Source organism: Anguilla anguilla, chromosome 10 (assembly GCF_013347855.1).
Source record: "Anguilla anguilla isolate fAngAng1 chromosome 10, fAngAng1.pri, whole genome shotgun sequence".
Classification (NCBI taxonomy): Eukaryota; Metazoa; Chordata; class Actinopteri; order Anguilliformes; family Anguillidae; genus Anguilla; species Anguilla anguilla.
Genome location: NC_049210.1, coordinates 38,828,101 through 38,972,279, shown reverse-complemented (window position 1 = coordinate 38,972,279; position 144,179 = coordinate 38,828,101). Strand labels below are relative to the sequence as shown.

At 43.7% G+C, this 144,179-nt stretch overlaps 3 protein-coding genes and 1 long non-coding RNA gene across 4 annotated transcripts; 2 read left to right on the top strand and 2 right to left on the bottom strand.

Moving 5' to 3' along the window:
* Positions 1–1,762: 1,762 nt before the first annotated feature.
* Positions 1,763–7,919, bottom strand: LOC118237465. The gene is made up of 2 exons (XR_004767178.1): positions 7,877–7,919; positions 1,763–2,180 (listed from the first exon to the last, which is right to left on the bottom strand). It is a non-coding gene; the product is annotated as an uncharacterized LOC118237465 (long non-coding RNA).
* Positions 7,920–51,314: 43,395 nt separating this feature from the next.
* LOC118237154 lies at positions 51,315–120,838 on the bottom strand. The gene is made up of 12 exons (XM_035435618.1): positions 120,423–120,838; positions 106,716–106,847; positions 105,864–105,913; positions 104,577–104,676; positions 102,977–103,065; positions 99,704–99,818; positions 85,661–85,783; positions 78,144–78,374; positions 59,011–59,169; positions 57,528–57,675; positions 55,608–55,742; positions 51,315–51,784 (listed from the first exon to the last, which is right to left on the bottom strand). The coding sequence occupies exons 1-12, from the start codon at positions 120,456–120,458 to the stop codon at positions 51,315–51,317; spliced, it is 1,788 nt and encodes a 595-aa protein (XP_035291509.1). The 5' UTR covers positions 120,459–120,838.
* Positions 120,839–121,245: 407 nt separating this feature from the next.
* On the top strand, positions 121,246–127,427 carry riok2 (RIO kinase 2 (yeast)). The gene is made up of 10 exons (XM_035380017.1): positions 121,246–121,434; positions 121,619–121,757; positions 121,979–122,095; positions 122,319–122,494; positions 122,824–122,912; positions 123,580–123,771; positions 123,868–123,960; positions 124,467–125,000; positions 125,326–125,422; positions 127,140–127,427. Exons 1-10 carry the CDS (start codon positions 121,369–121,371, stop codon positions 127,299–127,301), a joined length of 1,665 nt encoding a protein of 554 aa, XP_035235908.1. The 5' UTR covers positions 121,246–121,368; the 3' UTR covers positions 127,302–127,427.
* Positions 127,428–131,336: 3,909 nt separating this feature from the next.
* On the top strand, positions 131,337–143,808 carry lix1 (limb and CNS expressed 1). The gene is made up of 6 exons (XM_035436037.1): positions 131,337–131,687; positions 135,410–135,573; positions 138,373–138,513; positions 139,922–140,017; positions 141,505–141,582; positions 142,369–143,808. The coding sequence occupies exons 1-6, from the start codon at positions 131,606–131,608 to the stop codon at positions 142,915–142,917; spliced, it is 1,110 nt and encodes a 369-aa protein (XP_035291928.1). The 5' UTR covers positions 131,337–131,605; the 3' UTR covers positions 142,918–143,808.
* Positions 143,809–144,179: the final 371 nt, after the last annotated feature.

Here is a 144,179-nt window from a genome sequence, read left to right as displayed (position 1 = left end):
TTTGGTCAGTTGTGATTTGAATGTTATTAATCATATGGTTTAGATTGACAGAACATTCCAGAGGGCATCTGCTGTAGACGAGTGATGTCTTAGTCTTATCATAAAACTCTGCTCTTAGTGATCTGCATTCTTGATTAAGGAAAGGCACAGACGAGACTGGTGAAATTTCTGGAATTCAGACAGATCTTTCTGGCAACCCGACAACACCTCTGACACCCCTAGGTATTTTTACACTGAAATAACAAACTAAATAATTCAACACAATACATTTTTAATCAGCTTGTCATTCCGAATGAATGATGCCAGATAAAATGGCTGAACACGGTTCAAATCAGTCAATGACAATTACGATCTTTATGGAAAATTAGCTTTTGTAATTCCACATCTAAGGACTGAAGCTTAATTGCAGTGTCATTTACTCATGACATTGAGACTTCATAATAACTAGAATGACCTTTGAAAAAAAAAAAAAACGTATTAAAAACACACCAGTAATTTATATGTGATCTAATGTGAAACAGGTAGGGTTCAAAAACATGCTGGGAATTATCGTTGTAGTGTACATGTTTTGAGTCAGTGTTGCCTCATTAGCTCTTCCTCAGATTCTGTAACAGTGGGATAAGTATCATGTAGCATCATGTTGTTCACAGGGAGTCGGAGTCACTTGTTCATAGCTCGGCCTGATTTATTTGACATCGGTTCAAGCAGGACTGATGTCAAATAACTCACGAATCAACATGAGTAAACGCGTTCCCCGTTTTTCCTCAGAAGCCTCGAGCTCACAGATACGGGCGAAGTCGGTTTTTCCGTTAAATGGCGTCCACGAAAAGGAAAAATAAAACTCCGCACTTGATCATGCAAGACGCGTGGCAAGTTCAGCCAAGACCTAATCAAAATGGTCCATTTTCTGGATGGGGGGTTATTGATTCCACCCCTGAGGTATTAACAGCCAATCAATACCGACTTTGTCTTTTGCAATCATTGGGTGGGTCAAAGCTATAATTTGTTCCTCTCCTAGAAACTCCTTGCTTTGGGGTGGGGGGTCGGAGCAGATCAGAATTTCCTCTGCCTTACGACCCCATTGTTCTTATTCCCATTGTAAGCCTCTATGATACAAAGGCTGTGGTTTCAAACTACGGTTAATTTGATGTATGCAATATTGCTAAATGAGCGCAACAGAGCTTATAAAATCATTACATTATATTCCCTTCTTCACCTTCTCTGGTAATTTGACATCATGCTGATTAGTCTTTTATGCATGCCATTGCTGCACAGACAGACATGTGCAAAACCCCCTTAGAAAATGATTATACAGAGAAATGTCCACTGACTGATATACCGTCTGAGTTTTCTGAGGAACTAGATTCTTGCCAAAAGGCAGGAGGTTTCATTTCTTTAATGCCTACACTTTCATCAAAGCTTTGTAGTAATTATCTAATGTCTAACCTGTCAAGGGCCGGTCCCTCTTGGGAACATTACCACACATTGTCACATGTCCTACTTGTAAAGAAACACTTCATGGCTGTTTAAATGTTAATGACTCTATGAATGCAATGACACTAATTTGCAGTGTTCAACGGGGCTTTTGTTAAGCGTAGATAAGAAATCTAAAATAATTACAGAACCACTTAGTTAAGCTTCGTAAGTAGAGAACAAAACATTGGATTTTGAAGTTAAAGGGGGCTGATGAAATAAATGCCATTGGTTCTAATATAATCTCGATATTAAAATGTTCCAAGTTCATGTAGACAGATTCAGAAACGCAGAGGGGATACGGGTTTAGTGGCTATCATTCTTGAGAATGATATTTGACTTATCAACCAATTCAGAGTACATCAACCACAATCTATAAAACAAAAATTAAGACATCCTTCAATTTTTCAACAAAGTGTAATGCTCTTTGTTCTGAACATGTGCTAACCATCACCTGCTGTCAGTGACCTAAACTCCGGGCCGAAGTCGCTGTCGCCATTGGGCTGTTCTGTGTAACCACCAAGCTGAGACAGCCGCCACAGTCTGAAGCACTTCCCTTCACCTAGATGCAACAGCCTGTCTCTTGTCCCTTCTGCCGAAGGGGTCCTTTCCGAAAATAACGGGCCCCTGTCGCGGTGTGGCGTGGCATGTCTTCGGTTTCAGACAGAGACTGCGCGCTCCGCCATTGCTGGCCCCGCCCGAAAGGTCTGGAAGCGGAAAAAAAAAAAAAGTTGAGAAGTTAGCCTAATTAGAGGACGGACAGGTTGTGCCATTTTCATGCCACCCCCCAGCCCTGGATATTTTTCCGAGCACCTGTGGAAGAGTGACAGCCTGGCAAATGAGCTCAGCCAGGCCGGGGAGAGTGGCAGCGGGGGGAGCGAGGGTGAGAGATGTCACAGCCAGGCAAGGCCCCCGCAGGAAGACGCTCGCCACTCTCCTGACGACCAGATAATGACTCCATGCGCGACGGATCGAGAGGAGACGGGGGAGAGGCCGCGCTGATGAAATATAACTCTGACTCCATGGCTTTATTTGTGTCACAGCAGCTGTCTGGCCCTAAAGAAGTGATTTCTCTGGAATGACGCGGGAGTGCAGTCTGGCCTCGCGTTATAAAACGATGCACTGCCTCCTGGAGTGAACCTTTGCAATGGCTCATTCTCTTCTCACCTCAAGTAGTAATATTTTGCTGGCCAGCAGGATGTGTATGCTTTGAATATATATATATATATATTTTATTTTTTAAAGTCATATTAATAAGAGATGCATTGTGCCATTGTGTGAATTTCTCTTAAGCACTGTAGTAATTTGGTGTGATTCAGGAAAGTTTGATTAGCATTCTGTATTTCTGCATGTTTGTTGTTTAAAATCTTCTGAGGACACGTGCAGTTGGATGGATATGTGCCTGTTGCATGCTTGATATTTCTTTACCATCTTTACTAAAACATGAGATTGTCCAACACTATCTTCTTGTCATTTGCATCTCTTTAACTCCCACACTGTTAAGTACTGCAAGTACAGAGTCAATAAATTAATCATGGATTACAAAAGAAAAGGTGTCATCTGAGTGCATTAATGCTTCGAAAAAAGACCAAATCTGCCATTGGTTTTACTGCGAGCTAAGTGCTTTTATTATATAAAACAGCATGCTGAAAAAAATCATAGCTGTTCTTCAATAAGCCCATCTCTTCTTTGCAAACTGGCCACATGTAGGAAAGCACAAGACTCTTGAGTGTGTTTGTGAATCTATGAAAGAGTGTGTATGTCTATAAGTGTCTTCATAAGTGTGTTTATTTTTTTTTAATGTGTTATTGTGCAATTGGGTATGTGTGTATGAGTGTTTGTGTGTGTGTGTGTGTGTAGGAGTAGGATTATGTACAAGTGTGTGTGTGGCAGCATTTAAAATGTGTGTTTGTTTGTGTGTGCCAGTGAATAGGCCAGAATAGTCAGATTCAGTATCTCACGTAGACTGGCTCTTCAGCTGAAACTTGGCCTGATCCAGTAAGAGACAGAACGTGATTTAATTTTTTTTTTTTCTTGAGAGATGAGAACTGTGCAATGTGTAGAGGGCAGCAGCGCTGTGCTACGTGAGAGAACTGTGCTTTCAGCACAGCATCCAGAGACCCCAGCAGCACAACATACACTTCATTGTGTTTATGAACCTAATTAAGGCTTGCTCCGAGGAAATCCACAAGGGAAGAGCAACAAGCTTCACTGCTGTGAAATACACTTCTCTCAAGGAGGTGTGAGAAAACGGCATCATTACCCCTTAATAACGATCATATTTTTGCTTAATTTCCGATGCAAATCCCCCATAAATCACATTTCTGCTGTAAACTCAACATTTCGTATTCTATTACCTTGACTATGTTCTCTTAAACATTAAAACAAGCACAAAAGCCATAATATTATAACAGTGAAAAACTGGTGAACTAAAAAAGGGAATCTTAAAAAAAAAAAAAAAAAATTAATTAATAAATAATCCTTTCCCAGGAATATATTTGACACAGATGGCTAATTGTGAGCAGCCTAATCCAAAATTCCAAGTCCAAGAACAAGCGCCATATATAAATATATATTATTCTATTATAAGTTATGTTAAAAAATAACATTCTTTGCAACGACAGCAGTGCCATTTTCAACATTTTGGAGGCGTCAAAATGTTCAACATCAGCAGTGCCTCTGAAACACCTCAAATCAAATGAACTCATTCACATGCTTTCCATGATTTGAGGAGCCCTGCCTTACCCCACATTATGTCTAGAGAGGTGTGGCGTGAGCCAAATCTGTTTCAGGCCCGAGGCAATGTTTCTGTGACCCCAGCTCCCCCAAACAAAGGGGTTAGGGTTAGGGTTAGGGTGAAAAACAGCATCCTTTGTATCTCACAGAAGAATTTTGTTCATAGGCTTGCAGGTATCTGACAACTTCTAATAAGGAAACGTTTCTTTTTCTTTCTTTTGGACATGCAACACCACATTGGTTCAGTGGCTTTCCAATGTCACATTGTAAGACACACCAGTCAGTAATTACCTATAGTATACATCAAAGCAACACTGCCCACTCCCCCCCACCCAAACCTGAGACAAGAAAGACTCATTCATCAATTTCAGGTTATGCTGCCAGACGTCATAGGGACATAGGGGATAGCTGATGGACGTGTCATATTGACGTGCGGCATTTGATGTGATGTATGTTTTGGGGTAGCAATAAACTGTGAGCACCTCATCATACGGTTTCAAATCGGCTGACGCACAGCCGCTGTCATCTCAAGCATTAGCGCGTTCTTCCTTGTTATTGGCTCCTGACCGGCGCATCCCTGCCACACCCACCTCAGCAGCGTACAAGAATCCCCCCCCCCCCCCCCCCCCCCCCATGACACAACAGGCCCGCTCGCACCGACATCCATCTTTCCCGTGGAACATGGAGGTGGGTGGCACGCTTGACACATTAATAATGAAGTCCATTACAGTGAAGACCCATTGGGGGTGCTTAGAAATTGCAATTAGTGCCAGAAGAGGATGGCGATGGTGACGTTGCCAAACTAATGAGCCTGGAAGGTGGGGAGGCATCCTGTAGAAAACACACGGAGAATGCATTAGCGTGTGGTCCGCATATTTACAGCCCTGTCACTCTCTCTGCTGATGCAGGGTGGCATATGTATGCTGAAGGCTATCTGTGCCAGTGAACACACTGGATGTTTCGAAACACTTTGACGTGTGTCAGACCACACATAAACGGAGCTCTTTTGGCACGAGAGTTTGAAAGAAAAGTGGGGGAAAAGTTTTGTGCGGTCCAAATATTTCTACCCACTTAACTGGCTTCAGAGACTGTTTTGAATACTGATATTGTGTATGCGTGTTGCTCACCCGCTGCAGTCGCCTGATGTTTATTTGCTGGAGAAACCCCTTACAGTAAATATACTCCCTTCAATGTTAGCATGTGTTAGCATTTAAGCCAGGAGACTCGAACTCCTTTTAGTTTTTAAACTGATCGTTTTTAATCCATGGTGTCCTGTTTCAAGATAAACTCATCCAGCAGCAATGGTAGTTAAATCAAAATCAGTCTTGTCAAAGTACTGTATTACTTAGTTGTTAAAAAGCTGCATATTTATTTGCTGTTTTGAAAATGTTGTTATCCTGGTCTGGCACTATTGCTAATATTAATCTGGTGAACAGACTAGCAAATGTGCATGATTAAATAATGAATTTAAATTATTCAGGAAAAGCAATGAGATGTTTAATGATTGGTGCAAACATGGAAATGCAAGAAATTCAGAGACACAAAATTCAGCGAAGGCAGTGCTGACAGTAATTTTCTTCTTCCATTCAGTCGATCCCCTACATAAACAATATTAGAAGTTATTTCCATGGCTAGTCTCCAGTATATTACATGTAAAGGCTAAAAATTAAACTAACACGTGTGGGAGTTTTTGTATGACTCAGGATGGTTTCAGGATTTTCACTTTGTTTTTATTCTGTGCGTGGTTTAGATTCAGTCATGTGGGAATCTGTGAGGTGAGAATGATCGTGTCTGTCCAAGGGAAATAACTTTAAAAAGACAGGGACCTCCTGTTACTAATCTTCACCATGTGCTGTCGGCAAACACAGACAAATTTAATTATCATTCATTAGAAAATATATTCCCAGTTTGACTCAAAAAATGACACTATGGATTCGAGCAATTTTGCTAAATTAGAGAAATCTGCTTGGCAAGATGCTGTGCAAATCAAGATGTCATCCGCTCTGACTTCAAGTTTCTGTCGCAGACATTCAGGATACTTCAAACGCTCTACAATGTCAGAAAACGAGAATTGTAAGGTAACAAGCAAACTGTTTTTACATTCTGTGAAATCAAACATATGAGAGCTAAGTCATGTTGAGATCTTGTCGACTTCTTGTCAAGCACAAAACCATTCTCAAACAACATTTAATAAAACTGCTTGAAACAGACCAAATTCCTCTGTTGTCAAGTAGGCACATTTCATTTAGTCAAATAGGCATCTTTTATTCATCTTTTAATGACAATCTGACAGAACTGAAACCTGTGCTCTTTTCAAGAACATTTAAGAAGTGCTTTCGTACGAGGACCGTTACCGTACAATCACTTTCTCATACGCCCCTGGAATACAGGATACACCCATAATCCTCTTTGCCATTCCCTCGCACATGACAACTCATTAAACTGCTCATCTAATTGGATCCGCCGACAAGAGCAGCGAGCAATTTTCAAAACCGTCTGCATTTGTAAACAATGTCCAGAAGCAATCGAGTATCTTTAAAGGAATCAGTCCCCGCTAATGCAGCGCAGCCCTCTATGCCTTTGTACATCCCACGTCAATAAAAGAGATGAGCACACAGCAGCCCCGCCTGAACTGTATAAATTACTTTCATTATCAGCCGGCCCACCGCTAGCGCTCGGAGTAGCCGTGCAACACGTGAGCCAAGGTTCCTTCTCGCTCGTCAAGGGTAAGTGACCCTTCCCCCCCTTCCGGCTGCCCGGAATTGATAATATTCTCGTTTAGCCGTGATATGTGTGACAGCTCTAATTTAGATGCTCGTGGTAGGGCCGTCTGACAAAGTGCTTCCTGACCGAGCTGCCTCCATTTTCGCGGATCCGCAGGGAAAAGACAGCGACCAAGGCCTCAACTGCAGATTTTCGCAGCATGCTAGTTAATGGAGTAAGTCTGCATTCAGGAAGGTGCACCGATATTAGTCCAGTGCAATAAATAAGTAAGTAAATAAATAAATAAATAAATAGCCCCTAAAAACACTCAGGATACTTTTTTTTTCCTGTCCTTTTATGTGTTAATGTAATGGTTACGTGCTAGGACCTGCAGTCAAGAATCTGTTTGTTTTCGCCCATGAAACGTTTGACCTTTGAAAAGGGATCGCGGAAAGGTAATGTGACATGTTTATGTCCGAATGAAATGAGGACAGCATATTATCGTGACGTTTATTGTAAACCATAACTGGGGTCTGTTTAGCGGCCAGTTATCTGTCACGGAAGAATATGCCGTAGCAGGAAGGGCAGTTTTATGTACTGAGGGACATAAACTTGCGGCTCTGTACGTGCAGAAACAGCCTCTTTGTGAGACACGCGGCTGCTGCATCATATCACGTTCAGTGGTGTCTGTAAGTGGTGACCGAGCGTTAGCCTGCTCCTCCAGACTCCGGCTCGGCCTGTGTTCTGCTAATGGAGCTTTATTGTTGAGTCTACTCGTACTTCCTCTGTTTATGGGACTTGTTACGCATGATAAAAAGGGTTTGATATCTAACATCTTCTGGGTTTCAGATTCAGTTATTAAAGTTGCTTTATTAGCATCATTTGGAGCTACTAGTGTCATCTGAACTTGCCCTCCCGCCCCCCCCCCCCCCCCCCCAGCTCATTTTAACATTTAGTTTCTTACCTTAATATGTCTGCTACTTGAGGCACTAAAATCCTTCTCTTCATGAAGCACTTCCTGCCTGAACCATGCTGTGCACATCAACAGACCCTACTAAACGCTGCCAGAAGCAAGCCGGAGGATAAGTAGGGCTCCATCTTTCAGCTGATGCTGCAGTCTGTGAATTCAGGTTTTATTCTGTGTGTGATCATGCTGGTGTCTTCACCAGGCTCTAACACGCACATCTACTGAGGATTCAAGATAATTTTGTCACGTCCCTTTTGACAAATGCACATCATTGCAACGAATCCCTCTTCATAAGAGCTATGTAGCTCCTTCATAAACAGTGAATAGCACCTCCATAAGCACTACATAAAAAAATAGTAAATGTCAATAAATTCTATCCTGCTACACCTTTGCATGGATTGATTTGACACCATCTTACACTATTTTCACAATTAGTGTTTAACAATCAGCTGGCAAACAATGATCTGCGATTGAATATACACCCTGACAACCATGAGATTGGCAACAGAAACTTGATGGAAGCCGTGAGGTACTGTTCCTCAAGGAGGGATGTTTTCCAAAAAGGCGTCAACACGTATTGGAACACTCCGGATCTTTTCTTTTTTTTTTCTTTTCCAGGTCACATGATGTAGAGCAGAGCCAGCGGAGCCATAGAAGGACCTTCAGCAGCTCATAAATCAGCCCCTAAACGGCAGCGGCCAGCCAGAAGCCCTCTCCTCGAGCCTGGGCTAGACGCCGCTCCCCCAGCAGCGGGAGTGCAGCCCCTCCTCATGGGCCTGCCTTCCAGAACCCAACTCTTTCCCCACTCCCCTGCTCCTTCATCCCCGGGCCGGGAGCATTGCAAACGGGCAATGAAGCCACCGTTACCCCCCCCGCGTGCTGCGGGGGCCGTCGCTGCAGGCCGTCAGGTGCGCGTAATAGCTGGCGGCGCCGCGGCTGGCGGGATTCGTCATGTCAGCCTCAGACCCGCTCTCGGCCGGTTAATTGCGTCTTTTAGCCCGAGTTTATTTGTCAGGGATATACTTGTCAGAGAACAAATTGCCACTCTTTGGCTCCGGCTTCATGAAAAAGAAGGTCTTGGAAGTGTTACCGTTAGCCAAATATTTACTAAACCGTTCGTCTTATTGAGGCTCCCTATTATAGCCCCCACCTTTGTTTACATTTCAGTCCTTTTAATTCAGTCTATGTGTATAATCTAGAGGCATTTAAATGGAACCACAGAGGAATGTGAGTGCTCGGGATTACAATGGTGTTTTAAATTCGTCAATGCTTGAATTTTAAATGAAAACTGAATTTAGAAAAATCTTTTATTAATATTATATATGGAAAAAAAAGATTTAATTGTCTGATCTTAAATCAACAGAGAATAAATTGTGATTAATGTAATCGAATATGTTTTGGCCACAAAATGCCCAGCTGTATAAATCTTAAAAATGAACAATTTATTGTAATTTTCTTTTTCCCAAGTTTACTGCACTGTTTATAAAAGTAATGACAAAAAAGTATATTCTCTTAGGGTTAGGTTGGCAATACTTACTCAACAAGTATTGATGCTGTGGCAGTTGCATATAGGACTTCAGATTGAAAAATAGCATGTTGGGTAATTCTTTGAATCCACACACAGTAATTGCTTCCATGCAGAATTCTTGAGGGTAGGAAAAATGCCAGAAAGGCATTCAATACAAAATGATGGATATGTTTTTCTTGTTTTGTTATTAATTACCATATGTCTGAAGTCAAAAAGTTCTTGGATGTTATTGGGTTTAATTTTACAAAATATCCTAAGGCCTGCATGCAGTGACTGTCAAATAACAAGTTATATAATGCAACACCCACTATAGGAGTCGTGATACGATGGTACAATTCCAATGATGTACCCTCACAGCTATTGTACACAGTAGCCCTACTTTGAAACCATACACGCTCGAGTTTAAATGGTGCCTAGGTTGCTACGGGCTGAAATCAGATGTTTTGAAAGTAGAAAAGAAAAGTTTCAAAGCCAAGTGCAATCGCACGTTTCCTGAAACTCATCTTGTTGTTTGCAGGACCTGTCAGCGTTCTCTCCTGCCTGCCAGAGGGCGTTTTTTTTTGGCGTTTCGGACAGGGTGCTGACAGGCTTTTTCATCCTGCCTGTTTTTGAAACCCTATCTCGGATGACTGCGTCTGGTGTCAGCCTATCGGAGCCAGCGTCCTCGGGCGCTGCACCTGGGCGTTCGTGATGCAAGCGCCCGACGGGACCGACGCGATTTACGGTCACTTTAGGCGTCCGCGGATGCCTGAGAGATGGCTCTCGCATTCTGCCTGGCCCATTTACTGCCCCCGTCTTCTTTACATTGGCCCCGTTTCCCACCGTCCCCTCGCCTCATTGGACGGCAAATGGCCTGTGGGAGGAAATCACACACCGTAGGGTCGTGCTGTGCTTTGGAGTCAGGTGATTGAAATGAGAGGTCCTCCCGAAAAACAGCAGGCTGGTGGAGGGGGGTCCGGTACGACGAGCCACACGGCTACTTACCCCACCCCTCCATTCAGACTCGCGTGTCAATAGCACTGATTTCCCTGCCATCATGTCGTCTTTTGCGAGCCAAAAACCACTAGTCCTTTTTCGCTCGATGTACAGTAAGAAGAGCGGGTTTGGCTGGAGAGGTGGACACCAGAAAGCTAGTTCCAGGCACCAAAACTTAGAACTTGGAAAGCTTGCAGCAGAGCTAGCACGATAGCCTGCCTGGGCTTTCTCCGTTGACGTGGTAAAATGCCTCGTATACCTGAAGGCTTGATTTATGGAAACCATCAAATCTCACCGCTTGGTCTTTGTGTTCCCTCGTTATCACATTGTCTGCTGCACAGGTTGGACAGCGAGACTGGCCATTCTTATTTATCTTGATGCAGATCCGAACACAGCTGTCGTGTGATATATTGAGGGAAACATAAAAATGCCCACAAGTGCGAATGAAATGCAATAAATTACAACAAAGTTCACTATTTTCAACTTGTGTCAGCCTAGTCGAATCGTTTTGCAATTCTGATTCGTCACACACACCAATAACATTGAACGATGTCATTTGGGAGTAGAATTTATGAATAATTCAGGAAATGACTATGGTTATTATCGGAACACCAAGCAGGCATGAAGTTATAAGAACCATTACAGCCAGACAGACAAGAGAGATTCCAGTCCAGCCTTTCACCTGTACTCTGGTGGCTAGAAACAAAAGCTGAATTGTTTGCCAATGAACACTGGTTTGTTCTGCTCAATTAGACCCTTGGGTACCAGTCAGGCTAGCTCTAAAACTACCTCTTTTTTGTTTGTCCATGTGCAGAATTGCAAATAGACTAATTATGTTTCTAAGAAAAACCACGGATTGTAAAGGTAATAACAATGGCTCGTATCGAAGTCAAAGTAAACCAGAATTCCACATAACCATGAATTACTTCACAACAGGTCCAAGGTGATAGTCTGCCAGAATTTTCTGATTTGAAAGTAATTTTTTTTTTTTTTAAAGTTATGTGCTGGTATGCAAAACAAATCCTCAAGTGATTCTCTTATTCGTTTGGTATGTGACAAGCGCGCTGGCCTCTTCCGCCACGAATGGTCGTGGCTGTGTACGTTCGTCTTCCCTTCGTTCATGTGCGTTCGCTTCAATCCGTGCTTTCGGGGCAGTGTGTGAACCGCAAGCACGGACTGATCTGCACTGTGTTTTCAACCAGCGCTCTCACAACAGCCAGAGAAAGCAGCGCGGATTAAAGAATCGGGTGGTTGGAATCCCCGGAACATTCTAGACTGTTCCTAGAGCCAACAGACATAACAGCTTTGCGTGATTGTTTCCTCAGGGTTTTTGTTTTGCTTTGCGCTTGTGTGTCAGGTACATCCGAGCTTCTTTCCCAGGCAAAACACAGGGCTCAACTATTTTCCCTTTTGAAGTTTTACGTATTTGTTATACAATTCATTGATTTTACCGAACCCAGCGCAGCGCTGTGAGTCTATCTTGAAGTCTACACCAGCACTCTTGCACTTGAAACAATTTAGAAGTCTCTCTCAGGGTTAAAGTGCAAGAAGCTGAGGTCTCGGTACAGCCGGTTACGTGCTGGGCGTCGGTTCCTGTCACATTTCATTTCATTGCTCCCAGACACACACTTTTCTTGGGGGAAAGTAGTGGTTGTGGAGTAGATTAGGACATAATGGGAATATTACATTCTCATGAAATTGAGGGTAAAGAGCACAGCTGTCACGGTGGAAAGATAATATTTCTTTATGGCACAATGACCTTTCTGGTGCGTCGCCAGCCACCGTACCTGCGTGAGCGACTTAAATCATCTGCCGCAACAATCACTCCAATTTCCCCACTGACACCTGTCTTAATTAAAAAGATAGACAAGTCACTCACAGCAGCATTGTATTGTACTTCTGTATGCCAGCCTGTTGAAACTATAGAACATTTTGTACCGAGAGGTACAGATCTAAAAATGTTTCTGTGTGGCTTTGCCATTTTCTTGTCCATTTTTATGTGTTTTCTCAGTAAATGATGTGTGTGTTTTCTGCATCACCATTGTGAAATATGTTAAATTCTGTACATATAAAATAATTGATTTAAAAAAATAATAAATAAAATGCCTAATATTTTGTACATGTGTCAATAGGATCTGCCCCAAAAATATTGGTGGATTTATGACATGTCCAAACTGACAAAAAAAGATTTGCAAGGATCGAAACCTCACACAATGTGATCGTCTTTTTTGTCAAGTTGTACTGGATTTCATTCTAATGCATTTTGCACAAAGTACTATGCAATGCACAAGGGGGGTAGGAGAGACTTGGATCAGCCATAGTTCACAGCATGCATGCTAGCACAGCCAGAATCTATCCTGCAGACAGCGTATAGATTCCAAGAAGAAGCGTAAACAACCGTAATATTTTTGCTTTGCCTTCAACAGAATGGCCGGATAAATGGACATACAGTATGTCCCTCTAGGTAAATACAATATTAATCAATAATACAAACTGTATTTACTTACCCCAGGGCTGTGCGGACCCACCTGTCACACAACAATAAAGGGACTCCAGCCTGGAGCTCTGCCAGGTTAGTAGGGCATTGGGGGGAGATACTGAGAAATCATAATGTGCACACATTAAATTGGAACTGGCTCTCTCTCTCAGTAGCAATACTCATAACCGTTTGCCTGAACGTTTTTCTGAGTGACCATTCACACTGAACTGCAATATTTACGGCTTGTTAGTAAATTTAAGTCCTGAGTAATTTAAGTACCCCACATCAACTAAACTCTGTTGTGTAGATCCAAGTATTAAATATCTCCACTGGTTTATCAAAAGTAATGGATTGCAGGTCATTTTGGCATTAGTACACTGTAACCTGGAGAATGGTACCGGTGCTATTTATTTACAATCTGGGAATTTTCTAGTGATTTTAAGCCCACTGGATTCTGAGTATGAGCTTCTTCCCCTGTGGTAAATTCGGGGGCCAGGAAATCATATTATTGTCTGAAGTGAATCCAGCTAAGTTGGTACTGGCCTGAATGAATATGTTACACATTTGTTCTGGATAACTATTTTCTGGACATAAAGACAAAAAGCCGGACTAGAAATCAGTCTGTGAAAGCAATGTTGCAAAGTATGTGCTGGTGGCAGTGTAATGCCCTACTGGGGGAGTTGCTGCTGAGTGATGCCAGTTCAAATCCAAGGCGGGGCATGGCAATATAAATGACATCTACATGTACCATAAAGTATTTAAATTGTTTTAGATTAGGCTGTTTACTAGACCAGGCAATAATTTCTACCATGCATTTTATATCCAGACTTTGTAAATGAGCCAAAAAGCCTTCTTGACTACAAATTTAATAAGTACTGTGGTAAGCACATTGATTAATCCCTGCTTCAGTGTACATATTGAACCTTGTTTACATACAGTAGCTTTTTATTTAAAACTATTTCAATCTTCATCTTTCAAGGTTATGAAGCATACCCCTTTGGAAAAATAAATACAAATGATAAGATTTTGTATAAATAATTTAATTTAAGAAAAGACAACAAAACATTATCATTCCATGATGTCTAAAGATTTTTATTTTTTTTAAAGGTTTAATTTTAAAAGAGGCAATTATTTCAAAGCTAGATGTAATTTTTCCAGTGGTTAAATATGTTCATTTTGTAATCGATACTTAATCTAGTTTAGCCATATATGGAAACACTACGACACTTAATCAGGTTTAAAGCAGACACTGTCTGAAGATGTCTGAGCAGAAACATAGACAAGCTAGATGGAAGATTAATAGAGGTTTAATGTAATGAATTCACTTCTAAAACCTTGCAATTGTCCTCATTTGTCACTGTATCTTTTTTTCCCCTCTTGTATGTTTTTCTTCTTTGTCTTTCTCACTCATTGAGCACTAGAGGGGTTGGAGACTATAATTAATTTGTCAGATGCATCTCATACTCTAAAGCAGTTATAGTTTCGCCACAGGCTGAATACGGATAACATTTCTACAGGCTAAAGAATTGTATAGGCACAATATGCATATTCATGCTTACAAAAATTGGTTATTTCTTTGGTTTCACATTGAATCGACTATAATGTCTTTCCATTTGTATACACATTTTAAAATCATTTACATGGCTTCATAAAATGATTGTAGGCACTAAGGCTGTGGCTGGGCCATTCTACTGATTATGTACAGGTGCACTGCACCTTAAAACCACGCACTCTAAAGAAACCACTGCAATGCATTGCAGTAAAATAATTTTGTATTTTCGAGTGCAAGCTGATAAGCAATAAAATAATTAGGCTGAAGGACATCAAATCAGGAGAGACATTCCAATTCAATTTCCTCTGTACAAAACTGTATTGTATAATGCACAACAATAAATAAATCAATTTCTAAAAGATGTGTATTAAATGATAATATTCATGAGGCAATGAGCTCATTGTTTTTCCTCAATTCATCATCATATACTGCCATGACGACCCGAAAACTAATTACCTAGGGCTGTTTTATTCATTACGGAACATGTTTGCATATGAATGTTAATTCATATTCTCTTATTTAATTTCCTGGATTATCTCTGTAATGTGGCACCTGCAGAGCTGTACAAAGTAATTCATTTACAAATTAACACTGCCTAATTTATGTAACTGAATAGATAACTGTAATAACATTACACTTATACTTCTTTTAATAGTTTTTTGATTAAAAAGACAGATTTAGCTATATTCTGAAAATAAAAGTGGATTAAGAGGGAGAATGCATCAATCACATTTACCTCCTCAGTCTGTCTATTAAGAGTAATGCTTGTAGGATTTTGTTTGTGTTGGCCATAATCTGAAAGTAGAAAACAGTGATGTTGCTGGCTTGAGGGGGATACAGTGGTATTTCATTATAGCTCGCACAAACTGTTTTTGATTGCTTTGGAAAATAATATTTAACATATACCACATTAATGTGACACTAATGTGTTTTATGTGACGTGTCTGGGTATTCCGAATACAATAATAGGTTTTCCATTTGGAAAAGCATACACGCTTCTCTATTCAGCACCAAAAATGCATGTTGCCAACACAAGATGATGGATACATGAATCAGATATGTTGTCATTTATTGCTGAAAAACAATAGGCTGCTACTTTTTCTTGCCATATTATTATTTTTGTCTGAATCAACAACAGGTGTTCTTCCAAGTCGTCGTATCTAAGTTCCTCAGGCAGCTGTACAGAAGCACACCTCAGAAAACCCCGGAATAATTGTCCAGCCGAAGGTATTGATCTTCAGAGTGACCGTGTCACCACAGCATTGGCTTAAGGACTCAAAAGTCATTCATCAGGATGGACCTTTCGCCACAGAACAGGACGAGCTGTAAATACTAGCCGAATGGCTGGGAGGAGAGGCAGGTCATTAGCTGAGGTTGGACGGGTGAACACGGTCAGTCTCCATTTTGAATTTCCGGCCTGTTTGAATTTCACGGTAGCTCTGTGACAGCTCCATGGATCTTCTTGAAGTGAATCGTTTCAGCTGTGCATAGCTTGGTGCTCTTTTTGCTCGCAGGGCACAACTTGGAGCTCAGAGTTGGAGTGTATTAAACCTCATGCGTTAAACTGCAGATGTGGGGGGGGGGGGGGGGGGGGGGGGCGTTTGAACCATCAGCCCAACCACCAACTTTTTTCCCAAAAAACAAAAAGTCATAGTTACTTGCTAAGATATACTTACTTGAAATGCACATTCATTTTGTATTGCTCTCACAAAATAACCATTTGTCATGGATCTACAACATTGCCAGGAGCACAGAACTGGCTGGTCATAGGCTGTTTGTGTTATCACCATGTTTACTTCAAGATCCGGCTCACTGTGGAACTTGCCTGAGGCACAAACAGTTGATGTTCTCTGTTCCAAACATAAAAATGTGGCTTATTTTCCTCACTAATATTTTATCTGTCTGCATGATATTGAAAAATAAAACAGTTTTGCCATTGTTGAAGTTCACAGGACATTGTAAATATTCATGAAGAGAGGTGGTCAATGACAGGAAATTGCTAGTACAATCACAAGCTCATTACTGGACCATTTGTTTTATAAACCAGAAACTCCTAGACCTGAAAATACAGAAGGCTCAAAAAAAGGTATTTACAATGTTTGAACAGGCACATTATACTGAGTAATTATGGTGTGCCTTTTTTATATAGTCAATTTTAAAATAGAATTTTAAATTATATTATATTTTAAATTAGAATTAGAGTAAATAAGCCAAAACCCTAACTTAGCCATCTGTATGGTTATTAGAGAGAGGTCAGTAAAGATTCTCGAACAACAATTCGTCGACACGCCTGGGAATTATATGTGATATTTCGTATCTTTTTTGCAACATTTGGCTCAAAGATCAGACTGTTGTTTCACACAGTACTGAACTTCCTTGGTGGGCAGAGCAAGCAGGGCCAACGAGCACATTAAGCAGATTGAGGTGCATTCTTCAAAAAGTGAAAAATGAAAACAAAGTGCAGAAATCAAATAAAGTGGCCCTCCCCTTACAAAAGGCCGAGACGTAATGCATCTGCAAAATGGCTTCTCCCCCTGAGTAAATTAATCATCTGTGTCCCTCATTAGGCTGCCATGGCAACAGGAGGCAGATGACTCCACTTCAGGTTACTCTCTCGTTGATATTTTCCCTCTTGGGCCAATGCAATCAGAGAAATCTTAGCCGTCTGCTTATGAGGAAAAGTTTCTTAATGACAAGGCAATTCATTCATGTATTCACCGACTGACTGATACATTCATTCATGCATTCACAAACTGACTGATCGATACATAACTGCTGAAATATTTTTTTTCTATGATAAACTACACATGTTGAACACATTGGGCTTTATTCATGAAACGTGTACGATCACATTTGATCATAAACTGTGCGTAAGAACGTTTCCAAGAACATTTCGGTATTCATCATTTTTTTTCCTCTGTATGTGTTCATGGCTGTTTCCTTATGCTAATCACATGAACAGGATTACGCATAAAATTTCAAAACAGTCAGCATTCCTCATCTCATACACCTGGGGTACGTCTCATGACTCCCATATTGCTTATTTTTAGGAACATTTTTAAGAACAAAAGTAAGAAAATGGGCCTCATTCAAATTTTGTGAATGAGGCCCATTAACACTGCACTTCCAACTAAACTGCATTTGTTATGTGTTGAAAAACTATTCATATGCTCAAGTGCAATAGTTTTGCAATATTTCTTATCAGATTTTTTTTCCCTTTATCTGTTATTGTATGAAGGCTCATTTATCACATATTGATGCCACTATTGCGGTACAGTACATTGGGCCCCACCACCCCAGGCCACCCAATTCCTGCATAATTACTATAACCACACCATATTTTTTGAGGGCCCCTGTCAGTCAGGTCCCTTGGAATCATTCTAACTGAACCACACCCCTCACAGTACCTTTTCCACTAAACTGGGAAATAAATAAACGTAAAATATATTGTCAGAAGCAACCAGCATAAGCCCCTGGTGAACAAAGAAAACCTCAAGATTGATCTTCAATATCCTTGCCATGTACAGATAGTTGGAATATAATCCATATCAAATGAGCTTTTCTACAGACTGACAAAATTTCTTCTGAAGAAAATGCTTTGTTCATGGAAGATAATAATCCATCATGATGCTATAATAGCCAAGTTTATCCTCTCATTTTTGACGGGATATTTCTAACGTGAATCTGAATATTTTCTGGAAAAAAATCTATGAATCTCATCCAATCGAAGGCTGTAGGTTGCTATGTAAGGCAAACGTGGTAGAGTGATCAAGCTAGAATAGCTCTGAATGGCCGAGAGCATTTTTACAGATACAGATCTCATGTGTTTGATGTCTGCAGCTGCTCTAGACTGCAGGGACAGTAAACCTTCCAAGCTCATCCACTTTTGGAAAGAAAAAAAATCATTTTCTTTTTCTTTTTTTTTTTTTTCAAAATGAGTCCATGTCTTGTTGATTGAAGTTTATAGGATAAGGTCAAGGGTTGCAACTGCAAGCACGGGATTTCGCTGGGGCCCGATAAATCAAAGCCGGGCGGTAAATTTGGACGGGCGGTGTTTGGATGGACAAGGCAGGGATCGTCGGCACGGGCTCCTGCACAGGAGAGAGGCACGGGTTCAAGGTCAGAGCTTCAGAAGAAGCGGGCGGAAGATGTGCAGTGGGATGGAGGCACTGACATTTGTTTTTTTATCAATAGCTTCTTTTTTTTCTTCTTCTGGACAGATCTCATTCTCCACCAGCTTTGTAGAAATCCTGCCAGATTTTCCCTGTGCTCCAATAAATATAATTAATTGAACGGTGCATGAGATCTCACCTGAATGATAATCGTGAAAACGGCATCAACAGGGCTAATCAAGTATTGAAAATAGCTCTCTGTATTTTGGAGTGGTTTTGTATTATTTAAATTCTAAATTGTTGATATGTTTAAGGGTTTGCACAACAAATCATCTTTCTAAAATGTGGGCTTATACAGTATATGTTAAAGAAGTTATTCAAACTCATTTTGAGGGCATGATTTCATTGATTTTTCTATACCATTTCATCCACATACATAAAGTACATTCTATTCCTGTGACATAACACCTCTGGTAATGGTAACTTATATATATAATATATATATATATAATATAATTGCCTATATATTTGCCTTGAAAACCTATTAATTAGAAGCAAATGAACGCATTTAAGAAGGCTGATTTTTCAAAACAGTGCTATTTGATCCTGCATATTGCTCAAAATGACTGTCGGAATGTCTGTGATGCCTTGGGACAGGCATCAACACTTGTGTAGATTTATGGGGCAGCCAATAAGCTTGGTATACTGACACTAACTCCTGTCTGAGTTTTATGCCAAAACTGCTGACAGGAGACTTAATTTCTGTTTAATATTTCAGGGTTGTTATGTCTTTGACGTCATCATAGATTGAAGGCATCAATTTGTGACTCTGCGTGACTTTTCTTTCCTTATCTCCCTCAGCATGTTCTCTCATTTTTCACAGTTCGCTGTTAGCTAATGAGTTAAGATGTGGTGTAGCCCCAGTAAATGCACAGTCAGATAATGTCTCATATCAACATAAAGGGAGGAGAAAACAACCAGAAAAAAAAAAATTGGTGCGTTTCTAATTTATGCAATTTTTTTTGTCTAATTTCATTCAATTTCCTGTAAGACTGTAAAATTGCAATTGATGTGAAATTACTTGTACTGCTCTACCATTTTGAAAAAGCGATGTTGGCTTTCTATACCATTTCTAAAAATGGGGCTGTCTGAGTTTGGACATGCCTTAGATCAGGGGCTTCTCAGGTTATCCAGAAAGGGTGCAGGCTTTTGTTCCAACCAATTAGTAACATATGATACTACCATTCAACAACTAGAGCTTAAGCTAAGGACCTTAATTAGTAAAATCAGGTGTTACTGCTTGGTTTAAACCAAAGCACGCACTCACACTGGTCCTTTGTGGGTAAGATTGAGAACCCCTGCCTTAGATAATGGTCATATAGTGAACAGATACTATATCTAGGTCAAAATTTCACAAAAACATACCAGGTTGCATGAGACAGTCCTCATCGTCTTGGCTGTAAATCTGGCAGAGTCATCTCATTCACTAAAGCAGAACTGTGCTGAGTAGAATGGACGGCCTGTGATTACTGGTGAGAAAGTCATTTATAAGCCATTTGAGTGGCTGAGAGAGGCATGTTGCCTGGCTCCTGCCAGCCTCTCGGCTCTGTCCTCGAATTCACCCAGACAAAATGGGAGGGAATTGGATACATGTCACAAACATTGCATTTTTTAAAGGCGCGGTCGCTCGACATCCCGACTGTGAGCACTTCTTCATTATTCACCAACCAGTGAACTCTCCAGGACCCTCCACCATCTCTGCGTTCGGCAGTAACAGGATGAATTATTCACTGTTTACTGATGAGGAAGCATTTAGACCATCCCAAGAGTGGTGCTTAGCTCAGAGCGACCTAACCCCTGTATATCTACCTCTCTATCTCTCCGTTCCTCACTCGGTCTTCTGTCTCGTCCTCTATCGCTCTCTCTATCACTCCTCTCCCTGCGCATCTCCTTCTTTCTCTTGGTTATTTTATTGAAATTCTCTTATGCAAATATAATAAGTTGCCTATCTAATGTCTGAATCCTGTTCCAGTTGCTGAAGACAATTTTATACACCATTTAGAATAGTGAATCTCTGCAGCCCTATGGTAACTCACACGTGGTGTATGTTTGTATAAACTTGGTCAGTTCCTTATTTGCAGACACATCTTGGGTGAATTATACACAGCCCAATATATCAGAACTCTATAGGGAAAAAAGTGGTAAAAGTACTCCTATAAAAATGGATAAGTTTGAAATCATCAGCACTTATTTATGTATTTATGAGATGTATAATATATATAAATACAAGACTGGTTATTCTTAGTGATATTTTTTAAATGGCAAACACAAGTCACTTCTTTTTTTCATTGTTATTAAACTGATATTACCGAATGTATATACCTGCAAACTTACTGAATCAATGCCTCCATTTTGGAAATTTGTCACTGGCTTGTGAACAAGTGCATCAGATATGTGCACTTGAGCTGCAAAGCTCCTTGCATGGGAGAGCAACTGATGATTTCAAATTCGGGAGATAATAATACATAATACTAGTTTATAATTTGGAAAGATGCTTGCTCGGGTATTGATAAATATTATTAACAATTATTTTAACAGAAACAAGTACAATATTTGCCCATGTAACATTTTAATGGATGCTTTTCTGTTCATTCATTTTGTATGATATGGTACTACTGACTATTCTATTATACTGAATTTGTACAGGTCCTCGGTATAATTCCACATTCCATTATTCATGTTACAATAGTGCTCTGAATCATCATAACAACAGCAGAGCTTTGAATTTGTAGGAGCCAATTCAATGTACCGCTACCGCTAGCTATAGCGATGCCTTTAAGCTATTTTATGATTCTGTCAGCCAAAGAGTACATATCTGAGCTGCATAATCAAATGAAAAATCAGATAAAATGGTTCATTCGGTACGGCAATCAACCTCAGAGCAGACGAGCTTCCAGGAGTACCTATTTGCCTTTCTGATTTAGGAATCATTATAGCTGATAGCCCGGCAGCAGGCTGAATCACCCCCTTGGTGCATGTAGTCGGTCAGTGGATACGCTGGGCCCATTGTAGAACAGAGCTCGACAACCAACGCCCAATCCCAGCATAACTCAAATATGTATGCATAAGAGGGGGACGCAATACCGTTGGATTCCTCAATCTGCAAGGTACGCACTCACACATTCAAGCACTTTTATTAATAAAAATGTTAATTCATGCGCCGGGCATGAAAATCCACGTGAATAAGTCATGGAAATGAAATTAAACCGACGTCAGCAATACTTCATGGACCACCGGTTCTAAATAAGAGCCATGATTCACTTTTATTCAAATGCTTAGGGGAAGACAGAGTCTTACCATGTTGCAATTCATTCCTTTTTCCATATAAATGAAAATCGCACCACGGCGATTAGTATTTTCGTTTATTTATACTTTTTTTTTTTTGAGGACGAATCGACTTTGAATTCATAACCCCGCGTATTATTTACAAGGTCAGCAGAAGGGTTGGGAGTTGCGCCTCGGAAAACTTTAAATTAAGGCGCACGCATTAACCTCCTCATTCAGGGCATTAACATTTAATGCCCTGGGAGGCATTAGAACCGTCTGCTTTCAGTCTGCAGTTTCCCCAGCAGGCTGCAAACTCGAGTTTATGGAGTGTGACCTGGGGAGAACACCAGACTGGGTTTTCCGGATTCGGTTCAAGTCCGGCTGAACCAGAGGAGCCACGGCGTGCTTCGCCGGTGACCCCTCACGGTAAGGACCGGAAGGCCGGCTTTCCGCTTAATCGCCGCGGTTCATGTATTGGCGTAACGGTGCAGAGAGTTTAGGATTCATGGAAAAGTGTGTCCTCAATGGCTCCGTATCCACACGGCATTCTAGTTTTTAAAAATGTATTTATTTTTTTCTGTTGTGATAGATTAATGGGTTGCTGCAACCTGTTTCCTCCTACATCAGGTGTGAGGTTGGGGGGGAGGGGTGATGGTGGGGGGGGTGTTGAGGTGAGAGGGAGTGGGAATGGGCAGGCGGGCAGGAGCTTGGTGAGGGGAGGTGGGTGAGGGAAGGTGAGAGGGAGTGGGGACAGGCAGGGATGGGGGATGGGGGTAGGAATGGGCAAGGGAGTTGTGGATCCAGGCTCATCTTGGTCATCAGCATCTGAGTGGAAGCAGAGAAAACCATTTCCGTGTCACGTGGTTTCTGACAAGAGAATCAACACCGCAAAGCCATCATACGGCGAGCCTGCTGTTTGATTCCATTACCCGAACAGGCTTTCTTCATTGACCATTTCGAGGGGCATCATCTCAGCCCACCTTATGTATTTACAACGTCAAATTTGCACAATGGCGCTGAACAAAGATTAAGCTGCACATAAGGTGCGGATCATGATGAACACAAACTGCAGCCAAACGGCTGGAGAGGAAGGTGTTTTCCCTGAGCCCTCCCAGGGAACATCTATTCTCCACAGTGCGGATAATGGGAAAACCTGGGCAGCAAACTAAGGCCATATCAATCATTCCTTCTCCATTACGGACTCTCAATGCCTGTAAACTGATTGATTGTGGGCAATCAGACTTGTTAAATGCACTCAGCAAAGTAGTTTTGGACATGCAGTTTTTCACTTGCACTCAACGCTGTAGACTACCATTGTGCGAGGTAAAATTGTGGAAAAGTGGGTAGTAGTGTAATTGGTTTTGAAGCCTTGGTTGGTAAGGACTCCTTTACTATAATACTATTTCAAAAATGCATTTGGATTACAAAGGAAGAAAGACCATCTTTGTTCACTTACCCAGAGTATAGTAATTAAATGTTAAATTAAATGTTCCCCATTATACATCACAATAAAATAAAAGTGTATAACATAAATGTATATATATATATTTAAATTTGTCTCTGTTTTAGACATGACATGGATTTGGTGTGGAACTGTCACCAAGCCAAATGAAGAAATGACTAATCAAAAATCAGAACATAATAAGAATGCAGTCGCATTCTGATTTCAAAATTTAGGGCTTGCTGTCCTCGCTAATAAAATACACAATGTTTCAATAAATAAATAAATAATAGAAATTAATTTCATATAAACCGCTCAGTATTATCCACTAGTGCTGAGTGGTTTGCAGTGCATTTTAATGACTAATTTGGCCTGTAGGCCAGTGTTCAATCACATCCCAATTTTCATTGCTTGTAATTTAACAATATGAGAAACCAGTGCTGGAGAGCCCTCAAAACACAAAATCCACTAAACATAAGATTAAATACAAGCCTTTATTTGCCTCTAGAATCGTTAGAACCATGGTGAGAGTTTAATGTGTATAATTGTAAGAGATGGTAAAATATGAACATCAGCTCTTCATTAAAGTCCAACTTTTATGTTGGTTGTTAGTAAGATATATACAGCAATATTTCAAAGATGTTTATTTTTGACCCTTCATGTCATATAATTCGGTAGTTAACTGTTATCTGTTAAGTCCCTGCAAAGTAGTAAAGTAGTCAAGTTATGGGTCCAATAAGCTGTTCTTAGCTCATAAAGTTGAAGAAGTGGAACAAGGTTACAGCTTATTCAACTTTTTTTTTCTATTGTAATAGTGGACCTAGAGTCAACCCCAAAGAACAAGGTATGCATGAATCAGTGATTTTAGAGGGCAGATTTCTGTGCAGATTTCCGCTGGCTTTTGTTGGCTGACACACTTTCCTGGGGTAGACTTAGTCATAATCCCCATCATTACAAGGGTCACCATACACAAAACAACGTTCCATTTCCAAATGGGCTACCATGATTTTAACGTTGGTGTCTTGCAGGCTTGATGTACACAGTTGTCTGTTGATGGATGACAGTAATGTAATGGAGTCAATCTACAAGGACCTCTAGTCTTACTTGTTTAGAAGATTGATAGCATCAGGAATAATAATGTTCTCTCTTCTCATCATGAATAGCAATATTATTGCCTTATACAGTATGTGGTGGAGTGCCATGTCCTTATTTGACACAGGAATCAGGATATGGGACAATCAGTAGTTTCATAGTACAAAACTCATTATATCTCTCCTGGGGCATGAATTAATGGGAAAATTGTTTTCATTAAATTCTGGTTATGGGACACTGTATGGGATTACTGAGACCAATTTAATTTGCTGGCATTCAAGGAAAAAATCAAATGTGAAATGAATTTCTGTGGATAAATGCAAGCAGACACATATGCACACACCCATCTGCAAACAGCTGCAGGCATGCTAATGAACGCACACGCACACACAGGCATGCGAAAACACCAAAAGATCAGCTGTGTGTCGTTATTTGCCATACTTAAATGAATTCCAGTTGATTTGATACATTGTAATATTCTTGATATCTTCAAATAAGTGAGAGGTGTAGAACTGTAGAACTTAACCTGTTCTGGTCTTAATTTTTGTAGGTGTTTAAACTCACATATCGCATCTGTCCAGGAAAACACAAAACACTTCTAGATCCTCAATGCAAATTAATAACTTATAAGTCAAGTGCTGTGTAATTTCATAATGTGAGCATGACTTTAATACAAGGTTCTGCACAACTGACAATGGCACTCTACATCCACACATGTACTGTATTGGCTTAATGCAAACTTACATCCTCAAAACTGGCTCCTTTAATAATGAGGCCCATATCGTATTTCCAGACTAGACTTGAGTTAAGCAGTCCAAATAAACATTTTCTTACAAAAGGCGAAAAGACTTTAACATAAGAAACTATAAGAGCCCAGGCATCCAGCCAAAAACAAAAAAGGAAGGTAAGTTCTCAGGTTAACCATGCAATGGGTCATGGGACCCAGGGCTTGCCTTAAATGAACCAAAACGTAAAATAGAAAAACTAAACTAAGTAGCAATTACTGAGCTGCTGGTCCCCCTTCCCCAAAAGAAAAAAGAAAACTAAAAATAAACCTTAACAGAAGCTACAAACAGTGCTGTCTTCCTCTCCCAGGTACCAAGGAGGCTTAATTAAATATGTTAACCAATCAGGGATAACCGCTGGCACCTGCGAACGAGAGGCACAGAATACTGTCAACACAGTCAGGCTTATTTTAATAATGATAATTAAAAAAACTACTAAAATAACTTCTTGAAATAAGCATGCAGCAGAATTTCCCTCAGGAATAATAGAATGTAGAAAATCCATTTAACAAGATGGAAAGAAGCGCAAACACCATTATTCTGCAATATTGTTACATTTGTTAAATGCGTATATTTATCGCCAAAGCAAACATCAATTCAAGTGAAATAAAAAGCAACCGACTAGTTTTGTTTCTCCTTTTCACGAAAGGCAGTAAGTCATTTATTTTGGTATGAATTGTGCTTTTGATGTTTGAATGAAACAACATGATCTAATGAAATGATCTGTTTTCTAATAATGGAAAGATTTTTTCAAATAACACATTACAATTGATGGAATTTTTGGTGCCCCATTGTGTTACTGAATAAAGTTACAGCGCTCAACATTATTAAAAATGGCTATATAGACATCATAGACTTCCCTTGAACCAAGTTGAGCCAACTTCACAAAATGCTATTCACCTTCCCATAAGCTGCCCTAGCTGCCTATTACTATGTATTTTCTTTTTTTTATGAAATCAAGTAGACTATCAAGAATGTACATGAATAATAATGAATTTAAAAAAACACTGCGTACAGAACTGTAGACATTTGCCAATGTAGGCTTATCAAGCTTTTGGTGGACAAAAATCCCACGAACCAGAAATAATTACCAGGTGAATTAAGTGAATTTGCATGCTTTAATATGCACAGCTATGGAATGTTTAATTCATACCGCATTCTACTTTGATTTATGTGAATGGGAAAGCACTTATTTCAAAGTGATGAATGTCTTTGTCCGACATGCTCTCAGGCCTTGATTATATGCCTCCAACATATCAAGAGGAAATGTTTTAAGCAATAGTCAGTCATTTTTCCAATTGAAACAATCTCCATGGAGCATTGCCAGAGAAGACTCAAAGTTGAGTACTTCGGCACTGAGGACATCGGTTTTTTCAAAATTGCCCTTTAATCGATATAATGTCCTACTCTAGCGGCAGACCAACACCGGTGGCATAATGAGTGAAGTGCATTCTCTGCAGAGTGATCATTATTGTACCCTCTTTCGCTTTTTGCACTAACAGGGAAAATGGTTTGTCCAGCTAAGGCAATGTACGTGTGCCATTATTGTAAAAAGGCATTCATGATATTCACACAAACCCGCATGTTATTCCTATTCTAATGGCATTCTTCAGAGTACATGAATGAGTGGATCAATTTAGAGAAAACAGCTTCTTCTGGTGCCATCTCTATTTGTATAAAAGATGCGTTCCTTTAAGCTTTCATACTCAGAAGCATTGTGAATTTGTCTGCATTCATTTCCCATGATCCCTTGCTGGGATCACAAGTGGGGAGAATTCTGGTGGGGGGGGGGGGGGGGGGGGGGGGGGGGAGGTGGGGGGGGTGAGGAGTGGGACTAATCCCACATCATTTCATTTCAGCTTTGAAGTAAACTTCTCTCCCACTCGTTTGCACTGTATCAGTGAAGTCTCATTGATGGAAAACCTCCCCAAATTACCTTTTAAAAGCAGCCAGCACCTGAGAGCCTTCTCCTCCCCGCTAATTGGCCCACTGAGTATAGGATAAGCTCTCCCCTGTGAGCTGATTCGAACAATCAGAGGGCCCATCCTCGAGGCCATGCATTGACATGTAGACACCATTTTAACTCTCCTATTATACTCCATTGACACCAATTAGTTCAGCAAGGGATTCTATTACATTTACAATTTAGCCTTTTGGGGGGAAATAAGTGTGCTTTTACAAAAAGTGCACACAGTTTGAACTATTTCAACATCCAAGTAGCAAAATGAGAATACACATATATTTACAAAAACTGCAAATCAATTGGCGAAATTGATTTTAGGGGGAACGCATGACTGATTTACACTGTAGATCCATCAATCACCATCACAAATCTGATATCCTTGCAAAGCCCATAATCTCACCTCTATGAGAACAGTATTGATTCATTTCTTCAAAGAATAATGAAAAAGGACAGAGCAGGGGGTGCAAGATGTGCGTAAAAGTAATTTTTTTCCTGTCAAAAAACATCAAGGAACAGCACTTGCAGTACTGCTGCCTGCATTTGGCTTGAAGTTCTAACAGGAAATGTATACCAATAAACATATGGTACCTATGAACTTACCCCCTCTTTGTGCACACGTGCGCAGCATGTTCAACTCTAACAGTGTCAATCAAAATCAAAATGGAAAGGAAATGTACTGTATCAGAGGGGTAGAAATGTACTGTATCAGAGTAAACTGTATTCTATTGGAGTTTATTTAACACTAGCCATGTTGCTACACAGTAAAATGGTCACAGGGTACATATGGAGCCAGTTGGACTCATATGTGCCCTGTTAGAATTAAATTAACACTAGAAATGTTACTGTGTATTCACTAATGCCTTTGGGAGCACATGACCCAGTGATTCTGGCCATTTGAGGAAAAAAATTCATCTCCGTATTTTGGAATATAGAATAATGACTTTATAATGTCCTTGTGGAAGAGAGAATAAGGTTTATGTAATTCAGCAAATGAATAACCGGCATTTAATGACCAGTATTGTATTGCTACAAATGGATAAGCACTGCTCATGTAAATTGGTATAATAAGTAACCATTGTAGTGAGGCAATAAATGACACCAGCATTCTTGTAAAATGAAGTAATAGCAATAATTATAATAATACATTTAATTTGACTACAAGATTAAGTTGGGTACTGTGTAATCCAAAAAAATCAATTTTGTAAATTGGTTTTCTAGGCAACAGCTTTTACCTGATTTCAGTGTTTTGCAGACATTTTAGAGGTTGTCATATATTTTATCATTCTGTTTTGTAAAACAAAAAAAATGGACATTTCCATAAAATCCGAATTATTGGTCATCTGGTTGCATAAATTTGTAATGCATGTCACAACAAGGTGTACAAAGCATGAATAATGGCTTCAGGCATGGCCATACAAAATTATTTCTCGTACAGTGCCGCCATTTGTTTATTAGACAAAGCCCCCCGTAAATCTTCTAAATCCTTTCCCACACTCCGACCAAATGGCTCCAGAAGAATCACTCAGGCTAAATATTTGCCGAAGCTGCTCATCTAGAAAGTCAAATCAGCACATTCTGGACGGTTCCTGCAAAAACCATGGCTCTGTGAATAGGAGGGCTTTAGAGCTGGCCTTGGGCGGGCCCAGCTGGTGCTCCACACAAACCCGGTCCAAGATCGCCGCCGCGAAAACTGCATCGCAATTAAATCAGGGCAGATCCCCGTCATATTCCCATCCTTACGCTTGGAAACGATTCCAATGGAGTATCTAACAGGAATTACGGCGTACCAACAAACAGGATGGATGTTCCAAGAGAACTGGATGACTTGATCAAAAGCACGTGTACTGCAATGGCTCAGTTTATAACGCTAAGCTAATCAGTATGGTTTTTACTTCCCTTTGAATTACACACAGAAGTTTTGCACTTGCTGAAATCGGGTTCCTCAATAAAAAATAAAAAAACAGAAGCAGAACTATTGGGAGTAGCAGTCAAATAAAAAAAAGCCCTTATGAAATATTTATAAGTGCTGTATAAGGGATTTACCTGTCTATGCTGTTGTGGTTTCTTCATTCTTGTAAAGGTGCTTCATTTATATTGATGTAAAAAATTGAAACTGGTTCTGTTTTCAGATGTCAAATGTTATGGGAAAAAAAAAACCTTTTTCACAGCCCTCGCCCATTTTTCTTTACATAAATAATCCATAAACTCAAAACTTCAAAGTTAAGGTATGCACACGCATGGTTTTGACACAATATGAAACAGAATAGACTTGCGGGATTATGGAAAAAAAAAGTCATATTCAAAGCTCGATCTCATCAAACTTTAAAGACAATGTGTCTTATGTAGGAAGCGGTTCTGTAAATTTCTCTTCATAGTTTGCACTGGGGATATGCTGTCATAGACGAAAAGAGGTTTAAGAGTTTTTGGGTTCAAGTTAATAGAACTAAAAATAAAAGCTAGCCAAACAATGAATCTGTTGCTCTGTAAATCGCTGTTGATATGGTGATATGCTGTTGGATCTTGTCTTCAAATGCATTTTTTTCATCAGCAGTGCCTTTGATTAAAAGATCCCTTTGATTCGTTTGATGTTTGCTACCATCTGGAAGCAGCGTCCAGCTAAAGCCAGCCATTTCTTTATCTGGAGAGAACATTCTGATAAAGAAGTCAACTCCTCAAATAAATAAATAAATAAATAATACTTTCAGAGAGGCAAAGAGCTAAATAAAAACTTTATTACAACAGATGTTCTACTTATGTGTCATTCCTTAGATTCCAACTATAGGAGCGCAGTGCCAACACCCTAATAACCCACCGTCATTGTCGAAACAAAAACAGATTTTTTACAAAATGGCCCTGGCAGCGTTTAGAAGCCCTTTATGGGCCCGTTCCCAGTGAGGTAAGTGAGCTCAGTTTGGGCTCTCGTTGTCTTGGACTACCTCAACTTGTTCACACATGAGGCTGCTGATCAAGCCAGCTGCTCCCCAAAGCGCTTTCATTCTCCCCTGCTTATCTCATCAGGATTAATCAAACTCAAACAAACCTCACGCATCAACCCCAAAGCTCTAAATTTGCTTTCCTCTATTCTGTGTCACTTTTCCCACCGGAACCAAGGCGTGGAATGAGAGAGTATATCACAATGGCCATCGTGAAACCCAGACTGCGCAAACAATGCCATTATGAAGGAAATGGTGAATCTAGCTGTTCTAGTAGCACAATGGTTTGTTTAAACTGGGAGAGCAAGCTTTGGACACGAGATTGGAGTTGGTCAGGTGGGTTTCTTCCCACAAGAGCCAGAGATCCTGCTTTTGTCTTTTTCATTTGAATAGTTTTTTTCCCCGTTACAATAAACAAAACCGATATCAACCGTATACTTCGATCGTGGATCTGCGAAATCAGCTTTGCTTAAAATTAATTTGATTCTTTATTTCCAAAGAGAAGAGAAGAGCCAGGAACCATTTGGAGGCAAGTTTAATGATACATTGATACCTAAGGATAAACTGGTTTTACTTATTTGTATAGTGCTAAAAAGCAGCACAGAGTTACATTTCATTTTGAAGGGCCTATTTATCAAAAGGTAAATGATTTGCTACATGCTAATTAGGCATTTCATTAGGCACTTCAAAAAAGCTGATAAAAAAGACAGGAAGTGCATAATGTGAGCAAGCAAAAATCTACAAATCTTTTGATATATTAAGTCCAATGTGAATTCATGTTTTAAAATGCAGTAAAATACATATATGTTTTAGAATTTAAAAGAAGTAAATGTATCATGTATCCTTTTGAGAGAGAGAACACAAGCCTGAAGCCTATGCTAGCAGCCGCAACTTTTACCACAGTCCACCAATTGAGAGTACATAGCGCGCTGAAGGACTGCTTTTTATGTGCAGTTTATGTGATCGACCAGCAGGGGCACTATTGGATGCTGAGACGAGGACATAATCACTATTGCCAACTGCCCTGTGATGCTGCTAGTCTCAGTTAGCAATGGCAGCCCGGATCACATTCTGAACCAATCGCTGTGCGTCACTGCACTGAGAATGAATTTTTTAGCCATACATCCCACCTGGTGGCTCGTGTTCTTTTCATCCAGTCTTTGCTACTGGGAGACATGCTAGACCAGTGCATTCCCAACCCTGTTCCTGGACATCTAACCTCCTGTAGATTTTCATTTCAGCCCCCAATTTGACACACCTGATTCTACCAATTAGCAGCTCAACAAGCTGTTGAATGAAGTGTGCTTTTGTTTAGGGTTGGAGTGAAAACCTACGGGACAGTAGATCTCCAGGAACAGAGTTGGGGACCACTGTGCGGAAAAGGGAAACCAGTCTTCTGCTAGTCTACTGCCTCTTTTTTTCCTCATGTTAAATCAGGGTTTCCCTTTTCAAGTAAAAGGAGGAAGTACAAGTAGCTTCAAGTCAAGTTTAAGTTTTCCAACATTCTGTGAATGGATAAAGCCCCTGATCTCTCAACACACAATAATGCATTCTCTCCTGCACCAAAGATTAGGGACATTCATGTAGTATTAATCTCCTTTCCTTGTAAAAATAAAAGATATGTTCATGTATGGCAGAAGTAAGGATCCATGCGTCAAGAGCAAAATCTGAATACTCATTGAATTTAAATCGCCCCATAACGAAGATTCATGATTTTAAATTATTTTGTGGGTTCCTGTTATAGCCATATTAAATCAACTCTCCTCTAAAATAGGATCTCTGTCTACACACTCAAGGATTATGCAAATTAGAAAAATGTTGAAATAAATATCCTGAAATTAATATTAAGCAGTCTTTAATGCGAGCTATGTTTCATGTCAGAGGCAAAACCAATTACCGCATGTCCCTCCCTCCCCTTTCTTCATAAAGGAAACGAGTGATAATTTAACTGACAAACGCATAGAGAGCGCTATCAGAAATCATTCCCTATTCATTGAGTCGCCCATTGTGAGGCTAGAGCTGAACCTGAAGCTTGATTGACTTTTTGCTTTTGGGATAAGTTATCTGTCATGTTACTGTATTGTTGGAGCCTTTACGCTCACTCCTCCTCTGGCGGGGACTGTCACATACGGCACTAATTGCTAATGAACTTGTCTTGAACCTGCACATGTGTCTGCCTTTGTCTGACCCTCAGTGCATCCATTCTGAATTTAAATTACCCTCGAAACAAAAAAAAAAATCAGACAAGCTGTTGGCAGAGGCAGCGTTCTCTTTTTTGTGTGAATAAAAAATGTCAGACTCATATTGGTAAAGACAACAGCCTTTATTTCCACACTGAATAGTCCTGACAATTGCCAAAAAAAAAAAAATAAATACAAAAAAATAAAGCAGAAATACCACTCTTCCACCTCCTAAAAAAAGAGCTCACCTTGCTTTGTCTCGCTGCTTTTTTGAGCATCGCACGTGGAAAATTTGCATACCCCGGTGGCAGCACTTGTAATGAATTGACGCCTTTTTGAGTCTGATTAGGATGGCTGTTTGAGAGAGCTCCTTAGGTACCGCGCTCTGAGTTAGCATATCAAACAAATCATTTTTATCCACCTGCCGGGATCTCACATTATTCATGAAGATGATTCAAAATGGGGGGAAAAAAACACGAGCATTCCTTTCCCTCTCTGCTCGGCGGTGTATAGACGGGCGCCCGACAGGAGGCTGACTGGCTTGTTTACCGTCTTGCGTGGCAAAACCAGGAGCCCCTTAACGCCAGCCCGCCTGTCCACGAGCAAACATTTCTGGCTGATGAAGAGGTGGGCGAATGACACCCTACGTGCGTCCAGGTGAAGGTTTGCACAGCTATATCCGTTTTGGTTGTTATTTGCAGATTGGACAGCAAAGCCTTTCCGCAATTTTTCTCATATTTGTCTTTGCTAGCAAACACACGCATTGTATTGAACACAAACATCGAGGAAACTTAATACGTATGATAGGGGGACATGGACGTACCATAGTACACTAGCCCCATTAGTAGGGTGTATTACAACAGTACATGAGCGTGATAAGAATCCAGCTAATACAATCCCATGCCTGGTTTTCTCCGATAAAAAATACAGGTTAACTTGGTAACAAAGTAAAATCCATTATGCTGCTCTGTTGCAAAAGCGGTACTAGCAGAACGGCTCTCCATCGCTCAGCAACCAGACTGCGCAAGGGCATCTCATTTCATCAGCAAGGCCAGAACGAGAGCTCTCGCGCTCGTGCCTCGCGAACAAAGACAGGGGTCATCGCGTCATTAAATTCCAACTTGAGTGGGCAGGCTCGGCCACTCCACGGACCACCTCGAAACGTTAGAAATGTTAATGGGACGGGACCCCCGTTTGGGATTTGGGGCAGGCCGTAGTGAGGTAATTGCATGTAATTACTCAGCGCAGAGAGCACAGCAGAGACGCATCTGCGAGCTGAAGGGGGGCCCAAATTAACTGCAGGAAGAGACTCCTTCTGCCCGGCTGCTGGCGAGCATTTTCAAACATTTAGTGCCATTTGGCGATCTGCGGGGGACCTCTTCTCTCTGCGAGATGCCGCAAAAAAAAAAGAACACAGCTCTTTGTGCAAAGTCCCGGCTCTGCCACACAATCAGCGCTAGGTCTTGTTTTGCGGGCTTTTAGAAGTGCTTTGACATGTATATACCTGCTGTGCGTGTGTGTGTGTGTGTGTCTGTGTGGGTCTGTGTGTGTCGTGCGTGCGCTCGGGTTGCAAATTCTGACCAAGCAGTGAATAAAATATGATGCAATGCGATGAAATGTGTTAACTATATTCACTTGCCTTAGCTTTACCCCTGAGGTTGTTTTGGGGTTTTTTTTAAAAATCCAAAGCACTAGAAAAAGAGTTTTCTTATGCAAATAAGAAACATCTCGTAACCCTGGCGAGGTCTGTAAATGTCAAGGCAGCTCAAAGCCGTCCTTACCCATCATAACCGGATGTAACGACTGGCTCTGACAAGGGAGCTACCTCAGGTGTGCAGTTTTATCCTAGCGCTTCACTGCATGTTATTCCTGACACGAAAAACAAATGTCAAGCTAAGCACTACAAATGGGACATTGATAAATTGCACGTGTTTGTATTTTTGTTTCTTTTAAAATCAAATATATCCAGGCCCAGAAATGAATCCTTGATGGGATTTCATGTGAGAATGCTTTTACACATAATACTTCTGAGACCCAGCAGGAAAAAAAAAGTTTAAGTGTTTTACTTTTTGGCATAATACACGTGTCTTAGATGACAAAAACATGTGAAGTGTTGCAGTGAAAATATTTTCAAAAATATGATTTCTTTTTATTTAAGCTCTTGAGATTAAGACCAGAGACTCATGTCCCCTGCAGAGGACCAATATGGAGCATGTGCATCTGAGCTACAGAATTTAGAATTTTAGCAACTTAGAATTTTGGAAAAACATTCCAAAAAACTTACTCTTGCCAGAAGAAGGTTATCACATCTGCAAATATCGTGCCCTCACTAATACTGCTTTTCTCTCTTTTTTGTTTTTGTTTGGATCACATCAATTTCCTCATGTTTCCTCATACACAAAGCCCAAAGCAATGCTTTTACAACTAATTTCATTTTGAAGAAAGCACACACACAAGGTAATACACAAACTTGTGTGCACATGCACGCGTGCGTACATGCACCCATCTAACATGTGTACACTTGTATTAATGCACGGATGGGAAAAAAACATGCGTATTTGATAGAGGAGTCTGACAGAAAGAAACTTCTTTGACCTTCCACGGCCTTCAATGACTACATTAATCAGAGAGCAGCTTGGCTCTGGGGTTGACAGAATATTTCAGAATATGATGACAGTCCAATCCTGGGCTGCGCTTCAGATAAAAGCCCCCGCAGTCAACACCATGGCGATAATGGCGTGTGACATGACAACTTTTTCAGCCCCGTGGACTAACGAGGTCTCCCCGTCTCAGAGGAGGCCTGCCGGCTTATCAGCGATGACTTCCAGGAATGACCGTGGCGGCTCGCACGCGCATCAACCTCCCACGCGCTCTCTGAAGAAAGGCTCCTCTTTGTCTCTGTAGAAGAACTCAATCCTGTTCAAGGGTTGTTCATCAGGCAAAATGGTTCAATCTGGGACCTTTCAGAATGTTCACACCTACCACACAGGGTTCAATAAAGAACTAAAACGCAATCCTCTATGGAGACAAGCCAAAGAACCCTTTCAGAGAGAGAAAAAAAGCACACTTCTTCTGCCTTGAGTTTTACTACATACAAGCAAATTTGTCCAACTTGGACAAAATAAGATATTATTCTTATAGACCACGGAATCTATATTTTGCAAGGCTCAGGAGGTAACGTACTCTGTCGTTGATTATGGCAGAGCTTTTAATGAGGTGGGTGAATTGTACGTAGTAACGCATACAGTATACATATATTGTTTGGAGATAAACCATTGTAATGTGGCTATTTAAATTTAAAACGTGGTTCCACCATCAAATGCATTTTGTAAGCACCTAAAACACAAGAGCCATCCTTCATCTGTTCGGCATCAAATCAATCTTCGACATTTTACCCATGGCGCTACTTGAATCCATCTTTCGTGTCAGGACCTGATAAAGGTACTTTATAGTAGAGTGTAATGGCTTGGCTGCTAGACATGTCCTTGTGTAGTCATTGACCTTAGGGGCAGGAGGGTGACTGTTCGTCAAGAGTCTAAACCTGCAAGGTCTACGGTAGATAAGAGCGATGCTGTAGTTTTTTTTTTTCTTTCTTTCTGTCTTTCTTTTCCCCAAGGATGAGTTTTACGTGAACATCAGCGCTGGCCTGACTCACTTGTCACCTCAAAGTCGTTTCCCTCAGAACCAGAATCATCGGAGGAAATTCCTGAGTGACAGTGGCATTAAAATAATAATAATAAATCTGATCCAAAAAATAAGATCTTTCTTTCCGATGACAAACGAAGCAGCGCAAAACATTTCTTCTTCTTGCGACGGTGATAACGGTGCCGTCGTGGGGTCATCAGCAACATGAGATGGAATAACAAAAAGCCCCTGGAATAAGGCCATATTTGCACAGAGGGCAATTTCTCCGTGACAGTCATCTCTGCTTGTCATCAGGCTTCTTATCCGGTCAAAAGGAGACATTTGCCCCTCTGTCTGAGATGTTAGTTTTATGACAGGAGAGAATCACTGCGGGGGTCGACCTCATTATTTAAATAGGCTAAGAAGGGAGATTTCAGGATCTAACCAGGAAGCAGCCTGTACATGGCCAGTGACCTCTCCAATTAAAATGCTGTAGTCTTGAGAGGGTCTTACTTTTCTTTACTGGATTTGAATGGTGTGACATTAACCAGCTGGGGACCAAGGTGTCTCAATGACCTTAAGATCGTTTATACTTCATACATTCGTTCATCTGTACGTTCAAAAGAAGCAGCAGGCATCCAACTAAACGCTCGATGCGGGTATTCTGCCCCCTAACCGGAGAGCAATATTCTGGGAGACAGCCAGGAAGCAGAAAAGGTCTGAGAGAGATCTGAGAGGTAGGAGGATGTCAGAAGATTCCTCATTTTCAGCATCATCAATCACCAGAAGCTCACTGAGCCATATCTACTGACATAATGTACCTATAATGGCATCTCACCTGGGTCATTCTTTACTTCTGATGGGAACAGCATCGGCCTCCATCACCCTCACACCCCCAGCACGTGTCAGACTGTCTCAGAGCTGAACCGCTGCTATATAACACGGGCAGTGCAGTATAGTGGGTAGGGAACTGGGATTGCAACCTAAATTATACAGGTTCCATTCCCACTGCTGTTGTAGCCTTGAGTAAGATATTTAATCTGACATTCTTTTGTATAAATCTAGCTTTAAAAATGGATACTGTGCAAAGTATGCAAATGTAAAGGATCATGCGAGTTGCTCTGGATAAGGGTGTCTGCTAAATGCCAGTAAACATTACCATATTACTGTGTTAATGCTGAATTAACATAAGCTTTATGAAATATATTATATCATGAATATATCATTTTGCATACCGAAAAAACAGTGTAGCCTAATTCTAGATAAATTCTTCAGGACAATAAAAATCTTAAATATTATATTGAAATCTAAATCCTGATTTGAAAAGCCTAGTTGCAGTTGTGGTTGTTGTTGTTGTTATTATATTGCATGCATTGGCCAAGAGGAGAATATTAATTCAGTACTACTTAAAAGAGAAAGTACATCAGTCTCAAAATAATAATAATTATAATTTTATTCCACGCGTTTCATTAATCCAGGTCTGAAGAAATGCACTGCTTAATCTGCCCCCAGGTCCTGAGGGTCACGGTGCTGTGAGTGCTCTTGAGGTGTGGGTGCGGGGAAAGTTTGATTGACTCCGGCTTTAACTTGAAAGCTTCACAAACAATAGAACCGTCTTCCCAGCGCGACCTCTGACCGAAATGGAATAAATTGCCCGGGGGGGTTATCTAACCTCTCCCAGCTCCTCGCTTTCTTGTATCGCCCCGGCGACCATTTCATCATGTTCGCATTAGATCAATACAGTTCAACAGCCGTAAAAATGGTTCTGTTCCCGGAAAAGGGTCGCTCTTCAAATTCTCCCACGTAATACACCAAAATCCCGAAAAGAAGACTTTATCAATTCGCTGAACGAGTAAATCGAATGCAGAATTACAGACGGTCGAGCAGCAAAAACATCCTTAGTGGACTGAAAAGACGGTCCTGCTTTGGACAGTTGAAGAAATCTTCATCTCTTTCAATTTTAATTAAACAAGCTCTTTGGAACAAAGCATTTCCATATATGTTGCTCCACAAACAGCATATACTGCATCTCTACCCCACACACTTTATGTCACATTTACACACAATAAGCATATAATTATGAGGATTGAAATAGAATGTGCTGTGGCCCTTCACAGAGGAACTCTCATCCTTTGTTCTTTATATGTTAATCATCGGATACATCCCTATGCCCTGCACTGTTTACGTGGTTCGTTAATTAGACTCAAGTTTTTCTCAGCTTGTTTTCATCCTCCCTCAACGGGGACCTGATCCAGTTAGCATTCTTGTTCACAGTCATTTAGCTGTTTATAATGAACCTTTTTTAGGCATCAATTTCTGCTTCTCAACCAATTACCATTAGAAATTTTGTAAGTCAAAATTTTTTTAGCTATTGACCAGATAATCCTGAATTCCTGTAGGATGTGTGAGATCCATAATTGACTTTCTTTGTGGTTAATCACTGAAGAAGATAAGACATACTTAAACAAGATAAGAAAGTGATGCAACTTATGCATATCATATCATAAAATCATTATGTATCTTCCAGTGAGCAGAAATAAAGTTATTTATTTATTTATTTATTTTTACCAACATGGAATACTCACTCCTGCTATTGTGTTGCTATTGCATGTGAAGCACGATATATACCCAAATACCACTGAGACACACTCCATCCCCGTTTTTCTGGTTCTACTTTATGATCACACCATGAGCCCTCTATTTTTTCTGCCCACATCTAACTTTGAAAAGATGCAGAAGCAAGACCTAGTTCTCAGCTCCAAGAAATTTCACAGACATATTGATTGAGCATATGAAGGGCATATTGATATCTAGCACAAACAAACAAAGAAAAATGAATGTTTCTCCAGGCCAGTGTTGATTTAAGACAGAGTCTTGGGGCCCTTGCCCTATTCTAGTGAAAATACAACATAAACACCATAGAAAACATAAACAGCCTCCTCAGTACTTCTGCCAGTAAGACGTATCTACCTCAATAATAGTAGGAACTGAGTTATGCTTGAATATTAAACATATACCACAGTCTGGGTCCAGGTTGCTTCAAGTTCAAGAAAGAACATATTGCATTCATATTTCACATTATACAAACATGATTTGAATGATATGTAAGTGTATCATAGAATATGCTTATTGAAAAAATATAGCACTTCACATTTCAATAAAGCGGGAGTTGTTCATCCTTTTTGTTCATTGACGACAGGGCATTGAGAGATTGGGCTGAAATTGAGCTTGATCACATGACCTTGTTTTTGGCCTGTGAGGTCACTTATAGGTCATGCAGATGTTCAGAGCCTGAATAACATAGTTTTCGTAAACATGTGATATACTATTTTTTTTTTAGGCAACATAATGACAATGGGCACACTGCCTAAAAATAAATCATCAGTCATGTGTCCCATCAAATAACCCAGATATATTACACCAACATGATAATGCCAAGTTATGAAACAAATTTCCAAGAACCAGGGAAAAACACATGGAAATAGCAAGACAGACTACTGTTCACATACAGAAGCTAAAAAGCAGGCTTATATGATTGAGAAATGTAAGGGGGGAAAAACCCCCTTGCATTCTCAGAAAAATCTACTTTTATTATTATTCCCAACTGGGGATTTGCAGTGCATGCTTTCCCCCAATAACTCATATCGGAGAGCTTATAAGTCTTCAGTGGAGTAACAACAAAAGACCCGCTACCTGCACAAGAGTCTGTGGAAGCATTCCACGAGCCTCTGTAAAAGTCTAGACATAATGAACGTGACTTAATAAAAACCGATGCAGACAATACAAGGCCATATCCCCAAGAGGAAGGGGGGGGTGGCAATCGACAAGAGGGCAAAGTCAGACAGTGAAGAAATTCCCCTCCTTCCTATAAAAGGGTGTAACATCAAGGTCAGGCAATAAAAAAAAAGGAAAATAAAAAATGAAGCGCTGGATACCGTAGCTTAAAATCCAGCAGTGCCGTCATTAATTTTAACCTGTATCCCGAGTGCACTTTTTAATTGAGCCCCTTCTTTGACAGGATGACACATCCACTGTGCGTTTGATGCCTCTGGCTGGCGGTATGACAGGCTGGGGGGGGGGAGGGGGGGGTTGTAACATCTGAGGGGGTGAGACAGACTGAGCTGGCAAAGGAAGACAGTGACTGGGCCAGGGCCAGCCAATCACTCACTATCTATCAGCAGCGACTGCGCCCTCATTTAAATATTCCCCCTGCTCTCATTAACCATACACCCCCGCCCCCCCCCCCCCCCAGCCCCCTTATTTTTCTCCTCATTGTCTCATTTACACTTCACTGCATGCAGGGCTAAGGAAGAAAAAGCTGGTGTCAGTGTCTGAGACTCCTCTGCATTTGGGGGGTGCCTGTTTTAGGACCCGCCTCCTCGCTGAGGGCAGGGGGCAGAGCCGATAGGCCAACGGTAGGAGGACAGCCCTGTCACTTAAAGAAGTTAAGCCGGCCCTTCCACAAATGCCCTCTGAAGAGCTGCTGACATGCAGCTCATAAATAGCGGATTTTTAAAAAGTAATTTTGGGCATAAATATCAACTGAGCATAATTGCTGAAGATGGTGTTTATCAATAGTCTCTGTGGCAGAAGACTGCCAGTTATTGATTTGTCCAGGCCTTTTATTTGGGCTGCAGTAGGTGGGACAGTGGAGAGTGGTCACCCACCACTCAAGAGGCCCCTCCCATCAGAGAAGCTGAATCTCTGCCAGAGGAAGTTGGATTCTGCTCCTGAATGCTAACTGTGTCATTAGCAAACTAACCACTATCATCAGTAATAACAAATAAAAGATGCATGGGCAGAAGAGATTGTATTAGGATTGTATTAAACATGCTTTTCAACCCAGGGAACAGTTCGGCTCAAAGGGTAGAGAGCAGTCACATTTTCTTCAACAAATCTCCTTTCAATGAAGTCAAGGCACTGCAGCAGCCAGCCTTGGTTAGTTTTCAATTTGTACTTTGTATGGCATGAAAAGCCACAAGGCTGCTCAGAGCACCTAAGACTTTACCATTATAAATACATGGTTAACAATGGCGGTTCATTGTAGCAGTGAAATTGCGGTCGGTTGATGGAAATAACTAGCTTTGTGTTTGATGCCTTGTTCACTGTTTCTGTTGTCAATAGAATATAAGGATCATCAGTGCATTTCAAATGTTTGTATGCAGCTGTTTCTTCTTATTTATATTCATACTTTTTATTCTTCTTCTTATTCATATTCATATTATTCTTTGTCTTCCTCTTCTTCTTTGTCTTGCTCATATACTTCTTTTGTATTCTTCTTTGTTATATAAAACTACAGAATAGAGGCACCAGGACAAAAGGAGTGGATTGTGTACAGGCCACTTGGAGGGAGCAGGTGCAGGTGAGAGGCTGGTGATGTTCTCTCTGCATCTTATCTCTCCATTAATCCAGACAAAGTTATTATGCCTCACGAGAAACAGCCAAAACCCACATTTAGCTGTTTTTTTTTTTGGTTCAGAGAAATATCATGTCTGGAGTATGATGCCATTTATATTGGTGAAATTTGTTTTGCGCCTCAGGTTTGTACACCTTCCAGGATATCTTCCACATGATCTCTGTTTCTCAAAACACACATTACCTGAGTGCTGTGCACAGCATGAATTTGCATTCTTCATTCCGTCTCTGAAATTACATTACATGGGACAAGGATGCGATAAATCCAGAAAAATTCGATTGCGACTGACAGTGCTGTGCAACCGCGCATCGGTGACGCATCACTGGAGCGATCGGAGGGCATTCTGGGACAGAGCCAGACAGAGCCGAGTTTCCCATCTTCCAACTCCAAGGTTCACCGAAGGCCTTCACTCAGATGTATGAAAAGTAATAAAGCGCATACTTTCTCCAATCACTACTTCAGACGCTGGACATCGTCATCGAGCAGCAGAAAAGATGAAGAGTTTGCACTGGCTTGATTCATTCGGAGCCAAAGCAGCAGCAGTGAGGATGCCACACACTGGTGATGGATGAAGGGAATTACGCCCTCAGCCTCCCAAACCGCAGGAAGATCCATGTTTTAAAAAGTGCTATATAAATGTCAAGCGTTATTAGTGTTAATATTGTTTTTGTTATTAGTATTTCTTCCGCCATTGATTTTCTGCTCTGTTTCCAGTCACCCGGCCGGTGTCTAGTAGAGGCAATAACAGAACTGCAGTTGAGTGCAGGTATGGGTGTCGGTTGTGAGATGCATAGCTGAAGGAAGCGCAGAGGCGGTTGGGGGTGGAGTGGGGGGGTGGGGGGGGGGGCAGATCAGACGGTACCTGCGCTCTCTCTCCGCGGCCTCCGCCCGCGCTCGCTGTCAGGGAGCGCCGCCAACGGCGTCTGATCAGAGCCGCCTCCCACCGCGCCGCGCCGTGAGAGCGATGCGGCCCGCCTCTGTTCACGCCGACTCCCTACCCTCCCTCCTCCGAACCGTACCCCTCCCTCCTCTGCCCCGCCGCGCGCTCCGAAACCCAGCGTGCTCCCCCCCGCCGCGCCCCGCCCCACCCCACCTCGCCTGCACGCTCTCTCCACTCTGTATTCTCTGACATTACTCATCACATGTAAGATAGGAGAGCTCCTGACTCCTTAGATCACAATACGGCACCCCCCCTCCCCCCCCTCCCCACCTGCTCATTTAAGGGCATGTTAACTTTCTACAGTCACACAGCACACAGTGTACCTCATTGGAAACAATGTACAGTAGGTTGTCATTATATGCAATAAATAATACCCTGCGCAGATATATTTTAGGATTCATTTTCATGTTATTACCATAAATTCCATATGTGCTGTATTTCTTGCAACACTACGCATTTTCAGGACAGAAACACTCATGAAAACGTGCAATAAAACCAGTCAAAAATATGCAATAACAAGCAATAAAACTAGCGGTGCATGCAGTCCCACTAATTATGCATACCCATCTATCTAATATTTATGGTTTTCCCCCTTTCTGTGAGAAGGTGCTGTAGCTGCCATATTGGTAATCAGGTCAGACAGCAAATTTCTCTTTGTATTTTATAGCAATATGCATAAGTCTTTTTCCCGATTTCTGAAAAAGAACTGCGAGTCAAACTCTGCTATGCACATAAATCAGCTCTCTGTTTTCCAAAGATTGTATTTATGAATAACTTATTGGATCGAATGAACTAAAATGTCGACCAATTTCCTGCTATGAATGATAAAATCTAGTGCTAACAGACACCTCGCAGTTTTCACCCTGTTAGGTGGCCTTTGGTGTAAACCCACAGCAAGCTTGCCGTTACATAGCAGAAGCCAGCTGGATCCAGTGTAACTCATTTAAGGAAATATTACCCATACGCTGCAGCTTTGTTTTTTCTCTGGTGATCCAGGCTGACCGCCCCGGTGCTGGGCAGTGGAGGGTACCACCCAGACTTGGAAGCCCCAATCCAAAATCTAAAAGCAGTGCCCAGAGGCCCTACAGGTGGACCACAGTTATGTTTTAACCTTTAGCAAGGTGACAACAGGTTGCTAAAACAATACGGGCTCATTACATTTGCTTATTTTATCTGTCCTCGTCTCCTTGGTCCTCGCCTGATCTGGAAATCCACCATCTTGAGGTCCACGATCTTTAAGGACATTCCAATCCGATAAATGCTCTTTGAAGGAGCAAGCAGCGAGGAGCTAGGAGGCTCCAGAAGGATGCTTGAGCAAAAAAAACACTAGTGCATCCTTTGCGGAAGGATTTTTTTTCCGGAATTTGTGATGTATAAATGATCGACCTGTGGATCCACATCTCCCCATCTTCCACATCTGACGTGGCTTCAAACTGACTCTTGACTGAACAAGGATGTTCCATTTGCCTAATGCACGTTTAAAAGAATTTCTCATATACGCTGTCGTGATTTCATCCTCGGTACACGTTTCTTGCATGTTATTGCCACGTCACCACCATTCACTTATGCGAGTCCCATATGAATCCAAAATTTGTACACGTACTGACGGCAATCAGAGGGTAGGCTGCACCTTTATGCTTAGTTAGGGAATCCTCTGTCTGGCACTTTTGGCCAGCCATACACGTTTCCTCGATTCCTTCATCCTCGCATCCTCTCCTTGCGACCTCCATTGGGTGGAACTAGGGAGTGAGGAAAAGATGCAAGGAAAAGATGCAAGGAGGTAAAAATAAGAGATTGGAATGAGCTCTATGTCTCAAAAAGGATAAATATAACATTCACTATCCATTAGCTACATCTTAACTGAGATTAATACCGAATGGAGCCTATATAAGAATACGGGAACAATAACCTCTCACTGAAAAGGAAACTGCTCTTGGAATGTGAGCATATGTTGAGGGTTCTTTTTTCTCATTATTCCATCCACTGTTCATTTTTTTCTGGGAAATCCCCTAAAAAAAAAAAGAGCAGCCAGCTTTTCACATCTGCGAGCTGGCTCCGGCCCACAGGCGGAGGGGTGCAGCTGTGGAGGCGAGGCCTCGGCCAGACGAGCCGTTTTCCCAGCAGGCCGCGGGGCTGCGGACACAGGCGCGGCCCATTAAAGAAGCGCGGGGCGCTAAACCGTGGGACATTGTTCCGACCAGAAACAAATTAATGGACACCGCCAAAAACATGTGCTGCCCTCCCTGATCAGATGGTAATTTCATGCGCGGGCCCGCCAACGAACCGGGCATGGCGGCGGGTGAAAAATTGACATGCGTCGAGGGCGGGGGGCGGAGGAGAGAGAAGAGGGGGGAGGGGGGAGGAGGGGGTGGGGTCGATTCTCTCCGCCTCCGAAAACAGTCGGCGCAGTCACGGCTTTACCACACAAAGCACAGGCGGGATGAAACCAGGATGACCGCACGCAGGAAACAGCCGACTGTGCTTCACACTCATCTCAAATGGCTGACCCGCCGTGTACTCACCGGCTCGCAGACCGGCGGTAACGGTTCGATTTACGGCTATTCGTTGGAATTTGGGATTTAATTGGCACATTTGGAGCAGACGTCAAATCCCAGTTTGGAATTTTATGGAATGCAGCCGCTCCCTGCGTGACTACTTTTCTGTTCGACAGCGAATTGGGAAGTACGAGTCCTCAAAGCGAATTCCCATGGGGCATGCCCATTTTCTGAAAATCTGTAAACAAAAACAAGCGAGCTGATTGGTCAGTGTCCTTCTTACAGTGTCACTTTCCTTTGAGAAACATTAATTCTGAAAACAGAGACAGGATCTGCTCAAGGGGATGGAAGTTCAGCCCCCCCCCACCCCCACCCCCCTCCCCCCTCCCCCAAAGGTCCCGTAAATCACGCAGCCGCTGGAGTAAAATTCAAACCGCTGCCAGACTCCATGGAAAACTCCACGTTCATCACACTTGCAAGTTGGAGCCATTCACCGCCTCCTCTCCAGACAATATAAACAACTGCACTTGTTCCTCTGCCCCTAGGTGAAAAAATAGGAACAAAAATACTCGGTGCCTTATTTAAACGTGTGAAGTCATTAGTCATATTTCAGCATCCTGCAATCATAAATTTTGGGGGGCTCGAACATATTCTTGCACATTCAAGATTCCGGACTCAAAAATCTGCCGGTTTTGGTGAAGAAAAGTTAAGGAAAAACTCCAAAAAATCAGACTATTAAACATTACCATTTCCCTCATGGGTGGTTGAATTTCGTAAGGCAGAAAGGTGTTGAAAGTTGTATGTTTTGTTAGGGAGAATAACTGAATGTTTTCAGTGAGAACGTTTACAACACATGCTTCACCATGGCAACCGTGCGAACCAGCGAGCACCACGCAAGAGGTCTCCGCATCCAGTCAAGAGGAGAACTTGAAAAAACCCGTCAGTGATTTCATGGCGTGATCGCTCGACTAATCTTGTACAGCATCTATGTAATCTCAACAGGGGTCTAGTTCAGTTCATTGGTTCATGAAATGCTCTTCTGGTGCTGGTTATGTTTGAATAGACGTACAGTACTGCGTGTGCACTGCTCGACTCGTCAAAACGCTTGACAGGACCACGGCATGCTGCGATCATTTGCAATTCATACATATCAATGAGCTCTCTGGAACAAAGACAATCAGGAAAATCTTTTTTTTTTTCCATCTTTTATTTTCCTCAAAATTCTCAGCATAATGTGCCACTGTAAACAGGCTAGCATGAATCTGTCTGCTGTAAGGGTCTGCATTGCAGATCTAACTGTGAATTGGGCACTTGACATTTTATACACTAAAAATGATAGTGGATTCAGGCTCAGTTTGTGTAAAGTGTATATCTGATGCTTGGTGAAATCTGACGTCAGAATTACAGGAGCCTCTCATTCGGCCCTTGGGCCACTTAAGGAAAGCAAACAGGACATATTTTACTTTCCATCGTTCTCCTGAACATTTTTGCCGCAAAGAAATTATGCCACATCCTGTTATTTCTTGTTCTGTCTGAAAACACTGCTGTAAATCATTTTTCCTGTATCATATTTAACTCCTCATTTTCACACCTGGAGGTTATGGGCCTCGAGCACTAGTAATAGTTATGCTTTTCTCAGATTCCCTTTCTACAGAGTTTCTACTGTGCTATGAAATTACGTTTGCAGCACTGGAATGAAATGAAATACATTGTGTTGCTCTCAAACAATTCCTGTAATGGCTGAAAATTCAGTTTTGCTTTCCTGACAGAGCTCCTCCTGATTCTCATTGGTTCTCCCCTGATTAACGGAGCATTTATCTCGTAAATGATGAGCTGTAATTTGCCTACAAGACGTTTACTTAGCGGATACCGCGACATAGCGGAGAACAGAGACAGGAAAAAAGCTGGTGAAACCAGAAAAGCAGCGAGGCCTCCCTTCCCATGGTGAAAAGCTCGGAAACCGGGTACTGCATTTTAAACTCCGCTCCTCGTGTTTCTCAGCTTCTCAGGGTGAGTGCATTTTGCGAGGCAGCTGGTACTGGAACCTGTCCAATGGTGCTAATGACTACAAGGATATAATCAAACCCCAGCAGTAAGAATCCCGAGGAAATGATTCATTTATCGAGGCTCTAATTACAGGTAATGAAACAGCTGGTTTTGAGCTCTGAATCCAAGACCGCATTACTTTCCAACAGCTGTTGTGGGGAACATGGGGGGGGGGGGTATGGTAGTGTATGGTAGAAATAGAGAGAGGACCACAGAGAGTAAGCCTGGTATTCATACTGGCTCTAGCTGACCAGAGCTCAGCAACCAGCAACACAGCCTTGAAGACACTGCATCTCTATGCATCGAGAGGAAAAACACTCAACATGTGCTCTCCTGCGCTCTCTCTCTCTCCCTCACTCTCTCTGTGAATGCATGTGCCCGTGAAAGAGTGAGAGGAAGGCAGCTAAGAGCACCTCTATTTTGATTTCCCATCATGCTCTTATTTCCTTTTTTTAACCAGGAAAATACATCCGATGAGAAATTCAAGACAAAGCCAATAAATTATTGTTCTTTTCAGTGGATTCCACATTTCAGTTTGACAGGATTTTTTTTTCTTCGTTTTTCTCATGCCTGGCAGAGGGTGGTCTACAGTTAGCAGAGAGGAAATGTGAGGAGATCCTCTTCCTCTCTCTCTCAGAGTGAAGGATTTGCATCACCTGTTAAGTCTGTCAGTCCCTGCCAGGCCCGGTCTCTCCTCACCCCCGGTCCTGCCCCCACCCCCCCACCTCCCAGGTGTACAGTATAAACTGGATTAGCGGCTACGGCTCAGCGTTTACACGGATGATGTCACCTGCAGGATTTAGTTTCTCAAGCCCCTTAATCCAAGGCTTCCCGCAGCTCTTCCACACCACCTACCTCCTCATAAGAGTTCAAATCCTCCTCCTGTTCCTCATTCGCCATTACCGCAATTCTGCTTAAAAGTTTATTCCCAGCCAGATCAGTGTTTGTACATCTACAACATGGGAGTGACTGGCTGAAATCAAGCTTCCACTTGCAGCGGTAAATATTCCGTGGTTTTTGTTTGCCTGGTGTAACGGGCCAGAGACGGGAAGCACTGGAGGAAGCGAACGGGCGCATTTTACATGCCCTGAGTCTGCCGTGGGGTCATTTCCTCTGTCATTCACAGAACATTTTATGCAGTTCATATAGGGAAATATTCCAGTCCTCTGGATTCTATTTATCGATTCGCAAATACATCACTGAAGATGACTGATATGTGCGTCTATGAGGGGAATAATAACAAAAAATAATACCAAATTGAACAAATAACTGAATTGAACTCACTAAAAACCTCCCTTTGACAAGTTCTTCTTTGCCCATATTTCTCCAATCATGCCAGAATGTTAGCATGTCTCCCATAAAAACTAACTTAAAGCATATATACATGAACACTAACAAGATGGACAATGCAGAAAGGAAGTCATTGTGAGATTATGACCAAATCCAGATCATCCTGTAATAGCCAATTTCAGAATAACATTCCCCCGATGGACGCTAAATAAATATGAGCTTTGTTGCATCTCACCACATTATCAAGCACATTAAAAGTTTGTGAGAAAAATAATAGACTAGCGCTGTAATAGCATATGAGATCGTAAACCTTAAAGAGAAGCAACTTCTGTTCATCTGTTCACGTTGCATCTAGTTATATAAGTTATACTTCCATTTGAATGCAATATGCAATTCTCGCTGAACAGGGTAACACACCATTAGTTAAATAATGGGCACTTCACATATATTGCAGGATTTTAATTTCTAGCTGGGATGCAGAATATGCACATGACTTCTTACTTGAGGGATGTGATTACAAAAAGTCATCCTCGTAAAGGTCCACATATTTAAAGGAGTTCTATAGACAGACTGCACAAAGGTGGTTTTTAGGCGAATGTGTTTTTCTCTCTCTCTCTCTTCCATCCATAAACAGATTTGTCAGGAGAGCAGCGCAACAACAGGCTAATCGGGTTATCCCGGCGTGTGGAGGAAATGGCCGCGGCGAAGCTGCAGACGCTCACGTTCAGCTGAAGGGCAGCCGGGTCTGAGCGAGAGCCCCCCTCATGCATTATTCACAACTGAGCGCAGAATTTAGTGGACAAAAACATTTTTTGTTTTTTAAATCAGTTTGAGCGGACAGCAGAGAATTGCTGAAATGGCCCTTCCCTATCTCTCCATTTACTGTTTTTCTGTCTGTGTGTGTTTTTTTTGGCATCAGTGCTGTCACAGACACGCAAATGCAGAGAGGTGACTGATGTGTCCCGTGTGTACTTTTGTCTGGAGGGAGAGGAACAGGCAGGGGAATTAGGGGGAAGGGGGTGGGGGGGGTTTGGGATCAGCTGCCAGTGAAGTCGACGGGGTACCTGAGGGGGGTGGGTCTATACGCAGAGCAGTGGAGTGGGATGTTCCACTCACTGATCACCTCTGTCATGTCCCATAATGCTCTGCTTTACCAGTTCATTCAGAGAGTAGAAATTACCACCCATGATGAAACACAGCGCACTCTGTGACAGGCTAATGGATATAGGAGCACTATAGCTGGAATTAACCAACACAGCCAACATTAAAATAAAATACACAGATATACTGTATATTAGCCTTAGTGTTAGTGAAGCTTTCAAACGAAATGGAAATGGACCTGGGTCAAAAGTGAGTCTATATTCGCCAACATCATTAAATATTTTTAATCTGCCCACATGAAACCTGGCGAAGTCTTGAAATTTTAAAACTTGAGCGCCCGTCTCCTGATTGTGACGCCATTTTTACCCCAGTTACCGAGCGAAGGAATACGCCATTGTTTTACAGTACGTCCAATTAAACGGGAGTGGCAGGTCTGCACCCTAAAGACACTGGCCTGATTACCATGCAACTCAATCAGCGTGACCTCTTAAATGTTACGGAATGAAATGCACGAGCATTACCCCAAAATATATCTGAACGCGATTCAGCTACATTTTAAATGTCATACATTGCCATTTCTTACATATCATCCCAATTAACTACTTACATAAATCATTTTCTGGACCATTAGGCTGAAACATTACTATTCGTTCAATACATTAGCACTCCTGTCTCTATCTTTATTTTTGTCCTAACACAGCTCGTAAATATCACAGCCCGCTTTATGTCTCTGAATAAGTCCGCAGAACTACATTACATTTTATAGTTTGTATTATTCAATATTATAGCAATATATATAAAGCGACAGAGATATTACTTATTTATCTCATATAAAAAATGAGATCCAGTAAACAGTGTGTATGACTAATTTTACGGTGAAAGGGACAGAATTAATCTATGAATTTTAATACAAAATTGGTGAAGGGCTGTGCTCGCTCAAAACGAAAGGGGTAGAACAGAGAAGGTCAGCCAGCAACACGGAGAAAAACAAAAATTTCAAGCGTTAGAAAAAAGCAACAGAGAAATGTACATAGAGCGCAAATCCGTAAACAAGGCCACCTAATTGGTTATATATGATGGAGACTGTCATCAGACCCGATAAGAACATTCATTCGTTTTGGGCATGAAATTCGACGCCGGTATCGCAGCTGATGATCGCGGAGGTATGTGTCCTCGGCTGAATCACCCAGGCCAGGTTTACGACCGCGCGTCACACGCGCTTCTCTCAGTTATTGAGCCTGCCGGAGAGCGGTTTTAACGCTCTCTCTCTCTCTCTCTTTTGGCGTTTCCACGGATAACGAGGCCCTGTATGGAAATCGCACGGGCGTTTTGATCCTTCATCCAGCTTTGTGATTAAAGTAAAATATGCAAATTCACCGTCGTAAGCACGTTTGCGCTTTCACCGTACTCGTCTGTATAAATGAATAAACGAGAGACCAAACCAAAAAAAGAGAATCCAATTATCTTATCAGAAGAAAAAAAAAAAAAAAAACACACAAATATTTTTCTTTTCCACATTAATTTATTGTAAAAATAAACGCTGCTTGTTTCAGGTCTGTGTGTGTGTGTGTGTGTGTGAGTACGTATACCTATAAAGTTCACGTTCCAGTAAAAACACTACATGTGGTAAGTGACTGGGCCGCCGGCACCGCTGGGACGGTAATTAACTCACAGCGCCCGGGCCAAATGTTTAAATCATTAATGTCGCCCGCGGGCCCCGCAGTCGGAGCGGAGTGCCCCCGCTCGGCCGTAAAAGCGCGGCACCTGCATCTTTCATTCGGCGGCGAGGCAGAGGCCGTTAAAAAAAACGCGGGGGCAGGTGCCTCCCGCCTCCGCGCCTCTCCCCACGGCCGCGCCGGACGCCCGCGAAAGCGCTCGGAAAGCCGATAAAAATAGCCGCGGACTTCGCCTGACACCAGAAGACAGGGCCTTCTGAGTGCTTCTCATTTCCTCGGAGTGCCGCGTCTGCCCCACGCGGGGAGAGAGAGAGAGGCTTTTTCTGTGAGATATTAACCCCGGTCTCTCTGCCGCGAGCTGGGCTCTGAGTCCCAGTCATCAGAGCACCTGACTGAGGGCATGGCTGTTTCTCTCAGCGTGAGCCCCCCTATTACCCCCCCCGCCCCACCCCCCCTCCACCCGAATGATGATGTCGGCTGCTAGCTCTGCCACTGCGGCCTGGGAGGAATCGTCCTGCTCTTACTCCCCGGGGGGCTCTTTCCCGGCCTCTGATTGGCCGGCCTCTGAGTGACCCGGGGCTGCTGGGACGGGCCCGCGTCGGAGGTGGCGGACGGGGAGGCGGGCGACGGTGCTTTCCCGGGCGCGCTCGGCTTCGGGCGTGGTGGCGCGGCGGGTGTCGGTGTCGGTGCCGGTGCCGGTTCCGGGGTCCCCTCGCGGCCCCCCCGCCTGCCCGGGCTGCACGCACCCCCCCTCTCGGCCCCCTCGGGCTCGCCCTTCCTCCCCCCGCGCTCCCTCCTCAGCGCCCGCAGGTGCTCCCGCGCCTCCTGGTGCTCGGACTCGAGCGACCGCAGCTCGCCGGCGGACCTGTCCCTCTGCTCCGCGCTCCGCTCCTGCAGCTCGTCCACCGAGCGGAAGAAATCTTTCCCGTACCTGGAGAGCGCCTCGTCTCCTACGGACACAGGAGAGGACAGACGCTCAGCCAGACAGACAGACAGACGACCGCCACACGGCGAAGAGAGGCAGCCTTCGGTTCACAATGAAGGAAAGGGCTGGTCAGCTTCGGAAACAAACACATACCGTGTGCTACAACCTGCTAGCGGACATTAGCACTCTGCGCTAACGCTGCCAACAATGTAGAGATCATCAGCAAAAAAAACAGAAGAGCAGCATTAAGTGCAATAACAGCCAGGAGTCCGCCAGTGAGAAACGCAGAGGACATTTGGGTTTGCAATTCTAAGGAACTCAAAGTTCTTATCCAGGCTCGCCACAGACATCATTCCAGACTTCACTGAGCGGGAGTTTCACTTTCACAGTCGAGAAGGCTTACGGGAGGTTTTTTTTTTGGGGGGGGGGGGGGGGGGAGGGGGGAGACACACATGGTTGCAAGATCCTCACCCCTGTTTACATAAGTGGGACTGATAACTGAAACAGACGGTTTACATTGTGGAAGGCGATGCGGGGAAGATTTACTGGCAGTTTTCTGGGGCGGGAGCGGGGGTTGGATGGGAGGGAGGTGGTGGTGGGGGGAGGGGGGGGGGGGGGGGGGGGGGAGTCTGAAATGAAATGCAGATAAATCAGACCTGCTTTTCTGATGCGTCTAGGAATGTGTCGGGAACGCCATAAATCTCTGAGCTCTGAGGGATCACCTGGCTCCTGGCTCAGCGTACCTCCCCCATGACCCCCCCCCCCACCACCCCCCGGCCGCTCGGAGGAAGCCCCCGTCCCAGCAGGCCCTGGGGCAGGCCTGACCTTCAGGGGGGTCGGTGGAGGGGACTCAACCTGGTGTCAGGCATTTGCATATTCCCCGCCTCTGGTCCCTGTTGGGTGGGAGAGGAGGGCACCGTGGGGGGGCCCGGATCCTGGACGGGAGACAGACAGGTTCAGGGCCACGCCCCCCGACGGGGCCCCTGACATGGATAGACGCGCAGATAGCAGGTGAAGACAGAGGAACGGCCAGGGCAGATAACACCAGCGGCCACACATTGCCACAGAGTTATTGTACAGATACAAAGGCACCCTGATAAGGATACCTGCAGCTGGGGAGGCCAGGGGCTGGAATCGCGCTCGACTGCATCTGGTTATGAAACCCGCCGGGTTTGACCCAGCGTCTCTTGAAGGGTACGGAGCGGATAAAGCTTGAGGAGACACAGCGTTCCCGACGCCGACAGTAAAATTAGATATCTCTGGAACAGAACGGGCCGACGGCTCCAAACAGCCAGACAGCGAGAGAGAGAGAGAGAGAGAGAGAGAGAGAGAGTGAGCGCGGCTGTAAGTGGCACTGACTCGCACTGCCTCCACAGAACGGCGTGCTTCGCCGCTTTACGTCAGGGGAGAAAGGACAACGGCGCTGCCGTGCAGGGTTTATGGAACCCGGGATGCTGACATAGCACAGACAAACAAATATCTCTGCAATACAACAGAAATAATTGGTCTCTTTCGCTGTTTACGCTCTCTCGAAATGCCACTGCGCGTCTTTAAATGGCGCTTTCTAAACGAAGCGTGTAATTGGAGATCGGGTGGCCGCGTATGGGTGGGTGGGGGTGGGGGCGGGCGGCTGCGAGATAAGGGCGCGGGAAAACTGGACGCTTCGTCCGAGCGGAGCATGACACGGGCGGTTAAGAAATTACGAGACTCGGCAGCGCATCAAATCGGCTCGGGCCGAACGCCGAGATTCGGCGAAACACCTCCGGCTACTAAAACAGCGCGGCTTTATCTCTCCGCCGCTGTAAAAGCGCCATTCCTCCGCTCCTTGTGTAAATATTTAACGTTGCCGAGTCCAGCTGAAAAGCAGCACGCTGGCGGTAATAGGGAGGGGGGGGTGGGGGCTGGGAGAAACCGTGGGTACACCCTGCACAGTGGTAAACCCAGGGAAGGACCACACAGAAGCGCTCCCCCCCCCCCCCCAAGTCAGGCCACCTAGGGTAAGCTCCAAACGTCTCACTGGACCGCCAGACCAGGAACCTGTTTTTCTTGGACTGACCCAGACCGGGATTAATTAACATCCATTTCCAGTGTTTTGGACGAGAATTATTTTGCCCTCGAAAAGCGCGCGTTGCGATTTCAGAACCCTCGGCTTGCGGTGTGAAGGCGATACATTTCCTGTCGCAGGTGTCAAATGACAGCTGAATGAGGGCGACCGTTCAGACGCGAGAAACGCAAATAAAGCGACGTAGGCGATTCAGCACCTGTGCGAATTGCACATTAGGCAAATTCCTGGCGTGCGGAAATTGCCTAATGTGCAAAATGCGCAGACTGGCTGGTGATTAAAAGCGTGCTTGCTTTTATATGTTTATTTTTTTAGTCTTAAAAGAAGTGTCTTTACCTGCTTAGCCGCGCTAGCAGCTGCTAGCAGCGCTGTCAATAAAAAGGCCCGCAAATCTGGGTCAGCGCTGACTTAAGAGAGGTGAAAAGAGACCTGATTTATCTGTCAGAGGATGCAGCTGACACCAATTACGGCTCTGCGAGTCGCACCTCTGTCTTACGGAGTGGCTTCAGCCGCCATCAGACACAGGGACCCCGCCGGTCAGAGCGTCCTCTCGACGTGCTAACGGACCCTTCGGCGAGAGAGCCTGGCTTTCGTTGCCGTGGTTTCTTTGTGACAGGTGCGGCGCTAGGTCGACGCGCCCCCTTTGCGAACCCCGGGGCGGGTGAGGTAATGGACCCGGCCGAGCCGGCCCCCTCGCGCCGAGCCTGGGGTGTTAAAGAGATGGAGGCCCGCTGGGTGGGTGATGTCAGCGTTTAGCCCCCGGTCCAGTCCCAGTCCCCCCCCGCCAGTCCCCCCCCCCCCGGTTCGCCCGGGGCTTCCCGGTCTCTGAAGCTGGGAGGTCTGTCTCTGGCTCGGCCCGGGAACCACCGCACACTGTTGGGCCTGGAATCACCACACACCTCCGCTGCACTCCGTTCCAGCCCCCAAAGAGAATTTATGCATGGAACACGTCACACACAGCTCGTTAGGCTCAAACCACGCTGTTACACGCGGGTGGTGAGGGTGGGGGGTGGGGGGGCGGGGGGGGCAGTGGGAGGGTCTGCTTGTGAGTTGGAGCTGCGTACCTGGCCAGTGGGACAGTGTGGTAAGCGGTGTTTCCATGGTAACCGCCCATGCTAACAGGACGTTACAACGTCATGCATGGTCATCGCAATGCCCCTGCTAACTATGGATCTATGAATCCTCTAAAATATCGCTGACGTGTGACCCCCCCACAACTAAACGGGCCGACTGGCAAGGTGAAGGGATGACAGTTTAGCACGTCAGTCAACAATGAGGTAAACACCCCATTAGCAGAGGATCTTAGATGAGAAGGTAAAGTTAGCATTAGCAGAGGATCTTAGATGAGGAGGTAAAGTTAGCATTAGCAGAGGATCTTAGATGAGGAGGTAAAGTTAGCATTAGCAGAGGATCTTAGATGAGGAGGTAAAGTTAGCATTAGCAGAGGATCTTAGATGGTGAGGTAAAGTTAGCATTAGCAAAAGATCTTAGATGGTGAGGTAAAGTTAGCATTAGCAGAGGATCTTAGATGGTGAGGTAAAGTTAGCATTAGCAAAAGATCTTAGATGGTGAGGTAAAGTTAGCATTAGCAGAGAATCTGAGACGATGAGGTAAAGTTAACATTAGCAGAGGATCTTAGATGATGAGGTAAAATTAGCATTAGAAGAGAATCCTAGATGATGAGGTAAAGTTAGCATTAGAAGAGGATCTTAGATGATGAGGTAAAGTTAGCATTAGCAGAGGATTTGAGATGGTGAGGCAAGTTAGCATACTCGGCGCTGATTACCCTGGTTGTTTGAAGGGTCGAGAGCCTCCACCGCCTCTTGGATCTGCTGCGAGTTGTTCTTAAAGGCCGTCAGGAACTGGCGGAGGGCGGCCTCAGAAGCACTGCTCTTCAAGCCGTCGTAACACGAGAGAACGTCTGGGGGAGAGGAGGCCGCCGTGAGCTCAGAATACGCTTTCCAGTTCGCGGTCGGCTCGTCGACCGAATATTCAAAACCGCAAACGCAGACGATCAGCTACGCGTCGGTGCGGCAGAGCGGAGGAGGGCTTCATTAATTGCGTTTGCACCAGATGGGTGCAGGTTACTGCCCCAGTCGAGGAACGCGTATCTGAAGAGCCTGAGTAAATACCCAGCTGTATAACCCCATTAAAGCAGAACGATAAACATGGGATGCGCTACATCTGGGACAACAGCATCTGCTAAAACAAGAAATAATGTAGGTCCGTTCAGTAATGCGTGTATACATAATAGGCTCATTACAAGTGTTCACACAGAGCATGTTAAAGCACAAATCAAATATGAAACAAAATTTTATCAATTTTGAACAGTGATTCAATAAAAAAAAAAAAACCCAACATAGAAAGTAAGCAGCTAAGACCAGAAGACTATGGATAACAAAGGTGCTATACAAATAAAGTTATAAAAATAATATATTATCATTATTATTATCATCTCAACAGACCTCCGGTCTAGAATAATCCAACATCATGCATGGCAACAGCCTGTAACTTGGCATGGGAGAACACCTGGTGTTATTCGGAACGTGTTGGGTACCCCACGGGCACCACTGTGAGACAGGGCACCTGTGATACGGGTGCTGCAACAGGTGGCGCCCCTGGTGCCCGGCCAATCAGTGACGTGCCATTGGACACAGAGATCTCTGGATCCGCCTCCCTCACGCGAGAGGTTGTCCCTCAGGCTGGACGGCGGGTTTTTCACGTGTTCACGCGGGGGCCCCGGGCGGGGTCCGCATGCGGTGGGGGTGGGGGTGGGGGGGCGCATTCAGGGCGGCTGCTCTCAAAGCGTTCTCAGAAGAGGCCCGTAGCACGTCCCGGCCCAGCTGTGGACAGATGCGAACAGATGCCTCCCGACAGCGTTGAAAATGGGGATGACATCATGTCCACCGCATATCCGGCAGTTGCTGTTAATCTCTTATAGCTGGGTGAGACGACTCTGAGAGCCTTTCCCCCTCTCCTTCTATTGCACAAGAAAAAAATAAAAGGAACCTTCCTAAGAAAACTTCCAGGGCCGTCTAGTTTGTAACATCCAAGTTCAGGCAACAGGTTCAGGTGCACGGAACTCAACTGAATAATTGCACGAGCCTTCCCATTATAGAACTTCACACAAGTTTTTGGTTTACAAAAAGAACAAAATGAAAAAGTTATAAATGTTGTGCTGCCTGCCTAGCAGAAACACGCCCACCCTTCACCCCCAGCCACTGCCCACCCACCCCCCCCGCCGCCCCCAACCTGCACTTGCACAGGCCTCAGAAAGAGCTTCCTCCAAAACAGACCTGCCAGTCACCCACCCTTCCCTAAGCAGAGAAAGGCAGTGCGGCCTCTGTTATTCTCTGCACCATCACCATAATTCACACCCCCCCCCCCCATCCCGCCCCCCCCGGGGCACCGCGCGAGCATCGCGGCTGGCACACTTCAGAGCAGACGCACGCGGCTCCAAATGGCTGCCGTGCGAGCCGTCAATTAGGAGCAGAGCTCCCTCCAGAGCTCCGATCCATTAGCGGCCTCCTGGGGCGCGCCGCGCGTAATGCTGCTTTCTTTCTTTCTCTCTTTCTCTTTTTTTCCCCCCCCTCCTCTCCGTCGCGTGCCCTTCCGCACCTGGGAGAGTGCGGACACCTCCGGGCCGCCCTCGCGACGTCGCGCGTCGGACGCTACGCGGCGTACGAGCGCCGGGCTGGGCGGTTACCTTGCAGCGGAAGGCAGAGGGTCCGCCCCACGTTCTCCTGGAAGGCCCGGTAGGCCTGCCGCACGGCCCCGACGAGGCCCTCCGCGTGCTGCACCTGCAGGGCGTACAGGCCGCGGTGGAAGTCCAGCTCCGCCTGCAGCGCCTCCACCTGCGTTTCCAACGGCAACGAGGCAAAACAAAGCATTCGCTCCGCTCAACGGACCTGAGGGGGAGGGGTTCGCCTTCCATCGACCGGCCCAAACCTTCCCTCCCCCGTTAGATCCAAAGGTCTCTTCACCCAATACAATCACCCAATTTAATCACCTGACTTTCCTGAGTCACGGATATCTCCACAACAGAGCACATCTGCACATCCATCGAGTGGAAAATCTGTTAGGCTTGAGTACCACACGCCTACGTCTAATAGGTATCGATCGTGGGGGAACGCTTTACGCTTTTATTGCTGTAAAATCTGTATACGTACACATCAGGAAGCCTTCGGGCACAAACGCGCAGGTGCTTCCAAGCGTGTCTCCTCCCCCCCCGACGGCGTTCAATTTTACACTCGCGCCTGAACGCGGCAGCTGAGCTTCCTTCAGGGCAGCGTGCCGAACCCGACACGCTCGCCGCGTCCGGCACAAAGCAGCGCGCCGGATCGGGAACGCCGATAAATAATCACCGAAGGATGAACAAAAAAAAAAAAAAAAACACGTTTGTTTTACGAACAAAAGGCAGCGGGGCGGTCAGCGGGGTGTTTTTAAAAATGCTCGGGTGGCCGTTCGAGCGAAACAATGAGCTTTGCGCGCCGTCGATAAAGGGCTCGCCGTCCCGTTTCTGAGCCCCGACGCTGCGATCTTTAAAAATGCATTAATGCCTCGCAAACCCCCGTGCGAGAGGCGGGAGGCGCCTCGGTGTGGCTCTGCGATTGAAGCACGCTGCATAAATCATTCTGTTTAGCTGGCCAGACCTTTGCTCGTCATTAATGATTGATACATCTCCTCTCTCTCTCTGTCTCTCTCTCTGTGGGCTAATGCGCGTTAGGTCTCTTACCTGAAACAACAGCTTTCATGACCTATGCGGGAGGGGGGACAAGGGGGGGGGGGTGGGGGGTTTGCAAAGAGCACTCAGCCCTCCCCGTGAAGAGGAGTCCTGCTCACACCCACTGACAGATCTTACGACTGTCTCGGTCGTGTGCTTTATACACACGGCAAAGCACAAAGATTGGGATGCTATATTCGATAAAGATCTGTATTACTTAGTCTTATGAAAAACCTGGTGCTAAATAACTCATAGTCGACAGTAACCTGTTAATGGACAAGTATTTCTCAGGGAATATGGAGCTATATATAATATTAATTGTGCCTGCTACTTATGATCTTGCAATGCAGAATATCTTTTATCAGTACGTAGCCTGAGCAGGCTGGTGGTCTGTGTGTAACGGGACCGGGGAATGATTTTAATCAGTCTGCCCCCACCCCCCCACCCCACCCCCGCCCCAGCACACCTGCTGCAGGGCCATCAGGAGGGGGTAATTTGCGGCTCGGACCAGGGCCTCGGCCGCCCTCCGGGCCCGCTGCTGGGGGGCCCCGCGGGGGAAGGGGGGCAGGAGCGAGAGCACGTCCTCGGCGCTCAGCTCCTGGGTCACCCGCTGCTCGCTGTCGGCCTGGAAGAGAAAGAGAGGGGGAAAAAAACACAGCAGGTTCACACTGAGCCAGAACAGGAGCACAACCTCTTAATTAAGAGCACCAGACAGACTGTGAACCACACATGCATGTACTCATAAACAGACACACACACACACACATATGCACACAACCACATGCACACACACAGACACACATATATACACATACACACAAATACAAATATACAAATACACACACACAAGTGCACATTTGTGACCATAACTTCACACATACATTTGCAAACATACAGAACGCATGTAGTAACAAAGAAAAGCACTCAATAGTACACAGTAGAAAAATTCTACATATACATGTGCTCACTGGTTAAGGACATTCATTAAGGGCTAAAAGGAGACTTCAGATTGGGGAGTGGGGGGGAGGGGGTGGGGGCATTGTTCTATTCATGAGGCAGATACTGGCTGCATTCACAGCGGGTTTCCACGGCGATCCCGCCAGCCAGCAGCAGCAGCATCAGGTGGGGTCAGGCAGATCCGGTCATACGTTACAGGGACACAGGGCCCTCTGTGTCCCGCAGGGGACCACCCTGGCAGAGGCTGACACCCGCCCGTTTCTCACAGCCCAAACCGGGCCCAGGGCCACCTCTGATACGGCTCTCAAGGTCAGGTAAGGGAGAGGGGGCGAGCAATGCATCGGGCACAAAAGCCACCAATCAGCATCGGAGCAGGATATGACTCATGGCAAATTAGCCCCGGCATTCTGAGGCTCGCGCTGCGGAACAATACGCGATGCCAACTCATTGTGTCCTGCGTCAATCTACGCTAGGAACAAAAAAAAGAGGCTCTTTAGTTCCCTTCCGCCAGAAGCGCCGCTCGCCGCTCGTTAGCAACCCGTCGTGCTGCGTGACATCAGACATCGAGGGCGAGCCGCGTGCTTCTCCGACTCATCCCTTAAAAGGGAAGTAGAGAGCACTGGAAGAAAAAAGGAAAGAAAAAAAAAAAAAAGACAAGCAATTTGCCGTCAAACAGTTGGCTGCTTGTAGCGAGGTGCAGCCATCTTCTGATCCACTAGGGCAGTAATGGGAGAGTGCGGGAGAGACCGGTCCTCGCTCTGTGGAAAAAGGGAGCTAACCCAGCCAAGTGTTCCTGCTGAAGGACGCTGAGAAGCACCTCCAGTGCGCTCTGAAGACACGCAGAGAGACAGGGAAGGCGATTTACGCTCCCCATCACTGTCGTCTGTTTACTCCGGGCAGGGCTACCAAAAAACCCCTCGACACCAGAACGCACAGGGGTCTGGCCTGGAAAACAGGCAAAGGCACTCAACTGACAGGCTTGCGCCAGAAAACATTAAAATCCCAGCAGGCCTTCCGCTGATAAGGATTAGCGCGACGTAAACGAAGAGGCTAACGAGGGGGCTCGTCCGTCAAGGAAAGCGCATTTCTCCGTGATTAAACCCGAACAATATGGCAGTTTCACGTTAAAATGAAAGTTTCTTCCTCCATGCCTCCACTGTTTCCAAAACGGCAAGAAATACTACTGTGTAACATTATTACACAGGGAGGCTTTTATTTAGAATCGGGCCATTGTGAAGGTTTTCGCTAAATCGGTCATGCTGAAATGGGCGAAATGGGTCTTTTAAAAAGGCCCCATCCCAGAGATAGAAAAAGGAGATAAATGCAGCCTATTTATCTGTAAGAATGTCTCTGAAAAAGCAGGGACTTATTTTTTTTTTTCCCGGACAAAATTACAGTCTTTGTGTTCCGAATCATAAATATCTTTCTGCGTATTCACATAGGCCTTGTGAGAGGATGCTATACTTTCCTCAGGGGATTCTTAATATTATTAGCCTTCCCTCTATACTCTCTTTTGTGTCTCTTGTTAAAGAACCGCAAATTTGAAAAGGAGCTTGTGGTTCTCATGTTCGAATGAAACAATTATCATAAGTTTTTCTTATGATTTTCATATAAGACTACGTCCATTTTCGCTGGAAAAGATATTTGAAAAGAAATATGAGGAAACGCATTCAGCTAGGCTATTTCCGAAGCCCCCTGCTCTCAAAGCCTGGTTTATAAATGCTGCACATGCCCAACCAAAGGCTTTCCCTGGGTTTGCTACCTCCTCGCATGACTATGGTGGGAGCAGTAGCCTAATCATGGGCATCGTCAGCTTAGCATGCAGTCTGCTATGATGTAATATGGCCGAACCCAGGGCAAGACGCTCATAAAAGTCCGTTCCTGTTGAGCTTTAAGTATTTCCCCCTTCAGATAAAGTGGACCTCTTTGCCAGCACTTTCTCTCCCAGGGAAAGGGTTAAGTGCTCCCAAACGCTCCCTCTTTCACAAGTTTTGGGAAGAGAGAGAGACGCTGACAGGAAACAGGCCAGAAGAGCTTAAACAGTCTAGGAGCCTGATCATTACTCCAGAATAATCTGAAAAAGGTCAAAGGCTAAAAGCCTTCAACATCATTGTTTACCATTAAAAGTATAATACAGGCTCGCGAGAGATTTAGCCGTCGCGGATAAACACCATCCGTTGTGATGACAAGACGGGAGGGTGGAGGGGGGGCGGCCCAACACCAACCCCAACCCCAACCCTCTCCCGAAGAGCTGAGAGGAACGGGTGAAGCCCCTTTGAAGCGGAGGCTTTTTTACGACTTCCAGTGGAAACGCAGCGCTGACGAGGAGAGAGCCAGAACATTACTCAGGGAGAGGACGCGACCGAAAGTTTTATTTGGACTACGCCGGATCGCGTCTCGGGGCGTCCCGTTTGATTACGGCCGCTGGAACTCTCCTGCCACCGTCTTTCCAGGGCTCGTAAAAACCGTCGGGTCCTCTCGCGTCCCAGAGTTTGTGTGCTTTCACTTAAATGTGTTTGGAAAATCAGTCATTTAAAAAAAAATAATAATAATTTAATTTATAGCTAATTTAGCATTGATTCGGTTAAAATTATGAGCCACATGCACACAAGGTTTTAATGATGAAGCTTTGGAATATTTATGAGCAAGTCTACGGAGCGACAGCCACGGAAGCTTTGGAAAACGGGACCATAGCATGCTGGGGTAGGGAGAGATTGAGTTAGCGGTCCGTGTCAGGACAACGCAGCAGACAGGGAAGAACATTTTCACAAGCCCGTTTCATCTGTTCCTGTGTCATTCGCTTTGAAGGGAGAGCCCAGGAGCGGCCCTCCACGACTGTTTACACAAAAGCCACGCTACGCAGGATTAAGAGGACATGAGAGGCACTTCTGAAAATGCTACTGAACACTTGTTAAATCTCTCAGAGAGAGCACTGGTCGAGTCTTCCCACACACTTCAGTCAGGCACAACTCACTCTGAGTCAGGGTTAGGGTTAACTGTTAGGGTTAGCACTTATTTTATCTGTCGTGATCTCCGCAGTCCTTGCGTGACCTAAGAATTGATCAGGGCCTGGCATCTTTAACAACTCTCTATACTTCCCAGTTTTCCTCTGATTTGGCATGAAAAGTTATGACAGATGCAGCCCTGCAGGGGGTGCTGCAAGAGGACTTGTGCAGTGCTCTGACGCACTCGCCCCGTTTCCCATACTGTAGGCCATACAGTACGGCAAGAGGGCTACCGCTAATGGGCAGAGAGATGCAGGACAGCTATCGCCAATGGGAGGAGGGGTGCGTCACACCGGTGGCTACCGCTAGTCTGTGGGCCCCTGCATGTTATTGGGAGGAACTAACAATGCAGGCCTGGTTGGAAAAAAGTCTGCAGGCTCTCAGAGCTTTGGCCTCCCACTCTTAGTGACGTAGGTTCAAACCCAATTCATTTCTCTGTATGATTTTTCAATTCTTCACCAGTGCTGTAATATTATTATTATTATTTTTTTGCTGAGAAGAGCTCGGCTAATCTTGGCTCCGGAGAGGAAACGTGGCGGGAGAGGTTTGGCCTCGCCAGGCCGCCGTACTGCGCCTCTCCCCTGGTACCACCCCTCCAGCCACCTGGGCTGTGTCTCCACCTGTTTACACATGCTCACTGAGTCTGTTTAGCCCTCCGCCCAATTAGCCGCTAATTAATCTGCGGCGGGCCTTTCAGAGGCTTTCCGCGGTTCCCCTGCCCCGGCAGGACTTTGATCCTTCCTGACAGATAAGGTGTCCGCGTAGCTTCTGAAGCCCGACTTGGAGCTCGTCCAATTAATTAAAAAACACGGGGAAAGGGGACTTTGGGGCGGGAGAGAAAAAAAGAGGGTCAGAGATATTTATTGTATAGAAAGTTCAGGGTTTTGCGACTGACTGGGTCCTTTCTCATTTGTGGTGCGAGTTTTACTTCTGAGAGGGGAACGGTTGAACACATGGACGCAGCTGTTGGACAGCCATTCAAAAGGGGGGAAAAAAATGACACCACAGTTTATAGAATAGCACTGGCCAAGAGCGCAATTTGAGTTTTTTTTGGTGGGGAGAGTTTGAAATAAATGAGTCTCTTTGTAAACTATAAGGCTTGAACAAATTTAATGATACTTGTTCAGTTGAATTGGCTCTATATAACTTGAAAATGTTTGTATGTTACGCTTGAGGACTCCGGGCAAGAAAGGAGCCACTAGAAATAAGCCGAAATTGCAAAGGAATGAACTGCATCGAAAATCAGTGGGTAGAACTAACTGAGGTTGGACACACTCAAGAAAATTTTCCTCCCATTTTCTAACTTAATCATTTTCTTTTGAGGAGACACTTGAGAAGATGACAAAATAGGATAGCATACGCATACACTTCCTTCTAAGCTGAGAAAGATGACACACAGACTGCGATTTAAAGTGGCCTTTGTCTGAGAAGAGGGTCCTTCTGTGCGAGTGAAAGAGAAAATGATGATGGAGACTGAATCACCCAGAAAGTAGCAGTGAGAGGCTTTTCCTAACAGGAAATTCACACTTTTACTCTTTCCTAAAGGCGAGAGACACTTTTGGCTCTATCCACAAAAAAAAAAAAAAGAGTATGCTTTTTCATCTCGCCCCAGCAGTATTCCATCTTCAAAAGAAAAAGAGGGGGTGAAAAAAGAGATGAGAGAAAAAAGGTTTTCAACCAAGCCATTTTCAAAACAAAGAGGCTATATGCCAACAGAAAAAAAACAGAGCCAGTTCACCTTGGACCAAGATTTTAGGTTTCAGAATTCCCCATTAAAAAAAACATAATAATAATAATAATAATAATAATATCATTAGTGAAGAATTGAAAATTCCTACAAAGAAATTAATTGAGGTTTGTTTTTTTTGAGCCCTCTAAATGAGAAACGAAATGAGTGGGGAATTCTGTTTACCACACATGCTGGCTCTTGCAGGCTAGATAGTTTGGGTTTAAAATAATAAATAAAATAAAATTTTAAGATAGTACATGTTTTGGTTGGTATTATCTCCAACAGAAAGTAGTCTTACACAGGTGTTACAATGGTTCTCTGCAGCAGTCTGACCCAGTGCACAGAGGACAGACCTCCTAAGCAGGTGCCCAGGCCCACCATCATTACATCATATCCCATCTTACAGTATCCAACACGTCCCTCTCACACACAGTGCGAATCTCTGGGATGAAATAACCAAATAAGGCGGCCAACACTTCCAGCAATTTAACCTGCGTTCACCACACAGGCGGAATCTTTACCCCCAGATGTGACGTCACAGACCTTGACCTTAATGGTGCTGAGACAAAGCCAGCGGTGGAAAGTGCTTGCACCTCTTAGCTGCGTAACTACATTACATCTAACGGCAGCAGTTCCGCAGAAAGAAAGCTACAGGGGACTGAAAGCGATTCAGCAATGCTCAACAGGATAAGTAATATTAGCCTAATGGATCTAAATTTTTACATCATCATATTACTGAATAAAAAGGCATTCGCCTTGAGCACATAGTATGGTTGGAACTTTAATACATTGTTTCTTTTTTTTTTTTACAGGGTTCCAGAAGAGTGATCGCAAAAGCTCTGCTTTCTTAAACAGCGAAGCTAAAAGCACGACACATTCGCCCAGGGTGTGCTGTCATCATCTCCTCAGCATCTCTTATCCGCCTCAGGTGTGACGGATCTCTTTTTATTAAAACAGTAAAGCTGGTGGCGGATGAAGGGTCTGTTCTCCCTCCAGGCCCTCCTTTGTTTCTCCTGTAATGGGGCAGGTTGTGATTCACGATTGGGGGGGGGGGGGGGGGGGGGGGGATGGTGGTGATGACACCTCACACCATCGGAAGAAATAAAAGGGAAAAAAAAGAAGCCAATTCGAGAAGGTGACAGAGTGCAAATAAGAGAGGCAAATCTTGATGCGTAGAGAACTGCGATAATTAGAATTAATGACACAATGTAGGCTACCTGAGGTTTTATAGTCGCATATTAAATACAGTGGAGAGCGCCAGAAAACAAAACAAAACAAAAACATATTAACGTTGTGTTATTTAACTGATTTAATACTTTGGGGACTCTGTAAATTGAAAATTCAGTGGCCATCCAACTACTGCAACCTTTTCACCAGTTCCAGACCTGGTATCCTGGGTTTTTAAAAAACAATTTACATGCCATTTGAGAACATGAATTATTTTGTTGTTTATACAACTGTACAACTTCAAAGAAAGAAAGAAAAAAAAGACTATCACCAGCACGGTAAGTGTTATCCCTTAATTGCTTTATTTGCAATTTCCTGCTGACATTTGTAAGAATTTTCTTTTTCCTTTTCAAAAGAGACAAGACGCATCGTTAACAGCTTGCCATGTACGGAGCTGATAGCGGGTGTCTGTGAAAGAAGGACAAAAATTCTTAAAATCTTAATCTCGCATGCATGCACACACGCGCGCGCGCACGCGCACACACACACACACACACACACACACACAGCCAGAATGTCACCAAAAGGACACGGCAGGTGATAAGGAATATGCCAAGACTAAATGAAACAGTCGGGAAATAAGAATGCAAGACGTACTCATTTCAACATTTAACCCTCGCAGAACTGCCTGTACTGGCATATGGAGTGAATGGAGTGAATATAAAGCGAATGTAGTCTCATATACATCTACAATGTGAACCCACAATATGAACCTACGACAAGCACACATCTACATTACAGCACTGTGTATACCAGGGCTGCCCAACCCTGTTCCTGGAGATCCACCATCCGAGCAATATATTCTTCATCTTTTGCTTAAGTTCATTTTATAACATTATTAATATTAATAATAATCATATTAATATTATTATTTCACATAATGTTGTTTAATGTGGCAGGGTATTCAACATTACTATAGCGTAAAGTGTACATAAAAACCAGAAGAAAAAAAGAGCAGCAAAATCTCACAAATTAAAATGTAGGTTAGCAAGAGCTTTGGGGTGTTCAAGGGCCTTTTGAAGTTCAAACATGATCTAAAGAAATAGGCTCTCGTGGGATTTCAGATGCAATTCAGATCACATTAAAGGTTCTTGGATACCAATGTCCTGGTGTAAGAAGAAGGTATGCTCCTGCTCTCTGATCTCACACAAGACCAAACAGAAATTAATGACCTGACGTATTCAAAACCTTCACTAACAGTGTGCCAATGGGGAAAGATAACTATGAAGTCAAATCAGTTAATTTGCCGTCTTCAACTATTATAATGAGCTTCTTCAGAAGAAGAAAACACAAAAAACCAAGAACAGCTCAAAAGAAAAAAAAAAAAAAAACTAACATGCATATGTTTGCGTGCACACTCACACAAGCAATACATAAATACATCAAGGAGGGATGTAAGTCTCATATTGTATGTTGCTGCCCTCAGTTCAACAAACTCCGCATAATCAACAAGAATAATCGAAGATAAGACTTTTTAGAATTCAAAATCTCACCGTGGGGAAAAAAAACCTTCCCTCAAACAACAACCTCGTGCTTCATAGAATACATCCCATTTCCCCAATCTCAGCTGCAGTCTGATAAGCATGGCTTGGCACTTGGGAATTAAGACAAAAACGTGAGACTCTATACTTCACTTTAAATGCAGTGCCCTCACACGGGATGCGGACCAGTGGATTTCCATTAAAAACAAGCACGTCCGTTCATTGTGAAAGGCAAGCTTTTTAAGCGCTAATGAATCACGATGGCGAAGATCTCGTGGCTGTGAGGAAGTTAGCGATAAGACCGTCGAGGGAGCATTGAGCTCATCTGCGCTTTCCTTTTACCTGCTCAGACTAGATCTTATCACGGAAGAACTCTCCAGTGTCCACTGCGATGCCGCCACCACTGTCAGAAGTAGCCGAGGCCATTGTTGGTGGATCCGGATCACGTGGAGGCTCCACACTAGTGCCTCACACCCGTCACACAATCAACTCAGTGGGCTCATTCACACAGGAGAGAGTGCTGCCTAACTAATTAAGCGGGGTTCTTTCTGCATTGAAATGTCTTCAGGGGGCCGCAAAGTGTTTTTTGCAATTCATCAATCCACTCCTGTAAAACAATTAGAAATTGTCAATATTGGTACAATTTGGTTGTGAATGATACCGCATTTCAAGATTAAGTTTTGACTGCTTTCAAATTTATGTGCGAACCTCAGACATGACCGACGACCACGTGTGCCATTCAGACGTCCGCTATCAACACCTTTTCAAATTTCTCATTTTTGTCACATTTCATATTTCCTAGCCTCTGTCAATACACTGTGGTGGTCTCTTGAAGACCAAAACTTTACGTTCGAAATGTAGCTAAATATAGGGAAACGTCAAGTTAATGATGGCAGTAAAGCCGAACCGACTGCAGTCGCTGTCATGCAAAATCACCATCTAAGCCCTATTTTGAGCTGGAAAAACACTGATTAAGTACTCCTAATTTTCACCCATGGAAACAAAAACTCTTGAGGCCTTCACAGAAAGACTGCTTTCTGAGAAAAATAAAACAGTTCGGCATGTGCCCTTATCAGCAACAACTCACAACGCATAAGTCCCACTGGTTAGAGTACCACTAATGTGCCACAAATACAGTGTTAAACAGAACCATGAATACATAATGCAGGGTTCAGATTTATGTTCTATGCTAGGAACACAAAATGAGAATACATAAAACGCTATAGTGAGAAAATACAAAACATCACTGCAAAGAACATTACTTATGCAGTACTTATGCGTTACAATGCAGCTGAAACATGAAATCTGTAACGAGCAAGAACATAAAAATCACAATCACTCCGAATAATATTATCGGGTGTTTATTAACAAGATTGCTGCAGCAATCGTGTATCTTGCATTCAGTGCGGCAAGACAGGCAGCCAAAAATAAACGCTCCGCGAACCTGTCGAGACAGCTTTGTTCCAATATGCCACTGTGATTCGGGTCCTGCCAGTGATGTCCAGACCTATTTATCAGCACCTACAGAAAGGCGCTCGGAGGCATTTCAGCAGATACCTTGTCTAGCGGGGGCAGGTGCCTTCACAGACGGCTGCAGCTATTCCGGTGTGTTGCCTACACGCTGCGACATTCTGAACAGAAACACAGACTGTGTACAGTCTATAAGTCCACAATATTAAATGATGGAAATTTCCTAAGAACATGGAAGAACATTCCTAAGATCCCTAAATGCATTCCCAAATTTTTCATCAGAACACAGAAGAACATTCCTAAGATTCCTAGATGCATTCCTAAATTTCCTAAAAACATGGAATGACATTCCTAAGATGGGAAAAGCAAGCAGCAGATCTGCCATACACACAGAACCGCATGGACTTGGGTGATAATGCAGCTCTTGCTGCTAGATACCTTGATTAAAAGTACTCCTGCAGTACCCCATCTGGGATGTGCTGTACTATTTAGAGATTGTGGTGTGCCAGCGGTGTGTGTGTGAGCACATGTGGGCAGTCATTTTCAGACCAACACCGTGCGCAAAAAAGAGTGATACAACAAGCGAAATAACACATTTCTTTCGTCTGTCTGCTATGTTTTTCCCCCCCAAAGTCCCAAGTAACAAACATTTGCTGAAATCTCATTGGGCCCCAGGAACTGTGGGAAAACATCTCAAGGTGTGCCGTCTTATTTTTGCCCAGATTTGTTTTTCAGTACATGTTGAAAAATATTAAGTAGGATGTGGTGGTGGTACAGCAGGACTCTCTAATATTAGAAGAGCAAACACTACAGACAGGTTATGAAATACTGAGCGAGTATGAACACATTCAGTACTGTACATTCCTGCTCCCATCCAGATAGCTTTAACCAATCACGACAGGAAATACAAACAACACGCTTCAATCCTGCAGCATCTTATTCAAGGGTGCTGAATCACCCATAAACAGCAAACTAGATAGAAGAAAGGGGACAGCACATCACTATTACCATCTACACTTAATACGTTTTTAAATACATTTCAGAACTCAGCCCTCCTCAAATCATATTGAAAATAACCATTTATATGTTCCATAAATCTCATACAACGTTACATGTCATCATAGGTCACTCTATGAATAACATAAAGGACCAGACGCAGCCATGCATGTGCATCTTCCTTGTGCAATATGTGAAAGTTAGATTAAATGTTGTCAGGCTTATGGTTATGGTTAGTTGAGAATGCAGCACCACTGATGTGCTGTGTATTTAAGAATGATTGTACAGTGGCAGATTATGACACGGTTGCCTGGTATTTTTTTTCCCACTATGGCAGCCCGGACACAACATGCAACCGCCCCAGACCTGCTCTATTTGCCTTTCTGCAGTTGTTGCTTATTGATTTTGGGACAGCGAGAGGCGATGAGATCTGACTGCGGCGTTGGACAAACAGGAGTAAACACCCCGCGCTCGTCCGTTTGAAACCGTGCCCCTAATTCGCCACGGCTTTTTAAACAGGCCGAACGCTCTCCGGCTCACAGCTCTGGTTGTGATCAATCAGTCCCGCCGTTCAGTTCTGCTGGGCTGGAAAGTGACCTGTCCGTATGATGGAGTGGACGGGGGGGGCGGGACGGGGCGGCGGGGGGTGAGGGGGTGCTGCTTTAACACGGGGTCAGCACCCCCGCCCTCGTGACTGCATCACCTCGACCGACCTCGGGCACGCTCCCGTGAATTCAAAACACGCCTGATGAAAAGCCCCCCCCGCCCCCCCCCCCCCCCCCCCCCCCCCCCCCGCCTCGCCCCCCTCGCCCCGGCCCAGCTGCCCCCCAGGTGTTGATGGCTTCTCAGACGTGTTCGTGTCAAAGGCTGTTATGTCACTCACTGGCCCAAAGCCCCGCTGACATGTTTTCAAAACAGCATGGTCAGTGTCCTGACAAATAAAGAAACATATATATTCCTCTCTCGGATTACTGCCAAAAGAAAATAAGGGATTTTTTTTTTTGGATGGGTGCGGGTGGGGGGTGGGGCCAGATGGAAATAATAGGCTCGATAATAATAGGTTTCCTTTCTGGTTTTCCATTGTTTATGATCTAAATGCAACAGCAAAGTACATTTGGATGAGTATCTCTTAGTCTCAGCTGTAATGCACTGAACCACCTCATTTAGAAATGGAAACAAGATTACTGAGAAAATAATTAACTGTGTAGGAGTTGATGAGGATCATCATCATTGAACTTTGCCCACATTCTCGCACATATAGGTTTTGTATGTCAAATTTAATATTGCATTTTCCGCACCACCTATCTATGATCTTAGCCAATAGACAAAAGGCTCACCGATATCATCACTGACAGTGATTGATCGCACAAGCCAATTTCTTTGTCAATAAGGGCAAATCGTTCACGTTGACACAATCTCGTGTCTGACATTTTCTAATCTGGCGGTAGGAAATGTTACCAGAGGCAAAGCGATGGACCGTGGCAAACCGCACGAAACCATTCCAATCCGCCGAAGTCCTGCTGTTCTGCGGACACAAAGGAAGAGGCATTTTCGGCGCGCTGCTGCGATTGGAAAAAGGCGTCCGGCAGGCGACTGGAAACCGAGCCGCGGGGGTGAGGGCGGCGGGCGAGCCTACTGATTAACGGCTCAGCCGATCGGATCGGAGAACCGCGGACGGCGGGGGTTTCGCGTGGGGCGCGAAGCGGCCCCGGACGTAAACACGCAAATCACGAGTGGCGCGGCCCGGGGGCCCGAAGAGAGCCTTCTGAAGCGACGGACCACCACCGCTGGTTTTATTTTTTGTAAGGGGGGTGGGGGGGGGGTGAAGGACGGCTCCCATGAACGGGCTCCGGTGGCGGGAGACCCAGCTGCCGAGCCGTCGGATCGATTTTAATGGCGGGCAGCCGTGCCATTTTGAACCGCGGGTCTTCCGCCCTCTGCAGAGAGAGGAGGGGGGAGGGGGGGTCTACATCAAAGACTCTGCTGTGAAACTGTGACACCTCCACAGACCAAAGCCCCTTTTTGATCTTCACTGAAGCTTATCCTGGAGTGCTGTATGCAAATCACAATCGCTCCGTAACCTAAATAGGAAGAAAAAAAAAAAAGCACAATTTTCCATACGTTTCGGGTCCGGTGTCTTGAAAGCGGTAGGCCTCATTTGACATTCTTTCAGCGTGAAACAGTCTCCGTCTTTTATTCCCGTCCTTAAAGAACTATAACATGGCTGCCCCGTGATGTTATTGACGTTGCGGCTGAAATAAGCCCCAACATCAAGTCAACTGCGCCATTTCCCGTCTCCTTCGATCGCCACTTATGCACCCCCTTTGTAAAAAGCCCAAACATTTTATTTCAAAATAAACCATCCCAAATATAACACACATTAACACACGCAATCACCCTGAATGGAGCGCTTATGTTAAGCGAGCTGGCGCTCTGGTGCCCCGCCCACCTCTTCATGCAGCCAATCGTCTGATACGCGCAGCTGCCCCGAACTCCGAGCGCGCCATATATGGGCGTAGCGCGGGGACACGCATCGTCGCGCTTCCGCCCGTTTAGTTCCAATTACGTTTCTGTGCCAGGAGGCCACGCCTCGCAAATGGCTAATAACATTTTGTGTACACAGATCTAAATATTAAAATAAATCATCCGGCCCCTTTTAATACCCAGCCAGATGGGGAGCTTTGTCCGATGCGCTCGGGATGCCCGATCCAAGCTGTCGGAACATCTATCTTGTCGCCGCGGTCACGGCTGCTGTTCGGGGCGGGGGGGGGGGGGGGGGTGGTGGTGGAGATTTTGGGGGTGGGGAGGGGCAGTGTGGGTCCCTCCCTGGCTTTGTTTGCGGTGGGGGCCGCAGTGAATGATGGATGCCCCCCCGCTCTCCTGATGAAGTTCCTGGTATGTGCATCTCCGCTCAGGCAGAAAGGGGACGCATGCTTGGTTTCCCAGGGACACGGGCGGGCCCTATCCGCGCGCGCTTATTCGTAGCGGCTCCTGGCGATGCCTTTAACAGATGGGTCCTAATTCCCCAGCCTACGGGCCGCTTGTCTCCGGGCCAACGGGCCAAAGACGGTTAGGCTGCGCTTCTCCGTAGACGCTGAGCGTAAGCTATGCGCAGCCACAGTGATATACGATTTCCTTTCTTTCCCCCTACACCTTCCACTTCTACTTTTCATGTTAAAATAATATTCTCAAAGCCGCAGGAAAGGGGATGCCGATTACTTAAGAAAAAAGAAAGTAGTTGCCTGTCACGATTTCAATCCCCACTCCTTTTCCAAACAATTTATTTCAAGACTCCTGTAAATAAGGGCTGCAGTGGCTCATTTAAAAAAAAAAAGAAAAAGAAAAGTGGTGCTACCCAGTCACTGTAATGTGAAGTGCGATTTGCTCGATACTGCAACTGTGGCACCGCGTAAGAAAGGACAAATCCCTTTTGGAATCAGATGATTTAGGATATGATAATGCAGACAGAGGCACGCGCACGGCGAAGTTTGGGAAATGTAGCGGAAAGCTGACGCGGAGCGGAGCCAGCCGCCGTGGAGCCTCGGCCCCCGGCAGCCTGCCTGACTCTCGTACGGCCGGGCCCTATTTCCCCATGTAGATGTGGAGAGAGCGGCTCCGCGGGGTGATGAATACGCGCGTGGGTTGGGGGTCCCCCCGCGGCGCAGACGGCGTTGAGGGTTAACGCGGCTGACTGCGCTCGCCGTGCGCCCGCGGCTGAGGTGCTCCGCGGGGAGGTACGCCGCGACGTTCGCCGGGCCGCCGTTTTTCCCGCCGTCGCCCGGACGTCTGGGGATAGCGGACGGACCCCGGGGCAAAGTCACGCGACATAGACGCGGATCGGGGAACCGCGGGGTTGCTAAGAAACGTGCCTTCGCCTGTTTTTTCTTTCGTTTCCATTGACTGTTGCCGTTATGATTCCAAGCATGTATGTATCGGTCCGACACTGAGCTGAAAGAGCGAGGATACGAGTGTGCAAGGTTTGTGTGTTCAGAATAATCACTGCTACTCCACAGTTCTTCTTCTTTTTTGTTTTTTCCAAAGCTTATCAAGCAGCACTGCAAGCTCTGCACGCTCATCACAAGTTTAGAACTTTTTTTACAAAATATTATTAATGAATAAATCATTATTAAGCCACAAATATTTGACTGGATCCAGAGATGTCGTTACAAAACAGAAATTGTGGTCAGTTGACCACTCCCTTGGTTGATTTCGAGGTATTCTTTGGATCACTGCCCTGCTGAAAAATCCATTTGCAAGTTTGATCGTCCTGGCAAAAGGGCGCCAGACTTTTGGCCAAAAGTACATGCTTGCGGGAGCTCATGACTCCATTGACTATAGCAACAGCCTCAGGACATGTAGGTGCAAAACAACCCCATAGCATCAAACATTTACCACCATATTTCACTTTAGGTATGACATGTTTCTCAACATTTCTCTACCCCAGTGAAACAGGAAGGCCACGACAGCCCATGATTCAGTTCCCTGATTACTGTTATTAACTTAAAAAGTTGCATGTTAATTAAAATAATTGTTTGAAGTATGAATAATTGACATCTTTTTGGGAAAAAAATATTACACCTTAAATAAAATGGGTCAATTGCAGGGTGCATAGCTGGAGTTTATTTATCAGATTTAAACCTGAAGTTTTATGAAGAGGCATAAACCATAACTCCAGCTAAGCAGACTGCAATTGACCCCACGTTTCTCTGAGCAACTGCATTAATATAAATGAACATTATTTTGACATGCTATTTATATCATAACCAGTATTATAAAGTAAAAACTAGTCTTGCATGACAAATACTGATTAACTGACCAGCTAAAATAATCAAATTAGAGAAAAAGCGCTTTTTGAGTAATTATGGTTGTAATGCATCCTGCACTATATGATGGCATTGTGCAATTATGCGGTGAAATTTAGAACCTGTTGTACCTCTACGGTAAATTGAAGTTGATTATCTAATTATCACATTGTTGATCATAAAACACTTTTAGAGCCATATTTAGAGCAAGCTGTATTCAGAGATTCTTTACACGCTGAAGAAGGCTAAAGAAGGCTTTTTGCTGAAATGTCTGTGGTATGTTCCCCTGCTGCTTTAGACAATAAATAGCTGAACGTGACGTTTTGCAGTCTTGTTGTGCAGCGAACCATTTCTGATATCCAGTGCAGATACACAGCTACAACACACAGCACTCGCTCATTCTGCCAAATTTAAAATTATGATGAAACTTATTCAACTATTTAAAAGGGCTTTTCAAAACGAGCCAGTCTGCCTGGACTTTGCTGTGGAAAATGAAACGTGGTTCACTGAAATGACAGGATAATGCAGTTCATGCATCTGAAGTTAATGAGTCTACTTTCATTGGCAGTTAAAAACAATAGGAAGGACCGAAATGCTTTAGTTGTACAATCCAAATGCAACAATGAAGAAACTCTTGGCCCCTTTCCCTTCAACATGAGATCAGCTTCCTATCTTGAAGATAACTGCTTTGGATACCCATTCAGATAAACTAAACCCCCCAAGAGTTGTAAATGATGTCATCAGCTGCAACCCTGTTGCTTACCGTCAGCTCTTGTCTCCTACGTTTGATTAGGTTTGCTCACAAACACATACTTCCCTTCTAAAACCATCTTGAACAAAGTAAGTGTATCGTCGATGGCTGCTAGCTGCCATCTTACCCAGCTATGTACATGTTTACAATGCTGTTTTGCTTCTGACAGACCTCTCGTCTGGAAATATACAGAGACAAGCCTTACATAAATTGTATTAAATGGGAATGGACTTGCAAGTAAGCTAGCTACCAGCTTAAATCAGTTATTAGCAAACCTGAGGGAAAAAAAAACCAAAGAAACTCAATGCTTGAGCTTAAGCCTTGAAACTTAAGCTCACCTTTTAAGTTCTAAAATGTCTGTAAATGAAAAAACAAAGAAGTGACCTGCCAATCAAGAGCTAGCGCAATCCACTGTTAGGGGGCTAGCAGCCCTTCTTGATCAGGAGCCAAGCTGCTACCTGTTCAAAATGAGTGCACCTGTGCATGCTTTGTGCTTCTTTGATTTAGCCCACTGGTTCTCAGCCTTGGTCCTGGGGACCCATTGTGTACACAGATTTCCGTTCCCACCACAATTGCAATCCCAGAGTTTCAACAAGCTGTTCCACTTTCTTAATTAGGTGCTTTTCATGTTTAGAGGAATTATTTGCCCTCTTAAGCTACATTATGTCAGAAACTGCTAAGCATGCCATTGAGAATAAAATTCCCATTGTGCTTATTGTGCTATACTGCAAACAATTTTTTAAGAAAGTTACTTTTTTATTTCACTGGTGAAATTAAAGTCTGAGGTGAATTGATAGGAGAACCTAATTAGGACCCTGCTTATTTGCCCCAGTCTTTAATTTGATTAGTTAAAAATGTGTTTTAACCTCTTCATGTAATCATTTACAATATAGCACAATGTGACTATGGAACTTTTATTTTTCATGGTGGATGCATAGCCATTTCAGACATAATGTGACTTGAGAGGGTAAATAATTCCTCTGAACATGAAAAGCACCTAATGGCAGTAACAAAAATGAACAGCTTGTTAAAATTCTGGGATCGCAATTGTGGTTGGAACAAAAACCAGCATACACAGGGGTACTCCAGGTTGAGAACCACTCATTTAGGCTTTATCAGGACCCAGACAATAGCGGCCATTTTAATCGCAGAAGGTTGAAAGCTGCCAGGCTTCACCCAGCTTCTTAGCCTCCCTCCAGATGGGGTTCAGGCCTAGTCTTGCTGGGTAAAGCCAACAACAGGCCCTTCATACACGAGGCTACCTTGCACTGCATACAGCCGTCAGGAGTCTCACGGTGGAGGCTCATCGCATGGTTCCCCTGGGTCCGGTACACATGTGACCTCTACCACAGTGGTTCACAGTGCAAAAGGTCAACCCCAGCACAGCAAAGAAAGGCTTCCATTCATTTACAAACAAGGTCACCATACAATAGCTCAGCAAATGTCCATGAATGGCCTTCAGGAAAGGGTCTCTGTGGAGCCCATGTTCTGGAGATCGATCGTGTCTGTGGACGGCTCGCTGATGATACATGATTTGGGTGCTCGGGGAGAGGTTCCTCAGTGTCGCGGAGGCCTTACGTGGACAATGTGTCACAACACCAACTTTGTTGAGCTGGAAGCCGTTCTTTGATCCCTGGAGTACACCTTGCTGGTTATTTAGTGGATCGGTCATCAAGTGAAGTGACATCACTCTCCTTGAAGGCCCCAGTTAGCACTCTACTTGTAAGAGAATGCACACACTTTTTATCTTCCGAACGTCCTCCAAAGCAGATCCCAGGGGATAGGTGTCCGTCCTGGGAGCTGGTGAAGGATATTCTGTCTAATTTCTGCACATGGATGGATGCCCTAGCACACAACCGGCATTTAGCATGGGTTTCATCCGCTTCCTCCCATTAAAGCTGTTCGTGCAAAGATTACAGAAACGACAGCGTGAGCCCCATTGATGGGGGTGGCCGTCCGTGGGGCGCAGTGGATTTGGACTGAGGATTTGCGAGAGATTCTCTTTAGCTCCCCCCGGGGGCCTGTGGCTCAGGGCCAACCCGCTGCGTGACTCACGGTGGTCGATCCGCCACCCAGCTGCGTGCCCTTCAAGTTCAGCCGCAGGAAAAGGGGAAATTATCCTGTCTCGGCCTCAAAATGGTGACGCTGAGCAAGCTTCGCGCTATCGAGGGCGCCGCCGACGAAAGCTTTGCATGCTGGGAAAGTCGGACAGGTGCTGGCGTCGGTGTGGCATGAGGAGGTCGCGCCCGGTGTGGTGCGAAATGTCGGCTAACCCGTCGCTCAAACGCTGACCGCGTTGACCTTTGACTGCATTCCTCTGTGCTGAGAGAGACTGGGTTTTGAGAAAGCTTCAGCCTCAAGTGGGGCCCACTGTCTGACCCTGCATGACTAATTTGCAATACTGCTGACCTCATGGGTAGGGAATGCTGATTGAAGTAATACCGGACAAATAGCTGAAATCGCATAGGTAACCACAAATCTATGAACAAGGCCAATGTGCTACATCCCATTTTTGGAGCAATCTTTAGAATGCAGTTTGCAAAAGAAGACTTTGCTGGTACATATCAGCCACATACCCTTGAAGGAAATCACCAACAGATGAAAAAGTTACTTCTATTTTGAATGCTATTCATGTTCACAGAACCAAGAACTTACAGCAGAACCACTGAACATACACTTGTGTGCCAAAGGTTTTTGCTGTTGTTTGAATATTTTGATGGTTGTACAGGTTTGCTACACTTTTTCTTGTTGCAGTGTCCAGCAACATAACAACTATTGGCTAAAGCTCAACACATTTCAGTCAACATCAGCCTCCAGGAAACATAATCTTTATGTAACAGACCACAATCAATCTCTTCAGCTTGTATTGCTTTACTAGTCACATCACTGTAAACTTACCTTCTGTCAGATAAATGCACACAAAGGTGCTACCTACACTGGAGTCAGACAGGCCCTAATTCAGAGCCCATCTGAGGAACAGGTAGGCATCATGAGTTCCCATAATGCACATAATTCCACACTGGGCACTTAAATTCAAACTCAATAAAAATCTTCACACAAGGTCATTCAAAGAAAAAAAAAGAAAAAAGTGGGGCAAACAGAGACAGATATGCTTCAGCTTTAAACAGCGTTTAAGGGAACCTGCACATATATTAAATGACACGAGGACAGCTCTGCTCACCCAGGGTGCGGAGGGCACGATCAGAGACAGGGTCAGGAGGTCGGAGCAGCACCGGTCCAGATCGCCGCTGCACCGCGCGGCCTGGTTCACCAGCCGGGCGTGGACCGAGGAGGGGAGCAGCCTCCGGGCCTGGTCGGAGGGGTGGGGCCCCGGGGCCAGGAGGAAGCCCAGGGTCTGCCTCATCCCGTGCAGGTGTTTAAACAGCTGGCTCAGCCGGGACTCCAGGGCGCTCTGCGCAAACGTGGGGGGGGGGGGGGGGGTGAGAGGAAGACATCGACTGTCAGCATCGTCAGACAAGCCCAGCTCTTCACGGGTCGGAGGTCAAGGACCCCCCGGGGGAGGCCCCTGCACCTGCCTGCTAGCCCGGCGGCGCAGGGGCCAGTTTGAGCTTGCAGGACGCTCGTCAGGCCTATCTCCGGAGCAGGCCCCAGGTGTTTATTAAAGCCGAAAGAACAGCTTGAGGTGGTGCGAAGAAAAATAAATACCCTGCGTGGGAGTGCCGTCCCACCAAAGAGCAGCTCCGGTCCTGACTTTAGCCTTCAAATATGAAAACAAGGATCAAACGGCCAGATCTGTCCGAGCCCCGTGAAAAGATCGGTTCGGGATGAGCAGGCTTGCACAGCTGCCACTGTGTTCCTCTCAGAGGGAATGCTCCTCAAGCTACGGCTAGCTACGGTTTCAGAGATTTCAACACTAACACATCCCATTTACATTTGCTTTGTCAATACGGCTTTTTGTGAACATTCCTGTTCAAACACATCAACAGATTTGGTGTGACTATGTGTAACACATGTTTTTATTAATCAAAATCTTCCAGGTTAATTAAGCGCTACTTTTGAATTACTTCATACAATCTAAAGTTACCAGAATGATAATAAATAATAAATCATGTTCTATTTTATTGATAATACAATGACTACCTGTAACTTTGAAAGCTATACATTAATAGTTCTACATCATCAATGCTCATACTTGGGACAGAAAATGAAAGTTCATTGCATTAGTAAAGGTTCTCCTATTAAAATGAGTTTGTGAATAATGACCACTCAATATGATTCTAGAAGTATACATTAATTGCTCAATTCAGAGCCTTGATCTTTTCTGACCATATTTAGAATTTATATTTTTTATCTAAATTATTTTTGTGGAAATTTCAAATTCCAAACTGATGTACAATATTAGAAGTGTCACTTCTGGCACTTGTTGCTGAAACAAATATGGGACTGAATGCCAACATTTCTCTGAAAAACAATATCAAGGTGCATTTTGGCTGAATTAGCACACTTCACACCTTGTACCATCAAACAATGAATTTGCTTCCATCCTTTTGTAAATCATTTTGCTGCGGATTCGTTCTGCGTCCTCTTCCTGTTCTGCCTTGGCTCGTCCACGAAGATTCCATAAATATGGCCCACAGACACGCCGCTGAATCGCATTCTTATGGCCCAGGAACAAAGTGCTTCGCATGCTCCGATTTCCATGGACTTACGACCAATTTGTAGGATGGACGGCCAGTGCCTTGATTTAGAGCGCTTGACAACGGCTGGAACACGTTGGAGTGTGAAATTATTCCAGATGACATACCTCACCTCGGTGCTCACCATATCTAACAACCTTATAAGTACTAACAGCTTTTGGGGATGGGAATCCAAGACCGGGAGTTAGTCAGGCTGGCAGTATCAATCCCTCTCCTTTAAACTCCACAAAGTAGAGCTGTACCCATTCTGTTCTTTGAACCTTGAACTTCCCAAGAGCAGGGATCCTTGTTTTTAAATTTATGACAGCTTGTAAAATGATCTACCAACATTTATTTCTAGCAAGACAATTATATGGTGATGTATTTCTTCATACAGAGACCCCTATGGAGTACAGAAGCAGACTGTAAGGCTAAGCTATTTTAGCAACAGGAATGGTTAGAACTGATTGATTTGTCTTACAAATGTTACAGGTAAAAATGAGCTATTTCATTTTATATAGAAGTTATAGCATTATCATTATATAACATTATAGCCAAGGAGGTAATGACCATATTATTCAAAATAATATGCCTGGTTGGCATTCCTTTTTGTTACAATGCAACCTTCAACCTTCATCGAGTCACTTTTTAAAAACCCTTCACCCTGCGCTACAGTTTATCTTCCATCTATTTTGCATCAGAGCTTTAAAACTAGCTCATTATCATAAGATTAGGTATCAAGAATACAATTTTTGTAATTCAAAAAATGTAAGATGTTCTTTGCTGTTCTTATTGTGCACCTCAGCACCTGTTTCCATTTGGTCATTTTTAGCAGAAGCGAAATGGTATGCCAGATTTTGCATAAATATGGGCATGCTATTATTACGCTCTCATTCATTACAGGTCGCCTTGGATACTGGTGTCTGGGAAGTTGCTTAATAGATAATAATAATAAAGGCCGTGCTGTAATGACCACCTCTGGCCCGCTCTGCTATCTCTAATTTGAACAGCGGCAGAGGCGGGGGGGGGGGGCTTGCCAAGGCTGATGATGGAAAGGTGCTTTAGCATTGGGGGGTGTACGGGTGGGGGGCGGTTGGAGGGGGGGTGGGCGTGACATCAATCTCAGGCCTCGCCTCCGCTTCGCGGGATGCTTCCTCCCTGTCAGCGGCGCACATCAGAGGGGCGCAGACAAAAGACTAAACAAAAATCGGCAGGGAGAACCGCGCCGTCTGTTTCTGCCATCTGGGCGTTGGGCGGGACGGGAGCCTCTCTGTGAAGATTCGAAGGGGGGGGGGGGGGGGGCGAAAATTCACGGGGCGAGCCTCGGAATCAACATGTGTTTCCCATAAGCGCGCCGTCCAAAAAATTCATCCCCGTCTCCTTTTCGGCATTTTCGTCTCTCTCGACGCAAAGCCTGGGCCTGAGACACCGTCTACAAACGACCGACTGAGACGCCGCCTACAGACGACCGACTGAGATCGAGACTGGTCTCCTTCTGTCAAAATACTTTTCGTGCTGGAAAGGGGAAGACAACCAGCAAATTACTTTCATACGTTTACCAAAAAAAAAAAAAATCCCAACAGAGAAAAGAGAATAATATTTCTGGGCAGGAGTACAAGGTGTTGTGTAAATGGTAGGAGTGTTGCCTGGTTACCACTAAATGAAAGTGTTCAACCTTGTAACAACACAGACACAGCAGCAAACCAACCTTGACCTTTGAGAGTAACTGAAAGATTTATCTCTTTATCTCAGAACAAAAAGAGCCTTAAAAAAACGGCAGAATTCTACATGAATCCGTACAAAGGATGCTTACCAAGGCTGTCCGTCCCCTAGCTGTCACATTGCACTGAATTTCTAGACAATGCCGTCACGTCATTGCCTTTCCAAGTACACAACGTGGTATCTGTCAATACCATATATTGTGCTCCTCAACACTGGTTAGCAGAACCCTTTTCATCTGAAGAGCGCAGTAGGTGCCGCTCCTCCCCCTTCTGCGTCGAAGGAGAGAGGAGAGAGATTGGCCTGCCTGAACCCCATTTCGCGTGAGGTGATATTTAATTTCATAAGGCCAAATAACAGACACATCAGGGCATTAGCTATGAAGCATCTACTGAACCCCGGCAAATCAAATTCTGTTAAAGTAGAAGCCTCTAATAACAGAGAAAAGGCCACGATTACACAATGTGTGATATATCTTCCACCCAGTGAATGAAAATCAGGTACAATACCAGTGAAACATCCTGTTGGATATAGTTTGTTTTTGTTTATATAAAAAGACGTTTGGCCTTTTTTTTTTTTTTTTTTGCTTTTGATACTGAAACCCTTCAAGGAACCATGCATTTTTAATTGTGTAAAATAAATATTCCCAATAAATACAAATTATCTAAAAAAAATTTTAAAAGAACTAATTAATCCAAATTAAAACAGACCAAAACTGCATACAGGTAAAATGAGTAAACTGCAACATCTATGGAAATTAAACATTAGCCTACTTAGCAGACGTGCACATTTAGAGAACCTTGCAATAAGATTAGTTTTCAGGTCAAACACTACCAGTGGAAAGTGATGGACATAATGACACACGCCTTTAACAATAAAACACCCAATCAATAAATCTTTCCACTCAATTTAGATTTGATAGAAGTCATGAAAAATATTTTTGCTTTGGTCTAAGCATTGAACTTCCAATAATTTACACTCTAGCTTAAAAAAAAAAAACCTGACCACTTGTCTATACTGTGGAGCACACACTAATTCAATGGAGGATGATAAAATGCAGTCATAGATCACGCAGAAGCATTGTTCCTTCTATGCTGAAAGCTGATGGACTGCACCGCCCCCCCCCCCCCCCCCCCCCCCCCCCCCCCCCACCCAATTCGCTGGACGCTATGACATGTCCCCTGACAGACCACAGGGAGGGGAATATCCACTTTAAATTTAAATGGGTCCACGGGATTCCCCGTCGTTTTTTTTGTGCCAGAAGAAATGAGGCACGGTAGGTGAGCCTAAAGAAATACAGAATACACACTGAGAGAGGGTCAAACATTTCCTCCATCTACTCCCAGGCACAGGAAAAACTGAGCATGAACTGCCAACTGCTTTGTGATATTACCATAAAATCACACAGCAGTCTAGAGGAAATTAAACCAAATACATTCACGCCATGGTAATCATTTGTTGCATATACAGCAAATTTTGTTTAAATTTGATAAAGAAGTACCATATGGTATTCTGTACAAACAAGCATTCTATTTACTGTTGATATCCCAAATTATAATGTTTTGTAATCATTTCAAATATGTGTATTTGATCTTGCTAAGGATTCAACATATGAGATGGCAATGTTCCAAAAAAGCAGCAATTCCAAAGTTACATTATCTTTAAATTCTTTTTTCAAGTTGCCACCATTCCTCACAATGTAGCAATGTTTGGCATGCACCAAAAGGGAATATTTTTTATGTATTCTGATATTATAGCTCTAAGGTTATGTATCAAACACCATATGCATCTTTCAGAATAGATTAATGCAATATTCATTGAAACCAATCTTATTATTTGAAATTCTTTCCACAAAGGCGTATGAATAAAGCCTAATTACATATTCAGCTGAGAGAAGGAGATTATAAATGCAAACAAGAAACAAAATAATTCAGCTCCTTTAAAACCGAAAAGAAAAGAAAAGAAAAGGGGAAAAAAAAGCATTCTCTCCTCAAAGGAGCGTGAGTCTCTTGAAATTTTGGCAGATGTTTACGCCGCCTCGAGACGATTCAAGTTACCGAATGCCTCAAGGCTTTTAAGCAAGACAAGGGTTTTGAGGGACGCCCCGAGAGATTCCACAAGAATACATTCTGGTGAAAATACAGTCGAATTTCTGCGAGATGTATACTGAATACTACTTCCCTTAGACACCGCTGAACACGGTGGCCAACGACTGAAAGGGATTCCTTTCCTACAGGCACATTCATGAATAAGTATGGAATAGTATTATTATTCTCTGATGTGATGTACAATGCACCATGTCGGCCAACTGCATATAGTACTGAGCTTCTCTAAAAAAAAATATTCAGGGCTTTCCTAATGGTATATTTTTGGCTTCATGAATGTTATGGAATACTACTATGGAATACAGATTGCTGTTATTCTATGACTTAATATATACTGCAACATGTACACCAGGGTTGCCCAACCCTGTTCCAGGAGATCTACCATCCTGTAGGTTGTCACTCCAGCTCTAACAAAGCACACATCATTCAGCAGCTAGCGATCTCATTGAGCTGCTAATTAGTAGAAACAGATGTGCCAAATTAGGGTTGAAATGGAAACCTACAGGATGGTAGAACTAGATCGCTAGCTGTTGAATGAGGTGTGCTTTGTTAGGGTTGGAGTGAAATCCTACAGGGCGGCAGATCTCCAGGATCGGGATTGGTTACCACTGCTGTAAAGACTACACAGTATCTGTATCCGCCTTGAGGTGTGAAACAGACCTGGCGCGAGCAATCCCCTTCGATTCGCCTCGGAAGAGTGCCCACTGGCCCTTCAGGCAGCGGACAGCCGCTGGGCGGCTCACCTTGAAGAGAACAGTGGGTGTGGATTCAGTCCGTCAGGGGAAAAAACATTGATTGGCCCGAGCTGCAGCGATACCAGCTGCAGCAACTCAGAAAAGAATGATTATAACCATCACCAGGGGCAACCGTGCCTCCAGGAAAGCGTTCCTGAATCCAGGGGGGGCCCCAAGGCCCCCTCTAATTACCCCACTGCCAGATGACAGCGTGCAACTGCTTTTTAATTGCCGTTTTCCATCAAGAAAGACCAGGAAATACGTCAAATGGACCCTCCGATGTTCCTCCGACACACAAGTTCAGTGAAACACTGGATTGAGGCAATATATGACACGGTGTTATGCTCAGCTTTTTTTCTCCCCCCTCCCTCACTGCAGAGTTTATGTTCTCTGCTGGACTGGGAACTGCATTCACCTGGCCCTGATTGAAAATCCAGCACACCTGTTCCTTTTGGGAAAGCATAAGTTCCTGCCCTTCTCTCTCTCATGGTCAGTCTCTTTGAAGCTGGCACAGCTAGCAGAGTTTTTTTTGTGCGGCTACAGCTGTGGGAAACTGGCATTGTTTGACCACACACTTTTTTGTGTGGATGTTTTCGGGTTTATTTTTGTTGGTTTTGTTTTAGTTTTGTACAGGCAGGTTGGGGTATTTCCAGTCCGCCTTCCCATTGTGGGGAGGCCTGAATACCCCCTCGTTTTTTTCTTTTCTGTCCAGTGTCCACTTATGAGTACTCCTATATATTTTGGGACAATGATTTTGGGACAATGAAGTCCTCAGTTTTGTTCTATTGGTTTTCTGTTTCTTGGTTTAAGTGGCATCATTGAATGCAGCAGCCACTGCTGCCCCTGAATCATTAAAATCCAGAAGGATGTGGGCCATAACACATGATTGTCCAGAAAATATGATGTTCTGAATCTGTCTCTCAGGCAGATGGACATCAGTAAATGGCTTTGTAGTCGTTCGGTGTGAAGCGCGTAAAAATGGCAGCACATAACTACTTACGATTTCAACAAACATTTCCACAAGTGATGACACACAGGAGACTTGTATACAAAGCAAAGGCTGAGTCTGAAGGACCAGCTGCTCTTAAAACATGCCATCAAAGCTGGACGCCCCCCCCCCCCCCTTTTGTTTTTGTAATCGCTTACAGGAAAATGAAATTCTTCCTCTACTTAGTAAAAAGAAGTAGCTGGTCATTTCTCAAAGGTCGAAATGAGATCCATTTAAAATCTTCTAAACAAAAAGTTATCTATAGTATTTTTTTAGCATGCATTTAGAGCGTCAGAGACTGGCATCCTGGTGTCATTTCTGTACATGCAGATGGAATATCAAGCAATTGCTTCACTGTAAGAGAACAGAAAATGGCAACACATTTTCCAAATCCTGCCACTCCCTTAAAAATAAGTTGTTGACGTGCACGAGCGATGAGTGACTGAGTTCAAGTACAGACAGATGCTGACAGAACAGAAATATTACCCAGGGGACTGGTGATTAACTGGACTTACCACTTGCTGAAGGTTTAAGTTATTTGTCTTCCCATAGCAAAGATCCACCAGGGTGACTGGCTGCTTGACCAGGTTCCTCTTGGACATTATCCAAGGCATGGAGAGGTTCTCCACAGTCTTCACCTACAAGCACAAAAGGAAGAATGTAGAGCATCACTCTTAACCGACCTATTCTCTAACCATTCCATGTCCGTTTCAACCCACACAGTGCGCGTTTTCATTAGCATTTACCCAAATAAATGAAAACATCACCTTTAACAAAATAGAAACGAATTGGAATAGATATTCTGTAATTACTATAGCAGATCAATAGCATAGATGTATCTGAAAGATCGTAGAGTCTTGATTCTATTGTTTTGGAGCCTTCAACTAATCTGCAGCAAATGGTCATTTAGTTGCATAAACACATGTGAGGAAAATATTTAGGCAACAGTAAGGTCCCAAGTTCATAATGTTTTTGTTATTATGTCTCAAGTACATTTTAGCCCAGAAGGCATTGCAAAGTAAGGAAAAAGACTCAATTTATCTGGAGCTTCTGTATCGTCTTGTGTTTTTTATTCTATTTATTTTTTTATTGGAGAATAACGAGAAGCCCTGTCGCATTAACTGTCTGTGCAAATGAATTCCGGGACCGCAAGTATCATTTCCATTTCAGAAATGCACGCAATATTAAACACACAGGCAGGGGTAACAGCTGCAGGATTCTCCACAAGAGAATACATAGGCCATCAAAGCCAGATAAGTACAGCTAATTTTTTTTTTAAATGTCCTATTCCTTTTGAACTGCACCTCAAACCAGACTCTCAACATGTTCTGAGCCGCACGCTGGACAACAACAGAGCTGACAACAGAACTAAGGGCGGCATTTCTCCGAGGACCGCCGTCCGTCGAAATTTAATTTTCAAATATGCCCTGGTTCCACTCACTGCTGACCTCAAATCATGTTAGCTCACATCAGCAAAGGAAACAGAATATAGGAGCTGACATTTCCCATATTGTTTCCTTTGAAGGTCTCAAAACTTTGATAACCTTCACCTGAGCTCATCTTTCTCTGAAATGAATGTTTGCTTCTTTAATGTGCCCATCCAATTTTCACTCTTTCCATTTCTGTGAATGTTATTCTTCCTGTTACACCCCCCCACCACCACTGAGCAGTGAACTTCAGACAATGAAACCGAACAATTCCACGATGAGCCAAATACAACTGATGCATAATGAATTGATAAAATCGCATTCATAACCAAATGTTTATATAGAAATATGTGATTGTCATAGGAACTCTGTAGAGACCTTTAAAATGTGAAACAATAACTACGAGTATATATCACCACAAATCACTTACTGTAACATTTTTGTATCACACGATGTTGACTGATTTAGCCATAAGGTAATGAATATAAATATAACATATGTAATAGGGAGAAATATAATAGTTGCATCCTGCATTTATGTGGCAGTTAAAGCTTGTTTTCAATCCTCGTGTGGAATGTGAGCAGCCTTGGGGTTGAGAAGCCGCTCGTTTTGACCTTGGTTTTAAATCAGACAGCGTATTCATAATCAGGTAAATTATTTTCCACATGGTAGAAACAGCTGCAAAGCCATTACCGCAGTGTATGGGTCTCAATGCGTGTTCTCAGGTAATACTTGGCAGATTTGCAAACAGTTTTGATAAGGAAGACACATATTTGCTTTTAACCTAATTTTATAGCCCTGCACGATGTCTGCATGTAGAAAATGCCTTGGATTCAAAGCACCTCTACGCCAGCGAGCTCATTTATTTATTTTATGCAGGGCCTAGAAACAACAGCCCGTTCGTCAAGATTATCCGTTTATGTGGCAAGCAGACCAGGGAAAGTGCAAAATAATGCAGAGTACTCCTCTCATATATGCAAATCCCTCCCAGGTTTTTTCCCCCCTTTTCTTCTGTTTTACAGCATTAGGGAGGCTGGTTTACTGGCTTGTTATTTTTGAAAGGAATGCGCTCCGCTGTCTGAACGGGCTCTGTGACGGAGAGGAAATTTTCCGCGCGGCGCGATGAGCGCTTCTGACGCCTCGGGCGGCCCCGTTCTCAGCAGCCAGACGACTCGCATTTAAACCCAACAAGCCCGCAGGGATCGGGTTCGATTCAAACTCATCTGCGGGATTTAAAACTGCGGGTATGGATTCAAACCCATCTTGGGGGGTTAAAAATGTGGGTTTAGATTGAAACCAATGTTGGGGGGGTTAAAACTGTAAGTTTAGATTAAAACCCATATTGGGGGGTTTAAAACTGCAGGTTTACATTTAACCCATCCTGGGGGGTTTACAACAGCGGGTTTAGATTCAAACTCATCTTCAGGGTGTAAAACTGTGGGTTTAGATTCAAACCCATCTTGGGGGGTGTAAAACTGTGGGTTTAGATTCAAACCCATTTTTCGGGTAAAATGCTGCCATCTGAACAGAGCAGCTTGAATGCTGGCTGCCAAGAGATGATGCCGAAGCAAAAGCTTCTGGAGCATTTCAGCATGGCGAGGCCTGACACTGATAATTCTGAGACTGAGATTCTGGCCAGTGCCACGTGCGGTACTTGGCTCATTAGCGATGAATGACCACACGTCCAAGTTACTGTATGAGGTCTCCACAGGTCTCTGATTCTCATCCAACTATCTTTGGCCCTAATTTCAATTGATGCTCCTATTGTGCACCAAAGCACAGAGCTGAATCAGACTTTTCACCTCAACCACGGGAACTACTGAAATGCAGAGCGATTTAATGATTTGATATGCCCTAGGTGGATAATATCAAAACCACTTTGCATATAATTTTCAGGAAAATCTAAAAAATGATTTGGCCTACTTTGCACATGTTAACTTGGCACAAGAAGGGAGAAATTGCTCACAACTCATAACATCATCAAGCACAGACAACACTTTATCAATGCATTTAATAAAGACAAATTTCCCTCACATCGATTTGTTGCTTCAATTTTTTGCTTCAAGTTTCAATATATGATAAATACCGATTACTCAAGGTCAGGGATTCATAGCAAATGTTTTGGAACTTGTGCCTCCTCATAACCAGCTTGTCGCAAAGCCAGTCATGCACACCCAAAATATTTACACAAATCCAGTCGTATGCCAAGCTGCAAACATGCAATTCCATTTGTTTCCCTTCAATTTCACGTTTCTGCACAAAGTAAAGGTTCGCTTGTCTGATTTTTAATGCTCAGAGTGGTGCCGCTGTGCTCACCAGGATCTATGTCAATTACGTGCTCATTGATTGTTGTTTTTATGCACCGTGTAAAAGGAGCTCATTTTATACGACAGACTGAGATGTTTACAACCAGTCAGGTGCTCCCCAGTTTCACTAGCACAAAGTGATATTTATTTTTATTTTTGAGACATTACACATCTTTCGCATTGGGAATTCTGGGCCCGGTGAAGGATCTGACGTCAAGCTGTGGTTTCTGACTCTTTTCATGTTGGCCATATGGCAAAGAGGGATGTTGACTCTATGGTTTTGTAAACAGCATGTGGATTTACTTTCGCCCTATGGTTCATCTAAATGCCACGTTTACCAGGATAAGAAGGGCAAACAGAAGATTGGATTAACGCTCTAAGCTAAGGCAAAGGCGCTTCATCTGGTGATTAGACTTCTCAGCGGGCTTGCAGTGCGATTTAAGAGGCGAAACCCTGCGGTAATCCCAGAAATCGCACAGCGAGAGAAAGCACGTTCTTCTCAAAAGTGCACGCTGGTAGTCTTTGACACTCGCGCAGGTGCGAGTGAACTTGGCATCGAGTCGTGAAAGAGAGGGGGAGGAGCATCACTCCAGTTTGGTTGCGTCTGTACCCTCCGGCGGGTTGGGTGACAGATGACGGATTGACTGGTACGGAAGCCCTCTTCATGCGCTCGCGGCGCGGGAGCCAAAGACCGCCATCTGCCGCATACCTCTGATCTGCGCTTGGAGCGCTCGCCGCTCCAGAGACCCGCTTTCCAGGCGCCCCATTTCCCAGCAGGCACTGGGGCAGCTGGGAAGCCTTCAACCAGCCTTCTCTTACGGCTGGTGTTCTGATGCCACCTGGCAGCTACAACCCAAGCATTTCATTTGCATGAAAACGAAGAAAAAGAAGTCTGAAGAAAAAGTCTAAGAAAAAAACTCTTGAAGGAGACGTGTATGTGTCATACAGTTGTCCTACTTATCTGCATCAAGGTCTTTTTTGTAAACAGCACTGAAGTGAGTCACATCCACATTTGTTTTTAGTAGGAAATCCACCGAGCACTGAAAACACGGCGGTTTCTGGAACGCCTGCACCCACTTATCTTATCTACTGCAGTGAAAAGACTATAAAAGAAACTTTAAACTGTTGAAACCGTTTTCCCCGCAGAGGAATCATTCAAGTAGCTGAAGTTTTGATGAAAGCGGAAAATGAGCCGAGACGTAACGCCTAATGATACAACGCTGAGTTTTATCGGCACACAAATAACGCAAGCGAAAGGAGCAACCTGAACAACTAAAGAGAAAAAAAGATTTATGTGTGAAAAATGTAAAACATAAAAGGAAGAATTCCTATTAAATTTTCAGGCAGCCTCCTTGAACTTTATTTAGGAGACTTAGTTCTTGTTTTGACAAGTGAACAATGAGCTTCATAAAACAAAAAGGTTGAGAACATCTGTTGCGTACATGTCTAGCCGTTTCTTGGCAAGGGAAATATGCTTCTGAACAATGAAGATTTACTATTTATACCGCAACAAGATGAAAACACAACAGATAAATCCAACGGACTGCATCTCTAAGCCTTCACACTGCTCTGCAAGGCACTGAGCCAGTCGGACGGATCTTCACAATGCGTGCGTTGAAAATTACACATGAATCCGTAAATATTAAAGCTATGAGTAGGAGTTTTCTCTTACATATTCTTCCTTCGTCCTTGTAATGCACACATCTGATCACTTATTATAGATGTTAAACTGAAGAATGCCAATTTTTTATTTTTTTTTATTTTGCTTGTTCCCATCAGTCGTTCACGGTAAATTAATAGCTTGAAATGTCACTGAATATTTTCATTAGTTACCTTTCAATGTTTTGTGTAAAAGCAACCAGCTCTGTTTTAAAGTGTTGTATACCCTAAATGTTAATGAGAAAATAATATGAAATTTTGACTTTTTCCCCTATGAAATGCACATCGGTTCCACATCTACATCCATGCAGAACCTTGCACAAACAATTATGAGTAGAGAAACAATTCATATTTGTTAATAAAGTTATGTTTAAGTTATTGCTAGATTGCAATAAATAGCTCACGTGGCAATGGCTTTCCCTGACAAGGGCAAAGGCAGATAAATGTCTAGGCTATTTCAAGCATGATGGACGGATGGGTGGATGGACAAATGCTATTATCCTAGCATACTTGTATTTGAGTTACTGGGATAGCGGGAATTGATATTTTACTTCTTTTCTTTTTTTCCAACTAGACAGAGTAGAGGTCACCTCATTAATTTACCACTGCCAGCCTGTCATAATTTGCAGAATCCAACTGAAAACTTGGATCAAAACTCAAAGCCCAGACTAAAAAAAGCCTCCTTTCACACCACTGCTTTCGATTGAGTTAATGCAAAGAAACATCGCCGTATAACTGAGCTGTCCTCCTCCCTGCCAGAATCAAACTCGCTGCAGTGTGGTCCACACTTCAAAGTTACCAGTCTGTTGACGGATCCTTGGGAGGACTCAACAGTACGGCTCACTTTTCAGCGAAACATTTCATTAGCAAACCTAAAACAGATCTGAGATCGCATCGATTTCACGTTAGGCGAGATGAAGAACAGAAGACATACACGAATGAAAAACAGACATTTGGAAGTCTTCGTTTTTTAATTATTATCATTGGCTTATTTTTCACCTTTTTTCCCCCTCCTTTCTCCTACCCAGTATGTAACTGCCAGCCGTCCCTCCCCAGTGACTGGGGGGGGTGCCAGTAGTGCTGAGGCGGAAACATCTCTAATGTAGGCCCGCTCGCCAAACGCGCCCGCCATTTTTTCCATAGGCCACACAGCTCCACGAGAGAACGAGTGCCAAGCGAAAGCAGCAGCATCTCTCGCTGACACTGACAGCTCTGGAGGAGCTAAGGCAGAGGCTCCCCAACCTACAGTGCCACCGGCAGGATGACCCATTAGTGCTCCCCACTAATACATTCATTTTATTCTGATAAGCACTGTTCGCTGCGCGCTTGTGGATAACTAATACTACAAAAGCAGCCTTTCTTACTTAAAATGCAGTTAAGCATGGTCCTAAAGTCTTTATTTCACTTATCTATGTGGCCAGAATAACCAAAGTTGCTTATTTTGGAAACGATATAGACAAAATAAGATAAATATGAACCCCATAAAGATAAAATCCATTTTACCAGTGTTTTTTAGGAAACTGACGCCACACAGCAACACCTCAGCTTGTGAGTCTACCCTGCTAAAAGACATTCAAATACGTGTCTACATTCAAAATTTTAAAAAGAAAGTGCTTCATGCAAGCCTATTTCCTGAAAATTAGGGCAAAATACTGAAATGTAAGCTATTTTCCTAAAATAGGGAAAGAACCCCATACAAATTGCAGCGTATTCAATTCAGGTGAACAGTTTAGGATACAGTATTACTGTTAATCTGTGCAAAGGCTCACGTCCACACAAATCAGAGGAAGGAATCTTTGGACAAACAGAAATGGGATATTTGCAGAAAATGCATTTGATGTATTAGTCACACATGTAGCATGTTTCAGGTGAATGAGGACCAGCCATGCTCACTGCCTCTTTTTTTTTTTTTTGTTAATTCAGAGACATCTTCTGGCACCAGGTGGCAGGTCAGAAATGAACAATCCTTTCAATTTAATAAGATCACAGTTTGCTTAGTATTTTAATAAAAATGATCCAATCCACCAACATACCACACTGTTTTTTAACTACCCTACTGACATATACCACACTGTTTTCTAACCAACCTACCGACATATACCACACTGTTTTCTAACCAAACAGAAATCAGAGACCAGGCAAACAGACAGCAGGAAGAGAGAGTGAGATGGTTGTCCAGCTGTATCGATGTTCCTGTAAAAGCTGGTGAGGCGGAGTGCGATTGGGGGGGGGGGGGGAGGCGCGGGGGGAAGTGACCTCAGGCCAAGAGGAACAAATTGGGTTTGATATACGCATCTGACATTCCTTAAACCAATAACCCGGTGGGCTGAGAGCAGTAATTACGCTGATCCACGAGCGCAGGCTGTGGGGCTGGAGCGCTGCAGAGCCGCGGACCTGCCCAGGTTCAAGAGCGGGCCTCCCGGTCTCCGAGCGCTTCCTGACGGGGAGGGCCCGCGCGGACGAGCAGTTACTCACGCCAATTAAATTTCACAGCCCGGGCCGCTCGAAATCCCCCGGCCTTATCACGAGAAGTCTCTCCATCCCCCCTCCCCACTCCCCACTCCCCCCCCTCCTCGCTATCTGCTGTCCTCAGGCGCACACATTCTGCCGAACCCTCCCGTTAACCTCTGACCTTTCACCTTCCTCACCGCCCCCCCCTCATTCCCCTTCCCCCTCACCCCCCAGCAGAGCTGTGCAAGGGCAGCTTAGCTGCGTCAAAAAATTAGCCTTGGGTAAACAGATGCACTGAAGCACATGAGCCGCTCACAGATTTCGGACTTTGAAGGGCACCCTTTTCACTTGTATGTAAACACGGGCCAGCCGCACAATTAGGAGGGGAGGGGGCGGGGGGAGCAGGGGCCGCGGAAGACGCTGCTGTAATTGGGGAGGACAGGGTGCGCATTCATGGTGGAAGGGAACATCCCAGATTCCTGAACTTGTAGACCCTTCAGGCAAATGGAGCCATTTTCCTTTTTTTTTCAGAAACTGAATAATTTCTCTATTTGTAAGAATGAGGTCATTATCCACGCAGTTGCCTTTATTCCCGACATATAGAGCAATTTGGAGACAGCTGCGGGTCCCCCACGGGCTGCTCTTTTTTTCATCATTTCTTGCTTTATTGCTGTAGCGAAGGGCAAATATCTGGCCGAGCGAATTCCGCGCGGGCGACGTCAGGCGTCGCGCGCAGCCGCTAGCGGTGTGCTGAGCCGCAGTTTCTGAGGCCTGCGACCGCATCGAGCGAGCGATCTCTCTGCGCCGAGCGCCTAAAAGCTTCCTTCACACTTTTTCTCTTCACGAATGGTCTTTAAATGCCACGCCATTAACTCCGGGAGCGATGTTTTCACAAGCGTCCATATCCTACGCTTGCCTTTTCGGCTTCTTACTCGGATTAGGCTTGCGTTTAAAAATAGGGAGCACTTTGACCTCTACCTAAGCATCGAGAACATACATTTTTTTACAAACAAATAAAAAGTAAGGGTTTGGTTTCTCATTCCCGAGACATTTTTCTTGCTCGTGACCGCCAGCACAAACTGACCATTCACAAGCGGCCGGTGAAAAACAACTTCACGCGTTGCATAAGCAGAGGGGTCACCAGGGATTTTGGGCCCAATGAAAAGATCTCACATTGGGCCCCACTACACCAGAAAATCCTATGTTTGAATATTTTTTTAGGGTCCCTGTCAGTCAGGGCCCTTTGAATTGCCCTAACCCCCCACCTCTCTCTTATAACACCTCTGTGTATAAGTACCAAAAAGAACTTTCTTAAAAGATGTTACTGGACATAAACAAAAAGGCATACTGGAGTCAAACTGAATAAAGGCCGTTTTTCCAAATAAACTCTTGTACTGTAGCTCTGAACAGTATAAATAGGCATAACATATACAACACCTGAACATGTCACAGATATTCTTTCACACACACACACACATATATATATATATATATATATATAACCTCTGTCATATGACACCCTTACAGTTACCACATGTAATAACCTCATTCGAGTCAGTGGCTCAGCACTGATGTAGGACATTAGTAATGTCACACATGCTTCCTTATTAATGGATTATGGCCATAATCCAGGCAATCTTTTATCACGTGAAAAACTGCACTCCTTTCGAGGTCCTGATACGAATCTGTGGTCTTTTCGACGCAGTGTGTGACTTTAACAAGCCATAACATTAATCTGATGGAAACCAGATGGGGGAAGAGATGGGAGCCGTGGCCACAGACCCGGAGAAAGCCTCTCACCAAATAAGGTTTCCGTCCCGGCCATATGAAAGCACTTTGGCCTGGAAGCCGAGAGAATCGTGGCGCTGCCTCTGTGAAGACACGGCTTAGGTTTGTGTTAAATCTCACTCTGCCATATTTTTCTTTATGCGAGAGTAACAGGCTACGGTATATTGCTCTAATCTGTAGCTCGTTCTACCTAAATCAGGATGAATATTATGTCATCGCAGCAGCCGCTAATCAGCTCATTAGCTCATACTTACACGACACCTGTTTTACATCAAACTAACTTAGTGTCACAGAGGAATCAGGGTACCTGTATGAAAATGTCCAGATGATTGTATTTTGTTTCGCAATAGCTGGATTATTCCTAGTATCTGCAGTAGTGGGATTCTGTATTCGCAGATAGTAAAATTAGATCACAACCACACTGATAAAAACCAGATTGGATCCATAGGGGATACATACATGTGTTACCGCACACGCACACGCATGGACACAGGAACATACAAAAAGAATACACTACACTGGAGAAAAAAATCCTTTGAGAAACCCAGGCACTGCATGTGTTTTATAGATAGTTTTGGGCAATGATGGATGACTGTTTGGGATTCTGAAGTGCAATAAATAGAGACAGACCATCTTTAATAAGCCATGAAAACAAAGACCACATGTTCTGGAATGAGGCTCAGTGTGTGTTACTGTCACAGTGAACTGGAAGTAAACTGTCCCTAATCGTAGTCTGCCCCTAGTGGAAGAATTGAGAAAATACTGAACAGATTTACTTAAACATTCAATAACAGAACTTGCACAGGAATGTGATGTGCGTTCAGTTTAATCAATTAACCATTCACTTTTTAAAAATAAATCTTTACTTCTCTAGATACATAACATATTTCTTCACCAGTCTTTCTGTGCAGTGCAGCCCCTATCCCATTATAGTTACCAAGTAAACCACATACTGGTTCCTTCGTTCCAAACAATGGAATTATAACCACTCAAACTCCTCTGTATTCCTATGCACATTTCAGATTCCTCATCCTATGGCCATTTGCCTGTCTCCATTAAGGGGGATAGGCAAGCTTCCATTCTCCACTGGGGCCCTCAGTGTTTGGACAAGTTTACCACACCTGCCACTCTTTCTGTCAGGCATACGTCTTTCTCCTCCCTACCTGAGCCTGCAACTGTACACTGGGTCACCGTTGAAAATCTCATGAATTCAAGCTCATTTAAGACACTGAGGCACAGAGTGCACCTTTAGAGTTTACCCACTTATTTGTGCAACATTTTTTTTTATATTTGTTGTGCTTGCATTTAAGCTTAGCTCTTCATGTGTGTGCGCGTGCGCGTGTGTGTGCGTGAGACTGTGTTTGCAGTATGTCCGCTGATGCATTAATACATATTAAACACTGAGTTACATGAATAAAAAGTGTTCAATTACACGAACGCAGGATCAGATCTCCCCCGCTGCAGCACTTTGCAGATGCATTTCGTGGAAAATGCTGCAAAGATAATCACAAGTGGAGCTATGATTCCCTCAGGCTGGGGATCCTGTGAAATCCAAAGATGGCCGTGAAATCTGGAAATTTTAAATACGAGCAGATAGTTCAGAGAGGAGAATTAGTTCAGAGAGGAGAATTAGAATGCAGAAATTACATTACTATTAAAGGCCAGAAAATTATTCAAAAAGTGTTAAACAACATATTTACAAACATACAAAAATGCCTGCAAATATGTTATTAAATTATGTATCGTAAGTTGGTTTTGTTTATGTTTTGTTTCATTCTGATTGTTGCACTCAGGGGGCAAAGCTACAAACGATCAAAAGAGTGCCCCAGGGACCCAACAGGATACGTGTGGAAAGGACACAAAGCAACATCGTGCAGTTCATTCGCATTTTTTCATCCTTGTCGGTCCAGATGAAAACGATTTGAGGAACGTAGCTAGCCACATGACACTTGGCCCAACTGCAGACACATTATCTCTGGTCAAAATGTGTGGATTGTTTTTCGTAAGAAAAGAGACAAGATCTCTTTCTGCACACACACACAGCACTGCACTCTACCAAGCAAAAATGGACTGGGTTCGACCTGAGCAGTCTCAGTTCAATGGCATTTGGTTGCATTCGGTTCATTACCCAAATTAAATTCCAGAAAATTCCGAACTGCACCATGCATGAATGCATTTCAGCGACTTACTGCATTGAGTGTACAAATTTCTGCCTCTCGATAACATTCACAAAAGAGTTACAAAAATCTGAAACCGTATCCCCAATCATAATGTATAAAAACACAGTAATATATAAAAGTAAATTACAGTAATAATACTTACTGTAATGGATAACCTCACATACTGAAGTGCCAAGCTACGATTCCAATTTAATTACATTTTCCAAATAACAAAACCTGTAAGAGATGAGAACACAATCGCTTTAATTTGATTGCGAGGATGTCGATGCTGTAATAAGGTAAGCCGAAACCGCGTTGTTCGGAGAGCGACGGCAGTTTCGTTCGGGGGGGGGGTGGGGTGGGCTTTCGTAATTAGCGGCAGCGTCGAAACAAGGCGAAAGCCCGCTATCTCCGCCGAAGAGCTCCATAAACTCAAGGGCCCGATTGGCGAGGGGAATAACAAAGCGAATCGATGTTTTCGGATGCTCGAGATACATTTGCTTTGCGCGCGGGCCCCCCTCTCCGCCGCCACTTGATCCCGCCGCCGTCTCCCGCGGCTCCCCCCCCCCACCCCGAAACGCCGTTTACGGTCGGCCGTCTGAAGCGCCGCAGATGGTTCGTGTAATTACATCAATTACAGACATTATGCGATCGGCACTCAGCGACGATTTCAACCTGTCTGACATAAATCAGGGAACAAATTATTATGAAATCAAGAACGGGAATGGGGGGGGAGAGGGGGGGGGGGGAACTGACAATGGTTGAGAGGCGGGAGAAGCCATCGAGGAACAAACGTTACGAATGGGCTCGGTAATTGGGAGGGAGAACAGAAGCCAAAGGGGTGCAGAACGACACCCAGCCAGGGCTGTGGGGGACTGAAGTGGCCCCCATGTCTGATAGACTCTGCTGCTTGAATAAAGATGGGCAGGGAACCGTCACAAACACAACTATTAAAAAAGGGAGGGGGGGAATGGAGTCATTTCCTGCATTTCTGTTATTAGTGATGTTGCCCAATGCAATGAATAACAAAGAACTTGACAAGGGTGATCCTCTCATTGATACTATTATTAGTCATCCTCGTGTGGCCTAAAAGGCCATTTTGTTTTACAGCAGTTTAAAAAATATTTAATAGCCCTTTATGACAGCTCCTCGTCTTTTATGTACCTGGAATGGTGCTTGTTTGACCAAACGGCATCTGTGATCCGAGCATGTTCGCCATAAGGAAGCTAGCAGTGTCTGGCCGTTAATTAATAACCTTATTAAATTAGCTGCAGTCCCCCCCTCCCCCTTCAGAATCCGCGCAGAGAATCCACACTCGGGGGGTCATCAAAGGTTTATCTCCAGATTAGGCCGGAGGAAATTAAAATGGTCGTAAGGACGGCGTTTCCTGCACCTTCTCTAGCTCTTGGGAAAGAGACCGGGGCACGGACCACAAATGCTAGTCGGGAGCCAAAACGCAGGAAGAGGCCTGCCCTTAAAAGCAGCTGAACGACATCAGTCCTGCTTCACAAAAGCCAAAGCAGAAAGGGAATAAACGCGTTTTCAGACGGCCCTGCCGGGGGCCTCTGCGCAATTTCATGCCTGTTTTTCAGGGATTCACACGAACCCGTCCTACCCTCTGAAGTCTGGGGGATGGTGGGGGGGGAGTGAAACGGAAGAGAGAAATGAAGTGCGATCTGTCCCCGCGTCTGAACCGCTCCCCCCCCCCCCCAACGCGAGCGGGAGCCCGCCACGGTACCGGGACGCGCCCCGGCCGGGAACGATCCCATTACTTTGTCCTGACAGGCATACAAAATTGTTTTTTTTTTTTTTTTTTTTTTTTTGGAGCAAGCAAATGATAAAGCGCGTAATAACACCTCGGCTATTACTTAACGGGACTTTCTATCATCGTGGCACGTTATTATCTGCGGGACGCGAGTGTTGCATCATCCCCGGCCTTCCTTTTTAACGGCGGAGCGAGAAGGGGAAACTATTACAGCAAGATACAGTGTGATAACCGCCGGAAGACAACGATTCAGGGGGCAAAAAAACGCCCGAGCTAAGCCTACCCTATTACAGCTCGCAGGAAATCCATATGGGGTATTAATGGTGGTAATCGACCTTTGTTCCCCGGCACTAAAATTATACGCGTACGCGACTTGAAGGAGCGTTGCCGTAAGCGTTCGCTTACAACCAGGACACGACAGAGTTCCTTCCCGCCTCTATTAGATGCACAAGGCGTGCAGTCTTCGGTGCGCCATTCAAAGTTATCTATTATGCCGTAAACGGCAACATAGAAAAATCAAGAATAACGGATGGTCGTTTCTGAATAGCCTGCTGTAGGGACCTTCTATCCTCACAGGGTCATAATCTAGTGTGCCGTGCACCATAGAGTTTCCAGATAAATCTTATGATGAAAATGTAAGCTTGACTTTCATTCTCTCCTTCTGTTAGATGAACCCAGTGCACAGAGTATCAAAACTGACCTGTAGTAGCCTAGCGAAACAAACACACGCAGTTAAATGAAGTGAATTAGGGACAGGACTGACCAATCCTCAAGGGTAATGATACGTTCTGTCTTTGCTTCATTTCAGCAATCTTTGTTTGGATAGGCTGTCAGTCTCTCAATGTTTCAGGTATAAAAATGTTAATCAAGCAAATGTGTTCGACTTAAAAGGTCACTTTAAAACATCTGAAACTCACAAGGCGGTTCTCATGTCATTGGCGTGCGATAGCCATGGAGATAAGAGAAACGCGTATGTGAAAAGAGACCTGTTAGCAGCGATTACCTTATTATTCCTGTGCAGTTTTCGCCTGACGTCAGCACACATCTCAATGAGCTGGGTGAGCTCAGCTCGCGCAATGGGGACTTCTGCGGATGGGCTGTCCACACTCAGCAAAGACCTGAGAAACAAACAAGGACATTGAGGGCACCAAACGCTCACGCCAAGGGGTAGCGAAGCGGGAAACTGTCCACTGTTATCGGGGCACTCCACCGATGAATCATTTGACAAGACGTTCCTGACCTTTACATTGTTTGTGTTTTAAGCTGTCGTTGGGTTCAACGGCCCAATTCCATCGGTTTTTGTCCCTATTTCTGTCAGTTTCGTGTTGTTTCAACTCCAGTCACCTGACCTGTGATCGCAGAAGTCACATGAAAAGGTTTTTTTTAGACCGATACACCCATTGGCTGTTTGTGTTCATAACAACCGAGCTGGTGGTCGCCTGTGCAGTCCTGAGAGCTAGCAGGGCCTCTGGGAATTCTGGGAAAGGGCTGCTACATCACCCTGTGGGACAGCGGGAGCAGGGCGGACCACGGACATGCACCTGGAAAGTCACCTGCCAACTTTCACAACTTCATCAGAAAGGTGATCATTTTCGGTTTTGTCAAAATCATAAGCCCTTACACTGCCTTACAGCCCCTTTAATATTTTCCACATTCTGCTATAACTACAATTATAGCAGCTGTTTATTTTATTAAATGCATTGCCTTTATGAGCTGAGGTTTTATACTAACATCTAAGTCTAACCTTTTTAATTTTATTAAATATATGCTATTATGGTATGAGTATCAAAGCCAACTACTCCACCAAAAGTGACCTCATTCTGATTTTTGGTTGAAAGCTAGTGAAAGCATGGACTTGCAGTAGCTAAGCAACATGATAAAATAGAGCACAATGGCAAAGCACAAAGGCCTGCATGGAAAATGTATTTCAGACGAGTCACCGGAAGCCTGTGATGTCTCAGCGTTCACATTTTTGAAAACCAGTTCATACCTGCTGTACTTTAATTAAAACAAACGCCCTTGTGATGGAGAGACGGGGGCTGAGCCGAAATGCTCGCCTCGCAGGTTTCAGGGGTCACGGCTGCGTTCGCGCCTTCGGGGGGGAACAGGAGCACTTTGGGTCCGTGAAAGCGGGGCGAAATGAAATTACGCCGGGCCCAACTGCCGTAATCCTCGGGCGATAAGTGGATCAGCGGCGGGCGAACAGCCACTTAGCTCTTACAGGGCGGGAAAAAGATTACCCTGGCGTATCGCGCGAGTTCATCGCAGCCGGGAGTGGTGGGGGGGTGGGGGGGTTCGACACCTCACCATCATCTCTTATTCCAGGAGAGAGCGAGGAGAACCAGGCCTGGAGCAGGGCAGGTGTCACAGGAAAGCCCCCCCAGCCCCCACACCGCTGACGGGCAACAGGTGCGATCGCCCGGAGGCGTCCGAGGAAACGACCCGTCTTTCAATGAGGCCGTTATGTCCGGGGGGGGAGGCTACGCGAGGGACGCCGCCACAACGCCGCTTTCAGCTATTCTGGGAGAAATAAACATCGGCCCAGTCGACACGGCCACCGAATGGGTTCTACTTCAAAGCAGGAGCCCTCAGAACGCGCGCCTCTGGTTTTGAACTGGAAAAAACATCTTAAAGATGTGCTTGGTTGGACAAATTTCACTATTATCATTGACTTCTTTCCAGAGAATACTGAACTAATATCATGTACTGTCTCGTGTAGCCATTTTTTCCTTGAGTGACACTAGGCATTCTCAACATAACCTGAATGCTTCACAGAGAATATATATAACACCTAAACCTGAATTGTAACACAAGTAGTACTGTAACCTCAAACCTCAAGGTGCCCTCCAAGCAGCCCAGAGAAGAATGTTGTTCCTCCCGAAAACATTTGCATTGGAACAGAAAGTCTCTGGCTTGATTTACCTCCATAAACAAGATGATCTACCCCGGGAGTCAGCTCATTACAAGTCGCACGAGGAACACGACATGCCTTATAAAAACGGAATGTTCCGGTTCACCTTGTCATCAGAGAGACTCCGAGAGGCGTGACATTGTTCGCAATGAGCACTGCGATGCACTGATTTGCCTGATAACATTATCCGCTAAATTTATACATCTGCATAATCGTGTACGGTTTTGACATTTAATTGCTCTTCAGTCACAAGGGACAAGAAGTACATCAGGATCAATCTGAACTCTGGCAAATGTAGGGGGAAAACTCGCAGCGCTGTCATTCCTCCCGGCAGCTAAACACGTGTCTGTGATTGCGCATCTGAGCGACCGCTTCTGTTCTGTGTTCCCCAGCGATGCACCTCTCTTCTGCCTGCACTCCCGCTCACCTTCGCTCTCTCCGTGGCACGCCGCGGTTCACAAAGAGGCCGATGGAGAACGACCTTCTCCCCGAGCTATTTCGGGAGATTTGCTAAGCGGGCGGGCCGTCTGAAATTGACGGTAATCGCGGGCACCGCGGCAAGACGGCACGTAAACTAGAAAACGTGGATCTGAAGGCTGAAGCGATTTATGTCTGCAGGTAGTTTGCAAATGATGACCACGGAGGTACTGGCAATCGTCTTAAAAAATACGATGTGACATTTTGACGAAGCTCCTGTGAAGGAAATCGGCCTGGCATTGAGAGAGAGGCCTCCAGACTAATTAAATGAGGAGCCTTTTTAGTGGTTGTGGTTTTAATGGCTACATCAGATTAGTGTGTAAGAAGTCCGTATCTGAATACAGCACAGCCTACCACATTTATAAGTCTTCAGACATGAATTTAACATTATCTAACGAGCGGCATTGCTTTACTTAGCCGGGAACTGTGATTGCTCACAGGCATTCGTTTCTGGGCATGGATGACTGCAGCGAGTTACTTTTACTTCTTAATCATTTTCATTTTCAAAAGGTGATGACTACACCACTACGGTAAATGGAAAACTATGCACATGCAAATACAAAAAGACATTTTAAGTAGTCTGGGAAGAATCAGACTATTTAATCAGATCAGAATCAGATCATTACCTTCGAAAACACAAACATTTCTACAAAATTTAGGAAAGAGATCTTGATATATTTATATGCAAATACAGTATACCCGTGACCAAAATAATGTGCTTGAATCTCTGGTACTACAAAATATACCATGAATATTGGAACAGGTTTCAGTCACTTGTATAACAATACCAAGCAGTGCATTCATGGTAAAAGACAGATTCTAGCACATTACTTTACTGAAGAAATCTTTCCCCAAATGCACTATTGATTTGAAGCTTGTGTGAAGTACCTCAGTCTCTCGGTAAGGGGTTCAAGGGCATTTTCCACCTCCAGACAGCGACTCGTCTGGGAACTCAATCCTTCAGACAAGAGAATAACCTGAAAGAGATTTTTTTTAAAAACATGCATCTAAACAGACTCCAAATATTGCCTCAATTAGACTGACAAGTGGCAAAGTCTTCATCATGAACTTGGATGCAAAGATAGCATTGTACTGCTACAGTTATTTTACAATCGCTGCGCTTGGTGTTGCGTGTGTACTGAATGAAACGCATGTTTATTTTTTTCCAGAATATTCTGACCAGTGCTCACAGAGGTCCTATGAAAATCCCTGTACAAACACAGAGGAAGAAGTGTCCGAGCAGACCTCAGAAGGAAAGGCAAACGGGATTTAGCCATCGCCACAGCCGGCTGGAAAATTCCTGCAATAAAACTACAGCGTGCCTGCTTATGAACACACGGCAGAAGCACAATGGTCGCTGTGCAAACATCACGCTGCGCCAGCCTGCTGCATTTGGCAGCTGGCGCTACGGCTAGTTCCAGCCGACTTCCCAGGAATCTCAATTGTAATCATGTCCGTTCGCCGCTACCTGAGTGACTTTGGAGAGGGTGCAGGTGGGAGTGAAGGGCAGGGGTTTTCACACTGAGGTCAACAGCCAATCCGGTCACGTCACACGGAGGCCAATAGCCAATCCGGTCACGTCACACGGAGGCTGACGGCCAATCCTGGTCACGTCCTGCACAACCTTCACATTTCTCTTTGTATTCTCAGCTCTGCCATTTGTAATAGCTGCCTTCACTTAAGTAAATGTCACTCAGATATGTACATGTACACTTTATTGTAAGGAAAAGTTCAGAACTATATTCCGTATTTTATTGGTAAAAAAACTAGCAGCTAACACTGAAAGGGCTATTCGCTAAAACTGATATCACATGATTTAATGTAGTTTAATAAACAGTCACTGTGCTCTTTGATGCTCAAACAGTAACACAAGCAACTACATTTTTCATTTATCTGCTGAAATGAGACATTTATGTCAGGACTGCTACTGTGGTAACAGCTTCCAGGGCAGTTGTTATTTTTTTGCCAGAACTCAAAGAAATTTACATATATGGTCACCTTTGACCTCAGCTGTCCATGAGTATTTCTCTTTTCCAGAACCTTTCTGAATTTGCCAGGAGTTAAAAATGCACTGCAACTACTACTACTATCTAATTGCCATAGCAATGAAACAAAATAGCCCTTCTGTTTTTAATGCCATAAAGCCCTGCTGCACAGGTGCTAAATAGTTTAGAAATAAACACTGATGAGGATAGAACTGCAATAAAAGCCACCATTGCAAAACGGCAGACATTAAAATGGCGCTTTGTGATTCCATCAAAACGGTCAACATACACAAGTACAATATTTAACCCTGTCAGTGTTCGAGAACTCCATTGCTTTCAATTACCAGTAGCGTATGTGACATCAGCATTAGACTGTTCAGTTAAGAACATTCTAATCACACATTCATGATCTTACACATTAACTGGTTAATGGGGTTGGTTCATTCCCTAGTTGACTGAAGTGATTTCAAGGGGGAGTTGAACACCTTTCACGATTACTGTACCTGTCTCTCCAGCTGCATCACTTGAGCCTTCAGGAGATTGACTCTCCTCTCATCAAACACCTCCTCTTTCCCCTCATCCAACAGCTGCTGATACTGGATCCTAAGAGGAGAGACCAGAATTAACTCCTCAGACGGCACCGGTAGCTCAGCTACCTGGCTAGCGCAAGTGTGATTCATCAACCAACATTAGCGTCAAAACATGCTTCAACAGGGGCTTGGAAGAAGGCCGCCAATAAAAAAAAAATTGAAACTAAATATTTGCAGCATTACTGCAGAAGGGTACTCCCGCAGTAAACCGGATTGGGATGTCGGTCCAAGCTAAAATTGATATGGAAAACAGAAGTGCTCAGGGCCTGATATACATTTCCTTAAACGATTTAGCCGGGATGCAGTCAGTCTCTATGTAAACACGGCGCAGGCCATGCGTGTTTTGCGAGGCAGGAGGGTGATAGATTTTGTTTTCCCACCTGCTGGTGGCTTGGAATCCCTCCTGAAGTTAGTGTGAGTGAGTAAGTGAGTGAGAGGGATGTTTGCTAAAAAAACTAAAAAAAACCTGGCGGCTTCCAACCTTCCAAATTCTCACAAGTGTACCCCACTCCCTGACAAAAAAAGCTAAACTGAAAAAAAAGAAAGAAAACACCAACAGCTTTATTTATAAAGATTTTCGGGGCAGTTATGTCAATGTCATACTTGATATTTCTAAATGAGCTGTGCCGTACAGTAGGACTCAGACGCGAGACGCAAACAGCGTTTGTGCCAGGTGCGTATTTCTTTTGGAAGAGCAGGTGGAAGCTACGCGCACAAAAGTGACTCTGTGCACAAAAACTAGAGCGTCCAGCCTTTTCCGCTAATCTACACTGGTCCTGTATTTGATGCTAAATAGGCCGCTTGTGAACATGTCCCATGTATGTGACATACCTGCAATTTCGTTTGTAGTGGCAGAACGAAAAAAACAAATGAATAAATATCGAGAAGCGGTCTCCAGCCTCCAAAACATAAACAGTCTAAATAATTCACAGAAGTATTCTTGCAGCGAGCAGACAGTGGGTTTACTCGTCCATGACAGCATTCTAGAGCGTTTAATTACTGACTGAGAATGAAAAGCATATTCACGCCCACCGCCACCAAGGCACGTGTTGTGTGTTTTGTCTTCTGTTATCTCGACTAGGAAAACAGCGCAACAGTTTGGTTGCTATGTTTGACAGCCCAGGCTCGACTCGCAAAATTCACAGCTAAAACCGGCTAATCCTGTACAAATGGCGTGAATACAAATGAAATCCGCCTTACCGCAGGTCCTCGAGCTCTTCTTTCAGCTTAGCATTCTCTCTCTGAAGCCTCTGAGATGAAAAAGGAAAAAAAAAACTGAATATTATTCTTATTTCTCAAGGGGAACATTTCTCATTACCGATTCTGTACCACTGCAATAGCATGCCTCTAACTAAATACACACTCTGCCAATTCATGGCAAGCAGAATAAAATATGCAATATCAGTAAGCATTCTAAAGTGTACTCAAGTAAGCTGAGGTTTAAAAAAGAATCTATGCATCATACACCACTGCAAGCATGCATTAGAATTCCAAACATTTACATATTGTATGTATATGGTAAATGATTGCATCCAGTTTGTGGTAGAAGGGGGTATCATGGCAAATGTAATTCAAGAAGGCCTAGAGAAGAGAAAGTATTACATGGTGCCATACTACCATGTGAATAGTACCTACCATACTGAAATACACAGTGATATGAAAAAGCTTTAGGCCAGCATTACACACAAGTTCACTAAAAGGCTGGTGAGATCAGATACTGGTTACAATGTATAGAGCATGCCATTCTGGGAACAAAGGCAAAGTCTGAAGAAGTTTGTTTTCAGTTAGCTTTCAAAAATTGCGATCGGCTCCATAGTTCTGACAGTAGCACCAACTCGTTTGACCACTGGGGGGCTAAAAGACAACCTGAAGTGCAAGGTCTGAAAGGTGAAAGGTTTGATTAACTGAAGGACCAGTGACCTCGCAGCAAGCTAGCACCAGCACTCGAATTTGAAAGAGTGGCATTAGGAAACCATTGAAGGGAGATGAAAACAGGAGAGATGGCCATATTTTGAAATGTTGATATTCGGTAGAATATCAGTATGTACTTACCTCCACTTTGGTGTTACCTTTGAGGAAAGGCTTGAGGTCAGAATCGTTCTCGGTATCCACAAGTGAAGTTTTAAAGGTGCTCCTAGATGCCAGGCCATTGTCTGAGCAGTAACTGGCCAGAGACCGTCCAGCCTACAAAAATGCATACAAGAGAACCAGTTAGCCTTGACTCGCATTCGATTGGTATTCCTATTCAAATGTCTTTTTGGTCACGCATTCACTGACATGTGTTAAACAACTTTTACCTTCACAGCTGAGAATTATCATCCCCTCAAGATGAAGAGTACTTTCTAGTTTCAAAACACATGGAAAGTTTAATTCTAGTACGCTTGACATCCGGAAAATGTGCATCAAATCGATGTACCCTTTACCATGAACACAAATTTAGCCTGAGAAAATTACAAACCTCCACAGTGATTACGAGAAGAACAGCATTCTACAGGGATGCCTCTTATCAGCTTCAGGCAGATGGACATCTGGTTAAAATCACATGGTTCCATATTCTATTTATCGCTGTATAAAATTCAAAACATTAGTTTGGTTTTGTTTCTTTACTCTAACATGAAATCAGACCTTAATTAGCCCACTTAACTACTGCATACATGCACAGTGTAGTCATTTTTGACTGGAAAAAAAACTAGAGCACAGGTTTAGCCGTTATGGCAGCTTGAGCAGTGTTTCAAAATGATGAAAGCTGCGCTTCTTTTTGATTTTGATCCCTGGATGGAGGCCCTGTGGATACCGATAAGCTCAATGAGTTGGAAAAACATGGAAATAGACAACTCTGACAAGCCAGTCACTGCAACATTTCCACAGCAATTAAAAATATCCAAATCATGAGCACTGTGCTCCGTAATTATGACACATGTGGATGCTCTCGAATCTCTCATGTTTCTTTAATCTTCGATATCACAGGACTTCAAAGTCCAATGAAAATACTAAAAAGACTGCAAGGCCACGATTAATCAACTTGACTTTTGCTAGCATATCATTTTATTTTCTCCTAAAAGTTAGCTTGATTTGTGGCCTAAAAGAGTTCAGTTTTTTTTTCGGGCAGTCTGTTGAAATCGTTTTTTCCTCCGTCTCTGCGCCGGCTTCTCCTGCACTTCCTGCACGGGCCCTGGGAGCTCGGAGATTAATGATGATTTACGGCCTGCACATCCTGTCGTGACTTCAGCCCCCCGCCTTCAGCCGTGCTCTCTCGTCGACCCCTGTCCCGATCCCCGGCTGCCCCCTGCACCCCAACCAAATAAGAAGCTCAGTTCTTCCCAGCTCAATTTTATCTCATGGGAGAGAACAGGAGGAGGGTGGGGGCAGAAATCAGGACAAAATTGAATGACCCATTTCTTCCTTTTTTTTTTTTTTGAAGGAAAAAAAAAAAACCCCCAGCTGAATTCCCACCAGATCTAGACGGGGGAGGAAACCCGGCCATCGCGGAGCGTGACTAAAGGTTCGTTTGGACACATCTGGCCCCGAAAAAAGCGCGTTGGGAAAAAGGCGCGATGGCTAATCCGTGAAGCGGCACGCCGGTGCCAAGGTCTGCGCTCGTTCCGCTTCCACCTGTGGACCATCAGGTCGAGAGGAAGACTTACTGGTCAACAGCTGGGTCCTGCCCCGCGATTCTACACACTCCATCTGTAGCCGAGGCTCACAGGACCCATCTCATTAAGAGACCGTCTCAGGCATGCCAAAGGCTCAATTGTCCTATCAACTGAAATGTGTTAACGCTACAGGCCAATTTGTTTACTCAGAGTGCACAGAATAACAATAACCCACACTAAAGACTGTCTGAGACATCTTTGACACATTTAAAGTCAATGAGGAGGAAGCAGTCGGGGCCAATATAAGCCATTCCACGGGAAGTTAAAAATCTCTCTCAAAACCAATTCAGATTTAGATTAAAGAAAATTCAGCTGCCATATCTCATTGTCTTAGGCTGTAATTCTAGCCTACATCATGACCTAGTTTTTCTTTCTTGTATAGCTCCTTATAAAATTCATAAAATTTTTTTTGTTTGTTTTTGTTTTTTGCCATTACACCCAGATTACCAACAAAATGCACAAGGTCAAATGTAAATTTACAGTATTTTAATCCTAGGTAGGTACAGAGAGCATGAAAAATAATTAAGCCAGAATAGTCCACAATCCAACACAACATGTAGGCTATTATGCTGGTGTGTGCACAGAAGGATTTATGGCAGAAACTTAACAACAAACGACATTGCCATGTTATGAAAACAAACTGCAGTACTTTGAGAGCACACTTCGAAATAAAAGCCTGAAAATAAAATGTAGTTATAGCGTAAAATTAACCATCTGCAGAAAGTATCTATGTATTCAAAAAATGCTTTTGGTTAGACCTCCCAAGTTGCTTACAAGCTGTCCAACTCAATGGGAGGTAGACCAAGTTTACACATCTGGTAAATCCAACCAAACTATCCAGCTTTAGGCTAATATTTAATACTGACTTTCAAAAGCCAATTTCAAGCACTGTTGTGATTTGGCCTAGTAAGCAGATTTGAGGACGACAGTACTGTCGTCAACTTCAATTTTCATTCATTACAAGGAAACCAAAGTCCTTAAGCCCTAACCAAGATGTCACTTAAGAACTTGATAAAAATGTAAGGGGTTAGCCGAACATGTGATGGGTAAGAAAATTTAATTGATAATATTGCACTATACTTGAGACATGTCCTTTACCAATCCTTTAAACTCAGGCCAATTCAATAATTACCGACTTCATAAAGTAACTTCTTGTAACGAACTACATATGGGCCTATCAACGGCAATATTATTTTACAATCCTGTACCTCATAAACTAGCCTGGGCTCTTTCTCCTTATTGTGGTCTTCGTACTTTCCACCCTCCTTGTAAAACCCATCAGCCGTAAACCCTCACAGAGCCAAGTTCAGACTGCAGTAGGAAAATCTCTATCAACGCTGCAAGGGCAAGTCATTGTTCCACATTCTGATCATTTCGTCATCAAAGGAATGGTCCCACATAAAGAACCATGATGCTCTAAAGCAAGGCATCAGATTGTAGTCCTGAGGGGCCGCAGTGTTCACTGGTTTTTGACGCATTTCTGTACGAGTGATTAATTAAGTCACTGATTGGATAAAAAGTTGCACGCCTTGTTCTCAAGGCCTTCATTGGCAGCTGGCTGAAAGGAAATAAGAAATACCAGCGAAGACTGTAGCTCTTCAGGATTGGAGTTTGTCATCCCTGCTCTAAATGCAGAAGCTCATGAAAAACCACGACCGTGGTCTGGTCAGTTGGTAGGCTAACACTCCAGACACGCCAGGCCCACAGGCACTGTACGGGGGGTGGGGAGAGGAGGCCTGTTTCTTCTCATCATGAAATTTCATTATGGAATGAAAATGAATGACCCATGGCCAGAAATACGTTTCATAAAAGGTATTTGTCAGCTGTCTATCTGTTTCAGTTATTTGGTCTGCCAAATAAATGTAATGTTTCAATTGTCCGGTTTGCAAGGACGAGCTCTTCAGATGGAAATGTTTCTGTCTCTTCGGCTATTTCAGCATGTGCTGTGTGACAGTCAGTGTCCCCATAATGTGCGTGTGTGTGTGTGTGTGTGTGGACTTCTTTCTTAATGAGCCTTTCTGAGGACAGAATACCAGAGACCACATTGTGCCTGAGGCAGTGCCTGAGAGGAACTCAGGGTCTCAGCTGCCTTCAGTCAACCTCCGTCACTCCCCTCATGTCTGAAAAGATCAAACCTCAGCTGCTATACGCGGGTCAAGTAATTAGACAAATGGGTGACGTGAGAGCACTACCTAGGCAGTCAATGAAACACTACATCTTGAGGTGTAAAGGTTACCATACCTGCCCAGCAATGGCCAATATATTTGAAATAAACTGCACAGCAAGCTTATAAAATTACCGAAAAAAATTTTCCAAGGCTCTATACATAGCAAGCTGACTAACTTGAAAGTAAATTGGACACATGGGAAAGAATAGGCCTAGATGTTCATTTCTGAAGAGTAGACAGACAGCTGTAATTGCCAAAAATTCAACTCGGCATTGAACATAGCAATTTGTTTCAAAAGCCAATTCTTTGTAAATTATCCTGTCTGATGGTGTTTTCCTCTTAAGGTCCAACTGTTCTTCTTTTTCATTCATCCATCTTTGTTGTCATCCACCCATCATTGTCAAACTAAGACCTCAGTGAATCAAAGGTTTATTTAGGTTACTTACAGCACCTATGTAGGCTAGTTATTAAACTTCTTTCCTTAACAGTGCAGAAGTTCAGTGAATATAGTTCCAGTAGTCTGCAAAAGTTTGGTCAAATCATAAAAAGCAGCCCATATTTCTGAATATATTTAGAGCCCTTTCGGTAAATCGAACCTTGTTTCTGACATTTTCACAGCATTCAGTCAACAGCCAAATGATTATCCCCGACAATAAAAGTGTATGATAAGGCTGTTTGGAGAAAGGTTTTAAGGTATTGGTCATAAAACCTGCCTCGCCTTATCGGAAGCTAAAAGCTACATTAAGGAATCCAAGCACAAGCGATTATGCACGCTCAAAACTACAACAGTATCTCTGCGTGGATCTTGAGTGCCAAATTAGGTCTATGCTATTATGACTGCTGTGTATATGACTTGGCCACCATGCTTGCTCTGACAGAAGAGGCAAAACGAAGCTCTACTGAGGCAGTACTGATCCCGAGGATCTTGTCCTTTCCAAATCCCCCAATTAATCTCACATTAACTATCCTGCACCCCCAACTCCCAGAAATGCTGCACCGCATTTGGGTCGCTCTGCTCTGCGAGGGAGAAATGAGATCATGCCCGTGCCAGTCCAAGAAGCTGGAACCAGGGAGGGCTGGTGAGCCCGACCGCCGCACGGCGCGCCAGTGCGGACGGGAACTGGAATAGGGCGTGTCCCGTGTGGGAGACGTGCCAACCACTGTGTCGTTTTAACGGTGTTGATGGAGTCAGATTCTCCTGTCCTCCCCAGACACGAGACACGGGAGGACCCCCCAAACTGATTTAGGAGGACAGAGAAATGATAGCTGTAGGAGGTGCTCTCTATTCATCAGCAGACAAAGTAGTACAAACCTCAGAAAGTGGCTCAGATATTCCGTTGCTCTTGGATGGGCTTTGCGAAATGGGCGTAGATTTTGGGCGTAGGCCTTGAGCATGAGTGCAGAAGCTTGCCCGGCGACCAGTGTGCTGAACTGCAGTAACGATGGGGCAGGAACACGGAAGCTAATTGAAGTAATTAAACTAATTAGACACAATCCCAGTGCCTCAGGTAGCGAAAACCTGGCTCTTACAGTTTTCCTACGGCGAGAGATTAGTCTCAATATTGCTGACAAATCTGGGCATCATTATCCATAAACAAGAGGCACATTACAAATGTGTTTTACTATACACAAATATCTCCACTTGTGTCTTGTAAATTTTCACTTAAATGAATGTGAACTGATTTGTATTTGTACGGTCCAGCACTCATACACAGAGGCAAATTTACAGAATTCAGTTCTCCTGGAGGTTAAACCAGACTACATCTTTTGCCAAGTGTAGCTAATGACAAACAATAGCCTAACACGCTCTGAAATATCTACAGTAGAAAGACGAGAGATCACTGTAAACCAAGTTAAATCAATTGCTAAAGGTACAAAAGAGGCCATTGCTTTTTAACCCAGCTTATAGCTGAATGAGGCATGCTACGTGTGGGTCTAACAAATGAATGGCTTGGTACAGACCCTGGTGAGGCCTACCTCTAATATGTCACTGTTACTTTTCACGAACCCTGTTAAGCTTTCGGTGTCGCTGAGACAACCTGACTGCAGTAAGACCGTTTCCCCCTGCAGAGCTTTGTCTCCTGGTTTGGAAGCAGTGCCCGTTCATGCGGATATTGCACACGCCTTCCAGGGCCTGTCGTAAGAAGAGCCAACTTCGCTTGCCAGGAACAAACGTCCACTCAGTGATTTTTAATGTGTTTGGATGACATCAGCAGCAGCTCAGATAAGCTGAGTCACATCACTCTGTCCACATTAAGCCATTGCTTTTAGGATGGCAAACAAGCGGAGCAGCATTCAAGGAACATAAAGTGACTGTCCACGGCAACACTGGCGGCAGGAGGCCGTCTCAGTATTTCACACATACTGCTTCTGTCGCTTGCGTTTCTCAATAACATGGCAGTTTTTTCAGCAGTTTTTGGAACAACGCAAAATGCATTCAAACCAACTGAGTAACCTGTTAGTCAGTACCAATGATACTAATGATTTGAACAGAACAATAGACTTAAATTAAGTCAAGAGTTAAAAATTTCGCTTTAAGCTTACAGGCTTTATTGAAAAATCGATATTAACATACGTTTCACACCATCACACACCTGTTCCTCAGTTCAGCAAGATTAGTGCTGCAATTTCAGTAGTCCAAGTTCACATATCTTCATTTGTGTTACAGGGGGCATGTGTGTGCAGACCATTTGCCAATTTAAAGAACTTCACTCAAGTCGCCAGTTGAAAAGAATGGGAAGAGAAGGATGCAGGGAGGAAAAAAAAAAAAAAGAGAAAAATGATGGACCGCAAGAAATCGCTTCTGATCCTGTCATCCTGGACCTGGAGGGCTGCGGGATGATAAATTCACAAACGGGCCGGCCTACGAGACCGCCAGGCCCCAAAACGCACCCAGACCAAAAGGGCTTAAGGAAAGTTGGAGATCCGCCGTTGAAAGCGATGGCCCCCGGGTGCGGCGGCGGACAAAGGAAATTTCCCCTTGTTTAAACCCACAACAGCCAGCGGCGGCGGCGGCAGCGCTGCAGGCCCTTCCCCTGAAGAAACCTGGGCCGAGTCCCCGCCCCCCCCCCGGTTGCACGCTTATGAAAAGTGAACATGGGCAGCATTAATCCCAGCAGGAAGTCCAGCAGACATGACACTTCCAGTGCCAAAACAAGGGGCTTAATTAGTGAGCAGTTCCGGTCTGACAGTCAAGGCCGCGACCTTCCCCGGGGGAATAATGAGCCAGGCAATGTTTGGGGGCCTCCTGGCGAAAAAGAGAAAAAAAAAAAAAAAAAAAAGGCCGGGGTGCCGACCGCCGCTTTAGACGTGCTAAACTGACAGATTCGGGTGACCGGAGGATGAACCCTGCGCTCGCTGGTGGAGAGGGGGGCCCCGGGACGTGTTCGCCGGGAGAGATGGGGTCGCCCCGCGCCTTTTGTTCCCGGCCGGTGAAGCTCGATGAGGCTGGGTCGGTTCGTCTCCTTTTCGGGGGCCCGCTTTGTTCCGAGCAGGGAAGGGGGGGGGGGACGGTAGAGGCCCCTAGGGCCGGCTGCTTCATCAGCACAAGTCGAGGGCAGCTATCTAAACAACAGCCCCGGGTGTTCGCCGGGGTCTGCTTCGGCAGAAGAATGCGGCGCGAGATCGGACGGCCACATCGACACCCTCGCTTGCATTTTAACGCCAACTTCAAGAGTTACTGTGGTGCAAAACCCAGCTGGGAAAGCAATTTTTCACACAAAGCCAAGAGCATAAAGTGCTTGAAACACACCTAAATAGAAAAACTCGATGCTTTGGACTCTTGGTTTTCCATACACCCTTCCACCAGCAATCAAACCATCCTCTTTTGAATTAAACTACAATTGTAAATTGTTAGCTTTCTATTATATTTGAGTGGCAAGCTGATTAAATTAGGCATTATATTAGACATATTGGTGGGACTCATCCACTGCTCATCAAATCAGAACAGGAGGACACAGCTGAAATCTTCAGACGCAGATGTTTGTGGAGCCAAACGGCGATGCGCACACAGAAAGCTTTGTTTCAGTGTCGGTTACACAAGGATGTTCGACACAAAGGGAAACCACAACAAACAGAAAGCTCAGTCACCGCACGCTGCCCCGCAAAACGCACCGGAGCGTAGCGGGACCCCTGGACCCCGGGCCCCGAACCCTGTCCCGTTTCCTCTTAAGCTTTGGCGCTGTTGGGGTGATGTCATGCATTTTAGGGCACCTCTTGCCAGGTCGGGTACCTCGAGCCGTCCCACTGCATTGGGCAGGATCCCCGGAGGGATTGGCTGTTAGCACCACGGCCCAAACGAGCGGCACTCGCGCTTTAGAAAACACCCCGCACCCCATGAGCTGGGTGGGTGTATCCGGTGTTGAGAAGGCATGCACAAATTCACCCACACCCCCTCTAAATTTCAAGAAAAGCAAACCGATTTTCAGTTCGTCAACAGCGACCGATGTCGGAGCTCGGAAAGCGAAGCTGCCGGCGACGTCATTTCCTCACAGAAGGCGCTTCCTGAGTCCCGCGCGAGTCATGATTCACGCACTGGCTCTATGACTGTGGTCAGCCATCGCATCACAATCACGCACTCTGTTCTCTCTCCGTAACTGGAGAGCAGTAATCCTTTCACCCGGTCATGTGCTTTCAAATAAGAGTCATCCCAGGCCGGTCTGAGGCCTTTCCGGAGGAATACTAAACTTCTACAAGGCCGCCCAGACATCCTCCTTTTCCCAGACATTTGGTACTGAAAATATCTGTCCAGGTGGGATTTCAAACTGAATTCCTAAAACTGTCCAGGATTTAGGCTAAGTTCTCACTTCATAGACCTTACATACATATATAAAACATATAGCCTAATATTAGATTCGTAGATGCTTGTCCACCCGTCCTTTTTTTTGAAAACCAAAATGTGGTTTTCAAAACCATATTTCCATGGCAAAATGAGTGGGGCAGGAGAGGACAGCAGCTTCAGAAATCCACAGACGGCAGAAAAACCGCAGCCCCTAAAGCACACCCAGCCCCAGAAAGACACCGCACGCTTCAACGCTATATTTGTTGGCTCAGGCCTAGTAGTCACATGATGGCAATTTTATTTGTTTTCTTGGGGTGGAGTTGCAGTGCCACCCTGTGGCCACATGTGCTACTGCATCTTTGAGCTCTCATTGGTCTTTATTTAGAGTCTACTGATCTGGTAAGAGCAAATCGAGACAGGCCCACTGCAAGCCACACCCATTTCAGACTGAAGACCTAGGGACATGCCATGTGCAAAAGTTTGGTTGCCATGCTAACCATGCATTAGCCTGGAGAACCACACCACAGTGCCTTCTCTCTGAAGCCGTTCTGTGAGTCGCCCTTGCACAGCTCTGGGAGAGAGGGCTGGCCCCTGCTCCTCAGGGTGATTACCCAAGCTTTCCACATCTCCACGCCTCATGAGCGATGGACCCCGGTCGCATGGCACCCACGCCCCCGCCGGCGAGGTCATCATTACGGGCCTGGCAGGTTGTTTTTGGACCCAAGCGTGTCATGCGAGCACTTCCTACACGTACAGCTCTCCGTGAAATAACATCCAAAATTAATCTCAGGCAGGACGGAGGCTCCTGTCTCTCACTGATGAATGACTCGTCTGTGTTTTGCATGGCTGCAGTTGTGTAACCCATCCATGTTCCCTCACATGCAGGATGGAAATCCAAATGCTGTGGATGGTCTTTACAGGTCAAGCAGGTCAGGCTGGGAAATTACCTTTTTTTATGGTCAAACTCTTCTCAGGCAAGGTAGAGAGTGCAATGACAGTTATCTTGACAGGCTAATATTTAATTTCCATAATTAAGCAGATGTAAAGAAAACAGAGTACTGTCAAGTGAGTAGACCTGTGTGACCTTGTCAAACAGGAACAAACATGTTAATCGAACTCACACGGGGTGTGAGTTTGCCTGTAAGCAGCGGTGTCCCTGCATTGTGCCTCTGGCTCTGTAAACGTGCTCGTGTACCTGCACTGCCTACAGTAAGCCAGCGTGTGAAGGGCTTCTGTACGGCCCATCAGCGATAGGCCTCAGATTCATGTTCTCTCCCATGGTACCTACTTACTCTTCAGGTGATGGCCCTGTCCCCATGAATGTGATTTAAAGTAATACTACGCAGGAATTTTAGCTTGAAAAAGTCAACCTCGTCGACAACCTTTGTGAACTCCAGCGACAGCTGGAGTTCACAAAGGGGATTAATAGCAACATGGAGCTGGAGTAGGCATGTTTTCTGTTGTACAGGTAAGTAACTTTACCCCTAGCTATCCAGCTAGCTACATTAGGTAGTTAGATGGCCACAGTCGGGCACACGGGGTGAGTAGGCGGGGATGAAGACGGAGGAGGAGACTTCTTTGATTGCACACACAGGACCACAGCAAAGCTAAAAAGTTCTGCATAGTATGCCTAGAAAAAAAACTACTTAACTATCGTAATGTAGTGCTCTCTCCATGGACCAATGATTTGTTAGTGACAGAGCTGACAATCAAATGAATGTTGTCTAGCAGACTAGTCTACTCTCCATTTTTTTTCTGATATCATGAACAGCAGCACAATTGTATTTTAAGTGGAGTGGTAATGGTAAAGCACTTTGCAATGCATTAACTTATGTCTGAGTCACAATTACTAGAGCTGTTTTCAGCAGTACAGCAAGTGCACACTATTGAAGAAACAGCCGTCTGTTACATGTGCATGCAGCATGTGTATAAATGTTTGATCTATACTGGGTACCACTATTCCTCTGTGTGAAAAAAGGGTTTTTCTGACACGTTGACAGTTGTAATGGCTCATGTTAGGGATTTTTGGCAGGCTACCGCGTGGATGCAAAAGGCCAGCAATAACAATCCAGTATTTGCTTTAGCCCTGAAAATGTATTTTAAATTACGTCTGCAACCACAGATTTCGGCAGATTTCCAGCCCAGTCGCTCAGGAAATGTTCTGTCATTAAATATCTGCCTACATTTTAAACTGAATATATACTGTATCCTACCCCTTCCCCCCCACCCACTCTCCACCCCAGGCGATGACGCACCCTAGGGCAGAGATGGGCGACAAGGGCCATATCCATTTCTGGTTTCATGCCAACTTCTGGCCTTAATTAGCTAATTAGCCCTAACATTTACGCCATCAGGCATTTTCGCTACATTTCTAGATTAAATGGTAAATGATTAGCATATGAATGACGGCCGAAGACTGCTCGCGTCCCCATATTAAACATTTTACATTGATCTAATCAATGAGCGAACTAGTGTTGCTGTACACAGCCGATAAGCTCATTTATCCAGGGTAATTGGTGGAAACAAAAACCTGTTATAAACACCGGCCCTCCAGGCCCGGGATTGTCCACTCCTGCTCTCGGGTGAAGTACGAAAACCTGACCATGTTAGTGTGCTAACCATGGCCAGCAGCCTCACAGAACATAATTTACCCATAACCTCACCCAATCAGATGGCTCGTCTCCCCTCTCAACACAAGAGTCAGCCAATGACGGTGATGCTCTAGTGATAGACAGCAGAGTTGACAGTAAGTGGCTGCTTCAGAGCAGGATGTGAGCACGCCTGCACTCTTGCAAACTAATAATGCAGGACACTGCAGTAAAGAGAGGCTTGCATGTCATAGTGCACTGCAGTCACATTACAGAGTAGTTCTGCCATGGTCATAAAATAATGCTTTGACCTTTTAATGATTTAGTGGGCCTGCATATCCTACATAAATAAAATGCTGCTTTTCTTACAATCAGCATTTAGGAACGCTCAAAAAGTATGCATTGCATTTCATTTCATTTTCAAAGCGTGTGTGGCCCTAAATTTCCATGCTATAGTTCAGAGAAAGTGACCACTGGCAAACAGTTTAGCCTGTCCAAGTAGCCTATTTCCAACTGAATGTGTGACTTCCGTCACAGCCTTAGCATCTTACCACTAGCACTAACCACAGCATCGCATGAAAATACGTGCTACTTTCCAGCCATCCGTTCATAGCAGCCGATTAGCTTTTAATTGCATTTTGAGACGCAAAAATTGTATTTGCAAACATTGCCGGAAGTGGAATCAACCCTTAAATATTTTAGGCTAGCCTAGATAAAATATGTCTTTTCGCGACTTATAGGCAGAATAAAGCCTTGCTTTTCTCAGCGAAGCACCCTGGCTGGCTAGAACGCTCAGAGCTTCTCCACGGAACTCGGGCAGGCTACTTGTTGGGCCACAAAACGCAAAATAAAAGTGTACAGGGAATTTCACCAGAATCGACATCCGTTTCTGGCCCGTGACAGAATGCATGAACAATTTGCGGTTTCTTTCCATGCCTGTATGAAAGCTAACGGGTTTTGCAATAAATCCAAACGGCCAGACTACGGTTCCAAAGCAGAGCTCTATCTGTGACTGTAGAGCCAAGTGTAAACGCTGCTACGGACAGCATTTACAGCGCTAAAGCTTCCATAAATGTTTCCGTGATGGAATGCAGAGTATTTGGTCCTTAGCAACAGCATCATTGTTCACAGAATGAGGCCTTGTTAATCGTCCATTGACTCATTTTTCCCCTCAAATCTACCTACTATAGGAATGTACATCTTACTAGGTAGACTCAAAAAAATACAGCTTGTATACAGCCTCTTTGTTCCATTGTATTAGGCCTACATTATGCATCATCCCATTTTAATCACATTACCTTCACTGACTCTAGTTAGGCCTATATGCTAGCATACTCCTTTTAAGAGCATACAACAACATCCCAAGAATGCATTCATCAAAAGTTGCCTGATCAAACAGAAGTAAAGAGGGCACTTCACAAATTAAATTAAGGTCACAGCTGATCACTGGTTTTGTGGGAAGCACTAGCACCAACACAGATTAATCTTTTTCTTTAAAAAAAAAAAAAAATCTTAATACTTTAACACATCGTACAGTATGTTCAAAATTACAGATGACAAAGACAATGACTTGGCCATGGATACTAGACCATTGTGTCGTTTCATAGATTCATTCTGCATTTACTACCTGTACCAGCAACTCCTCTATTTGGATTCTTCCAATTTGCATTTCAGCATTTTACAATAAAAGGTGGTCCGTTCAAAAAACTTCATAAATGGGTGCACGTGGAAGCTGCCTGACACCAACAGACACTGGATGTGCATTTTAATTAATTTAGCTGAAAGCTAAACCATGCCATTTCGCTGAATATTGCAAAACCACTGCTTTTCTAAACTAGCAAAAAACTGCAGCATTGACAGGGGCTAACCTAACTGGATAGCCTGGTACTGAAAATCTAATGCACGCATGTTTGCCTCAGCTGCATGAATGAAATAATGAATGAATCTGCCCCTTTGGCGATCTGTTTATCAACAGCCTGCCTTCTCAACCACATGTTTGTAAACTTAATTCCGAAACTGGACCATATTCCGCTCGTATGGAACAGTAGGTGGCACTATATCTCTACTCGTACTGCAAAACCGATAAAGTAACTTTATCGTTTTATTGTATATTTAATTTGCAACGCCAACGCATAATGCTGATTAGTTAGCAATCAAATCCGCGAGCAAACTTGCTGTACCACGCGCTAGGTATCGTTAATGAGGAAACGTTTGTACTGGACACTACTCTGCACGTAAATTAAAGTACTTACGTTATTAACCTGGCTAAACCCCAGTTACTCAGTTGACGTTAACTGGCTGTATAACTAGTTTGGAAGTTGGACATCCGACGTTACTAGTCTAATCATGCTAGGTAAGCAGTTATGGTGAGAATATTAGAAAGTACGTTGAAGGGTGAAGTTACAGAATGTTCCAGCACGAAAGCTAGCCATTGTTTGAATTGCATAAGCAGCAACGTAGCTCAATTAGAGAGTTACTATGCACTGCTTCAGCAATTAAGTCACAATTTCAACAAATGAAAAGGTTCAGGCAGCTAACTAGCTAATGTTGGCAGCCTTGGTAATTTCTTACCTTTGATGAACTGGTGTTAGAATTTATGGATGACATCTAGCTAACTAGCTGGAAATGTACAACCCTATATGCCGGCCACAATTTTCTTGCAAACAAATAAAGTGTCAGTTGAGCGGATGAATCAATCAGCCGCACATTGATTTCATGCAGCCAATGAGTGATTTATGTAGCGCTTGTTCCTTCTTTGGCTAATAAGTTCCGCTTACTGAATACGTTTTAGGTAATTACGAGTTCCGGTACTGAGAGTTTTCATGGCAGAGAAGAAAAAAAACTATGCGCACTTCAATGACCACAACTACTGAAAATATCTGTAGTCATAGTTACGGTCTCTGGTTACGGTATATTCGTCCTAAAAAGGGTGCAGTACCTTGCTAACACAGATCAATGAGTGTTATATGAAGTTTACAGCTTCTACGCTCGAAGCGAATAAACAAGTATGTAACTTTAAGCAATATTATTTCTGTTCAGCTATTTTTAATGCACCGCCTATAAAGCCCAAAATTATATAACAGTTGTAATCTTAAATTAGTTGATTTTAGTTGTGCCATCCACGTGTTTTAAAGAGATTCCTTACTCAGTGTCCAACTGAAATTATCTCCAGCTCAAACGACATATTTAACACAAAGAACGACTGTTCAATAATACTGTTGATGAATAAACTTTTATTTTTCCCACTTATTTAAAGTTTTGTTTCCGAGCAGAACTGAATGACTACAGAACTGTTACATAGATAAACGACAGAACAATTTCAAGAGATATATTTTCAGTGGCTGAAATAGGATCTGACGTCAGTGGACAACGTAATACGTATTACGTATTACGTGTACGGATGTCTTTTCCGCTTACCACGTGTGTGTTTGTAATGGCTGTGCAGTAGCAGTTCCGACTTGTTTTGCATTTGAATTAACCCAAAATTCCAATTAAACGGTGAACTTGCAGTAATATCATGGGGAAATTAAATGTTGTAATCTTGAAGTATCTTACCAGAGACGATTTCCGGGTCCTCACTGCTGTAAGTAGTCAATTAGCTAGCTGTATATCTGTCATATTCGGCTATGGCAGCATCTGTTCAGCAAGAGGCACAATGTTTTGCGAATTATATCGCTTGTAACCTTGTGACAGTTCATTGTTTTACATGATGTTACTTGTTACATATCAGTAATCAAGAGCAACATGTTGTGTGTGATATCTCTCAGGTTGAAATGGGCATGAAGAATCATGAAATAGTCCCTGTGAGTCTCATCGCTTCTATTGCAAGTCTCAGACACGGAGGATGCAATAAGATACTGAGGGAACTCGTGAAACACAAGTTGGTGGTATATGAACGCTCAAAAAGTATGAATGACACTTCTTCTACTCGTTTATTTGCATGGACGTAGCTATTGCTGGCGGTTAGCTTGCTGATCTGCGATCGTATAAAGTGAATTGTGATTATAAGCCAACATTATGCACAGATAAATAGATACTTTAATGTCTGTTTTTTTATCATTCCAATTTTATTATCTATGCATTTAGCCATGATAGAAATGATGACTGGTCTGTTTTTCTTCCTCTAGCCGTTCAGGGTTACCGTCTCAACTACGGAGGCTATGATTATCTGGCTTTAAAAACCTTTTCTTCGCGAGATGCTCTCACGTCTGTTGGGAACCAAATGGGTGTGGGCAAAGAGTCAGGTAGGAAGTCTGATTAAATTTAGGCTGTACTATTAGATTTATTAACCATAAATATAATCAACAAATTATCAAGCATATTTCATAAGAAGTTGCTTTTTTGAAAGTGCAACATATAGGTCAGTGAGATATGGCTATTTTTGTTGGTATCGTACTGTATAGTGTGGTTGAAAGACATTTTTGGCGTTGTGCAGTGACTAATTCTGTGATTTGTGCTACCTGTCAGATATCTACATTGTTGCAAATTCAGAAGGAGAGCAGCTTGCTCTGAAGCTTCACCGATTGGGGCGGACGTCATTCCGCAACCTTAAGAACAAGCGGGATTACCACAAGCACAGGAACAAGATGTCCTGGCTCTACCTGTCTCGCCTCTCCGCAATGAAGGAGTTTGCATACATGAAGGTACCATCTCCCTGAGGCATTGTGAAGTGATGCTTAATCCTCTGGAAAAATGGCATAAGTGTTGTGCCCTGATTGAACATTGGGAAAATAATAAGTGCTTGAAACATATCGTGAATGTAAATACTACTTTTTTGCAGTTATATTTCTCACTATCATTTGTATGAATTTGTATCTTAATGCTGTCGCTTTAATTTCAGATTTTTTAAAGTAGCTGATTGCAGTGCATCATGTTCACATTACACTGAAATCTTTGTTGTCATGCCCTTGTCTAGTGAGAGTTTTTAATTTGCTGCAGCTGAGTGCATCACAGCTCTGCATCTGTGTCTTAGGCTTTGTATGACAGAGGATTTCCTGTCCCTAAACCAGTGGATTACAACAGGCATGCTGTTGTCATGGAGCTCATTAATGGACATCCTTTGTGAGTAGACACATCCGGCCCCCTCCGTTACATCTTATTACCCATTTTTAATATTGGTTTTTGTATTACTCTGCGTTGTAAAAACAGGTGCTATCATTTTGAAGTAATATAGCCAGGCCATCACCCCATACAAGGTTATAATTTTTCATTATTTTTTATGTTAAAGGCTGGTTTTGTTAGATAGGAGCCATGTTTTGTGTTGGGGTTTACAGCCCATATTCTTATTAGTACACTAAAAAGCATAATGTTCTAAGTCCATTAAATGATTTGTTGTGCAAAGCTCTGTGAAGTGGAAGACAGCTCTGCAATACTATTGTTCCAGTAACACAGTGGCAATTTGACCAAAAAATAAAAATATGTTTGCCCAAAAAATAAGAACAAAGAGAAGCTGATGAATGTTCATTGATGGGAGTATTTAACCTTTATGTATTAAGTGCTAGTATGGACAGGACAAATTTTTCACAAAAGAACAAAGTTTGGCAACAGGCAAATAGTTATAATTTGATACTGATGGGGGATTTGAAACAGAGAAGGGATTTGTTTTTGTGTTCTTTACAAAAGAGATTTCCTGTTTTGTTCATAAATGAGCCTGCAAACTGATTACGTGCATATTTGTAATTTTGCAGTAAATGCAGCTTTTATTGAAACGTCCCTTTTATGTTTGCAGATGTCAAGTTCGTAGCATTGAAGATCCAGCTGCCTTGTATAGTGAGGTCATGGAGCTGATTGTGAAACTGGCCAATCACGGACTGATCCACGGAGATTTCAACGAGTTCAACCTCATGCTGGACGACAGAGACCATGTCACCATGATCGACTTTCCCCAGATGGTGTCTACTGCCCATCTGAATGCCGAATGGTGATGACCCTTCAGAAAAATCTGTTATTGAAAATGTGTGCAGTTCGATGAACAAATATTCACTTGTTCCTATGTTTCCCTTATGACCTGTTCTAGGTATTTCGACCGGGACGTGAAATGCATTCGCGATTTCTTCAGCAGACGGTTCAATTATGAAAGTGAGCTGCATCCCACGTTTAAAGACATCAGGTAATTTGAGACACCGGTGTCAGAATCCAGTCCTGGAGGGCTGCAGTGGCTCCTTGTTTTTGGTGTGTTTCAGCATCAGTGATCCTTTAGTCACTGATTGGCTTCATACCTTTTTCCCATAGTTTTAATTGGCTGCTGATTGTAAGGAAGCAACAAATACCTGTAAAATGCTGCCATCCAGGACTTGAGTTTGACACCCCTAATTTAAGGAATGTTTTTTTTTTTTTTTCAACAAGCCTGTGTCATTTTGCTTTATAGAGGCTGACTTATGATGAACTTGATCCACTTATATGTACCCACTGTTAATCAAAAATGTAAGATAAGTACATTATATGTTTTGATAATTAAGAAGCATTTAATGGTACCACAAGACAGAAGTTACAAACACAAAAAAGTTTTGTCTGTTGTCTCCTTGTGCTTTTGTAATTTGTCAAAATGAATGACCAATACTGGCTTGTTTAAAATGAAGAACATTTTTAGAATGGTCTTGATCCATTTTATTGTAGGAGAGAGTGCTGTTTGGACGTAGAGATCTCTGCTAGTGGCTTCACCAAAGACATGCAGGAGGACGATCAGCTTCTACATCCGGCAGGCCCTGAGGAAGAGGAGGGACAGAGCGAGGAGGAGGAGGATGATGAGGAAGGCTGCACCCAGGCCTCAGACGCGCAGGCTGCCCTGTCGGAGGGCGATATGGAGGAGTTCAGGCACGCCATGCAGCAGCTGGAGGGGCTGAAGGTGGAGGACGTGGCCCGGTCCAGTCAGGGCAGCTCCGGGCCCGAAACTGCACAGTCTGACGGCAACCTCAGAACAGACCCAAAAGAACCAGAAACCGAGGCCTGTGAGACACAAGAACCAAAGGCCCAAGAACCAGAGGAACCAGAGGAACCGCGGGCCGATGAAGAGGAAGAGCCAGAGGCCCGTGAACCGCACACACCAGAGGCCTGTGTTTACCCGGGGTTTGACCCGGAACGAGAGGAGGCAGACCAGTGTCCAGAATTACTCAACCTCTCGGCTGCCAATAAAGATTTCAGGCCTTTCAGGTACAGACTTGAGCTGATTTTAAGTGCCCATTAGTGACACCACAGTAGAATAACAAATCTAACCTTTACACTCTTGTCTGCCAAATTTTCCGTTGCTGTTGTAATATAGACGTTCTTATACACAGACTTCCAGGAGTGACAAACCAGGCAATTGTTTCATATTTCACATTTAACCAGTTTGGAGTGAAGTTGTGGAATTAAAGTGTGGCCAAGTGCATGCTGTACAATGAAGTATTCTAGGCTGCTAGTTTGTTGTGGTTGTTGCCAGGGCGATTGCTTGACTCTGGTTCCACAGACTGAGATCAGTGTGATTGTCTCTCCACAGAGACCAGGATAGCCTGCATCACATCAACGAACACAGGAGGAGAACCACCAGCGAAACGACCGTGGGGAGTGTGGGCAGCCTCTCTACCATACCCCCGGTCAGTACAGCCAAATTGCATCCCTAAACCAAGACCACCTATGTTTACTGTACACATTTAGTGTACACAAACACGTTTGAGTCTTTTATAAAGAGAGGATTGTTCATTAAATAGTAAGCCATTGGAACAGTGGTGTACTCGATAGTCTAGTATACATCTGTGATTTCTTCGCCCATATGGTGTTTTGTTGCTGGTATGGGTGCGGGAGAGGGAGGTATGCATCCGTTTAATATAAGATTGGTAACAGATTAAAGCCAAATGTGCACCCTGCCCTGGTCCCATCGTTAAAGCAGCAGAGGAAGGGAAAAATTGGTGATCCCAGGAGGGCTGGTGGACCACTGGGTCCGATCGTGTCGGGGCCCTTCCGGGGACAGGAAGTGGGCAGTTTGAGGACCGCTCTGCTCCTGCCCCCCTGACCCGGCCGCTATCGGGTTACGCCGGCTGTGGGTCGACCGGGAGACGGTGTGGTCCTGAGGCTCGGAGGTGAACGAGGGCAGCCAACGCAGACGACGCTAATCGTGCACGCTCTTAACCATCAGACGCGTCGTCCCGTCATGTGATAGGTTTTAGGTTATGACTTGTGGGGGAAACAACAGAGGATCTTTTGAAGTGAATCGCACACCGTGTTCTGTTAATCCTGAAAACGCTCGAACCATGATGAGTTGCGGGGGTTGATCCGGAAACCACTGCAGTTTAGCTATGCTAAATGGGCCCCACAGTTAACCCTTTCAGAGGTTGTTTAAAATGCAGTATAACTGGCAATATAATTTCATTGCCAACCATTTTGTGAGCTGCCAATCAAAAATTTACTTGAAATGATCGTGAGTGGATATGCCATGTCTGACGTAAAGCGCTTGGGATTTTCTTCTTTAAAAATAAGGTGTGATTGCACTGGGTTGTAAGTGTTACTGATGGATCAGCTTCAAGCTTCTCTTTGTCTGCACTGCTGACCTGCTTTGGCTTCTTCTACATGAATCATACTCCTTATTTTTGGAAAAACACCCATGAGACACTGATATCACTGTAATAACAGTTGTGTCATGTGTTTGTTTCACAATCGCTAAGGGGTACTTTTTTGATAAAACTCTGTGACCAGTGTTTGGATTGCATTTCTAAATGTGCCTTTGTAAGGGCAAGTTAATCAGTGTGCAGCAGTTTTAAGTCTTTGCTATTTCCTTAGATACTTTCCCATATGCTTACTCTTTCCAAAAAATTGAGTTGATATTAAATTCCAGTTAGATGTATATTTAAAAATTAATAGTAGCGAGATGAAGCTTAGCATTAATTGTTAGGTTTGTAAACTTTCTGTATTATGAGCCTGATCAGGTTGACACCAATGTGAGATGATAGTCCTCACCGGTTCTGGAACATGTACATTGTCAATACATCAGCTACTTCTGCCAAAGAGTGTTTGTGTAAATGTGGCTCTGTTTGGCAGCAGGGATTCAAACCAATTCGACCCTTGGCCTGTAATGTAAAGCTGGCTAAAATATGTTAGAACTAATCAGATTTCATGGCACAAATCTCACAACCTGTAGCTTCCATTTCCAGACACTGTGTAGATGGGGTCTGGGGTCAAACCTGGGTGATCCACATTGTTTATCCAAGGACAGCTCCCAGTATCCTTGTGAGTCGTTACAGGAAACCTTCATCCATCAGGTCAGGTGACCTCGACGGAGACTGACGATTGGCTGGTTTTATTCGAACCCTGTCGCAGGAGCTGGTGAAGCAGAAGGTAAAGCGGCAGCTCACCAAGCAGCAGAAGTCGGCGCAGAGGCGGCGCCTGCAGAAGGGCGAGGCCAACCTGGTGACCAAGGCGAGGCGGGACAACATGAGCAATATCAAAGGCAGCCTGGAGGCAGCCTCCTTCTGGGGTTAAAGAGGGCGGAGCCTGCTACGGACACTGAGACTGATCGTTTCACACACCACTTACAGGATGCTGCTTTTGTGCATTAGCTCACTCATTGTCTGTGAAAGTCAATAAACCCATTAATTTTATAAGAGGGCTCCCTTTTATGGTTTGTTTTTTGCTAATTTGGAAGAAATGTATTCTCGAATTTTCATAAATACAGTTTATAGCAAGCATTTTTCTTATCACAGGCCTCTTGACATCAACCAGTTCAGTTTGAAGAGCAGGCTTTTGCAAACTGACATGGGAGTTGTACAATATTTGAACATAAAACTATTGGAGGTGATGTCAAGAATTCTGATATGCCACATCATTGGTTACTGGGAAGTTGATATAAAAAGAATCAGAACCACCCCTGTCTTCAGTTAGAAGGAATTGGCTGAGGAGTATTTCTGTCCGCTTCTCTCATGGCAACAGTCGTCACTGTCCAGATGGTATGATAAACACTATTACATGATGTGGACTTCCAAACTAAAAAAGAACCTTACAAGTACAGCTATGCAAGTTTCTGTAATTACTCATAACAGACATAAAGACATAGACATGACTTTTTGTCTTGCTAATAGCTGTGACATTTAAGATTAAAATTCAGATGATTCCAGTGCTTTAACATTAGTTAGGGGACGTGAAGACAGAGGAGTAAGTGTTTGGGGTCAAAGTGCTCCAGCGGCTGTATCTGTGTACATCTATTGAACAGAATGGTTAGCCAACTCCCAAGCTGTGGCAAACAAACCGCAAATCTCTCCGAAGCCCTTCACTTTGGCTACGGAGCCTCCAGCCTGACTTCCGTCTGTTGCTGGTGGAACATGTCTGGCTTTGTATTCATTTTTACGGCTGTTTACACAGCACTGCCTTCTTCTGGGCAGCTCACGGTTTTTACTTATTAGCTAGTTTACGTAGCCGTGTGACTGGAGAAAGTGAGTGTGTATGGCTGTGGATTCCGAGCCACTGCGCTCACGGGTCCAGGACCTGACCCCTGCCGGCCCCGCTACCTCCCTCCCTCCCTCCTTCCCTCCCTCCTTTCGTGATCTCCCGCTGTCTTCCAGCAGGGAATCAGGTCAAAGAGGGCTGCTGCCAGACCCCATGGATCCCGTTTACGTTAGAACGCCTCCAGTCTCAAACAAAAGCCACTCTATACAGGAAGATGGCAGGTTATGTCAACACATCCCGCTTCCCAACTCTGTCTCGATAGGCAGGGGGGAAACCATGTTTAATGTCTGAGACGAGTGACACAAGTTTCCTGGGTGTGCAAAAAAAATCAGGAGTTAAATCTAACAAGTCAATACGAAAGTTGAGTTGAAGTGTTAAATGTAACAAGTTGCATTATAAGAACATACAGGCCTATATTTTTTATGCAATATGACTAATTGGAATATCAGCTATACAAGAACTTAAGGAAATTGGACCAAGTTTTCATATTTATTGGATATTTGTTAAATATCTAATTATTTGTCTTACTTGTTTTTGTTTTAGTGTTGGTAGGCAGACTTGGGGATTTCAGGTCCACGTCCCCATTTTGGGGAGGCCTGAATTTTGCCCTTTAGTTTCTTCACATTTCTCTTTGTCTCTTTGGTCTGTCCCTTCCTGTGTGTATTTATTATTGTTGATTTATGATAATAAATAAAAGCCATGCATTTGATGTTCTCTGTCTGTTAAAGGACATTGGATATGTTGCGGTTCTTGTTGCAACCAGCTTAATGCAAGTTGAAGGTTTTTTGGGCCCTAACACCAAAACGTAATTCTATGTAGGAATATAGGAAGAAGACATGCCATCTATATGTTCAGTATGTAGGCATATTACAGATACTAATGGATGTGTTTCTTATGTTGTCTCAGTCCAGGAATTAGCCAGACACTGGTTAGGCTCAGGACCAACATAATGTAATATGCCTTAAACATAATAATTGTAATCGTTTATTGCTGGATTGAGTTGAAGTCAGATCTGGAGCCTGTTAAGTGATGTTATCACTGTTCTAACATCAATGAGGCAGAGAGCATCTCTGTAGCGCATAAACGGTGTGTGTGTATGCACGCCCGTGAGGAGAACAGTAACACTCTGTTAGAGGTGCCGTTACACATGGGCTACTCATGGCCTGTGTTTACAGGAGAGTTAGTCTTTGTTTCTTTTGCTCTGCAGACGGATTCCATTCAGACCTGCAGCTCATGTAGAGGCTGGGCCGGTATAAGCTCCAGGGAAAACATACACATGTCCCTTCAAAGTCTCCGTACCATCCCCCCTCCTCCCTCCCCCCTCCCCAGTTTGTTTTCTGTTCCCTTCCCTCCCCCAGACTCCTGGCCAAAATTGATTGACAGGACAAGGGCTGGGGTTGTTTTGATCCCACTACAGCAGCGCTCTCTGTGTTTTTTTTCCATGGGTTTTACATAACAAGTGGGTTTTTAGGAAGGAATTGTGTGTACCCCAACCCCCCCACCCACCCACCCACCCACCAACCAATTTTTTTTGCATGTGAATGACTAAGAGGAACTCAAAAACAAGCCTTTTACAGGACATCACTAACTTAACTCTTTCACTTCTGAAATGTCCGGACTGCTTTGTGAAGCTGGCTGCTAGCGTACACACGGTCGCTATAGAACGGCACTTTTCTGAAGAGCTTATTGAGCTATTTGATTTGGGATGCAAGCTTATTCCCTTCAATGCCGCTATTGTCGGAGGGAGGGAGGGGGATTGTCACTTATGCAAAGCACTTGTCTCCATTCCCAGAGTCCTCTAACAATGAAGCCAACCTGTGAAAGGACTGACTACATTCTCCCCATAAAGACCTGAGGAATTTGGGATGGGATTTTCTTTTTTTTTTCTTTTTTTTTTTTTGGAGAGGGGGTGGTGCCAGACGTTCAAATTTTTCATCTTGAAGATTTGAGAGTGATAAAATAAAGTCTATGCATTTCAGTGGGGGGAAAAATGAACACAAATATTGATTAATGTGACAGGTGAAAATTAACAATTGATTGTGCCGGTAATGAAGTTCAAAGGAACAAAAAGGGAAGTATGTCTTTTCAGTCTTTATGGTAATGAATATATCAGTGCACAATTATACTTTTATAAGCAGCTCCTTCAGACAGGAAGTGGATTAATTCATCAGGGAACAATGGCCATTCATGTTGGCCAGTTTAATGATGGTTATAAGCCTTTATTCAAGTGGTTCTCAGAGCCACGCACGTTGAATTGCATGGCTCCACAATGCTCGCTTCCTCCAGACAAGGAGACAGACAGAGGGTGAAATTAGTATCGGATTTGGTACTGATGAAAGTCGCAAAATGGATTCTGGCCGATGGTAGATTTGGACAAGAAATAAAGCGAAAGGAGAAATAATTGGCAGTCTTGGATGGGATGTTGTGCAAAAGTACAGGTTCCTTTCATCAATCCCTGCTCCACACTAGGCTTAGTCTGTGTCAGATCAAAATGCTGGCGCTGGTATTACAAAAATTACTGTGAGCTGTGCTAAACGCACATAGTTTAACTAATCGAGGTTCTGTTCTTTTGCCTTTCACACGCTGTGAAGTGCTTTCATATTTATCTGTGAACCTGGCGGCATCTCAAAGCTTTTAAAGCTTTAATGTTGCACTGCTTTCAAAAATAAGTGTCCCTTTTTTTACAGAATGTTTATTGGTTTTCTTTTTTTTTTTTTTAAATGTAACTACTAAATTTACTAAAGCCCATGAAGCCCTAGAAACATTCTGTCTTAGTGACCCAAAAAATGTATTCTTAGCAGGTGGGAAACAGTATTCTGTCTTATTTGAATCTGCTTTCTAATAGTCACTTTTTCATATTGCGCTGGGCCTTGCGTTTTATATGGCTCTTTATGTCTGAACAGGCGAGGGTTGGCAGCTGCTGTGACCGTACAGCTTTGAGTGAGGAAAGGTCCGCATTCCTGAGCGGGGATTTAGCGGGCTGGCTTCGGCGATCGGTGGGTGTGCTTAATAAGATGGAGGGAGAGGGAGCGGACCGCGCCGTCCCGCACTCACAGCTAATTAGCCCGCCGCTCCACAAAGGTGGACCAGCCACGGAGGAGGGGACCCCCGGGGGGGGCCGGCTTTACAATCCCCTCTGCGCCTGATTGGCAGATGTGCTGTGCTGGGGTTGTGGAGAAAAAAAAGAGCGGCGGAGAAGGGGAGGAAAAAAAGACAGACACAGGGTTCTTTGCGCTTTGCGCACGCTGGATCTGGGTCCTGGCAGGAGTTTGTGTAACAAGCTGCGCAGCCCCAGGAGCATGAGGACGGTGCCTGTGTGAGTCTGGGGAGCAGAGGCTTCTGGGATGGACGGGGTTCAGGGCTCTGTGAGGGAGATGCTGTCCCATCTGCTCCAGCACGGCCACACCAGCAGCGCCTTTAAGGACAGTGAGTACTACTGGCTCCCTTCTGCCACAGGCACCGCTCCAGGGCTGGCATGGGACCCCTCTTTCACAGGCAAATGAGATGCCCGTGCTGTGTACGCTAGCGCAGCACTTACGCTCAGAAACAAGTGTTATTGTAGGAGTCTGCTATTACACCAGATTAGCACGACACTAATGCCTGTGGTTTAGCAGTAGATTTTAAAAAAAATTTATATTGCTGTTTTTGGTTAAAAAAGTTTTGTTCAATATTGCTTATGACATATGTATTATTTGCTGCATATGCAGGTCGCCATGCCAACATTTCAATTGCAACGCATCTATTCTCATAGATTAGACGTTTAGTTTCTTTCTCTTCCAACCAAAGTGGATGTAAAAAGTATGCGTAATTTGTGCTTCAGATGTGCTGCTAATTTTTTTAACTTTTTATAATTTGGCTTTTAATAAGTTCAGCTGTGAATATACTCAGTTGTTTGGGTTGTGGTGATTTGTGAAGGATTTCTTTCAAAGCAATCCATGTTTATCTCACACAGATGTGCATGTCTTGTATATTCAGAAAAAGGATTCTTCAAAAAATAATTTTCAGTTTGTATATATTGATTTGACAGACTTGAATCCTCCACTGTGTCTGTGAAGCATATTTTCACTTTTGTGCCAGTTGGTGCTGGGAAATTATTGAAAGTTCTCCAATATTTAAACAAATGTCTTTCATGTTTATCATGTACATTTTTATTTTTATACAATAACCCATGAAACATAATAGCAGTGTAAAGAATGCACAAGTGTTACTTCAAACATAAAACAAGTGCAATGAGTTATAGGTTTCTTTTATTTGTTATTATACCAATATGGCACTGCAGAGGAGCAGCTGTCAGATGTAAAACTGCTATTTCAAACAATGTAATGTTTGCATGCGAGCAGTTCAGGGTAATAAGATCCATGAACGCAGCAGTTTTTATATTTAAAATAATGTAACCTCATCTCAGTCTGAGAGATAGAATTGATACATATATATTATATATTGTACATATAGGTGGTACCCAGTTATCTTATTTCCATTATAATAAAGCATGGAATTTCCTGCATATTTAAAATAAGCTTTTGCTACCATCCTGAGATCCTTATTGAACCTGTCACCTTAAAAAAAAATATGATGGGTTCCATCCTGTGGTGCTTGTGTTTACTTGTGTTGACATGTGTTTATCCGGATGGATATGATAGGCAATACGGTCAGACTATAAAAATAATAAGAAACATTGAAATCATATGATTGGAATGCACTTATCCCCCCCCCCCCCTCCACACTTCTATCAAACCCTGCTGGAGAGAGACACTGTGAGCTAAACTTCTTCCATCCATTCTGGTGAAAGTTCTTTCAAGTCAACAGAGTAATATTAAATTATCGTAAAGTGTCAGTTTTAAAACGTTTTTTTTTTTTGTTTTTGTTTTTTAATAACTTATCTCCAATGTTCATTTAATTTCCTGACCATCATTGGGTCCACTGCTGCTGAGCTTTAGCTGGGTATGTCATCCAAGAGCACTCACTGACATTCATCATAACTGTCCTTTACATAGTCATATATTCCACAGTCTAAGTGCCTGAATAGTTTGTTCCAGACAAGCTGATGGTCAGTGTGAACAGTGTGGTTGTGAAAAGGAAATAAAATGTAAGTATTTTAGGAAATAAATCAATTTGATTGAAGTGGTACTGTTAGTCACTACTAGTTTTATGCAAAACTATTCTTCATATATTTTTTCTGTAATATTAAGCAGATTAGAAGGGCCTCTTTGCAGGCAACTGCAGAAGCGCACACCTTTAATTGTTTTAGCTGGAGATAGGAAAGACGTCAAATATCTTATACAAAGGATAACAATAAGTCATGGAATGTATAATATAGAAGAGTGAGTAGCCTTTCTGGAATGTTCTGCATGTCAGAAGTGCAGACAGCAGCCATTCTCAGAAGTGACTGCTGACAGAAAGCTTCAAACAGTCTGCCGGCTCAGGAGGAGCACACTTTCAGACAGTTTACCTCCGTCCAACTGCAGAACCTCTCTCTGCCGAACACATTGTTTCTTTTAAGATAATGGCCCTCAGGGAAATGGGCGTTTCAGCAAAAATCTAAATTGGGCTTAAGCCCCAAAGACAAATTGAAGGCCATTTTAGCTGCCTGGTACTTCCTCTCCAGGGTAACTTTGATGAACTGCATAGGAACTTGAAAATTCCTTGGCTCTGGACCAGTACAATAAACACCAATAGGCCCTGCGTCCAGCGTGCACTCATCTGTGATGGTGATTGTCTGCAGCCTTATATGGTGTCCTCTTACATTAAGATCGCTCTGCACTGTATTAATAATCTGAAGTGTATGTCAAACAAGATTAAATAAAAAGGTGCAAGCCTGGTTGGTTCATCTTGTCAACGACATATTGATACCATCAGACTATGAGTCAAGTACATTTTTCAGCCAAGTATCATAAGAAAAACTGGTTTAACTATCTTCAGGTAACTGGTCATGGTGAAATAACACATTTGCACATAATATCTGACTGATGGGTGAATTGATGGGTTTAGTAATAAACATAAAGTATCTTAACTCCAGGCATTCTGTGCACTAAATAATGCTACCGTAACTACTGAAATCCAGACAGTTTAAAAAACAAACCCTCCTTCGTGGGCTGTCTGGGTAATTAAAGGTGGGCCCTCACTACATGAATACAGTAATTTTTCTAATTATTTTAATTATACATTGGGTCATGCTGAGTTTGAAGATTTGTTATGTTTTGCACATTGAAACCAGTTTGAATAATCGCATGTACAGTTGGTTTATCCAAAGATAAAAAGACCTTTATATCCTTGTGGAATTTCAGTCTCTTATTTGGAGTCAATCCAGAGAAAAATGGCTACTTAATGTGCATGAACCACTGTGAACTAAAAAGTTCTCTTGTTTATAATTTCAATTACATTTTACCATGAATTATCGTTGTCCAACAGTGCCTTTGAAATGAAAAAGCAACATCCACTAAAGAATAAGCCCTCCAATCAATTTACTTTTTGTCAGTTTCTTTGTATTTTTTTCCCATGTCATTAAAATGTTTCATATCTTTCATCCTCAATTTTTCTAAAAGGCTGTCTGAGATTTAAAAAGCAGAAGCACAATGATGGTAAAGCTTGTCTGGTCCACTTAAGTAAGCATCGTGGACATGATTTTAGGTCAGAAAGGTATAAGTGGAATAGGCAACTGAGGTTGATTATGCAATTTTACTCTTCTGTCTCCATAGGGGCACCCTAACTAGACCATTTGTCATGAGAATCCCTGAGCTGTAGAACTGTCTTCTACATATACAATGTTTCGCAGCACTAGGGAATTGCTTCTTAATCAACTGAGTTTTCCTTCTCTGACCATTTGGTCTAGATTGAGGATTATATATAAAGACATTCTGGTTATAAGAATAATGCAGAATACAATAAATCAGGCTTTTGACCTGTTAACCCTTAAAAGTCTGCTTAACTGAATTTTACAATTCTTCTGTGAGTCCCAGTTAAATTTAATATCCCTCATTCTGAAATTGTTTTTAGGACAGCAGTTCATTCCCGTAAAGTTTTCCTCTTTCCAAACGCTCAAGTCAAATGAATGAGAAAGGTTGAGGCTTCTGCATGACATTACATGCAATATACAATACCTTCTGTGGCTGTGGAAAAATTACATCTATGTGCTCTCTATGTGTTTTCAGTGAACGTTGTAGCAATGCTACATTACTTCTGGGAGCAGAAACAAGCGCAGAGAGGCATCGTCCAATCAGACAGTTTAGTGGTGTACGAGTCCGCTCCCTCTCCCAGCCCCCCGTACATCTGCTATGTCACCTTGCCTGGGGGCAGCTGCTTCGGGAACTTCCAGGTAATTAATCTACATCTGTTAGACCAAGGGCAGGCAACCCTGGTCCTCCAATGTCAGAGATGTCCTGGTTTTTTCTCCGCCCAAACCTAAAACTACATAAATGGCTTCCTTTGAGTTCGTTTTAATGAACAGGTTTAATGATTGCAGGTAACCATGTGCTGGAGGGGTTTCAACATTCAGACTCAGGCTCTTAATAATCCATCAAACTCTTGCAATCGGATAAGATGGAACAAAAACCAGAGATGAAACTGGCTCTCCAGGACCAGGTTTTCCTACCCTGTGTTAGACAGTAAGGGTGCATTGCACAGGCCACGAGCATCACGCATATCATCTTCAGATATTTAATTAAATGCTTTGTCATTTCCAAACACTTTTTATTTATTTTCACCTTCACTTTACAAGATCACTGTTATTCTTGTTCACCAAGTAACTCAGATTTACCCATATATGTGGTTGATAGTATTTACATCGTGTATCAGCAGATAGATTTAAAGGCAGAGGTGCTGATGCCTGGTTTGCGATTCTATTGTTACTTTATTGGTTTTTGAACAAAAAAAAGAAATTATTATTAAGTTTAGATTTTGATTTCCACCTGCCACTGGGAATAGCATTACAGACAAAGTTAATATCCACAAATATGTATTCACACAGTGCATTCTAGGTATCCATAGCCCCAGGTCTGAAGCTGTCCCATTTTTCTGTACCAAAACTTGGACTTCTGACTTAAGAACATAAAATTCAATTGAAAAACACAGGGGTGTCTGACAGTCAGAGGGTAAGTGCTTAAATTGTTTGCTATACGGAAGTTCCTGGCATTAGTTGCCAGGTCTATGAGTCCTAATGGGGGGGAAAAAAACTTCAGTAGCTGCTTTTCTATGCGAGCTCATGAGACCTGGAATTATGAACCAGGAGTTTCCCTGGGTTTGCCAAGCGCAACCATGGGGAACCTTGAAACATTTGAAACAAATGAAACATTGAGTATGAACTTTTGAAAGCCAACCTTTAAACAAAATTCCTCACACTACAATAAGCTACACCTTGCTGTCTAAGGCCCTTTTCCAAGGATTTTGGTGTTGTGTTTTAAGATGATATGAGAGTATCAATGCACACCAGTAACCCTCCGTCTCAGAATTTGTAGACTGGTTTTGCGTGCTTCTGTCTTGTTCTGGGAAAAATATCACAAGGTGGATCAATACGTTGGGGGGGAAACTATGAAAATAAACGTCCATCCTTTAGCCTGGAGGAGATCCAGCCTTTCTTCGGCACGTTGGGAATGCACGGCCACCTCATGAGCTTAGTTTCCTTTCAGTCTGTCTCATCAGCGCATTTCCCCCTTTGTGCTCCAGAACAGTGCCATGTGTGAGAACAGGGATGGCTACAGGTGGTTCTTATTAGTCCAATTAGGCAGACCCACCACAAATCAAGCCCTTTCTCTCAGTGCAGACGGAATGTTCTTGAATGTGGCCGGGATGAGACTTGAACAGATTGATCTTATTCTTTTGTGTGTGCATGCGTGAGTATGTACGTGCGTGCAATTAATGCATACAGCTGTATGATTCTCTAATTGGACATTTGATATTTTTGAGGTCATCAATTATCTTATATTAATTTTATAGTTTCATGGTTTAGTTGTGCCTAGCTAGTTAAATTTCTTCTTAGGGACGAGTGGTCTATATTGACACTGCACACATACGATTCTTACCTTTCACGTGAGTGCCACTTATTTATACACCAAAATAATAAATTACAGAAAGCTGTATGTGTAACCAATGACATGAGACATGCCTTTACCTCATTCGGTTTAGCCCATTTTCAAAAATAAGCCCCACTCACAAAGCGGTTCTTTGTTTCATAATGTGATTACGCCCAAGTCTCAGCCTCAAACTTCTCGTAGAGTTCCTTATCATTTGGAATGCAATGACTAGGCCTGTGTACTGTAACTGCTCAAGAAGAGTGCGTGCATAAACTTGGATGTCCCACATTTAAAACACTCCAGATTTGTGGCTAGTTTGCATGTTTAGAAGGAGAATAGCTCCAAAGAATTTTCAGGGGTGGCAGCTGTCTCTTCAAAGGTTTTCACGCACACACGAATGTTTGCCCCCGAGATGCAGTGGCTGTTTGAACAGAGGCTGCTAGCGGCTTTGATCCGCGGCCCTCCTCGTCCTCCGCAGAACACAAAAGGCTTACATTAACTTCCTCGGCTAGTGTTGGGAGGCTCGTTTCTTCCACCAATCGCGGCAGAATAATTTGGCTGAAGCGTCTTGCCTTGTGTTTTTACCCCGCCGATCAAAGCCGCTGCAGGCTTCTGAGGATCGACCTTGTCTGTATTCTCCCCACGCGTCCGCCGCGGCCGTTTCTCTCTCTTCATATTGTTCAGCCGGGATCCCAAGCTGGCTTTCAATGGCTCCATTGTGACCTGTACAATTGGCTTTTCACCAACACCACAAAGGCAGAAGCTGATCTTAACTTCAAAACTGGGACTGGGTGTATGGGGCTGGTTAGAGTCATAATCCTGCAGTGAGTTGGTAAACAAAATAGGCTCATGCATGTTTGTAGCACTAAAATTCCACTTATGTCCTACATAAACTCATTCCACTATCAATGTGATTGACAGTCGGTAAAATTTTGTATTACCACTCACAAAATCCAGGTGCCTCATTGTTGCATTTTAGAATAAAGGAATAACATCACTATAAAAATGAAGTTAAACAACATCAGGTTTGTGAAACATGACAGTGGATGTGTGGTGTGACCTTTGCCCCTGTTCTTGCTGACCTGTCGACCGATTATCTCTCTCAGTGCTGTTTCACCAAGGCGGAGGCCAGGCGGGACGCGGCCCGAATCGCCCTCATGAACTCGCTCTTCAACGAGCTCCCGTCCCGAAGGATCACCCCCGAGTTCATCTCTCAGAGCCTGGAGGAGGCAGCATCCACTGCTAGTGTAAGTCCCTATAAGCAGCTACCTACTAGTGTGAGCCCCAGTAAGCAATTACCCGCTAGTGTGAGACCCAGTAAGCCGTTACCTGCTAGTTTGAGCTCCAGTAAGCAGTTATCTGCAAGTGTGAGCTCCAGTAAGGAGTTACCTGCTAGTGTCAGTTAAAAAGATCATGTAGTACTGAGGCCTGTGAGCCAAAGCATGGCTCCTTACGTATCAAAATGAGCAAATCAGCTGCGTTTTATAAAAAACCAACCGAGTGTTTTCCCATGGTCATTTCCTTTCTGAAAGATAAGTAACTTGCCATTGTGATGGTATTCATATGATTGCTTGCACATCTCTGTGCTTTCTTCACTACATGAGAAGGGAGTATAGACCTAGTGAATTAGGAGCACTATAAATTCTCACATCAAAGAAATAAAGAACTGTTGCTTGTACTAACAAAATTTTTTAAAAATAGTACTGAGGCCTGTGAGCCAAAGCATGACTCCTTACGAACCACTTACCCCAGTGATGAAAGTGCATTATGAACATACGATTCCAGTCACGTGAAAAAGTCCAGCACAGTTCTCCCCTTTTTACAGCAGGATTAGACATATTTATGTTCTGGGAGCTCAACGGTTAACCTGGCAGCGGGCCAAAGAGCAGAGAAGCTGTTTAATGCCTCGGTGGGAGAAACAGGGGCCACCCAGTAGAGGAGTTGTCCGGCAGTGTTGTCCTGAGAGGACAAAGCACCGAACGCGCAATCACTCAAAGCACAGCTGTGCTCCCAGCTATTCCACGCTGCGATGCACCGATGCACGGCCAGTAATTAGAAGGGCCGGTGCACAAGGAGAGGCTTCAGCTCGCCCTGTCAGTTTTACGTTCGAGTTATCTATTAGGTGTCAGCGAGGGTAATTGGGATGACAAGGATGTGTGTGTGTGGTCTAAACCCTGTCTCTTATTTCTTTGTTCTCTTTCGCTCCGCCCGATACGCATGTACGGTCTGCTGACAGAGTGTTTGACAACACCTAACTCATATGAAGAGACAGCAGCCTTTATCTTGTAAAGGTGAACTTTTCTTAAAGCTTAAATAGCTGGAACTGGGACTTTAGCCTCCTCTGAAATGCAGTGCATGTCCCTCTGGGCAGATGAAGTAATTTTGCATTGTTCTGCTCTGGAGTTTAAGCTACATGCTACTCAGGCTCCAGAAAATGCTAACATTTGCAAGACGTGAACGGCCCTCTTATGAAACATTACTTTAACAATACCTTTTTAAAAAACACAGCCCAGGTTAGAGGTGAAGTTTGACAGACCCACAGATAAAAGGTTGAAATAAGTCATAAACTCCACAGCTCCAAATAATTTGAAAATTTATAAAATTCAGCTAAGTTAATTGTTTGTTGATGTTTATATTCATTTCCATGCTTGTCAGGGTTGCATAAGCGATGCCTCGGATCCAAGCACAAGTATTGGTGCTTACTGCCTTATGTTGGAATCAAACATAGGAAAAACCATGCTGGAGTTTCAGGTAAGGGAACATTACTGCCAACGTGATACGTACTGCTAGAAGTTTCTACAGCTGGCGAATGGAGTTGTTTTTATATAAGAGCTATTTATTTATGAGCTATCTATCACATATATTAGTTTAGTCCTCAGTACAGTCAATATTTTGTTTTGTCTAATTCAACTGACATTTCATTGTTATGATAATGGTCAGGAAGAGCACCTCACAACTGTGGATGTAAATTGTATTTTTGAATTAAAAATTATAAAGATAAAAGAGCTCCAGAACCATCATGTGTGGGGAAAAATTAGTTTGACAGAAATTCGGTCGCAGCACCTGGATGAAAAACCAGTCAAGGCATTTAATCCTGTTATATTCTTTAAACAAAAAAAACAAAGGGTTCTCTTGTGCAATATTAAACTAATCAAAAGTACATTTTGTTTTCCTGAGACTAGCAATGATGTTCTCCACTTCCCTTGGATAAGACTCAAATGTAATGCATCCCCAGTAGTCTACTACTGAGTTACTGCTATTTGAACCAAACTCTCCTATTAGTATTTTAAGGAATATAACTACCTTAAAATGATTTGACCAAGTTATTAGTCCCTTTTAAATAGTAATATGTTCTGCGAAATTCGGGGTGAAGGCCAAATGTATTCGATTTGTGGCAAAGTGCATTTACCAAAGGAATATTCAGCAAAACTATTTTTCACTGCACAGGTAGCTAACATTTTCTGCCATTGTCAATTAGCCAGTTTCATTTATACTGTGCCTGAGGAAAAATATAACCAGAAATTGCTTTAACACTGTATCAGGCTGTGAAATGCCCTCTAGTCTACATACGTGATATATTTAAATACATGATATGTAATTAGAGGGGAAGAACCAGCCATACCCTACCATTTCCATTCTGTCTAAACTAAATCTGTGTTCATGGAATAAGTCCAAAATATACACTCGCAAATCTGCAGTTATACCTTACCTTGTGTCCCTCAAGGATAAATTATCTTAACTGCTCCTGAGTTGAGCATACTTGTTGGCATCTAATGAAGTGTTACAGCTGCTTAAAATGACATAACAGCTCTAAAGCTACTTCTGTATCACAAGCAGGTTTGGAGTATAGGTAAATAGGAAAAGCATCCTTCAAGCAACACTACCTCTACTTGAGATAAGATTTTAGTGTTGCTTAGAGTAGGCTTCAAAACTAACTCTGCCCTCAATGTGATGAGATGCTGGAGCCCATCCACATAAGCGTTCAATTATGTTCACATTCTTAAATGTTTGGCTGAACTCCAGTGAGATAGAATTTATCAAATCACATTTTCAACAGGGAATCTTGGTGAAGGTGAATCATTTCAAATATATTCCAGTTATATACAGTTTTGCTTGGATTGTGTAACATAGCTGAATACCTGAGTAATGTTGACTTTTGGAATATCTTTTCTCTCACTTGATTATACTTTATAAGCAATCTGAAAAGCATGACTTTCTTGCTTCCTGCCAATATTCAGGAGATAATGACGGTGTTTCAGCTTTTGCACTGGAATGGAACGCTGAAGGTCTTTCGAGAAAGAAAGTGTTCTCGCCAGGTAAAAATATTTAAATTTGTATTATGTGTCAGAATAAAAACATCAAAAAGGCATGATACATTATCAACTTTTCATGAAGCAAACCTTCATTGCCAAACACTAATAACCCTTCTGGAAACTGTTATCAGGCATCAGACTATGAATAAATCATTAGGTTGCCTTAGTAGATCAAATCTTTCTCACATTGATAATAAATATGCAAGGATGTTATACAATTTGAAATTCTTGTCTGAAATAATTTATTCATTTTTATTTTATTAAGTTATAAAGAGATTTCTAAAATTTGTAAGATTAATTTGCATCTCTGCATAAATATTAGAAATTATATAATACATTTTAAAATGAGTCATTAAATGCAACTTAAAGTTAAAGTTCAGTATTGAAATATAACATTGTTTATAATTTGTCAAATTACAAGGCCTCTTAAGTTCTTCATTTATTATTTAATACTTTATTTTTGTTGTGCCAGGTAACTCAGCATGAATTATTGAAAAATGGTGGACCTTTTCTGTCACCTATTTGATATTTTATTAATTTTACAGCTTTTCTTTTCAAGTCTGGGCGAAAAACAATTGGTTATTATTTCTTCTCAGCTTTTAAAAATTGCAATTTGCTGCTCAAGTAAACACAATGATGATGCATAAAGCAAACAATAAATACATAAAGCTCATGAAGCTACACAATAAATGTCTCTCACCGGCATTATTGATTGTTTTCACAAAATGGCCGCCAAAGCTCATAGTACAAAGCCTTGGTGCTGATCACCCTGTGCTTCCCACCATGCAGGAAGTGATCACGTACTACTCCCAGCATCCTCTGGACGAGTACACGCGGAGCCACATGGCGCTGGACTGGATGGTGCGGGAGCACGAGAACCCGGGGTTGATCTCCCAGGAGCTTCAGGTGGCCCTGAGGGAGCTGGGGGAGGCACGGAGGGCCGGGAGGGAGCTCCGCTTTTACAAAGAGAAGAAGGAGATCCTGAGCCTGGCGCTTTGTCAGGCCTACAGCCAGGACCAGGAGGGCGGAGCTGGGGAGGCGCGGTGGGCTGAAACAGACCCCGCCCACGTTTACACCGAAACAGACCCCGCCCACGTTTACGCCGAAACAGACCCCGCCCACGTTTACACCGAAACAGACTCTGACCACATTTACACCGAAACAGACCACGCCTATGTTCACGCCGAACCAGACCATGCCCACGTTTACACCGAAACAGACCACGCCCACGTTTACTCCAAGGACAAAAAACCGAGCATGAGCAGGGATCTGCCGGTCGAGACAGATCCCAGCTATGCTTACAGCCATGACAATGACCAGATACCAGGAGGGAGTTAGTGGGCTTATTCACACCGCAGACAGACACCCCGAAAATCCAACATGGAAGAGGTCATCCCATACACAGCCTTGAACTGACTGGCTTTCCCATGGTTTTGATTGAATTCACATTGCACCTCTCAACCCATGGCCTTCAAATGCTTTACAGTGAAGAAGGAGCGTCTCACGTCAACCATCACAAATGTGTAGCCTCCACCAGCAAGATGCACAGCAGCCATTTTCACCAGAATGCTCACCACACATCAGCTGAGGTAAAGAAACAGAGGTTCATTTATCCATTAATACAGATAGATGATTCACCGCTGGATGCAAGTCTACTCGCTTCCACCAGTATCCAGGGTTAAGCAGTCACAAGCGTGCGTTCCTCTTAAGCAAATCTGCCCCAGGAATACAGTGTATCAGTCAAAATATGTACTGCCAGTGGTAGTATGGGTATGGAGCACTTTTTGTAAATCGGGTTCAGATTTCCCGGAAACTGCCAAACAGTTTTCTAATCCTACTCCAAACAACTCCTACATTAGGCACTGCCCACGCTGACAGCGGTATTTCCAAAATAAACTTTTCTGGCCCTGCCATGCTGGCATTGGTATTTCCACAATATACTTCTGCATACCAGAGGAAATCCACCTTTCATGTACCTTGATCAAGACCTAAATACCATTGCCATCTGTGACATAAAGAATTTGAAAGACAAAATATTTTGTTAGGAGAACAATCAATGTGCAGCAAAGAATCTTCAGTGCTGTTACTATGGACATTTTTACTGAATCTCAAAAGGGAAAATGTAAATGGAGTGTTAAAGTTTTGTTTGTCTATATTTGTAAATAAAGCTTTATAGTGTGTGTCTTTCTAAATCCATTCATTGTCATCAATAAATCTTCCCACAGGTGAGATTTTGTGGTTTTCCTGGTCTGTAATTACTATGAAGTACTAGAAAATGGTAACCCTAGTCAAAATAGATAAATCAGTACGTGGCCTGTAGGTGGAACCCCATTCAGCAGTGTCTTGAGCAAACTCCTGGTAACAAAGGCAACCTCATCCCAGGCATTGCAGTTCTTGTGGACGTTCAGAGTGGGGTTGTCTGGATTCAGAACAAATGGCTTGCTCATAGCACAAAAAAGAACTAAAGTCAAATGATCTGCACTTCAAATCAAGCAAATTGCCATTTTTGTACAATATGTAACAGATCCTAGAGGTAGTCTTACAGGGACATTAAACTAATGTCATGAGAACAAATCACTTTCAGAGCCTACTTGGCAAAG

Excerpts from the sequence above, each read along its gene's own strand:
- riok2 (XM_035380017.1), top strand. The coding sequence starts at position 121,369 with ATGGGGAAATTAAATGTTGTAATCTTGAAGTATCTTACCAGAGACGAT. Across the intron at positions 121,758-121,978 it reads GGTATATGAACGCTCAAAAA|CCGTTCAGGGTTACCGTCTC; the intron begins GTATGAATGACA and ends TTCTTCCTCTAG. Across the intron at positions 122,913-123,579 it reads CTCATTAATGGACATCCTTT|ATGTCAAGTTCGTAGCATTG; the intron begins GTGAGTAGACAC and ends TTATGTTTGCAG.
- lix1 (XM_035436037.1), top strand. The coding sequence starts at position 131,606 with ATGGACGGGGTTCAGGGCTCTGTGAGGGAGATGCTGTCCCATCTGCTC. Across the intron at positions 135,574-138,372 it reads GCTGCTTCGGGAACTTCCAG|TGCTGTTTCACCAAGGCGGA; the intron begins GTAATTAATCTA and ends TATCTCTCTCAG. Across the intron at positions 138,514-139,921 it reads AGGCAGCATCCACTGCTAGT|GGTTGCATAAGCGATGCCTC; the intron begins GTAAGTCCCTAT and ends CATGCTTGTCAG.
- LOC118237154 (XM_035435618.1), bottom strand. The coding sequence starts at position 120,458 with ATGTCATCCATAAATTCTAACACCAGTTCATCAAAG. Across the intron at positions 105,914-106,715 it reads AAGGTAACACCAAAGTGGAG|AGGCTTCAGAGAGAGAATGC; the intron begins GTAAGTACATAC and ends TTTTCATCTCAG. Across the intron at positions 59,170-78,143 it reads TCGTGCCCTCCGCACCCTGG|GCCGACAGCGAGCAGCGGGT; the intron begins GTGAGCAGAGCT and ends TTTCTCTTCCAG.